This window comes from Schistocerca piceifrons, chromosome 1, assembly GCF_021461385.2.
Source record: "Schistocerca piceifrons isolate TAMUIC-IGC-003096 chromosome 1, iqSchPice1.1, whole genome shotgun sequence".
Classification (NCBI taxonomy): domain Eukaryota; kingdom Metazoa; phylum Arthropoda; class Insecta; order Orthoptera; family Acrididae; genus Schistocerca; species Schistocerca piceifrons.
Window position 1 is genome coordinate 428,994,466 of NC_060138.1, and position 144,179 is coordinate 429,138,644.

Here is a 144,179-nt window from a genome sequence, read left to right on the forward strand (position 1 = left end):
ATATTAACAGCGCTGCATTCCACATGACTGATAGGTTGAAACTCAAGTGATCTAACATTATAGCCTGGTTTAAGGGCGGGACGTTGTGGCCTTAGGAGTGCGTGTGTTTATGTTCTCTCGTACCAATACCTCCCAGGTACTGATCCTAGACTCTAGAACAATACCTTTAGGGTTGATAGCGCAGTTGATTTACGTCAAATGTTTTGAGCTCAGTCCGTCTGGAGCTCCATCATACTTAAAAATCACCCGTTTCTTGTTCTTCTTAACTGTCTGCTATTACATCACAACACTTTCAAATCTGTTACTAATAAGGGGTGCTAACCTCCTCGACATGGGTGCATCTGGAGAAATCTTGTGTACTTGGATGGGCGAGGACTTGGCTAGCTCCATTCATTCATGAGACATGGAATGTAGCGGTCTACTTCTGGTCAGTTGCAGATTAAATGCCGGCCGGAGTGGCCAAGCGGTTCTAGGCGCTACAGTTTAGAACCGCGAGACCGCTACGGTTGCAGGTTCGAATCCTGTCTCGGGCATGGATGTGTGTGATGTCCTTTGGTTAGTTAGGTTTAAGTAGTTCTAAGTTCTAGGGGACTGATGACCTCAGAAGTTAAGTCCCATAGTGCTCAGAGCCATTTTTGCAGATTAAATCGGTAACGGTGCTGCAGGGCGGGTTGGTCAATGACAGTGTGAGGGGTCTTTCAGTCTCTAATTTTACCCTAAGACTGTGAGAATACTCTGTGATCTCCCCCCCCCCCCCCCCCCCTCAGCATATAGGTAGATCGTAAATTAAGCACTGTGCTCAAGGTGTTAGAAATATGTAGAGTGCTGTCTGGTTGATGATGTATGTGTTTGACAATTAACAATGAATGGATGTACTTCACAGTCATCTATCTACATTCACAATGATACTCGCAAAGTAGGGAGGGAGCAGTTTAGCTATGAAACTGAAATTGGAAAACATGCTGTCGCAGCATTGCTCGGTGTTGAAATTATATAAAATTGCTAACATTGTTCGCACTATCAACTGTGATGCTTATTATTAGAGTACATTCATGGTGTCTTTTCCACCCCATCTGTCGACTGGTACACTGTTGGTTAACACATAATGATTGACTGACATCGCTTGTTTGAGTTGGAGAAAGAGTTTTGGTGGAGGGACAACACCTTCTGGGGATGGATAGCACCGAAACAGCGATCGTGTACACGACTGCAATGTGAGGAATCAGTCGAAACAGAAAGCAGAACCATCAGCTGTTCTGTCACTGCGACAGATGAGTAGTGTAGCGGTCGTCAGTCACTTTCGGACAGCAGTTTTGAAACTCTCCACAGTGCCGCCTAACTCTTCCAGTTTCCTTACGTTGTAACTGTCTTTTATTTAAAATCACCCAGTGTGTGTGGCGTGTTATGGTAGCTGCAGTAACAAGATTATTTACACCGTGCGACGTCTAGTTTTCTGCGAGAGGCAATAGATCAGAACGTGTTAATGTCAGTTTAGAACCTGACACAGACCTCGATGTTGTGGTGGAAAAACAAAATATATGACAGTGTACAGAGTGTGTTACAGCAGGAAAAAAAACAATGTTTCAAACAATGACACAGGGTCACAGGGAGCGTCTCTTGTGAGTTACAGTGTAGTCCGTGGGATACAGTCATCCCTCCTACAGTACAGCTGATGAAACTTTAAACTGGCCTGTGCACTAGATCAATACCTGTGTATTTAATAGGACAGTCACATGTTCCCGATGCCTGCAAGCATGCAGTATTTGTTTTCGATGTATCGGAGGAGGGAGATGTGGTAAAAATCTTATCGAGTTCTCTATCAGATAAAGTTAGTGGAGCTTTTGCAGTTCGTAATTTTTCTCTGGTGAGTTGAACAGAATAACGATGATTGAATTTTGGGGTGATGGATGTGAATGGACCCTGAGGGATGTGGAACTGTAGTATCTGCTTGTAGTTTGGAGAAGCACCACAATGTAGTAACAAAATCCATGTTCTTCCCGCAGTTCCCGTACTGTCTTTTATACTACATCATGTTGCAGGAGCAGGCTTCGTTTCCTTCGAATGGTCCAAACGCAGTTCTGTCACAGTAACTCGGCTTCGTCTGTTTCTATACAGGTTGCCAAAGGTGGTAGACATAGCTTTCTTCGACTTTACTCAGTTCCGACTTACATTGGAACAATCACATGTGCAAAGCTGTAGGCGCGGTAGTGCAGAGTCTGAGGGGTAGTTGCAAGATACATAGAGGCTACCCGAAGCCATGTTGGAATTGTACTGTCGCAGATAGGTTTGAGAAAGATGGCTTGTTTCAGGATATGAGAGTGACAGAAATGTGATATGGCATTGAGACAGAACGTATTACAAATACTGGAGAAATATCTAGTGGCGGCAGTGCGAGGAGGTTGCAGATACCTGTTTCATACCACGCCCCTTAGCTGAATCACTTCCAAAATTCGATAATTTTATTACGAGGGTGCACCGACGGCGGTATGTACCTGCACTCCTGATGTGATAATATCACTCCAGCGATCACCGTCTCGGTATTTGTCTGGAAAAACCACATGATTCGTAGGTAATGCCATATGTGGATTTATAAAGCCGATATAGCTTCTAACATGGATACTTGTGTGCAAATGTAGAACCAAGACCGCTTGTGATGGTAATATTTTTTTTTTTAAACATATAGCGGTTTGTAAGACGATTACGCCTCTCTTTCTAAGACTTGGGGGTAGCACTCGCAAGAAAAACTTATGAGACATGTCCAGCCATGGCTAATTTTCTCTCAGTATTATTCCGTATCGTCTGCAATCATTTATTGGTGAAGTATTGTACTTGGTAGTAGGTGGTGCATGATACGTTCGCCTAGAGCATCAGGCTCATAAAGTGTCTGTGTTCCGACATGTGCAACGGAAATGACTATGTCCAATTGTAAGGAAGGTATGGATTTGACATGGAGTACTGTGACAGCAAAGGGAAGAGTATGTCAGGTCATAAGAATGGTACAAATATTTCTATTTCCAGAGCCACAGCTGTCAGCACGGTGTATTTGCGATACTTCACTCATTGTCAAATGTCGTTCAACTGAGACTGCAATCGTAACATTTAGTTGTAAGTACAATCATAAAACATATATGTGACTAGTTTCCTAGGACGATTCTACCTGTGCATGCTTGGCATGCAGCGCCGGTGATGAGAATGATTCACGTTTCCCATTAAAGGTAGAAGCTGTTCAAATGGAGAAGCCTGTTGGAGTGTAGGAATGTAGCTGACTTAACTGTATTGTTCTATAGACAGTTGAATAGCGAACTAAAACTTAGTATGTGTTGGGCAGCTTTCGTGATCAAGTGGAAATTTGACAAGATTCAATACGAGCATGTGATTGCACTGGGCCATTATTCCTCCCACGTAAATTGTTCGGTTGACTTCTTCACATTTGACTTCTTTATTTAGTTGAGAGAAGATCGATTGTGGTGTGTGCATCTAACAGGTGGAAGATATGTTTGCCAGTTCTCTAGACGTGAGAAACACCTTAGTTGACTTTGTAAATTATAGGGATCATTTGGAGTGTGTTATGTCACCGACATTGGTATTCGTGAGTGGAAGTATCATTTTCCTCTATTTGTTTCGAGTTCTCACATAAAGGTCTTCGCAGACAGGATACGTTTCTAGTTACTTAGTGGTCTAGACCATGCTCCACCTCGCCAAAGTTTGGGGTTTGTAGAGAAATAATTTCGAGTCTATATCTTTGGAATTATGTTGCGTGAGTGATTGGTAGGATACTGCTGTGTGCTTGATAGAGAGAAGTATCGCGAAGATGGTATAATACTGTGGCAAACCATGCGAAAATACATGTATTCTTGAACTCCCCGATTCTGGAGATGGGTGTAGAAAAGCAAGCAGGCAAGCAGGTGTGGATCAGAAACAGTAATGCGTTTGTGCCGAGGGGAAACGAGACTGAACTTGTAGAACAGTTCTGAGAGTGACTTCGGTCCGCTGAGGGCACCCTGGTCACTTGTCGTGAGTGGATGACCACCGACCTCACAGGGAAATATCTAGTACTGCGAGGGGTATATACGATGCTGTCTGTCTTCGTAGTATATTTATGAATGATATAAGAGGGCTGATTTTGTATGGTGCAGGATAAGAATTGTATGTTTACTACACTGACATGGTGCACGAGGTATATTGCTGCGTTGGAGATCGGTTTCACGCTCTAATATTCAAGCTCCTGTCCTCAGTGGGAGAGCAGTGTAATTGAGTAAGAGTCTTTCTGTATTTAACGACATGTAGGGCACTTTGCAAGGTTTAGTTGTTGGTGCAATGTGGAGATCAGTGTAAAATAGTTTTTTTCTGCTGAAAGTCTCATCTGCAGAAAGAAAAAAAAGGCGGATGGTGCTTCAACACCGGCGGCATCCGTAATTTGGTGGGTAAATTCGATAAGAGCCAATCATAATCCCCCATTCATTCACAAGACATCCTTTGTGCTGGGATATAGGAGTCTCCACATAACAGTGAGAACGTTTGTGTGTGTTGAAAGCAGGAAGGGTAACACATGATGGACGGGGTGCTACATTAGGACAACAAGGAAAAATGAATTCGCATTTTCCTTGTTATTGTATCGATAGTGATGATGATTGCAGTACACCAATTCAAGTCAGTGATGTCTTTCCAAGCATCACGTCTGTGGGAGCGGTATTCATTATCACACATGGTGCCAGATCCCTGTCCTTCATAACACTTGTTTGAGAGAATCTTGGTGGGATGCAGTACCTTCGAGAAGTGCTGATTGTAAGACTTTCTCAGATAATTTCCTAGGACTGAGGAGAATCGAGATATATAGCCGGTGTGAGTGTAGACATATCATAATCTTTTCGAGCACTGTACAAATATAAAAGATAACTGCACTGTTTGTGTAAAATATGCAAAGTTACTGTGGCTTATGTTGTGGCATGACGAGAGAGGGTGACTGTGTGTCCTAACTTGAGAAACATATAGATTCAGCACATCGATAACCTCAAGGGTATGAGAGAGATTTTTTACATGGAAAATTATGTGCGCTATAGATACTGAGATTCTTTCCAGAACCACAGCCGTCAAGGGGAGACCTTAGCTGTACATCGATCAGTGTCAGACTGTAACAGCAATCGAATATTTAATTGTAGTTACACTGGTAAATATGATTCTGGCTTTCAATAGTCTTGTGAGTCTTGTATGTAATTGTTGATCTGCAGACAACTTCTGCAGATTTAACTGTCAGTGCAGTTTAGCGATCTGTGCAACATAATTTTACCACTGTAAGTCCCATATGCAGAAAACAATGGCGAACTGTGCTCCCACAGGAGCAGCACCCCAGCTATGCGTCATTGCACCAGAAACGGTAAACACATGCATGCGTGGCCCAGAGGATGACTTGGCGCTTATTTAGATAGACATGTGACATCCGTATAACGCTCGAAGAACTTTCACATGCCGACGGCAGTGGAGTAAGGGTGATGGCTTGCACTGGCTTGCATCCGGCGATGGCTAGCTGCGTCGATGCACTCTGCAAATAGGTCTTCACACCAGTCCGGTCGTGTCAGCAATGGTGCCTAAGTGAACATGTATTTCGAGAGGAATTTCTCAGGTACCAAGTATGAAAGGGATGTCACCACTTCATGCTTGCAGGACCCAAACGGGCACCTGAGCATCACTTCGTGGGGGTGCCCATGCATCCCAACTTCTGGGAGCTTGTGTTGTAGCCTCCTGTGTGACCCAGTGGACAGGAGGCAGTGGGCGGTGCCTGTGCTGTGCACGTTGTGTGCACATCTGTTGCATTATTTTGCAAGTAGGTCTGTAGGCTGTGCTATGCATTATTTGGACAGTTAATGAGTTGATTTCATGTCTGTACATAAGTGTACTACATTATTTAGGATAGTTTGCATGTCTGTAATGAAATTATTTCAGTAATATAGGAGTTGTTTGCGTGTCTTCAGAGTGTTATTTAGGAGTAGTTTACAGGTCCGTGGGCTGTGTTGCATGATACCAAGCATATCAGAGCATGTGTTTTGTATCAGTGTGATAAATATACTATCTTTCAAAATCCATCCCTAAATAAATTGTTCCAAAATAAATAAAGTACACTCTTTCCTCTCTCCAGCAGCCCAGCGCAGGCTGAGTCATTTTGCCTTCCAGACAGCCATCTTGGGTTATGTAATGGAATGGATCATAGCGCCCATTGGTGACAGTACTGTGTACTAGGTCCAGACCTCATGGTGACCACACTGTTTACCGCCATTTTCCCCCATCGTCTTAGGTTATGTCACGGAATGGACAACAGTACTCTCTGGTGGCAGTACTGTGTATTAGGTCCAGACTTCATGGTGAACACACTGTTTCCCGCCAAAATCCGCAATCTTGGATAATGGTACTTGCGTCATCAGCTGCCGTCATGGCTGCTATCTTGGATTACGTCACGGAATGGACGACAGCGCCCTCTGGTGGTGGTACTGTATTCTAGGTCAGTTGGGCTCTGGACCTCATGGTAAACGCACTGGATGGTGGTAGTGCCTCAAATTGTTTAAATAAAGACTGGTGCATGATTTCGATAGTTGACAATTAGCAAGCATGTTTGCAGAGCTTTTAGATGGGCATATTATTTTGGCAATTTACGAGTTGTTTGGCTCTCTGGACATAAATGGATTGCATTATTTACGAGTGGTTTGCAGGTCTGTAGGCTGTGTGACGTGACCCCAAGCAAGTCAGAGTGTACGTTCTGTACCACTGTGATAAATATACTATCTTTCAAAATCCATCCCTAAATAAATTATTCCAAAATAAATAAGTACACTCCCTCTCTCCAACAGCCCAGCGCAGGGTGAGTCCTCTTCCCACCAATCCCTAGGAGGAGGTGGCGGTCAGATGAGTTAGGTTAGTGGAGGTAGCCCAAGTGACCTTTCCTCCCGCCATTTTCTTAGGTTAGTAGAGGTTTGTTACATTGTCCTGATGGAATTTGAACTTCTCATCATTTTCTGGGGAAGGGGAGGGGCGGGGTGTTAGGTTAGTGGAGGTAGCCCAGTTGACCTATTTTCCCACAAAATCCGCCATCTTGGATGACCTCACACCCGGCATCTTGGATGATGTCATGAACTGTTGCCAAGTGTACATGCCACCATCTTGGATGACGTCATCGCCGCCATCTTGGATACATCTGGCAACAATGGAGATTGTGGCAGAACATACTCTGTTCCGCCTTTCAATGGGTTCTACACAAAGCTGGTGACTGCTTTGAAGGACAGTAACTGGTGCAAACATGTAACTCGTTTGTATCGGTAGTGAATAAATAGTTGCCACTATTTAAGTTCCAACCCTTGTATATGACACTTTTTTTAAACTATCAATGCAGTTTGCTGTTCTCTCACGATGATTGTATCGACAGTAATGACTAATCAGGATACTTCATCAATATGGAAATACTACGAGAATTTAGCAGAAGCTCGAAAGTGAGTGATCGATCGTAGAATGCCAAACATTGTCAGCAGTAATGCCACGTCGCTGCTGCACTAGCTATGTGAGAACTTGATGGACAGCTAGCGACGTCCTAACTACTATCTGCAGCCTGCTTGAGGCAGCCCTCACGAGAGCTGCCATACCAAAAGCTAGTCTAAGGCTCGCTGCTACAGATGGTGTGAACAGCTGAGTTCCCGACTGACAGTGGAGTTCAAACAGGACAGTCATGTCTCCAAGAAGAAAGACAAAGAAAGTTATGACATATGGATGTCCTGATGTATGTGCACACTGAGCTGGTCTAAGGGAAAGCGGCAAACCGACAGCAGATTACACTAACTGAGTGCAGAACTACCTTGTTCAGAACGTCGAGAAAACGTAAGATACCTCTTAGAGTTGTCCTCATATGATCATTATTACGTCCGGATATGTAGCACATGTAACTATAATTTCAGGTATACCACTAAAATGTGGAGATGTTGCGGATAAAAGACTAATGTAGTGGTATGATGGAGTAATAAATCTAGCTGCGGATTCACAAGTAAAAATGAGTGTATCACTCCTGATGCAGAAAAAGAAGCTAACGTTGGTAAATATGCAACTGAGCACTCTCATACGTTTTTCACCGCCAGATCTACTGTAGATAATACTTACCAACAAGATTGTTCAGAGCTTACTTAATTTTTCACATTTGTTTGCTACTGAGATGAATGAAGTATATATCCTGAAGATATGACGTCATTAACACTGAGATGTGTTAAGGGGGGTAGGACGTAAAAAATTTAAAAAATTCGATTTTTCAAAAATATGCTTATTTTGTAGTGCACATCTTCCTGAATAATTTGATGTATAAAACATATATATTTGAGGAGTTACAAGGTACGTAATTTGGTCTTAAGTGTATGAAGGTGCAGCACCACGCCCCTCTGCACAGCACTCTTCTGTCATACCTAAGTGTATTTCGCTCTGTAGAATTTCAATGTAATATTTGTGCCAAAGATAGTCATACGTGAAACAAAGGACTATCGATATCGATACTTTCTATGCTGCTATCGACATGCATTGTTTTGATCGCTGGTTTTGTTTGTTCTATGTTTTGAAAGGCGCGCAGTGTGGTGCTGTGATCTTTGACACAATTTTCATTTTGCTGTGTTGTTTTGTGTTCGTTTGTGGCATATTATCGCACAGGATGCCTAAATTCATTGCTTCAATTGTAAACAACGTCACCACAGCAACAGATACACAGTGAAGGGTGTTACAACAAATGTTACACCAGTGGCTCAAGACAGCAACCTCTCAGAGCCAGTAAACAATTCACCAGCGAGTGCTTCTAGAAGGAAACTTGTTTTTGGTGCTAATGTAAATGGAGGCTGGAATCCGAAGCTTCATGTAATATTATCGTTGATGTTAACATACTGTCACAATTAATATTGGACAATGTTATGTGCAAGCATTGCTTTGGTGTTCAGTGTGTTTCTTTGGTGGAAGATAAGAGTACCAGGAAAGGTCTTGCTACGAACTTATCTGTGATATGCAGCAAGTGCAATGTTGGTGCGTCTTGCATGACATCTAAAACCGCAAACGAAGGTTATGATGTGAATTTGAGGGTAGCATATGGCATGCGCTGTATTGGTAGGGGACAGAAGGCAGCAAGAACATTTTGTGCAGTGATGAATCTTCCTCCTCCTCCAGCAAAGTTTGAGAGATATTATGGCTTACTGATTGAGGCTGTAAAAGAAGTTGCAGAATCTTCAATGAAAAGTGCTGCAGAAGAATCTATTGTTGAAAATCATGGTGACAGGGACATAGTGGCTCCTTTTGATGGTACCTGGCAAAAAAGAGGGCACACTTCATTGAATGGTGTTGTAACAGCAACATCTGTTGACACTGATAGGGTACTATAGTTCAATTCTTTTATCTTGGCGGCTCGCGCATGCCCGCCTAGATGCGGGAGATTGCTGCGTTGCCAGTTGCACACGACGCACGCGCCAAGAGAAGCAGCGCCATAGTATAGCATAGTTTGCAAGCTTACGTTTAGGGGGGAGCGCGCAGTTCATGAAGTAAAGCCATCACGGCCGCATTAACACTTTCGCTGCTACAAAGACGTGCTCCCTGCATTCCGCGCTGTGGGCGATTTTGTCACTGCACTGCTCGCCTGTGCAGACACATTGTGTTCCGACTGCTTTGACACTCTTTATCATTCGATTCCACAAAAACTATTTGGCTCAAAAATTAGATTTTTACCTATCTTCTTGACTGATACCTTCCCCCCATAATTTTGTTTCGATGTTCAACGCAGTTATTATGCAGCATTAAATATAGTAAACCTTTACACGAAATTTTGAAAAGTTTCCAGAGGTAAAAGTCCATAGAGTATACTTTCCGGATGGTCGATTTTAGTTGCCACAATGTTGAGAATGAAATGTGGACAAGATACCTATATATTTCATTTAATTTAAGTACCACATTAGTGTCGTATGTAATATTGAGAAATATTCCACCTTTCGCGACTGTAACAAAAGTTTTACTTACACTGGGCACATTTGGCTTTATTTTAAAGCACTTCAATCAATCAAAAGGAAGTAGACAAAATACATTAAACAAAACTGTGGACTTACAAAAACATTAGGACTTGAATATACCGTCTGTCAGTGAAGTGCTCAGAGCTATGTCAAATATAATTTTGTGTGTGGCACACACAAACAGCATTTATTTGCTAAAACACTGATGAGCCAACACAAACGTTGAATATTGTGCTACCGCAGCACAAAACTACGAAAGGTGACTTGGCAATGGAGGACACAAAATACAGTCCTCTTACGATGCTTCAAAAGAGAGAAACGCGTCTGGTCTAAATAAGTCGCTTATTACAGTTGCAGAAGAGAGATATATTTCAATACCATTGGTAAAACTGCGACTGTGGAACAAAAACAAGAAATAGAACACGAATACCATTGTGTATGTGCCATACCTTTCACTGATGGAAGTGCTTTAAAATAAAGCCAAACGCGCCGTGTGTAAATAAAACTTTTATTACAGTCTATAAAATAAATAAAATAAAATAAAATAAAATATTAATTATGTATTATTGTATGATAGTGATTGGTTGTAATTAATATTTGCGTGACGTTTAATTATTCGGTATCAGACGCTTGACAATGGCTTTTTCGTAAATGTAATGTTATTCGTAGTTGACTGTGAAATAAGACTCAAATAATCGGACTTCGTATTTAAATCGTTTCCAAAGACTGCTGCGGTAGGTGCGGACTCAAATCTAAATCTCAATATTAGAATAATTTGCCAGCCATGTCAATACGTCGTACAGAGGTGACTGTCTACTAAACATAAAAAGTTTACACAGTTAGTTAAATCAGATATATTCAACGAATAAGCCTACAGTTAAATAATTCTACTTACTTTCATAAATATAAATTCTTTACAGATTCGAGTGCCTAGTAAGATTGCAACTCGCAGTGATCTTATATAACATTAAATATGGCGGTGTGCCAGTCAATGAAATATACGTGCTTCCCGCACCACTTATCCAAGACCTCTCTCTCCTTAATCAAACATAAGAGTATCATAATTGTGTTTTTGTTTTATCAGAGACACAGCGCTGCAGTTCTGTGCCATAGGCTTTATTTATTTCTCACAGATTAATTATTTAATTAAGATTTCGCGTTTCCGAGGAAACTCACGCACGGCATGCAAATGTGCCTTTATATTGCCCCCTGAATTGCGAGGCGAAAGGACACACCTGCAGGCGAGCAATTCACCTAAAGGCACAAGAAAATCTAAGTTATCTACAACTATTTACATGACTTACATTATACTGTATATTATATACAAAATTTGAATGACGCGCGTGCGCCGAAAAAGTTCTTATGTTGGCAAAACAGAGTGCGCGCATGCGCAGAAGCGTCTGTGTAACTACGGCACTGCCGTTATTTCGTAAATTTAGATCACGCGGCACAGTATTGCAGTTCATATTGTTCGTGTGCACGCGCATTTCTTAGTCGTTGCACAAAGAAAATATTCCACCAAGATTACATATGAAGACTACATTCTATGACAGGTAACTTAGTTTTAAAATTACAATATTTGTTATAATACAATACAACTTTAGATTGTTGAATGTTCTTAGTTACATAGCATTGCAATGAAATGCTTCAACGAAAAATGTTCTGTTGTTTCAGGTGCGTTGACCTATACACATCGTGTCGTTATTACAGTTTATATTCATCTACTGCACAGTACTGTTTCACAGGTTAGTGTCGTCATGGTAAAGTTTTTTGATCACAGTAACATCGCTGTATAACAACGTGATTGATACATAAGCATGTCCATTTCCTATTTCCATTATAGTCGTTGTGATGCAGTTCGTTGTGACAAAAAGCATTGTTTATTACAGATCAGACGTGACCCGTCGAGTAATTAGTCCATATGCAGTTCGTTTTCGATATTCCGTGGAAGCTTGGTTGCAGAACCTCGGACGGCACATAGCTGGCGTCGATCCTTGGACAGTCCAGGTAAGAGTGTCCGTCACATTTCGAGAACATTTCATTCCCTGAAGTTCCAACCAGAATTCTTCCACCCGTCGTGTTGTTTTCTGGACAGGCACTTTGTGTCCATTTAATCCAGTTAACATCTTGAAGTTGGGTACTGTAGTAATGTCACTAGACGATGCACGAATTATGCACTTCACATATTCAGTTTTTTTTTTTTTTTTTTTTTTTTTTTAAATATAGCTCACCTAAATGTTCGTAGTTACTCATCGAAGAAATCGTTCATCGCGTTTACAAAGGTACGATGCATCATGAATGTCATTAACAGTTTCTTTCACATAGGTTTCTGCGTAGTTGCAGACTTAGTAATGTACGTTAATGTCCGTGAACAGTGGTTCACTACGCATTTTTTTTTAAAAAAGTTTTTCACATTTTGGCACTCGTTATCGTTCAAATTTTCACACAGTAACAGTTACATTATACATCAGTTAAAAAAAAAAAACATAAGTAATCATACATATACACGTCACATATTTTCTTAGCATAAACATAATACAGTTACACATAAACATGTTTTCATCATTATTACATAGCTATAAATTATTACATTGTGTCACATTTGATTACATGGATTGCAGATATTTACGTCCTCTTTAACGGTTTTGCTGGGATTTTATCGATGTTTTTTGTGATGTCATCTGAAATTAAGATAGGTTAGACACAACATTCATTACATCAGTAGGCAAGCAAGACCAGGCGTTTTCACTACTCAATAAATATTCAAAATAATAAGAGACGGAAAGCTGTTAGATTCCTCGCGTTTTGTGCGTGTGTGTATAGTGTCTGTGTGGCCTTGGCTACTGGTAGATGCTTTTCTTGCTGAGAGATGTGCGTCTAATCTATTTCTCGAAGTAAAAGATCGCTTCACAGATGACGTCTGTCGGTTCGTCAGGTGTCATACCAAGTCAGTGGTACCTACAGTCACAAATGTTCCGTGAAAAATTTATATATCATTCACTGCTACGTAATCATAAATTTTACTTTAATATTCAGTCTTCTCGGTGGTGCCGCAGCGTTGAAAGAAAAGTTCTTCTGTCTTCAACTGCGTCACTGGAACCGCTGAAATGAAAATTTCTATACTGCTTATTATCTGTGTTGTAGCAAACAGAGTTTTGCGAGTTGCTTAGCAATGTTTTCATGGGTATGACTTTGACATTATTTGGCATGAAATGCTCTAAGATCTCGGTGTGCGTATAGCCCAATAATTTTGTTAGTTCTAGGATGTTGTAACAGATACGCACCAGGATGCGGTATGTTAACAATTATATAAGGTCCTTCATATAGCAGACGCCACTTAGCGTTGCGTCGTTTGAGTGCTACAGATTTATGATGAGTACGAAGTAGTACAAGCATTCCTACCTTGAATTTTTGTTTTCTTTTTATTATGTTTGTGTGATGTTTGTTTCGTATCTGTGCGTGATGTGTCAATGTAGTCAATACTTCTTTTATTTTCTGTTCAGGTGTGATTTCCTTGTCTGACAACTTAGGTAATGGTTCTATCCACTGATCGTTCTGTTTGCAATTGAACATGATCTCGTTAGGTGTGTAATTCGTATCGTAAATATTTAAGTTATTGTGTACGTCTTCGAAAAGACTTAGGTAGGACACCCAATTAGTATGTTTTGATGAAATATAGGTCCTCATGAATCGATTTAGTTCTCGGAAAAGTCTCTCAGTCGCGTTACATAGTGGACTAAACTTTGAAATAAATATACTTTTAATGTTATTGTCCTTCAAGAAATTTCTCCATTTGTACCCAGAGTAGTATGCTGCATTATCTGACAGAATTGCTTTAGGTTTTCCCACGTGCGTCAGGTAATCACTTGTGAATCTTCGTATTATAGCATTTGCAGAGGCGGATTTTAAAGCATAAAGTTTTACATGTTTAGAAAATATATCGTAAAAAGCTAAGATATATTTGACGCCTCCCGAGCTTGCTGGATGCGGTCCACTGATGTCAGTACACAGAATTTCCAGGGGTTTACTAGGTAAAATAGAATGTAAATCTGTTTTTGTGGATAAATTCTGAGGTTTTGATTTTTGACATATGACACATGTTTTTAGTTCCCTATAAATTTTTCTTCTCATGTTGCTAAAATAACAGTATGTACTGAGCTTTGCCAAACACTTTTTCGTCCCATAATGACCCCAAACTAAGTGTGTGTGCCAAATTAGATTACGTTCAGACTCTTTGGGAATGCATACACACCAGTTAGTAGCATTTGGATGTCGGCGGTAAAATAACACATCATTGTGTAACTTGTAATACTTAGTCAAAGGATGGTTGTGTTTTTCTACCAGTAATGTTATTATCTTATACCAGTGAGGATCAGATTTTTGTAATTCAGCCATGTTTCTGCACATATCAATATAATATTGGTGATACTGCTTGTCTTGCATTAAGAGAATCCTGTAGTCATTTATATTTTCTAAGTCACTGTTGGTATCATTCATACCTTGTGGAAGTCTAGACAAAGTGTCTGCAATGGTGTTGTCCTTACCTCTTATGTACTTAATTTCAAAACAGTAGTTCTGAAGTGTAACTGCCCATCGTGATAGTCTAGGATGTACAAGTTTACAAGTTAACAAAAATGTCAGGGCCTGGTGATCGGTGTAAATTACCATATGTTTTCCAAATAAATAATAATTGAATTTCTTGAATGCCCATACTATGGAAAGTGTTTCTAACTCAGTAGTGGAGTATGTACGCTCACATTCAGTTAGAGTGCGACTCGCAAACCCAATAATTCTTATCTGTTCCTCCTCTTTATTCTTTACAACTTGAAATAAGCAACAGCCCAAGCCAGTATGTGAAGCGTCACAAGTCATACAAAAATCTAAATTGAAATCTGGATGGCTCAATATGTTAGCATTCACTAAAGCATGTTTAATTGTATTAAAGTCATTCTGGCACTGTTCCGACCAGATCCAAACTTGATTCTTTCTGAGTAGATTTAGCAGATGATTACTGTTCAAAAGTGGTTGTGGCAAAAAACGTCTGAAAAATGAACATAGCCCAAGGAATGATTTTAACTGCTTTTTAGTTCGAGGGCTAGGAAAGTTTCTGATAGCATCTAATTTACTGGGATCCGGACGTATGCCCTGTGAATTAATGATATGTCCTAAATACTTTATCTCACTGCAACCAAATTTTGATTTTCTTAGGTTGGCTGTGACTCCAGCTTGTGCAAATTTTTTTAAAATTCTTTGAAGAGTGTCAACGTGTTCATTCCAAGATTGTGTAGCTATCAGTATATCATCTACATAGTGTGTGACTGTCTCAACTAAATCGTCGCCAAGCACGGTATCCAGGGCTGTAATGAATACCCCAGAGCTGACATTCAGTCCGAAGGGTAGAACACAAAACTGATAGGTTCGCCCCCCGAACATAAATGAAGTATATTTCCGAGAATCAGGAGTGATACCCACCTGCCAAAACGAATTAGCGAGATCTATTGTGGAAAAATATTTTGCATCTAGAAATTTCTGTAATTGCTCTTCTAAATTTTCAGGTTTTGTGTGAACCGGTAAAATTATTTCATTAATAACTCGTGCGTCTAACACTAACCTAATGCTTCCATTTGATTTTTTGACAACAAGTAGAGGACTACAATAAGGTGAGGTGAATGGTTCAATGACCTTCCAGTCTAACATTTGTTTTAATTCTTGCCACACAGCAGGTCGTTGAGATAACGGTACGTTATATGTCTTATGGTAGAAGATCTTGTGAGGCTTAACTTCAATCTTGTACACATACGTGTTGATAACACCTAATCGTTTGGTAAAAACTTGTAAATATTTGGATAACACTTCCTGTAGTTTTATACGTTCATGTACACTGAGAGCTGTAGCTTCACTTATCTTATGATCAAGCAATGTTTTCAAGTCCATTAGCTCTGTGTCAGATGAGTGTGTTTGCATGTCTTGAATGTCTTTGTCAAGTACTAACTGAACCTTGTACCCTGTACAGTGTTTGTCATGCTTTAGAGTTCTCCTGTCCAAATCAATAATAATTACACTGCCTTTATCATTTAAAATACATTTACCTTTGGAGAAGTCTATAATGCAGTCCTTCTCGCTCATAATATCTATTCCTAATATGCAATTTGTCACAAGGTTTTGTACAACCAGGAATGGCCATTGTACGGTTCCATTACCTATTTTAACGTTTACAAAAACTTGCTTTGTAACCCTACATGACTTATTACCTAGAGCGGTAGTTATTTTACAGTTTTGGGCAGGAAACTCAGGCACAGGCTCCAATTCACACATCTTTTTATAGAAATTAAAAGACAAAACGCTCACAGCTGCACCTGTATCTAAGATAATAGTAGTTGGAATCCCACCTACTACACCAGTAGTAGATGCTAAAACAATTTCATTTGTGTTTAAACGACATTGTGTACTGTCTTGTAAAAGTTCATCTGATATATTGTCATTGTGGTTGTATCTTATAAATAAAACAGGTAGCTTTTGTTTAGAATTATTAGGCACATCAATATTTTGTTGTTCAATTGTGGTGTCAAATAACTGATTAACATTGAAGTCGCCCCCCAAGAATTCTTCAGCCACGACCTGGGGCAAAGTAGTGACTGTTTCTAGTTTGTTGGATTATCATTTGTACTAGGTACTGACACAGATTGGGGTTGTGCATCAGGTGTCATTTCTATTATATTCACATTCGGATATTGCCTATTATGATCTCCAAACTTTTGCGGTTGTTGTTGCTGTTGCGCATTATAACTTACCTGTCGGTCGTAAGGTATGCTCCAATTTTGTCCTGGTGGCTGCTGTGGTAAAGCAGTAATTGAATGATAGTATTGATCGCTACGAGTCCAGCCTTGATGCTGTCTTGGCTCGTAGTTATTATTATTTCTATTTCTGTTTGTGTTTTTGTTGTTACATTTGTATCCGTTGTTACCGTTGTTGTTATTACCGCGGTGCCTTTTGTATGGATTGCCGCATGAAGTGTTATTACTGTTGTAATTGTTGTTTGTATTGGAATACGCGTGTTGATTTTGATTTCCGTATTGAGACGGCATGTGAGTTTGCTGTTTTTGCTGTACCGCGTATCCAACTGTGGGCGCGCCAGAATTGTGTTGGCAAGCCTGCATGTTTTGCATACCACTAGTGTAAACATTGTGGCTGCTGTTTTGCCGCGCGAAGCGCTGATCTTCAAGTAACATGTCAACCGAATCTAAAGCTGTTAAAAAATAATCTGAATCGTCATCCGGGATATGTAGAAGTTTTTCCTTAATGTTGAAAGGCAATTTGGCCTTCAACGCTCGGAGTATATCACGCGTTGCGACTGGTTCGTCTAAAAAATGTCCCATGTTCAAGTATTTTTCAAAATATCTGCGTAAGTTACCATTTTTACTGTTAAAAGTTTCAGGTTCTAAAATTTGTCTTCTGAGTCGCTCCTGGACGGATTGCGACCAGAATTTGTTCAGAAAAGCACGCTCAAACTCACTGTACGTGGTACATACGTCAGCTTGACTGTATGCCCAGACAGCTGCATCGCCTTGGATGTAACCGACAATATATGAAATCTTTTTCCGGTCACTCCAAGTGCGTGGAAATGCGTTACTAAAAGATTTAAGAAAAATCACCGGATGAATGGTTCGTTTTTCTGGGATAAAAGCCTGAAATTGCCTGTGTTTTATTAAGCTTTCTTCTTCCTTTGCATTATGATATGGATTTGTTCCACTGTAATTACTGCAATGCTCAGCTGGCGAGTAATTACGATAATGTTGCTGTAGTTTACCATGATAATAGCTTGTGTTTGTGTTTGCACGTTGTGGTATGTGTTGTTGTCGTGGTGTGTTTTGTTCTTGTGTGTATGTTGTGTGCGGTATGTGTGCGTCACACTCGTATGTATATTGGTTTCTGAACTGTACATTTTGACTGATATTTTCGTTACATTCAGACTGTGGTTGATCGGTGAATTGTCTCATGGGTGCAGTGACGGATTGTACTGCATCACTAATCAGCTGTTTGTTATTAGTGATGTATTCCGCTACGGAATCGTGCACAATTGTTGGTAAATTTTCACGTATGCATCTATCAAAATGTTTGTCTTTGTTCTCTACCCAATCATGAAATTCTTTATTAATATTTTGAAAATGAGCTGTGGCATCAGATTGTAAGATGTCAGTCAGGTGTTGTTCAACATCATCAAATTTATTCTGCACGTCAGTAATTCGTTTTTCAAGGTTGTCATGTACTGAAGGATATGTTTGAATTTGTTCAGTAAGAGCTTCACACGTGACATTAAGGTTTTTTAATTGTGTCTGTAAAAGTGCTACGTCATTTGTAGTCTTTTCTTGTCTCGTATTAAGCTTGGAAAATTTCGTACTGAGTTCAGTCATCTGTTTGGTCAGTGTGGCGTCTATAAGTTCCACACGTTTACACAAAGTGTCATTACATGCCTTGATTGCTATGAGGTCAGATTTAATTTCGTCATTTTGTGTCTTTAAGGTTGCCATGTTTTCCGCGTTCTGTTTCATTAGCACTTGTAACATGTTGGCAATGTTTACTGTTTGCAAGGTCTCTGCCCCCGCCGCGTCATTAGACGTGACGTCATGTATTAACATGGGCTCTGACTGAGACTATGAAATTTTTGTGGTGGACGGCCTATTGTCAAAACTTCCGTTAACACTTGCGTCAATATTTGATGAATCGTCACTACCGGTTGCTGTCGTAAAGTCATTTTCTAACACTTGTCTCTCGTCCGAGTCGGATTGCGTCTGAATAGTATGTCTTTGCTGTTCCATCTTTGCGTATTGTTTTCTAGTTATGACCATGCCACACGTGATATATATTTCAAGAAATTAATGTTTGACACTGGTTTTAAAATAAAATGCAGTTGAGCATGAACCGCTCGTAGCAACAATGGCTGTTTGTTAATTTAAAAATGTAAACTGAATATGGGATTATTGTTAATGGCTGCTGTCCATGTTACAACGTATCGTACAGAAGTCGGCCATATTGTACACTCGTGTATTGGTATTGTTGCAGAAGTTATTGTTTAAGGAAAAGTACTGAGAATGAAATTTATCACTGAAAACTGCTACGCGCGAAAGAAATACTACAGAATCTACTGAAGAGCTAATACACTGAATTATGCGTCTGGTCAAGCCTGCCAATGCAAAGATGCTGCGTCTTACCTTATTTTGCTGGAAGCTTCATTGCGTCTTCCCGCAAAATTTTAGAATTGGAAAATATCTTCAGATCTTTGTTATTTCTCATACATTCACGTCCAGGTCCAGAAAGTTGATTTTTCACATGAAACAAAGAGAACAATGTAACAAATGACAAAATAACAAGTCCGACACGCAGTCGCCAATATAAAATAAATAAAATAAAATAAAATAAAATATTAATTATGTATTGTTGTATGATAGTGATTGGTTGTAATTAATATTTGCGTGACGTTTAATTATTCGGTATCAGACGCTTGACAATGGCTTTTTCGTAAATGTAATGTTATTCGTAGTTGACCGTGAAATAAGACTCAAATAATCGGACTTCATATTTAAATCGTTTCCAAAGACTGCTGCGGTAGGTGCGGACTCAAATCTAAATCTCAATATTAGAATAATTTGCCAGCCATGTCAATACGTCGTACAGAGGTGACTGTCTACTAAACATAAAAAGTTTACACAGTTAGTTAAATCAGATATATTCAACGAATAAGCCTACAGTTAAATAATTCTACTTACTTTCATAAATATAAATTCTTTACAGATTCGAGTGCCTAGTAAGATTGCAACTCGCAGTGATCTTATATAACATTAAATATGGCGGTGTGCCAGTCAATGAAATATACGTGCTTCCCGCACCACTTATCCAAGACCTCTCTCTCCTTAATCAAACATAAGAGTATCGTAATTGTGTTTTTGTTTTATCAGCGACACAGCGCTGCAGTTCTGTGCCATAGGCTTTATTTATTTCTCACAGATTAATTATTTAATTAAGATTTCGCGTTTCCGAGGAAACTCACGCACGGCATGCAAATGTGCCTTTATAAGTCGCGAAAGACGGAATATTTCTCAATATTACATACGACACCTATGTGGTACTTAAATTAAATGAGATATTGTTATACAGTAAATATTATATGAAATTTGGGTATCTTGTCCACATTTCATTCTCAACATTGTGGCAACTAAAGTCGACCATACGGAAAGTATATGCTATGGACTTTTACCTCTGCAAACTCTTCAAAATTTCGTGCAATGGTTTACTACATTTAATGCTGCACATCAAAACAAAATTAAATCATTTATGGGGGGAAGGTATCAGGCAAGAAGACGTGTAAAAATCAAATTTTTTGGCCAAATAGTTTTTGTGAAATCGAATGATAAGTGTGTCAAAGCAGTGGGAACACCATGTGTCTGCACAGGCAGTGATGACAAAATCGCGCACAGTGTGGAATGCGGGGAGCACGTGTCTGCAGCAGCGAAAAAGTTAATGAAGAGGTAAAGCACTAGAAATTTCATTCAAACGAATAAAATTCGTGAAGTAAGGCACTCCAATATTGTTTTTAAATAAAGAAAATATTAAGTACTGCACAAGGTTTGAACTCATAACCTTTCACTTGGCAGCCCAACACCTTAACCGTTCCGCTACCTCAGCTCATTGAACAGTGTAACTCCATAAGGACTCTAGCACCTCACGCAACTACTTATAAACATTGTTGGTATGACTACGAATTACTCACGCTTCGTCGAAGTACAATAGGAAATAAACAGTTACCGCTGTTCTTTATTGCGAAAAAGCAGTTCGTGAGATTGAAACAAACACCTTTCCTTGCTATCGCCTGAATTAGGAGTCTTATTGCTTGTTTGGTTTAATTAATTAATAGAATATGAAGTAATTGCTATAAAGAATGCTTTTTCCAAACTTTCTGTAAAAGAGAGTCTGCTATCAAGACATTGCTTTTGTTCTATTACTTTATTTATGACTGAACGTTTCTAAAACTGAAGACACTCGTCCGTGCTCTGCACTGCTGTCGAGATCTGGCAACGTCGTTCTCTGTTCATTGGCTGACTGGGTTTTGTGACGTCAGATGCGCAGAACGAACCTAAACTCGGCCGCCAAGATATACGACGCGCACTTTAGATGTTGAAGTGATGAGTAAATTTTGTCATAGTTGTGTGAAAGGGATTGCAGATCATGTATGTAATACGAACTGTAGAGGCTCAAGTGGAGGTATGGAAATGCAGGGAGTTGTAAGCTTGTTTACCAGATCTGTTGCCTTCCATGCCCTGAGTTATGTGAAGTGCCTTGGTGATGGTGACAGTAAAGCTTTCCTTGAGGTTCAAAAGTGTGCACCTTATGGAGCTGAGACTATTGTGCAGAAGTTAGAATGCGTGGGACATGTACAGAAAAGACTTGGCACTAGACTTAGAACGCTGAGACAAGATTTGTCAGGAAAAAAATTATCTGATGGGAAGGGAATAAAATGGAGAGGGTGACTGACGGATGCAGAAATTGACAAACTACTGACATATTATGGTTTGGCAATAAGAAAGAACACAGGGGACTTGAAAAATATGAAGTTAGCAGTTTGGGCCTCATACTTCCACAAAATGTCCACAGACAATAACCTTATCCACAACTGATGCCCAAAAGGAAGTGAATCATGGTGTGGCTACCAAAGGTCAATTGCTGGTGGTGCAGAATATCACCATAGGAATTCTCTACCAACTGCTGTAATGGAAGCCATCAAACCTATACTCAAGGACCTTGCAAATTAAAACTTACTGAAGAAATGCCGTCATGGTGGTACCCAAAAACCAAATGAAAGTTTTAACCATTGTGTATGGGAAAGATTGCCAAAAACCGATTTTGTGGAAAGAAATGCACTTGCTATTGGTGATTATGATCCAGTTTCATGTTTTAATGACGGTGTGCAAAGCAGGAAATATGTATTAGAGAAAATAGCAACTAAGCCCGGAGTGAACTGCATCAAAGCTTTGTATGCGATAGACAAAGTGTGTGTAGTGAAAGCAGATAAATCATTTTTGGAGGTCATAAAATCAAGAAGAGTGCATCATAGGAATGTGAAGAGGAAGGAAACTGATATTGAAAACGAAAAAGAACCTGCTTATGGTGCTGGACAGTTCTAAAACTGTACCAAATACAAGCAGAAATTTTAACGGCCATTTTCCGCAAAACACAATTTTCTGTACTTAGATACATGTAGCATCCAAAATAAATATCCTATTACTATCAAACTTGGTACGCTTATTAAACACAAACTCCTTCATGCAAAACTCTAGAATTTTCCAAATCTATTAAAAATTGGGATAATTAACTATAAAATTTGAGTTTCTTCTAAACATGAAGTTTAAAATGTAATAACTCAGTCATTTTTTCATAAATTAAATAAATTCTAGGTTTTCATACTTCTTTAAGTATGATTTGCATGCTGTGGAAAATTCATTGAAGAATCTCTCTTACTTATGAAGAAAAGTGTACCTAAAGCAATTAATGCAGCCAATGGTAACGGAAAAAATTGTCGAATTTCATATATAAAACAAATTGCTTTTGTTATGTTTTTCAATGTCCACTGCTATCAGTGTGAATCCTGATTACTTCTTGGTCATGCTGACAATTTTTTATGAATTTATTTGTAAAAGTATAGACAGTGGAAATTAAAATGTACTGAGGTTCCTCTACTGCTATAAGTCGACCCGTTTGACATCCTACCCCCTTAAAAACTGCTGCGACATGCATGATATTCTGTTTTATTACTTCTTTGCTGCTTAAGTTATTGGATAATCCTTTTCGCAAACGTATTAAAAATTTATCTAAAATCGCAAGTGTGTTCCAGGGCAACATTGTGTCAAAATACCAAATCATTCAGTCAAGAACTTACCAATATTTGCTGCTCTGAAAGTATGCGGCTCTGCTTTCTTTCTCACAGACCTGCTAAAACAATGGTTGGATCTCCACAAAATTCGTAACGTACCTCTAATTCTGACCATTTGCGGGAAATACTTAACCTGACTAGTCCTAGTTTCACATTGGCTGTCGCAGAAAACCTAGGCATGAAGAACTCACTGAAAGCTATTAGTCAATATTACAGAAAACATTTGAGTCCTCTGAGAACCTGTATTCATATTTTAGATTCTGACACTTATGGTATTCCTCTCAACATCATCAGTGACAAGAAAAATAAAGAAACTATTAATAGGTTCCTGATCTGTAAATTGTGCATTAAAATTCCGTCCTGCTACATAAATTGCATTGATAATTATATTGTTCACATATAAAAGGGTATCAGTTTTAGTCCCAGGGACGATAAAAATTTTTAGAAAGACTCAGAATGGGAAAACGTTGCATATCGTCAATGACTTCTCATCAGCAACAATAGTTCTTACCAACTGTGTTTTCAGTTTTTTATTTGACCTTAATCACCATTTACAGACCAGCCTGCTCTTTTCACAATGTCTTTTTCGACTTTCTTCTTCAGCTTTATTATTACTAGAGATTTTTGAACATATAAACTCTTAAATAGTGTACTCCCTAAATTAAAAACTTCCATTTAATCCTGAAATCTTTCAACTTAATACTTTCCTCTTTCATTGAAATAAAATTTTTGATTATAATGTCAAAGCATGCTGCAAACGCTTTACGTGAAATAAGCTGAAAACCATATCAGTGTATAGCCACCTTCTGTTTCCACAACGGCTCAAAGTCTGTTAGCCATTGAGCCCACAACTCTCGCCATATAGCTTGGACATTCAAGTAACTCGTCCAAAGCATCATGAGTCGCATCAGAAAGATGGCGGCGATTGGACAGTGAATGACGCTTTTCCTTTTTATAATTCTAAGTGTTTCTCCCCAAATATTCTCAATTGGATTCATGTCAGCTCATTTAGGTGGCCCTTCCAAAACAGTAATATTTGTGTGGTTGTCGAACCACCTCTTAAACAAACGTGACATATGAACAAGGGATTGATCATGTTGGAACATGATCTGATCATTGTGAAATCTGTCGGTCACAGAAGCCAAATTGACATTCTCCAGAACGGAAATATAGTTGTGCGCATTCAGTTACCTTCCAGTTGCAACAGGAGCCCACATTCTTTAGTCAATATCCATGCCTATATCGTTACTGTTTCTCTACCACTTCTTCAGCGACTCTAAATATATCTTGAATCATACAGGGTGTGTAAATAAAGTTTCAAGACTGGTCTTAGAACACAAAATTTATTGAATACTTTCATACATCGCACTAAAATTCTTCAAAATAGGTGTCTTGAGAATCCACACACCGCTGCCAACGAGATTTCCACTGCTGGTAAGCTCCCTGGCACTCCTTAACCGGAATGCTGTTCAAAACCCTCGTCGAAGTCTTTTGGGCCACTGTGATGCTGTCAAACTGCTTCTCTTTCAGGTCTCTCCTCATCCAGGGGAACAAAATGAAGTCACTGGGGCGAGGTCAGGGCGATAGGGTAACTGCGGCAGCTTGACCACTTTGAACCGGGTCAAAACTTGAGTGTTGGCGAAACAGGTGTGAATGGTTACATTGTCATGGTGGAGCACTCAGTCGTCTTTCTTCTCTGAGTGAACTCGATCCCACAAACAGCGGACCCCTCCAGTATAATACTGACAATTGACAGTCTGTCTGGCAGAAACAAACTCTCTGTGGATAATTCCTTTTGCGTCAGAGAAAGCCATGAGTATTCTTTTCACATGTGACTTGCTCATGTAGGCTCTCTTTGGCTTTGGTGATGCAGAGGTGTGCCACTCCAAGCTTTGCCTCTTCGACTCTGGATCGTATTCAAAGACTCAGGTCTCATCACCAGTGACCACTCTGTCCAAAAAAATCGGTTTCAGTTTGTAAATGTTCAAGCATTTCCTACGAAACAGCCAGGCGCCGCTCCTTCTGTTCATCCAAGAGCACTTTAGGGACAAGTTGAGTGCACACTTTTCTCATCATTAGGTCTTCTGCCACTAGCTAAAACACAGATTGGAGAGTCAAACCCACTTCATCTGCTATCATTCTGATGCTTAGACGTCCGTCGCTGTTTAAAATTTAACGCACTTTGGCCAGATTTCTGCTCGTTGAAGGTCTTCCGAAGCATTCATCGCCCTCCAGGTGTTCGAGGCCATCTTGGAACCTTTCATGCCACATGAAAACCATGGCACTTGGCATAGCGTATTCTTTAGAGGCCTCTTTCGAACGTTCCATACCGGTCTTGTTCAGTTTTACATAAAATTTGATCGAACAACGCTGCTCCACGAGGCGCTGCTATTTGGACTCACTGAATACTCAACGACATTTCGAAACTGTCACTCACTGCATTCACGATGCTTTCACTCCAGCGTTTCACCTTCGAATGCCGATACTTGGCTCACTTATCCAACACCCCCACCACCAGGTGCAGGCAGTGAGACCAGTCTGCGTGCACACCGCTATTCAAGAAAAAAACCAGTCTTGAAACTTTATTCACACACCCTGTACCTAACACCTTTTGGCTGGTAAGTAAGTACTCTTCCTGTCAATGCCGTACAGAAAACTTGTTCGTCTGTAAAAACCATCCGCCTCCAAAACTGAACAGTTCTACCAATATTTGCAGCGAAAAAATTAAGGTGTGCTTCTCTGTGGGAAATAGGGTCTCGTTCTCAGCAGTGTTTCTTGCTCGCAGTACACCTGCTCTTAGCCAACGAATGATGGTTTTGCTCCTAATAAGGAGGCTCAAAGCTTTCTGAATTTGTCGTGCATTGACGGATGGATGGTTTTCACTGGAACGGCATATCTGCCGATCCCAAGCAGCTGTTGCTTTGCGGCAAGCACCAGTATGAGGCCGTTTGATCAGGCTACCATCATCTTCCTTTCGTCTGATCCACATTGCACAGATCGACTTGCGAAGATCCACTGTCCTTGCTATATAGGCACTTGAAAATCCTTGTGTATGTAGTGCTGTTATAGCACCCTTGTCTGCTTCAGTCAAATGAGACATTTAGTGTTGACTGAATCCTCTGTTGCGGAAACATATGCTGCGAATACGTTGCTAGCAGGAAAGACCTATTACTATCCATGCAACGTCCACCCCGATACCTGAGTGGTCAGCATGATGGATTGCTGTCCTATGGGCCCGGGTTCGATTCCCGGCTGGGTCGGTGAGTTTTCTCCAATCAGGGACTGGGTGTTGTGTTGTCTTCATCATCAGGTCGCCCAATGTTGCGTCGAATGTAATAAGGCGGCTGGACCTGCCCTGCAAAGGGCCTCCCGGCCTATGACGCCAAACGCTCATTCCCAATTCCATCCTGGCAACTGCTAAACCGAGTTTGTACAACCAGCGCTGACTCATGTAGTAGCAGTTTATTTTGTGCTTTTGCTTATTTTATTGTTTTACCTTGTTTTCGTGGCGGCTTGCAAATATTCTGTGATGATTTGGGTATTTTTTACGTTGAATGTTGTTCCACATGGGATACTATATCGAATACTGAAAAATGGTTTAGTTTTACAACTACTGAAAGACTGACACTTTCACTGCATGTAAATAATAACATAAATTAATGAATCAATTTTCAATAAATAACCTTCTGTTACGCGAGGAACTGAAGTCAGTTATTTTTGATATTACTTGCTATCTAGGAAAGATAAGGTAAACAGGCTATATGTTCCCTTTTGTGTGATATTTTTGTGTGTATACATTTTCGCTAGAAAATAAACTTTGTTTTGAAAGGTTGTTTCACTATTCAGCATTTACCGTGCAAACTTGATCGAAACATTGTAAAGTTTACTTTCGCCGTTAATATATTGTTTATTACCGCTAGTTCGATAATTTTTGTATCAAGGATGATGTCTTATAACCTCAATTTCACCGTTCGCTATTGGGCTAAAAGAACTGACGTCACGTTGTATTCCGTGTAGATTGAACGCCTCACCATTTGACGATGATGTCTGTCGTTTCGTTCCGTTGATGTTTAGAAAATTCTCCCCTCTTCATTTCTGCGACATCCGATCCCCTTTCTGCGAGAATCGACGTCGCTATCAAGCGAGAGGCTGCGAGACGTCGTTGAAGGGCAACCACTGCACATTTGTCCAGAGATTACTGAATTCAACTATCTGTATTGTATTCCAAGACATACTTTATGCATGTCTGTGATCTTATTGGATTGTGATTGTACTCAATTCAGTGTTCTTGTGTTTTAGCTCTTTGACTGTACTTGTTTGTGTACAAATGTAATATCTGTGAATGCGTGTAGTGGATCAGACGGGGAAGGGTGTCCAAACAAACAGCTAACTAGAGAGCTCGAAAGAGAAATGTCACAGCCTGGTTGTGAAGCGGTTCAGGCAACAAATGATGATGCTAGCGAATGTAAACGTTGTGCTGTAAAACTGGGATATTGGGATGATCCATATATTTCATTGTTTGTGCGCGGTACAGAGAGAAAAGCTCCTGAAATCAATCGTGGCTACTTTGCGCGCACCAAAGGTGTGGGGATATTTATCGACAAATTTTTAAAGGTACTGATTTCAAAAACGGATGAAAAGAGTGTGTTATCATTGTGACGTAATTTTTGCTCCTACTTTTCATATGTAACTTTGCTAAATTTGCACATTAGAAAGCTATTATCGATGAAGCGGCTTGTGTACAACTACTTTATTATTAGCGTCCGAAATAATTTTTAGTAACGACAGGGAATGAACATTTTCAGTTATGCTGATGGCAAGTTTTCGGTGAAGACGTCTGTAATGCTTGATTAAATTTCAATTATCGTTACGGTAAATTCAAACAGTCAAATCCTACCTGTTTTCGGAACGTACTCGCTCTGTTGTTATTGTGTAGATACTAGTGGCAATATTAATAACCCATGCAACTAGTGTACTTATTTTCACTACAGTATGCTCCATACTGGCAATCACGAATAATAAATGTATTTTCAGTGGTCGTTACCTCGTTTTATTATTGTAAATGTTGTATACATTGTTCTGTAAAGCACGACAAAGAGAGAAATGCTTAGATTTAGTTTTGAATTTGAACTCACATTTATATAGTTGTGGCTGGTAGTGAATCCACTGTAGACTTTGACTGACTGTTGCATTAAGAATTTGGATTTACGATAAATTATCGATGGCATTAATGTATTTGTTTGCTTTTTATGTAGCATATAATTCATTTTTAATTGAAATATCGACATTGCAAGTATCCAAAACGCTTAGTGTAGATGATAGTTACATTTTGACCCCTTGCATTGTTATGTTCACCATTTGATGGCAAATGACCTCTTAAGATTGCAACATGTAAGTGCATGTGCAAGTGGCATGTGTGGTACCTATGAGCCCTCTGCACTCACACAGTGGACATATACTGTTGACCCACTGGTCATCCAAGTATGTCTCAATTTTACTCATGAGTGTGGTAAATAGAGTGATATTACAAAATCTGATTATAGTGAATGACAGACATTATGAAACACATCACTGATTATGATCATATCTGCTGCTGGAATAAAAGTGTACACACACACACACACACACACACACACACACACACACAGACAGACAGACAGACAGACAGAGAGAGAGAGAGAGAGAGAGAGAGAGAGAGAGAGAGAGATTATGGGGTGCTGTAGCCTTATTCCAGCTGTACAAGGCACCTTATAATGATGTGTGGCAGAGGGCATTTTGTGTACCACTGCCCCCCTCCCCTCCTGCACCAGTCGTGTATGCTTCATGGGAAGAACAATAGTTGATAAGCCTCCATGTGGGCTCAAATCTGTCTGATTTTATCTTCATAATGTTTTCGCGTGATATAAGGAGGAGCAAGCAATAGGCTACATTGATCGACTCTTTTAAGAACATACACACATGGGATTTTAATAGTAAACCAAACTATGATGGAGAACACCTGTTGCAGCATCTGCCACTGTAGTTGGCCGAGCACCTCTGTGACACTTTCACACCTACCAAAAGAACCTATAATGTTTCAGTAAGTGTGATTTGTTCCAAGGAAAGTGAATAGGTAAATGCTAAAGTACATACCCACAGACATATGACATAGTCCGTATATATTTCAGGCAGGCTAGGAAAAAATCTTGCCTACATAGTCTTGGATGTTTTAGCATATGTTAAAATGAAGGACTAAGTAAGGAACAAGTATTTTTTTGTTTTCTCCAAAAAAATTGCTAAGAGATACAGCCCTCCAAAGATGACACTGCGCATACCATTTTGAAGATGCAAATTTTGTAAGAAATTTTATAATGCTGTATCTCTGGAACAGTTCTAGATTTTTTTTTTATTTGAAAGATGATTTCTTTATGATCACAAAGAAATCCTCCATTTGGAATTGTGTATCATAGTTCTTTTACTACAGCGTTCTGAACTTTTTTTATAATTTATGGAAAAAAAATTTTTTAATGCCAATCCATAAAATTTCGTTTTTTCTGTTGATTAGTACCATATAGTTCTACATTCCCTGGAAAGGAGAGCTTCTACTTTTTGGTTGAACAGGTTTTTGCCATACATTAAACCTGAAGTTTTTGCCATACATTAAACCTGTTTTATTACCACATTATCACATAACATGATCATAAAAATCAAAACCTAGCCTTATTTAACATAATGTTAGTTGTGAAAGATGAGTAAGAGGCTCATTTTTCAAGCGTTTTAAATCCAAAATCTGTGTTAATGATCGAAAGACTTACAGGTATCAGTTTATACAACTTTTGTGCACTGTGTTTTGTACTGAAATTAGTGTCAATGAACTAAAAATGTGTTCTACTGCCTCAGCATCTTCCTTTGATATAGGGTGATGCCTTCCTGTTGAACCAATAAAAACTGGAGCACTTACAGTCTTCAAAACATTGTGAACAGGAAGTGAGCACTGATGGCATTGTTGCTGTCCTTCAGCTGGAAACCTATATCCAGCAGCTGGTCCATGTGGTAGCATAAAGTTCACTACAATTTCGTTTAACTCATAATTGGTGTCTGTAATCTCTACAGTCCACCAGTCACGGTCATACACACATGCCACAAACATCCCCCTTCCCAGATTGTGAACCTGAATGTTATCCTATTTTTTATGAGGTGTTGGCCGAACGAATGAAATGTCTTCTTTCTTCCTCTTTAAAGTGCATGCAATATGGGTTCGCCCATCACTTTGAGTCCAAAAATGTGTCTTCTGAATTCCTTTCACAGGAGTAGTTTGTTTGCACCATTCTTCTTTTTTCTGCTCACGGAATTCTTCAATTTCCTCTTTGGACAAAAGAGTGAGGGTTGTGGATGTTTAAGATTTAATGACTTGCGTAAAATCCTCAGCATTCCGAGTTGCAGCTGTATTTGGTCTGAAAAGATTGTTTTGTAGCATGATTCTTTAGCGGGCCACCTACACCATCACAAGGCCCCTACCCGTGACCAGTAGCACTGTATACCCAGTCAGTTGGCACAAGCGACTTACTCAATTCAAACAACTGGTAACGATTTTGAAAATGACTAGGAGCACCATCGTAAATAATGATAATCTTCTCTGCCCCTGTTTGCAGTTGAAGAATTTTGTGCATCGCTAGCAAAGCACATGCTGAGTCATGTCCCATGTCATCACTTATAACTGCAATACTTGTGGTCTTGTTTTGAAAATATGCCGCTCCTGTACAAATTGAAACCTGGTCATTTCTCTAATGACACCCTTGTACTTCTTGTGGGAGAATTACAGTCCAGTTCTCAGCAAAATCACAGTGAAGCACTAAACATAGTTCTTGAGACTGTACGCACCCTTTCACTTCTGCATTGTGTTGTTGCAATTTCTTTAGATGCTGGTGTGTTACTGCTTTCACTGACCATTTACCAAGTTCATCAATGAAACTGTCAAAGGCAACAGTTTTCTCAATTAGTTTATTTTCCTCCCACGTCGCATATGTAATTTCTGCAGAGTTATGGTTCAAATGGCTCTGAGCACTATGGGACTTAACTGCTGAAGTCATCAGTCCCCTAGAACTTAGAACTACTTAAACCTAACTAACCTAAGGACATCACACACATCCATGCCCGAGGCAGGATTCGAACCTGCGACCGTAGCGGTCGCGCAGCTCCAGACTGAAGTGCCTAGAACTGCTCGGCCACCCCAGCCGGCTGTGCAGAGTTATCTGCTACATCTTTCAGGCCTAGTGTCTATAAAACCAGTCCTCTCTCTCCAGGGCAGTCACCACATTCTTGAAACAAACAAGTCTCTTGCTGTACGTCGCAGACTACTATTGACTTCATACGCCGAACCAAGGTGTCGTATGTCACATGCTCCAGTAAATTCTTCAAAGTTACCACACAAAGTTCAAAATTCGTGCAGTACACACACAGACAGACATCTCTAGGGGTGTGTGGAACTACCCATTTACTTCTTAGTGCATAAAATTTTGATCTTCCAATATGTGAAGTTGTATAGTTGCTCGTACTAATTTCAATAGTTTCTGTAATATTGCGAGTCTTGTTTTCTTTTAAAATGTCTCTGGAATAATAGTTAAAACTCACACCATTTTGCTGTAGGATGCACAATATTCAACAACTGAATTGATATTTGTGATAAATTCTTGGCAAGAGTGCTTTGGTTCATTTTCTTCTGAAGGTGGAAATTCTATTTTGAAGAGTGTGGTCAGTTTTGTGTAGTGTATTCATCCATAGCTTTAGTAATTTCTCTGCTCTTTCTTGATGCATAAAGCTCATGACTCGACTTAACTGACCACGGTTCCTTAACAGGACTAACACCTACCTCTGTAGTTGACCGATTCGGGCCATTTAATTCTTCCTCTATTGATGCAAAATCTGCATCATATGCACCATGGGAGGCTTCACCTTGTTCAGGTACTATCATTGTTGTTATTCTGTCAAAGCATTTATAATACAAAAAGTCTCTCTCTCTCTCTCTCTCTCTCTCTCTCTCTCTCTCTCTCTCTCTCTCTCCCCCCCTCCCTCCCTCCTTCCTTCCCTCCTTCCCTCCCTCCCTCCCTCTCCCCTCCCTCCCTCCCTCCCTCCCTCCCTCCCTCCCTCCATTTTTTTCCACCCCTTTTATGGATATGCAAATTTTCAGTACATTTCACTCCCCTGTGACCCCAGTCAGAACACATTTCAAAGGGTCCTTTTCACAAAACACACTGCAACTGTGTCAACTGGCAAATTCCTCACGTAAACAAATTAGCACTGAACAACTACAATACAGAAACCTGCAATGAACAACCATGACAAAGAGACTGACAAAAAACTACAGCGAAGTGTAAGAAATATCTGCAACAATGAAAGTGAAAAGAAATATCAGCAACAAAGAAAGTGATTAGAAATAACTGTAACAAAGACCATAGAAATAAACATTATAAAAAAGAAATTAGTAAGAAACAACGTCAGTGAAGACATACATTACCCTTGAAAGAAAAAAAATAATATTTTTTTTTTAAAATAAAACCTGTGCAAATGTGGAAGCTCTCCTTTACAGAGAATGTGGTACTACATGGTAATAATCAACAGGAAAAAATCTAACTTTTCTGGATTGTCATTATTGAAAATAATTTTTTTCTGTATGTTACAAATAAATTCAAATGGCAACAGTAAAAGAACTTTTACAGATATGTCCAAACAAAGGGTACAATTGTAATCATAAAGCAATTATCTTTAAAATAAAAAAAAACTCTAACAAAATATCTAGAACTGTTACAGAGACACAGCATTTTAAAAATTTTTCCAAAGTTTGCATCTTTAGAATGATGTTCGCAGTGTCTTCTTTGGCGGCCTGTATCTCGGGCAGGAATTTTTATGGAGAAAACAAAAAATGTGTTTCTTACTTACTCCTGAATTTTAACATATGCTAAATTCAACAACATCCAAGACTATGAAGGTAACCTCCCTGCCTGAATTGATATGGATTATGCCATACGTATTTGGACATTAATTATTACATAATTCTTAATCACTGCTGTGCTGTAGAAACTTTTCTCTCTACTGTAGACTTCTTAATAATGTTAACATAGGAGCAATAGGCCTACAGGTGTAAGTGAAATGATTGAAACCACTGATTTCATTACCTACATCTTTCTCGTGTATTGTGAATATATGGAGTTAATATTATTCATTAAGTTTTGCTTGGTCATTGATTGATGTAATACTGTTGTGAAAACACTGGTATGGTCTTCAAATCTCTTTGTATTCTTCACATCATTATTTGTGAAATTATTGTCACTTGTACAGTTTTCTATTAGCATAAGCTTTCTTTGATTTGTAGCACTATTCTGACATCAGTGATGGCTGTGCAAGTGATAGAAATAATATGTGATGGTGACATCATTAATATGATCATGTGGATCAGCAATCATATTATAACCATAAGAAAAAATTGGGTTTTAATTGAATTAAATACCAAATTAGTTTCTTCTGATAAATTCACAGTGCAGTAAAACAGTTTGAAGGACAGAAACTTGAACCAAGGTCCTTGTCTTTTTCCATGAAATGCTTGCATGTAGTTTCAAGCTTAGCCTGTCACCCACATTGAGTGTCAGGTTTCATTTGATTGATTGATTCATTACACACATTGTTTTGTAAATCCCATCATGGAGAGCCCTGAGTGATGTGGAATGAGTCAATTCATACATTAATAGGCAGAATTAGTCATTGTTCAGTACGTCTGTGAAGTATACTAACAACAAATTATGACCAGTGCTAATCTACTGATACCTTCAGCAATTATTTTTAGTTCTCTCCACATATGTATATTACGAGAAAAACAACCACCTTGGGGAGGAGGGAGTTGTTGTTGTTGTGGTCTTCAGTCCTGAGACTGGTTTGATGCAGCTCTCCATGCTACTGTATCCTGTGCAAGCTTCTTCATCTCCCAGTACCTACTGCAACCTACATCCTTCTGAATCTGCTTAGTGTATTGATCTCTTGGTCTCCCTCTACGATTTTTACCCTCCACGCTGCCCTCCAATGCTAAATTTGTGATCCCTTGATGCCTCAAAACATGTCCTACCAACCGATCCCTTCTTCTAGTCAAGTTGTGCCACAAACTTCTCTTCTCCCCAATCCTATTCAATACCTCCTCATTAGTTACGTGATCTACCCACCTTATCTTCAGCATTCTTCTGTAGTACCACATTTCGAAAGCTTCTATTCTCTTCTTGTCCAAACTGGTTATCATCCATGTTTCACTTCCATACATGGCTACACTCCATACAAATACTTTCAGAAATGACTTCCTGACACTTAAATCTATGCCCCTCCTTTTATATTACTCAGATGCTTCTTTTCCCTAGTACTTCAAATAAAGCATTTGTCCAACTTACAATCAACTGTCTATATATTGGTGAAGTCATATTATCTTTTGTAGAAAACATTAGAGTTACGTGGAACTTGCACCCCTGAGACTGAATATTCTGATAAATTTTTGTTGTAGTGGATATTAAAGTATAAGTATATATTTATTTTTACAATATCAAGTCGGTACTCAACTTTCTGCTTAGTGTCTACTAGTAACTGGAAGTTTTTTGCATCACAGTTATAAAACTGCATTTGGGATGCTAGATAGAGAGGCATAGTCCATATGTAAGTAGCAGAGTTCATTCAAAATTCACTTTTTAGTATTATTATTATTATTAATGACAAATATCGTTTGAGAGTACATGTATTGGCACGTGCATGTCATAATCACCAGGTCACTGAAGAGGCTTCTGAAAGATGTTCTCTTATAGACTTTATGTTATATTCTTACTGTGTGTTTCTGTAGATGATATCAGCTGAATCACCACAGAAGATTATCTCATAGGGCAGTATTGAGTGAAAATATGCTATCAATCAAAACTGCATATCAGCATAATGAGTGGGATCTCTTAGGGCTAAAAGGACAGATTAAAGCCTTTTCATTAGTTTTTCCACCTCGAGGTTATTTTTAAATTCTTCTGAATGCATAAAGAACTACACACTTGGAGCCTCATCCAGTGTATGTCATTGATCCCTTTTTCTGGCATCTGTAACTCATTTTTATTAGTTTGGAATTGCATAAGATGAGGTTTTCGTAGGATAAAGGTTTGGCTGTTGTCTGTGAGCCAATTGTAAATGTATTTGACTAGTATGTGGTTCAGTAGACAATATAGTACATAAATGTTAAAAGATAGTGATACTATTGGTGTATGTGTATCACATGTACTCAGGATACACAGAACTGCAGTTGACTGTAAAGTTGTAGTCTGCATGGGACTATGATGCTCACTGTTCAACTGTGTACTTTACTACTGTACAACATCCCTCCCCCACTCCCCAAACCACCATAAAAGTTTCTTGGCCTAACCATGAATTCAGGATGGTGATTCTTCTGTAATAGCTACCTGGAATTCTCAGGAATTACATTTTACCTGAAAAAATGCTGGAACTTCAGGAATTTCATAAAATATCAGGGATTTCTGTGTTTTTAACATAGCATTGGAATTTAATTTTATTGAGTTTTATAAATCACAAATTTTAAAATGCATAATATTTCAAAGTGTTTTAATTGTGTGAATATTATATGTGTAATCATGAACACTCATCATTTAATTCCTGTTTGTTCATTATGTTGTTTAACACTACATTAACTTCTTGAGCTTCTTTGTATTGTGCAGATGGCAACATTGTATGATTCTGTGATCCAGCTCTTAATTTTCTCCCCTTCAATCCCTGTCTGTGGGAGTTATTCTGCAGCCTCACAAGTGTGTACATGTGCTGATGGCTAGTCTCTTTAACAGATTTTAGGAGAATGTTTCATAGCTACACTATGAGATCAGAAGTATCTGGACACCTAGCTGAAAATGACTTAAAGGTTCATGGCGCCCTCCATCGGTAATTCTGGAAACCAGTTTGGTGTTGGCCTCCCCTTAGCCTTGATGACAGCTTTCACTCTTGCAGGCATATTTTCAGTCAGGTACTGGAAGGTTTCTTGGGGAATGGAGTGCTGCACTGAGGAGAAGTATTGAGTAGGTCTGTGAGGCCTTGCAAGAAGTCAGCATTCCAAAACATCCCAAAGGTGTTCTATAGGATTCATGTCAGGACTCTGTGCAGGCCAGTCCATTACAGGGACGTTACTGTCGTGTAACAACTCTGCCACAGGCCATGCATTATGAACAGGTGCTTGATCACGTTGAAAGATGCCATTGCCATCCCCAAATTGTTCTTCAACAGTGGGAAGCAAAAAGGTGCTTAAAACATTAATGTAGGCCTGTGTTGTGATAGTGCCATGCAAAACAACAAGGGGTGCAAGGCGCCCCCCTCCGCATGAAAAACACGACCACTCCAAAACACTACCGCCTCTGAATTTTACTATTGGCACTACACACACTGGCAGATGACGTTCACCGGGCATTCACCATACCAGAATGAGGAGAGCTTCTGTAAAGTTTGGAATGTAGGAGACGAGATACTGGCAGAAGTAAAGCTGTGAGGACGGGGCGTGAGTCGTGCGTTGGTAGAGCACTTGCCCGCGAAAGACAAAGGTCCTGAGTTCGAGTCTCGGTCCCGCACACAGTTTTAATCTGCCAGGAAGTTTCATTCACCATACCCACAACCTGCCATCAGATTGACACATTGTGTACCGTGAGCGTGATTCATCACTTTACACTCCTTATACCAAATGAGGCGTTGGCTGGCATTTACTGGCATGATGTGTGGCTTATGAGCAGCCACTCGACCATGAAATCCAAGTTTTCAGGCCTCCCGCCTAGCTGTCATAGTAGTTGCAGTGGATTCTTATGCAGTTTGGAATTCCTGTGTGATCATCTGGATAGATGTCTGCCTATTACACATTACGACCCTCTTCAACTGTTGGCAGTCTCTGGCTGTACGTGTCACTTCACGTTTCCACTTCACTATCACATTGGAAACAGTGGACCTATGGATGTTCAGGAGTGTGGAAATCTCGCATACAGCTGTATGACAGAAGTGACCCCCAATCAGCCGACCACGTTCGAAGTCCGTGGGTTCCGTGGAGTGACCTATTCTGCTGTGTCATGATGTCTAATGACTACTGAGGTCACTGATTTGGAATACCTGGCAGTAGGTGCCAGCACAATGCACCTAATATGAAAAACATATGTTTTTGTGGGTGTCCAGATACTTCTGATCACATAGTGTAAGTACAGACTAAAACTTGCGTTCATTATCATCTGTGAGTGACAGTCTGTCATTATAGTACACATATTATTTTGTATGACTACATGCTGACCATTTCTCCATTTTATTGTTAATAATTTTAGTAATCAGACACTAAAATGATGTATGGGATTTGTCTCATGGGAGAGTGTCTCAGAAATGCTAAAAAACCTGAAATGGTAGACAATTGAAGCTATATGCCAAATGTCACATGAAAGCCAAGAACCAGTATTATATGGAAAGTTCAGAAATATGCTGTTGCCTCCTACATATTGCTCCCCTACAAACTGCAAAGATGACATTAGATTGGTTACAGGGTCGGCAAATACATTTAAACAGTAATTCTTCCAGCACTCATGCAAATGGAATGGGAAGGAACTCTTTGTATCATACAAAGAGAAGTACCCTCTGCCATGCACATCATAATATTTTTCTCAGTGTTGAAGTAGGTACATATTCAGAAGTTATCAAAAGATAGTTGGGGTATCCTAAGTTCCGTTATATTTCAGTCATTTTATTTTTGTGTTTGTTATTAAAGAGTTATTTGCATGTAATGTCATCTTATTTACAAAAATAACGAATTGTTCCTTGCGCACTAATGTGAGTGAGCTTCCTCTCTTCCAGTACATATTATCTATATATAAAGACTTCTCTATGATTAGGAGTTGTCAGATGAAACTGCTGAAATTTTTTTATTGTTTTCGATGATTTAAAAATAGCCACCCAATACAAAACCTTCAGAGCAACCTAGGAACTCCTAACTTGTGACCTACATGTCTTAAGCCAGTACTTCTGGAAGTGGAGGTTACAGCCTATGTCAAATAAAACAGATGTTGCTTGTTTCCAGTAGATTGATTTGCAGAGAACTTTTGCATTTGCAGTGCAGATATTAGTTATTGCTATATGATGTGGTTGCAAGGAAAAGTATGTAGCCATTTCCAATCAGTTATAAGGTATAGTGTTGTTATTTGTGGAAGCTCAAGCAACATATTTTGTTTACTGAAACTGCAGAAAAGAATCATTAGAACTGTGTGGTTTGCATCCAAGAGAATGTCCCCCATTACTTAACAATCTGCAGGTACTAATTGTTCTTTCCCTATATATCTTTTTTTTGCAGTAGTTTAATTAATCAAAGAAACCAATTTTGACCATGAATGCAATCCAAGAAACAAAGATACTAGTATTCTCCCCATTAATTGTGTAAAGTCACATGCCCAGACTCCCCATTTACAAAAATGAAAGACAAGAGCATTCTGAGTATGAAACTAGATTCACTGAAAAAAAAAAAAGCTAATGAACACTATTTGAGGTACTATTCAATTGAAGAGCTCGTGAAAGATGAACTAGTTATTTGCATAGGTTGTAGTTGTTCACTAGTCTTGTTGTGTCAAGTTAGCTGTTCTTTTCCACAGAAAAAATGTTAAAGTATTAATATTGCTCTTACATTAACCACAGTTTATCAGTGACGTTGTGTTACCCATTTTTTGTATACTCCTGCATTCTAATCAGATGTTAGGGTCTGTATGTTGTGAGACGAATAAACTGCAACATAGGCTTATTAACACTTTGTGATGTTTTGATTTTCTTTCCACATTAGATGTGTTTTGTTAATTTTAGATCTCCAAAATGCTTTATCATATTACATCGCCAACTGAAAGTGTATCAATCTTTTAATGTGTGCTGTTGATGTTTGTAGCTATTTTAAAATATTATGGTTGGAGACACTTTATTTTCTGTGCTATGGAATCAATTGTATTGTGTCCCAACAAATCAAAACTGTTAACATGTTTCATTGAATTCTACAGGTATAATATGTCTTTTATTATATTGTTTCTTCTGTCTTTCAGAAATGTGGAGGCAAATGTCAGTTGATAAATTTGGGATCGGGTTTTGACACATTGTACTGGCGCTTGAAAGATTCTGGACAGACAGTTTCAAATTTCATTGAATTGGATTTTCCCACAGTGACAGCAAGAAAGTGTTACCTAATTAAACGCAATAAAACTCTCCTAGAGAAAATTCATACTGAAGGTTTGCACATCTTCATACAGTACAGATTCAATAGACATATTTCCCCCTGACAATATCAAATAATTGCTCTTTGATGTAAAATAGTGTTCTGAGTGCATAAGTAAGTGTGTTCAAATCATAGTTCCTTGAAATTTCATTTTGTGTGTTTCTGACTTTTTTGTTCCAGATGGAGAAGTGAAACTCAGTGCCACAGATTTACATGCAGGAAATTATCACATAGTTGGGGTTGATTTGACTAATCTTTCTGAAGTCCAGTCAAAGTTAAATGAAGCAGAAGTCAATTACAGTTTGCCAACATTGTTTTTAGCAGAATGTGTTTTGGTTTATGTAGAAGTTCCAAGAGTTGAAGAACTTCTTAGCTGGATAGCAAAGGACTTTAGTTCTGCTCTGTTTGTAAATTATGAGCAGGTTTGTATTCGCTGGCGTTTAAGGGACGTAGTTTAGTGGTATTGAGCAGTCCTTAGCTCTATGTCAAATCTTGAGTCATGTTAGTAGTCCTTAATTTGGAAATATGACATATAATTTGCTATGTTTGTTCATTTGTGTGTGTGTGTGGGGGGGGGGGGGGGGGGGGGGGGGCATATGTGAACAAAATACTTTGTTTGTGTATATTCCACAAGGTTAATTGAGGACCAAGCAATAGTGGCGGCACCTGTTTAAGAAAGAGGAGCACAGAGACCAGGGATACTCTGGTGTTGATCCTATTGGAGGGACCATGTGTAGTGGCACAGTAATTAAGATATGACCGCATTCAGGAGAAGCGGTATTTAACTCCCCATCTGCCCAGCCAGTTGGTTAAGGAGATGGATGACAGTATGGTCCTTTTTAAAAAGGTGCACTCAATTACCTTCTCCATCATTTTGCTATTAAAGCTTGTGCTCAATCTTTAGCGACCATATTGTGGAATGTAACATGCCTGCCATTGCACAGGATATGGACTTCATGAAAGCTTTGCAGTCACCGTTAATATTTATATTGACTGCTTGTCTTGAAAACAGCTAATGAAATAACTGTATTTCTATATACTGAAGCAGCAAACTTTTTCAAAGATGCAAGATAAGCAGTGCGTGAGATGACTGCCGAGTTAATACAGTAAAACAAATAGTACCTTTTTTTCTTTTTGGTGGCTTGTCACATTTCACTGGCAGGACCTATGTAGTTATTTGCAATGCCCATGTCATTTTATATCTCAACTGCACCGAGTCAGGTGGCCCATAGGTGCGTTGGTAAGGCACTGGAATTCAGGTCGATCTGGTTTCAGTTCCCTGCCCTTCATTCCAAAGTTGGGCTTTAAGTTTATGAAGTTTTTGGATTTGTTCTTTATGTTCTTATTCTTTTTTTATGATTTTGCTTTTAGTATTGTTCTTTGGGTAGGTTCAGTTTATCATGTTTTATTTTAAAAGGGGGGGGGGGGGTGGCAAGATTATTTTCTAACTGACTTTTAGTTTTAGACTAGGTTTATTGACCTCAGTGTCTTCAGTCTGGTAAGATTGTATTGAAAAGGATTTTGACAATGTCCTCCCACATTCCTGTCCAATTTGAACTTGTTTTCTGTCTCCTGTGACATCATTCTTGACAAGAAAGTGGATCATAAATTTCCTTCTTTCGTCATTTACTTCTGTGCTTCTGTTATAACTGGTGAGTCATTCCAAAGCAAATCAACTCTTTGCACACATGATTTCCTATCTGACACTTTACTTTCATGTAAGAGAACTTAATGTCACTTTGTTGTTGTCTGAATACAATTGGGTATTCGCTGTATTACATCACAAGGCTGTACATAATAATTTATATTTCCTAATCCAAATGCCATCCGAACTTGATCTTTTTACTATGTTCTGTATTGTAACATGGGGAGCCATTTTCTTTTCTTCCTCCACCAAGTTTGAAGGTGACTTGTGTTGATACATTCAAGGTCAAAGGCTATCACATACCTTAAATTGTGTACATTGTTTCAAAGTGACTATGTTGTGTATTATTTGAAAGCTTGTTCCCAGACCTTTCTTTCTGTTTCTATTAGAACAGAAGTTAAGTCACTTTTGTTTTCCGTATTTGTAAAATTTTCCACGCATTTTTTGAATCTTACATACTTTTGTTACAATTTTGAAATTTAGCATTTTATCCCCTCATCATGTACAATGAACACACCAAATTAGATGAAAATTGGAGATGGGCAGGTTGGCATCTATGTTGATTTGACACAGAATGACTTACTGTCAGTTTAGTTGTCCATCAGAGTACATATTGTTCAGTAGCTAAACATACTTATCTAACCCAGTTTAGTACTTTTGTCCAATTATGCTGTAACAGTAATGAAAGATTCAAGTTACTGTTTGTAGGAGGAGGAAGAAAACAAATCTCTAAGGAAAATGAATTTAAGTGTTTCTACATTAAAGGTAAGTTTTCCAGAAGATTTTCTTGAAATTAAATACACAGAAGGATGTTTGTATTGAATTATTAATGAGAAAATCTTCAGCTACTCTGCATCTGATTTTCCTCAGTTATCCTGTATTTGAAACATGTCTCTTGTAGAAACCTGAAGTTGATAACAATATGATTTTTCAGGAAAATTTAAGCGTATATAAAAAATAGGCAAATGGAAAATAGAGGTGGTGTATTTATTGCAGTAGACAAGGTACTCAAATCCATTGAGATAGAAACTGAAGCTACTTGTGACATTGTTTGGGCAAGATTTAGTATCAGGGGTGGGCATAAAATGATAATCGGATCCTTCTATCGCCCCCAGACTCATCTCCTGATGTAACCAAAAACTTTAGAGGAAACCTCAGTTTGCTTGTCATACTGCAATCATTGAAAAAGACTAATCGTTCAACAATTAATTGGGAAAATTACAATCTTGTTAGTGGTGGTTGCGATAAGACATCTGTGAAACTTTTCTGAAAACTTCCTAGAACAGATACACTATGTGATCAAAAGTATCCAGACAGACCCACAAACATGCGTTTTTCATATTAGGTGCATTGTGCTGCCACCTACTGCCAGGTACTCCATATCAGCAACCTCAGTAGTCATTAGACATCATGACAGACTAGAATGGGGCGCTCCGTGGAACTCATGGACTTCAAACATGGTCAGGTGACTGGGTGTCACTTGTGTCGTACATCTGTATGCAAGATTTCCATACTCCTAAACATCCCTAGGTCCAATGTTTCTGATGTGATAGTGAAGTGGAAACGTGAAGGGACACGTACAGCACAAAAGCGTACAGGCCAACCTCGTCTGTTGACTGACAGACCGCTGGCAGTTGAAGAGGGTCATAATTCGTAATAGGCAGACATCTATCCAGAGTATCATACAGGAATTTCAAAATACATCAGGATCCACTGCAAGTACTATGACAGTTAGGCGGGAGGTGAGAAAACTTGGACTTCGTGGTCGAGCAGCTGCTCATAAGCCACACATCGTGCCGGTAAATGCCAAAATACACCTTGTTTGGTGTAAGGAGCCCAACATTGGACGATTGAACAGTGGAAAAACGTTGTGTGGAGTGATGAACCACAGTGCACAATGTGGCGTTCCGATGGCAGGGTGTGGACATGGTGAATGCCCGGTGAACATCATCTGCCAGCGTATGTAGAGCCAACAGTAAAATTTAGAGGCGGTGGTGTTATGGTGTGGTCCTGTTTTTCATGGAGGGGGCTTGCACCACTTGTTTTGCATGGCACTATCACAGCACAGGCCTACATTGATGTTTCAAGCACCTTCTTGCTTCCTACAGTTGAAGGCAATTCGAGGATGGCAATTGCATCTTTCAACACGACCGAGCACCTGACCTGTTCATAATGCACAGCCTGTGGCAGAGTGGTTACATGACACTAACATCCCTGTAATGGACTGGCCTGCACAGAGTCCTGACGTGAATCCTATAGAACGCCTTTGGGAGGTTTTAGAATGCCGATTGACATTGATACTTCTCCTCAGTGCAGCACTCCTTGAATGGGCTGCTGTTCCCCAAGAAACCTTCCAGCAGCTGATTGAACAGATGCCTGTGAGAGTGAAAGCTTTCATCAAGACTAAGGGTGGGCCAACACCATATTGAATTCCAGCATTACCAATGGAGGGTGCCATGAACTTGTAAGTCATTTTCAGCCGGGTACTCAGATACTTTTGATCACATAGTGTATTTAGGAACTCCACTCATGATGGAAATATATGACAACAAATATACCTGATCTCTTTGAGAATGTCCACATGGAAACTAGTATCGGTGACCATGACACAGTTGTGGCAACAGTGATTATAAGAGAACAACTAAAACAAACAAAAAGTTCAGTAAAATGGATAAAAAGAGTCATTAATGTCATATCTCAGTGAGGAACTTAAAACTTTCAACACAGGGCTGGAGCATGTAGAGGAATTCTGTCTCAAGTTTAAAAGAATGGTTGACCATGCACTGAATAGATATGTACCCAGTAGAACAGTTCATAATGGAAGGGAACCTCTATGGTATACATTCACTGTAAAGAAAGTTCTGAAGAAACGGAGATTACTGCATAATAGGTGCAAAACAAAGGGTGGGGCTATAGATATAAAGATGCTGAATGGTCAAGAGAGCAATGCATGATGATGCCTTCAGTGACTACCATACCACAATATTGTCAAGTGGTCTTCCACAGAACCCAAAGAAATTCTGGTCATATGTAAAGGCTGTTAGTGGCACCAAAGTTAGTGTCCAGTCCTAGAGAATGAGAGAGGAACTGAAATTGAGGGTAGCAAAGCAAATCTGAAATGCTTAACTCCATTTTCAAAATGTTCCTTGACAAAGGGAAACCTAGGAGAATTGCCCCAGATTAATCCTCATACCGCCGAAAAAGTGAATGAAATAAGTATTGGTGTCAGTGGTGTTGAGAAACAGCTGAAGTCGTAAAATCTTAAAATCCTTCTCAGATTAAGAGGAAGAAAACCTAATAACTGGTGCATTGGGATGAACCCTCTGCCATGGAGCTCATATGGTGTAGATGAGGGGGGGGGGGGGGTATTTTCGTGCTTGTGATGTGAAGCATTATGTAAGGTGAGTGTTTTTCCACCACAAAAATGAAGTAAGCTAAGCCTCAGTGTGTTATTACAAAGTCTTTTTCTGAGTGTCAACCAGATGATGTACCAGCTGTACTTTGTATCAGTGACAGAGTGAAGTGGCACAGTGGTTAGCACACTGGACTAGCATCAGGGAGGACAACGGTTCAAATCTGTGTCTCTGACCACCCAGATTTAGGTTTTCCATAATTTCCCTAAATCACTCCAGTCAAACACCAGAATGGTTCCTGTTGTTATCAAAAATAACGCCAATCAAGCTTTATTCTGCTTCCACAGTAATAGATCACGCTATAGACTACAACACTACTTTTCCCATGGGGAAAAGTGTTCACTGTGGAGATCAGTAGCGGTGACTGCTGGTGGACGTGTTATGCTGCCACAGGAGAATATGGTCTGAATTGGCGCAGGCAGGTGTGGTGCCCATTCACCAGTGAGAGGCTGTAAGGGAGCACTGAAGATGATGGAGCTGGGACCATGTCCAATCTGGGCAGTCATTCGGTGATGGAGGCAGCAGTTGATCTGGTTCCAATTTTACTTGCTCCTGTAAAGCCACTTCCTCAGCTCGTAGTCTGGAGGCTAGCATTGCTGCCTCTGGATCACAGGGTCCTGGGTTCAGATTACTGGCTGGGTTGGATATTTTCTCTGCCCACGGACTGGGTGTTTGTGTTGTCCTCATCATTTCATCATCATCATTATTTGTGACAATTGCAAGATTGGACTGTGTAAAAATTGGGACTTTGTACGGGTGCTGATGGCTGTGCAATTGAGCGCCCACAAACCAATCATCATCATCATCATCATCATCATCATCATCTCGTAAAGCTACTGGGACTGGAAGAGCGTGAAAAAAAAACTGGGGGTGTGCCATTGGTTTCATTGTGATGTGAGCCTCAAATTTGGTAGCACACCCTGAACCTCCTGAAAGCAGGGAGGAATATTCTGAGCAGAGCATGCACAGTTGTTGGTGCAGAAATGGATCCAGTACCACATGCACTTCTTCAGAAATAGAGAAGCCAAAAATTTTGAGGCCGTTAAACTCAAATAAGATTTCAGTATGGCATCATACACTGCTAGAAAGGTCAAAGGCCAAACAACTGCTGTGTTCACTACAGAAGTAGAAAACTGTCCCAATAAGGATATTTGTTGGTTGTTATAACTCACTAACCAATGAGAGACGGGGGATGTCTCTGGTGATCCAAGATTCACATAGGTTTGAGAATTTAACAAAGTCACTACTGCACCCATGTCCGGTTGCATTTTTAAAATATTGTCCATCACAAGTGCTTCAATGCATAATTTGTTTGCGGCTACCATCACTTGAGAAACAACGTTCACATCCATGCTTCTGTTGGATTTGCTGCTGCCCTAGATACTTCAGAAGACTGGGCAATATTCAGAACACTTCTGAGAGAGGGATTTTCACATTGTAAAGCACATTCATGTACTTCCCTGTCAGATTTCAGGCATATTATATCTTCACGAATAATCAAATCAGCATATGAATCCTGTTGGCCCTGGTAACAAATTGGCAACAATGGCTAAGCTCTTGAAGTTCCACTGCCCAAGCTCTGTATGACTGTTGTGTTTGCTTTTGACTGTGGTAGAACTCAGTGTGAGCAATAATAACGTGAGTATGTTTGCAGTGATAATTAGAGACCAGCTGACACATTTCATCAAGAGAGAGACTGGCTGATTCCTGAAGAGGAACTAGTTGACATAAAAAGTGATAAACATAAGGAGAAAACCATGGCAAAAATAAAGCCTTACACAAGTTGGGCTCGACTATTTCAAAAGCTTGAAAATGTTGCAAAAGGCGTTTTCCATATGCATCCCAATCATCTTCAGAATCACCATATGGAGGAAACAGTGGGGGTTTACATCAGTGGTGATGGAACCTTGCGCGTCAGTGATGCTGCCAAATTGTTTAGTGCCACTGTGAGAGCCTGCTGCTGGTCGGTGTGAGCTTGGAGTTATTCAACAAGAGACTGAAGAATTTCTTCCACTCACGTGTTGGGTGTATATCAAAGCAAAGAAATGAAACATGCAGAGTAGAATACAACACTTGTCACAAAGTATGGTATAACATTGTACAGATATAATATCAGAAGTATCACCAGCCAAGTTTTATTCTGCTTCCACAGGAAGAGTTCCACAGTGACATTGAATGAAGTATATAACAGTACAAGATCTCATAACTATAGATCACATCATTATATAATCTCATAGGTGAGCATACAATAAGACAGTATACATAAGTGAGGCTGTTGTTCACATGGCACAGCGCTTGCTGTGCCGTCCATCCAGGTTGCAAGGCAACCTCTCTAGGCTGGCTGCACACGCACTTGTACTTTGCGTTGCTTGATTAAGCATCTTAACAGTTCCTTTGAAAGGACATAACCAATTTCCTTCCCCATCCTTCAAACATACTGAGCTTGAACTTCGTATTTAATGATCTCTATGTTGACAGAATCATAGATGTCATCCTTTTCCATGACAATGCCAAGCCTCACATAGTGAATTTGACAAGGGTCGAATTGGAGGATATGCACTAGGAAACCCACCCTACAGTCCAGATTTGGTCCCTCTCCCCCTCCTGACTATTTTTTGTTTGCATTCATGGAAGAATCGCACGAAGAGGAACATTCGAAAAGAATGAAGACATTGAGGGGCATGTGCACAATTGGTTGGTGTGCACCCTCAAACATTTTATGAACAAGGAAAGTTCAAGCTTCCACATAGCTGGCAGAAGTGTGTAGAGCATGCAGGTAGTTATGCTCAGAAAAACTGAAGGTTTCAGTTGTGTAAGCGATAAATCAAGAAATGTTTAATTGGAATTACCTTTTATATTTGAATCATCCTTGTATTAAACATGTTTTACTTAGTTTCCCATTTATGTAGACTACATGAGTATGCCATTTCATGTTGTAACCATGTACCAAGAAATTTTATACATTCTGGTTTTTGAATTGTTTGTCCATTAATTTCAACATGAAGATTAGCTGGTGTTGTATTCTGGGTGGTGAATATGCCCATTGCATCTGACCCCCGCCCCCAAGGTTTATAATAAAATTGTTTGCATCAAAGTAGTTTACTGTACTCCTTGTGACAGCCTTTTTTTCCAAAGGCTTCATTGATACTTCCTGTGTTTGAGTTGGAGTTATCATCTGGAAATTGGTGTTGTTTGCTGTTACTGTTTATATCCAAATGTCGTTGTTGTGGTCTTCAGTCCTGAGACTGGTTTGATGCAGCTCTCCATGCTACTCTATCCTGTGCAAGCTTCTTCATCTCCCAGTACCTACTGCAGCCTACATCCATCTGAATCTGCTTAGTGTATTCATCTCTTGGTCTCCCTCTACGATTTTTACCCTCCACGCTGCCTTCCAATACTAAATTGGTGATCCCTTGATGCCTCAGAACATGTCCTACCAACCGATCCCTTCTTCTAGTCAGGCTGTGCCACAAACTCCTCTTCTCCCCAATTCTATTCAATACCTCCTCATTAGTTATGTGATCTACCCAACTAATCTTCAGCATGCTTCTGTAGCACCACATATCGAAAGCTTCTGTATCCAAATAATTTACATATAAAAACAAGAATAGACCCATTTTGGGACCTTGGAGATGTCCATATTCGACTTGTAATAAACCAACTGGTAGGAATTTCATAAGTAGTAGTGTCACATTCTGGGCATAGATGAGCCTGTCAGGCCTGACTGATCACCTTGTCATCTGTCAGGATGTGGTATGGAGGGCATGTGGTCAGCACACCACTCTCCCAGGCATTGATGTTGGAAGCACCACTGCGCATTCAAGTAGCTCCTCAGTTGGCTTCACGAGCATGAATGCACCCCTTTCAGCCATCCCACCAAGGAAAATTTCCTGGCAGTACCAGAAATCGGTCCCCCACATGGCAGTTAGATGTGCTGACCTCTTAGATATAGATTGGTATGGATTGTGTCATTTACTTCGTGTGTTATCTTTGTGAACTGTTTCCTGAAGGTATGAGTAAAACCATTTACAAGCTGCTCCCCTAATACCCCAATTCTCAATTGTATTAAGTAATTTATTGTGACTGATGGTGTCCATGCCTCTGATAAGTCTAGCAGCATGCTCAAGGTAAGTTGCTGTGAATCTGGTGTCTTTAAGTATTTCATGTAGCAAAGAAAAGATTGCTGTTTCTGTTGACTGATTTCTTCTCAGGGCATACTATGATGCTGTTAGTACTGAAATTTATTTAAGAAATTAGTCTTTCATAACAATGCTTTTGAGGAACATTTGAAAATACAGACAATAGAAACGTAGGTTTACAATTTAATACCTGTTAATGGCTTCCTTTTTTGTGATGTGGTTTCACTGTAGAAATTTTTTTACATGTTGGGGAGCTGCCAGTTGATATGGACAGATTTACAAGATAAGGCAGTGGTTCAGAGATTGTCTGAACATTTTTAACAACAAAATTTGGTATATTACTTATTTGTGATGAGTGTTTTGATTTTAGTAGTTTGGTTTATTGCTGTACCTCTTCTCTATTTGTTGGAATGAGAAATATTGTGTTATGTGGCTGCCTAATTTTTGAGATAGGGTGTGTGTGATGTTTATTAGTGATACTTTTTTAATAAGGTTTTCCACTGAATTTACAAAATGTTTGTTGTTCACAATAGGTACATCCTGTGGTTTGATGATGGTTTGCGAATTTTCATATAGTTGTATGTAATCAGTTTTAATTTTGTTAGTCCTCCTTTTGTTCTTTACGATATTCCAAGCAGCTTTCATTTTATTCGGTGTGTCTCTTATTTATCTGTCATTTCCCAGCATTGTGGTACTTTTTGTTACCTTGTTGAGTATTGTTTTATAGTTTTTTTACAGTTCTTATCAAATCAGGTGTTGTTTACACACTTTAGTAATTCTATACAGGAATAGTTTCTGTGCAAATTCTGTACAGGAATTGTTTCTGTGAACAATTATCTTACACCATACCTGAAGTTATCCAGTTGTTTGAGTGGTTTTGCTTCGTAATTATAAGTGGAAACATCAAAATAACGTTTAATTGTATTTGAAAGGTACTGAATTTCTCAGATATCTTTCCAGCACCATATCTTTTTTTAAATAATTTCTAAATATTTCGATTTTTTGGGCACTGTAAGTTTTGTCTTGATATGTGCTTGTCAGTTTGTGACTTTTCAATATGGAAACTTAGGGTTCGAACATAGGGGTTTCAGAGTCTAGTCTTCGCTATTTCTGCTTTTTAATGTTGTTGCTAAGTGTTAATTACTATTTGATCTGTTGTGGATTTTATATAAGAAGTTAACAACTAAAATATTCATTAATCCTGTGTGTGTGTGTGTGGGGGGGGGGGGGGGGGGGGGGGGATGAAAAAGGAGAAATTTTGTGTGTGTGTGGGGGGGGGGGGGGGGTTACAGAGGGTGTTACACAAAGAGGGTGAGGGGATGAGAATAGGCAGGAGATGATAGGTCGGGAGGGGTGGAAACTGTTGGGTGGAGAGTGTGGGGACAGTAAGTTACCATGGATCGAGGCAGAGGTATTTTTGGGAGTGGAGAATGTGTTGCAAGGTTAACTCATATCTGCACAGTTCAGAAAAGCAGGTGGTGGAGAGGAGGATCCAGATGGCTCAGGTACTGAAGCAGCCCTTGAAATCAAATATGTTATATTCAGCTGCGTGTTGTTCCAAAGGGTGGTCTACTTTGCTCTTCGCCACTGTTTTGGTAGTGGTCATTTGTCCATCTGGTAGAAAGCTGGTTTGGTAGTCATACCAATATAAAAAGCAGTGATTGCAGCAGAGCTGATAAATAACATGGCTGTTTTCACAGATGGCCTGGTCTCTGATGGAATAGGATAAACCAGTAGTGACAAGACTGGAATGGGAAGTACTGGGTGGGTCGACTGAGCAGGATCCTCCACAGGGATATGATCCTTGTGGCAAGGGGCTGAGATTGGGAGTGGCATAGGAGTGGACTGGGATGTTGAGGAGTTTGGATGGGTGATGAAGCTCTGCTTTAGGAGGGGTGGGAAGGATCTTGGGTAGGATGTCCCTCTTTTCAGGGGATGATGATAGGTAATCAAAGCCCTGATGAAGTGTACAGTTCAGTTATTCCATTCCGGGGTGGTATTGGGCGATGAAAAGGGCACATCTTTTTGGCCGGTTCTTGTGGTGGGAATATAGAGGGTTTGTGGGGAAATGGTACAGATCTGTTTGCTGACTAGGTCTGGGGAATTGAAGGATAGTGCCTGTCTGTGAAGGCCGTAGTGAGACCCTCTGCATACTGGGCAAGGGAATTCTTGTCACTGCACATGAAGATATTAGTGAACCTAAACCAGACTAGAGGTTTGGCATTTTGAGAGGCTACAAAGGTATCGTCTAGGTGGCCCACAAACAGGTTGGTATAGGATGGTGCTATGTAGATACCCATGGCTGTGCCCTGAGTTCGTTTGTATACCTTCTTTTCTGAAGAGAAGTAGTTGTGAGGTAGGATGAAATTAGTAAGGTATTTGAGGAAAGAGATAAGGGGTTCGTAGTCTGAATGACATTGGGAAAGGTAGTGTTCAGTAGCAGTAAGACCATGATTATGAGGGTTGTTTGTGTTTACAGAAGTGATGTCAACAGTGACAACTAATGATCCCAGAGGTAAAGGAATGATGGAAGTGGTTGGTATCTTCGACATTAGAGGACATATTACCAGTTGGTTGATAGTGTTGGTCAGTGAGGGCCAAAATTCTTTCAGTGGGGGCACAATAACCAGCTACAATGGGACATCCAGAATGGTTGGATAAAAGGTTGGAGGTAAGGAATTCCTGAAGGTGACTAGCAAATGGTTCGGTGGAATGTGGGAAGGATCACGGTTGGACGGAGGTATGAACTGGGAGAGGTAGGATTGAATGTTGGGATTAGGTTGGCTTTTGTTGGTGGGACTGGTGGCAAATGAGTGTTTCCACTGCAGGGATAGGAGGAGGAGAGTAGGTCTTTGACAACTGCAACATGGTTAAATTTGGGCATATGGCTAAAGGTGAGGCCTTTGGATAGAACTGAAACTTCTGAGGGCTGAGGATTTTGGGGGAGAGGTTAACAGCTGTGTTATGGGAATGTTTTGGCTCTGGATTTGGTGGATATTGGTAGGGAGTTTTGGAGATATGGCATGTTGAAAAGATCAGCAGGGCAAGGAATACTGTGGTGGATTGGATCGGGGTTGGATAGTGATGCCCTGATGGGGTGCAGGATGTCAACAGGTTGGATAACCTGCTGAATTGCTCCAGGTTCTGGAGAGCAAGGGATTCAATGTCAGAGATGTGAGGTGTGTAGCAGGAATTGAACAGTGGCAGTATCTTGCAGAGTGAACAGAGCTAGTTTGGGTTGCTTGTGCCGTGGAGATGAGTTTTTGCAGTACCAGGTGTGTGAGGGCCAGAGACTGACGGAATCAGAAAAGGTGAAGATCATTGTTAAAAGAGGGGCAGGATCCAGAGAAAGAAATGTTTTTGGTTAGGCTGTTTGGGGGTGGGGGAATTCTGTGGTTTAGGTAGCATTTAAGAAACTGTATTTGAGACTTGGATTTAGCCAGGGAAAGGGATATTTTTCTGAACTAGAGCAGAAAGCTGGAGCAGGTGTCCATTGTGGCAGAGATGGGGTTGGGGAAATGGGAATGACACAGAAATGGGCAATCGAAAATCTTGTGAGGGGAGCTAGATAACAGAATAGAGATGTAATGAGTAGGTAAAGACATGCAAAAAACACACACAGATACGAAATAATACATAAAATGTGCAGAAGGTGTGAAACTACATAAAAGTATGTTAATTAAGAACATACAGACATGAGAGAAAAGGAAAAGAAAAAAGGAAAGGGAAAGAATGGAAGTATGCAGGTGTTGGGATAAGGGAAGAGAGGGGAAGGAGGATCAGTTAGGATGAGCATCACAAGTTCATGTGGCACAGGTAAGTGTGGAAAATATGCAAGAATGAGAGAGGAAGTGGGATCAATAGGAATGATTATCATTATCGAAGGGGAGAATTTGAGGCATAAAATGTTTCAACAACAATCCACGCAGTCACACAGCTGTGTGTTGTGCATGGATGAGATTGCTGATACAGTGTAGCTCAGAAGCGTGTGCATTTTGGAAGGCAGTGAATAAACATATGTAGCTCAGAAGCGTGTGCATTTTGGAAGGCGGTGAATAAACACAGGAACGAATAAAAGGAATGGACAATGAGAAGAGTGATGGTATAGAGAATAGTAGCAAAGGAACACATCACAAGGTTGTGGGATGCAAGGAAAAAAAAAAAAAACAAACAATGAAAACTCCTGGTTGGAATACCAACAGTATAAGGAAAAGATAGATGCTACTCACTGTAATTGGTCTCACCATCCTTCCTCTGGTCCCTTCCTTTGAACCCACCACCCAGCACTTCCTATTCCAGTCCTGTCACAGGCTTGTCCCGGCCCATCAGAGGCCAGGCCACTTGCGAAAGCAGTCATGTCATATACCAGCTATGCTGCAATCACTGCACAACTTTTTATATTGGTGTGAATGCAAACCAGCTTTCCATCAGATGGATGAATGGCCACTGCCAAACTGTGGCCAAGAGGAAAGTAAACTGCCTTATGGCACAATATGCAGCTGAACATAACATCCGTGATATCAATAGCTGCTTCACCATCAGAGCCATCAGGATCCTTCCCATCAGCACAACACATTCTCTGCTCCCAAAATTATCTCAGTCTCAACCTATGGTAACCTACTTTCCCCACACCCTCTCCACCCAGTTTCCAACCCCCCACCCTCCCCCCACCTGTGCCCTGCTATTCCTCTTCCTTCCCTGCCCCCTCTGGATTGATGTGGTTTACGTTCCATGTGACAGTTGCATTCTTGTCTGAGGTATGGCATGGTAGCATGTCATGGCATGGAGGCAATGAGGCCTTGGTAGGTCACTGGAGGGAGTTGGCACCACATCTGCGCACACACACACACACACACACACACACACACACACACACACACACACACACACACGTCACCTGATACCCGTAAATTTTGGGGAAGCTGGCGATGAGCTCTGACACCGCGTTCAAGCCCAGATGTGTTCAGATCTGGCATGTTGGCTGCCAGCACATCAATGGAAACTCGCCACTCCTGGTTTGTGACATGGTGCATTGTCTTGTTGAAAAATGCTACTGCCATCGAGAAACATGCTTGTCATGAATGAGTGTATGTGGTATGCAACCAGTCTACAATACTCCTTGCATGAGCTTCACTGGACTCCTGTATTCCCATGTGAATGTTCCCCAGAGCATAATGGAGCTGCTGCCAGCTTGTCTCTGTGCTACAGTACAGGTGTCAAGGAGCTGTTGCCCTGGAAGAGGACGCATTTGCGCCCTCCCATCAGCATGAAGAAAAAGGTATCAGAATTAATCAGGCCATGCAACCACTGCGCCATCATCCATTGCCGATGGTCACATACCCATTTCAGTCATAGTTGCTGATGTCATGGTGTTAACGTTGCCACATGCATGGACCATCGGCTGCAGTGCACTATGTGTTCAGACACACTTGTACTCTCGCCGGCATTAAAGTCTGATGTTGGTTACACCACAGTTTGCTGTCTGTCCTGTTTTACTAGTCTACCCAACCTGTGACATCAGGCATTTGTAATGAAGGGTGGCTGCGCAAATCCACATCTGGACGTGGTCCCATCTTGGTTTTGCCAAGTGTTGAAGACGCTCGCCACAGCACTCCTCAGATGCCTGACAAGTCGTGGAATTTCCGAAATGCTCATGCCAAGCCCCCGGACCATCACAATCTACCATCGATCACACTCACATAGATCACGTTCCTCCCCATTGTATGTACAGACATCATGCTCACTGATACTGCGTTCACTGTGCATGTGTCTGACTAGTAGGCATTCCTCACCAGGTTATGCTGCTACTGCCTGGACAGATGTGGTAGTAGGCCAGTGATCATAATATTCTGGGTGATAAGTGGATATGTAAGGGGGCAGCGAAATGAAAAATAGACATGTTAAAAAGCAAGTAATCTGTTTATTATTTTAAAAATAATCACCATTCTGGTACCATGCGCCGCGGAATTTGAATCCACGCCAGACGTCATGGACGTTGAAGACCCATAGAGGTCTCTGCACCATCACGCCGTAAGCTGTGGCGGCATGCGCCTCCTGGCCCGCTTTTAGTGTGAGGACGCCACAGTTGAACACTTGGTCCCAGCGGCCAATAGCGGCGCCTCTGATAGCGTACTTAAGCGCCGGCCTCTCGCTCAGCCAGTCAGTCAAATCTCGCTTACGTCGGTTTACGCCTGGCTTTGCGCTAGACTGCTTACTTCCTGGTTTGTGTACGAGTGGACGTGTTTGTTTCCTTGTGACTCTGTTGTTTGGTCTTGTTGTATTCATTCTGTCCTTCGTTGGTCGTGTCCGTCCTCTTCCGTTGTGTTGTTGTTTGCGGGCCTCTCCGCGGGTCCCGCCGCGCTTTCCGTCATTGCTACCCCACGACCGTCCTGGTCGCAGTTACAACAACCATTACTGTTGATACATTTAGCCCATTGTGAGACAAGATGATCAGTACTTTCGTGGTAAAATTTTTGGAGTCGCATATGGAACCCTGATTGTACCCAGGGTACCATCTCTTCATCCGAAGCAAATCGACGACCGCAAATGTGTTTCTTTGGGGCTCCAAAAATATTAAAGTCACATGGGGAGCAATTGGGACTATGGAGGATATGTGAGGGCTTCCCAAAGAAACATACTCGAAACAACATTGTCATCAAGTGGCCAGGCCTACGTGTTGCGAAGTTTGTTTTGCCTTCACTGCAGTAGTTTCTTTGGGAAGCCCTTACACGTTCTCCATACAGTCCCTGTCTCTCCCCAAGCAATATTAATATTTTTGGATTATTGGCCCAATTTATGCTTCTTACATTAGTTCATTTGTATATGGCTGTTGATGTCACATATTTGTTTTAGGTGGTGTCTTCTTGGCTTTCTTTGACAACTCAGGCAGTTACAGGTTGACACACATCTGTGGGTGGACAGTGCACCACAGTGCAGCTTGGTCTTTTAATGCACACAGATCATTGTCAGAATTACAGAAGTGACAAATAATCTTGCGAAATGTGCTTCATAGGACAGATTTATTTACCTTCTCCTTGTTACCTCGTAATGTAGGTTGTGAGACCTGCATCCACTTTCTCTGTTTTTCCTCCATTCTCTCTCCTCCCTGACGAAGGAACAAATTTCTGAAAAGGTAGGTGTGTGTGTGTGTGTGTGTGTGTGTGTGTGTGTGTGTGAGGGGGGGGGGGGGGGAGAGAGAGAGAGAGAGAGAGAGAGAGAGAGAGAGAGAGAGAGAGAGAGAGAGAGAGAGAGAGAGAGACTGTAATTAGGTAAGTACTGGTCAGCTCATTTGTCTGCTTTTACATTATTCACGTTTCTGTGTGGAATTTTCCTTTTAATCAGTTATGCAAATTCAATCGAATACTTAAAAATACAGAATTGTAGATATCTTTCTCCTCCTCCTCCTCCTCCTCCTCTCCAGAGTAGAAACTCAAAATCCAGCAGTCAGTCTGTCATTTCACCCTTGTTCCTATACTTAGCTCAAATTTTCCACTACACTGCCTTTTCTTTTTGGTGTCAGTCCATCCACAGATACACTTCTTTAAGTATTTTTATATTTTTTTCATGTATATCATTCAATTTACTATAATTTTTTTTACACCTTTTCTTGTGTATTTTGCTCTTGACTTAATTTCCTCCAAATTTTATCTGTTGGGGCTTTTTTAATTGCCCTTACAACCTATCCCTCTGACATTGAACCTTTGTTAATCACCACATTCTGGCGCACATGAGTGTTTGACACAATAGCATTTGGTTTATTGTTTATCCTCATGCTGAAGTCAAAGGACTTTTGAGATATGTCACTAAATTTTAGTTACTTCTGTGTCTTCAGCATTTGTAATAAATTTGATATTATGTTGTCCACTATTACATCTGAATGACTAAGAATTGTTTAGGAAAATGTTTTACAAAATCTCAATGTGTATTTGTTTGCATTTGTTGAATTTAGCTAACAGTTCGTTGGTGAGTTAAAAAAAAAAGTAGTTTTTACTACTGTGCAAACCAAACAAGTAGTACAAAATATCAGTTTATTGTATCAACAGTAGTCCAAATGGCACTTCCATTTTTTTCTGTTGCCCATATACATTATTTTAGTATAATTGTAATTCTACAGGTGAATATGTCTGACAAATTTGGGGAGGTGATGCTTTCAAATTTACGATCAAGAGGCTGTCTCCTTGCAGGTGTTGCAATGTGCCAAAGTCTCGAAACTCAAAAGAAAAGGTATGACTATGATTATCATACTCAATTGGTAATAGGCTATTTGTTCCAGAAATATTGTTATGATATTGCTTTTCTCTTTGGTGAGATATATTCTGTTTTCTTTATATACAAATAAATACTTGTATCATACATGAGGGCCTATTGCATGTGGCATACAAGAAATAAAAGCTGTCAAACTTAAATTTGGGACATTCTTGTGTCATGACATGTGAAACGCTAATTTCAGAACCAGAAATGTAAGTTATAATTGGATTGAATCTACATTTTAATAATGGCTGGTGTACCATGTGGCTTTAAGTTGTTACCCACAGGCATTTAGGCGACTAACTTCCTGGCTTCTTGTCTTCTCATCCACAGCAGGATACTTAAGAGGGCAAAATATGTAACAAAGTTTATACAGTTCATTCAGATGGCATGTGCAACATATGTCCCCTTAGAGTCAGGTGATGTTACAGCACACTGCCCACAGATAGAAGTGTCAAATCTATAATAAAGAAAGGATCAGCAAGTGTAAATACTGCAAAGTCATATTACACCATGAAGTAGGAAAATGAACTGCAACATGTATGCATAAGAATAGATATGATTGCATTTTAGGTCCATACTGGAGGGCACAATACTCTTTCCTTTTCAACATTCCCTTACATAACTGTATTCCCCAAACTTCAATTTTTATTTTTCATGCTTTTCTACAGCCAGAGTCGGAGCTGCTTGGGTATGTAAGGGACGTCAGATTTTTGTGGCAACTTTTGTAATATATGAATGTTGCAGTACACCAGAAATTTACTAATAGGAAAATTTCTTTGAGATATAAATAGTTTTCCAGAATGAGATTTTCATTCTGCAGCGGAGTGTGCGCTGATATGAAACTTCCTGGCAGATTAAAACTGTGTGCCCGACCAAGTCTCGAACTCAGGACCTTTGCCTTTCGCAGGCAAGTGCTCTACCATCTGAGCTACCGAAGCACAACTCACGCCCGGTCCTCACAGCTTTACTTCTGCCAGTATCTCGTCTCCTACCTTCCAAACTTTACAGAAGCTCTCCTCGCAAGTTCGAGTCTCGGTCGGGCACACAGTTTTAATCTGCCAGGAAGTTTCATAAATAGTGTTATACAGAAAATATTTCATAATTTTATTACACATGTTGTTACTAATTTTTATTTTCAGTTACAGAACAAGGAACTCATTGTTTCGCTAGACCAAGAGTTTTGGTCTGTTGTCGAATTTTTTATTTTGAAAGCAAAAAACTTATGTCATCACCATTATTTACATTTAAAAATATATATTTTTACCTCTATAAATTACCTGTACTACAAACCAACCTATGTAATGACCAGTGAGTTAATGCTCCACCTGTGCTTCTCACACACGTGCACACGCCCACACACACATATCCCCTTTTTCTGTAACTACCAATGAGAAGCTTTTACTTTGACTTGTGAATGTGTAGTAGAGAGGCACCCACAGGCCGTACGCTGCCTGTCATTGATCTGGTGATGGACCACCCCACACCATTCCTTTTGCAAATTTTTATTTTTTAAATTTTTTTCTCATCTTTCAGCCCCCCCTCTCTCCGGAAAAAGGAGGGTGTGGTCACTTGCAGAACCTAATTCTTTTGAATCGCTGGCATTAGGACAGGATGATCCAAGTTCAGATTAATAACTTGTTGTGTGGCATGTTATTTTTTGAACTTGAACAACAAAGCAGTCATGGCAACAACAGTTGCACTTGGGCCATTGTTCAGTTGTCAATGGCTTGTGTATTTCACAGTACATACCTTTCATCAGCGAGCATCATCAACCTAATTAGTGCTTTGAATTTTTTGTGATGAAGGCAAACCACAATTTTATGTATTTCTGTGAATGTGTGAGCATTTACTTCATAATCATGCATCAAAAATATTATAACAAAATTTTATATGTAGTCATCCTTATGCACAAAAATTCAGAATATCTGGACTGGACCGAAATATGTTTCTGTGTAGTTAATAAATTATACCATTTGTCATTAACCCCATCCTCTTTTTTTTTATGGCCCTTACATAAACAACTACAAAACAAAGCCTATCACAAACATAGTTTATGGGCCCAGCACTGCACTTAATGCATACAGTTGTCTCCGGTAAGTAAAATGCACAAAAATAATGTTGATTTTCTTTTCCACTGAAAATGTGAATGTAAAAATAGGAAGATTAACAAACTTTGCTACTTTTTTGCATATTGCAGATGTTTTTTTGTGATGTGTACACATTTCTCCCATCTGAGGACTAGGGCTAGGGCAAGAATGCAACATTTGGTGAAGCACGCAGGAAAGATGGAAGAGATGCCTTCCATACTCATATCTACAATTGCCACTTTTGTTGCTCAGACTTGTCGATCATATTCAAAGTGTATGTTGTTGTTAGTGGTGCAGATGAAAATGTTTTAATGTCATATCCTTTTTGTTTCAGTTTACCCTAGAATAATGTAGCTTCATGTTGATAGTTGAAAATTGTCATCTCCCAGCCCCTTGATCACATCTGACACTTAATGAACCAGTTTCATGAATACTTAAAGGCTCTCTATGTTCATCTCAGAATTTACCTCTGAATCTTAAATCTCGTATGTTTCACTTGCAGTTATGAGAAATCCTAGATGACCTGTGAAAATGTGAACAACCAGCTCAGGAACCTAGAACCATTAATGGTTCAGTGAATCATCTTGGTTGGCTCGAGAATTGCCCTTTATTGGTTGAATAAGGAGGGATAAAAATACAGGGGCTAGAGGTAGCAAAATTTAAACCACAGTATGCAGCTATGTTAAGAACACCATCCTTAGTAGGAACTTCCCCATTTTCCCCTTAGAAACAATGTGAAGAATAAAAGTAATGCTGAGAGAAAAAAAATCAATGATTAAACAACTACATCAGTCTCAAGCTACTACTACTACTACTACTACTAGTAGTAGTAGTAGTAGTATCATCATCATTGTCATCTATAAGATATTGAGATTTTAAAATGAACCTAACTAATAATGGTTAGTGTAATCCAGTGATACTTCACTGAATACAGATACTTATGGAGTAATTGAGGCTTCTAATACAGTTAATGCTTGTTTACTACTGACACAGTTTTTTTTGGAAAACATCAACATTATATTTCTGATGTGGTTCAGAGTAGTGATAGTAATTTCCAAACACTCCATGCAAGCTTTAAAGGTTCCTGTAAACAATCAAATAGTTTCTCGAACTTCACTAGTTTGTTAAATTACTTGACAGTGTGAAGCTTTGTTTGTAAAACACAGACTGTGTTTTATAGGTATTTTGATTGATGGTGTATTTATCGAGATGGTGGACGTTGTTTGTGCTGATGTTGCACCATACAACTTTAATGAGAAACACTTTTTATTACAGTTTATCTCACTGTTGTGGGTTTCCACAGTTGTGGAAATTACAGATAAGGATACAACAAAAGAATAGTGGCAATCACCAAAATAGTAGAGGTGTTGGGTCTTTCCCAGTTGTAAATTAGGCAGGAAGATGTTAACAAGAAAATGAATATTCTACACACAACATACAAGTGGGCGTGCCATAAGATAAAAATATCGAAGCTCTCTGGTTTTTCCATGGAGGATGTGTTTGTTCCCATGTTATTGCATTTTAATGAATCTTCAGTAGAGGACCTAGTTGAAGAGAATAGATTTTCACACAACTGTGTCTTCTGTTTCAACATAAGTGTAAAGTAATTCTAACAAGTAAAATAAGTTTGCCTGTCCATTTGGAGATAGTTGATGTTACCACCAGATTTCAAGTGTAATGTTTCCTTTAGCACACATTTATGTATGTATTTATCTCACAATTTGAGCCATTCCCTGGACCAGAAGCTCATTTCCTTTCTCTTATTTATACACAGTGCTGAAGTCAATGCAAGAAATGGTTTGTTTGTATTGGTAGCTGTTCCTAATAGCACCAAAATACTTCACAATTCACAGTGTGAAAGGTGCGTCAAAAGTGTATTTAAATTTGACAGTCTTTGTTGGTACATATGCGCACTTGTTTGACAGTTACCAGTGGTCTTAAGGTTGCTGTAGCTTTCAAACACTGCTACTCGGTAGAGGACTGCCGTCTTTGCAGAAGTAAAGAGGAAGGAAAAACTTGACTTCTGTAGTAGTAACACACATTTATACTGGTGATAAACCATGTGAAGAAACTCAAGTTTTTAACATGTGGTACATACTTTTACTAAATACTCTTAATGTATTGATCACATTTTTGCTTGATATAACAAAATAGAATAGTAATTACTAGGTGAGGCACACAGCAACTGTGGTTACCTTAAGTCAGTTGAGCTGAACGAACCATTGAACTATAATCCGCTCACTAAAAATTGCAATTTTACAAATTTCTGAATGGAAATTCCTAATGTATCTCTGATCTGTTATCTACAGGAAAGGTTTTCAAGTTTGTAAGCTGATGTTTCTTATTCAGTTAGCTCCTAAATGCTAGTCTACATCGACATAGATTGGTGACAAACAGGGAGTTGAATCTGGGTCCCAGAATCAAGTCCTAGTCTTCAGTACAGTTTTGATCTGTCAAAATTTCAAATCAATACACACACTACTACAGAGTGAAAATTCATCATGGATATATATTGTTTTAAAATCACAAAAATTTGTCCTACAAATAACAATTGATTCACAAGAGTTGTATTTACACATCCGTAAAGGAATACTTTTAACTCTGCAGAGGAGTTTGTGGTATTTTGAAACTTCTTGGCAGATCAGATTAAAATTGTGTCGTGGGCTGAGGCTGAAACTCAGAACTTTACCTTTTTTCCAGGAATGGTAGTTGTGCTAGACATACATGAGATCTTCAATGAAGTTTGGAAATTAGGAGAGAGGTGCTGGCAGATGTAATTTTGTGGGGAAAGGTTGTGAGTTTTGCCTCATAGGTCTGTTGGTAAGTGCATTACCTGCAAAAGACAAGATTTCAGATTCAAGTCCTGGTCCAGTGTATGGTTTTAATCTATTAGGAAGTTCCACATTTCAAGTGGAGTTTTTATTGGAGCAAATGTGAAAGTCTCATATAGCTTGGCAAGCTGCAAATACAATGTATCAGGACATTTTACTGTCAGAGTAAAGAACTTATATCCACTTTCATTCGATAAATGTGCCTCTCTGTTAGGGAGATTCTGTTGATGTCCCAGAAGTTGTTCCTGTTAAATTCCACAGTTTGCACCATTTGGAGTTGCTGTTTTGGGAACAGTCTGTACTCGCATCTAGACCTCAGATCTCCGTCATTTAATGCAAGAAGCTTCAAAAGACATGCAGTAGCTCATCTCAGTCATACACAAACACCTAATAATGGTTGACAAGAGATAAAGAAATGAAATCAAATTTCATTTTGAAACTTCCTGGCAGATTAAAACTGTGTGCCCGACCGAGACTCGAACTCGGGACCTTTCGAGTCTCGGTCGGGCACACAGTTTTAATCTGCCAGGAAGTTTCATATCAGCGCACACTCCGCTGCAGAGTGAGAATCTCATTCTGGAAATTTCATTTTGTTGATGGGGTTAACAGTGTAAAATTAAGCAGTCATTGGCCCAAGAATTGTTTTCAACATCTCAATAATTTAGGTAGTATATCCTATTGAATTGTTATACCCATCCCCTCCTCCAAGCAGACCTATTCTACGGGTCCACGTAATGAGACTATGTAGTAGTACATGGAATTTGAATCATTGCGCAACTGGAATTTTAGCCATAAACATCATACAGATTGGCAACCACCAATAAGAAAGATAATTTTATACATTTGAAAAGAGAAGTGCAGAGACCGTGCTGAATGCTGAAGTCTGTCCTTGCAAAGCAGTGTAATGGTGTCATAAGGAGATGTGTTACACTTGTTTTAGCTCACCTCAACATAAGCTTCTATTGAGGAAGAAAAACTGTACGCACTATAATAAACTACTGGTCAGTTTTCAACACTTGATTAGATTTATGCGAGGAAAAGTTTTCCTCCCAAGCCAAGATGGTTATTGAATATCAAGCAATGAAAAGCCCAGAATGGAATAAAAAAATTTTTATGAAAAGGATAAATTGCTGTTCACCATGTAGAGGAGGCATGAGTCGCAGACAGGCACAATGAAGAGACAGCTAAACAATCCAGCTTTTGAACAGAAAAATTCTCCTTTGACAGTAGAAAAAACACCACACACACACACACACACACAGAGAGAGAGAGAGAGAGAGAGAGAGAGAGAGAGAGTTAACGAACATTGCGCTCTCATTTAAATATATGGCCAAAAGAGTCAGCCTACAGAAATTGTGAAACGAACCCTGTCGTCCAGGACCGTGTGCCACCAAGGGCACAGATTTGCCATTATATGGGGAAACTCACAGGCATCTATTGTCTATTGAAGCCTAAGCGCTGTAGTGTGCAAGTGAGACAGACGAGAACCTACATCATAGGAAAACCCAGTAGAAGCCGTTTGTGGCCAGGGAGACATAGCAGTGTAAAATATGGCGGACCTAAGATCGGGCATAAAGGGAAACATTTATGAAAAATATTTAATTCTGTAGTAAAGCAGGGAATCAAGCCACAGTAATTTTAATCTGCCATCCTCCATTAATTTTCATGGTGATCCCAATAAAACTTGAATACTGATCATATCTAGAACAGTTTAGGATTTACTGTTAAAGTGAAATTAACAAGTTTTGTAACAAAGACCTGAATGCTAAAATCTGAACGCTTTGGTTGATCTTAATGATCGACATTTCAAATAGAAGTGCATCATTAAAATGACAAATGTTGTGAAGACCAACTCTGTAACATTATTTGTTTAAAAGATATAGTAAATTTAAATTATCAGTATGTACTGTTAAGCATTAGATCATCATTTCCTCCACACAGAACACATTGAACAACGACAGCATGACACCTTATTGAATCATTAGGTAATAGAATATTTGTTGAAGTTTAGTGCAAAATAGTTACTTTTGTTATTTATTTATCAGAAAGCACATTGGTGCAAGGCTACTGGCTGTAGCATTCAAAGCTAAGAAGGAAATTGTGTTGGTTTTATGTAAAAGAATTTAATGTTAATTATGTAATGGATATTATTGTTACTTTATTTAGAACGTGAAAGTAGTCAAGCTTTGATTATTTAAATGTGTTAAAATGTAAAATAATGTAGAATAAGCTGTAGCCAATCAGATGGACAGCTTCAGGAAAGGGAACTGCCCTAGTCAGTTGAGCGAGGATACTTGGCGCACAGGAAACACAGCCGGGGATGGGCAGAGAGAGTGGTGGTGCAGACGCAAATGCAGTCAGTTTGGCTGGAGACACCAAAGTCACAGTTCGGATGCAGACGCGAAAGCGCATGGTCGATCTTTAGGCAGGTAGGAAGTGGAACGACTTAGAAAATTTCACATCGTGTGGAATCGTGGAACTTAGTCTCTGAGCGGTGAGCAGCTGCACGCCTGGTGTGAACTCTTAACTTTTCGTGTTGATAACTTGTATTTCACAATGAGATTGTGAATGATCGAACTGTCTCAAAAGGATATACGCTCGAGTGTAAGGGTAATTCTAAATACGACCACTTTCGCTATTAGTTTGCTTTCTGAATAAACATTATTATAACCAATTCACAACTGTGTAGCCTACATCATTTATTGGTCGTTAATTTAGCGCCCGATATTATTATTACTGTTGTTATATGTTAGATCAACATTGTATGGTTCATACAACCTCGCAAACTTGCCGTCAGCCAGACAATTTAACAGAGGGGTCACAAGTGTCTGATTTAGGGCATGTAATGCGACACATGCGGTTCAAACCCCTAGACGAGTCTGAGCCAAGACATGTCGATGAAGACGAACCGCATGTGAGCACAAACAACTTTGGCACAACATTCACACAAGCACAAAACACACACACACACACACACACACACACACACACACACACACGTATGGCCACTGTCTCCAGCCGCTGGACCCTGATAGTTAAGTTGGGCCAAGGATAGTGGCAATGTGTGTGAGCGCTTTAATAGCGAATGTGTGTTTTTTCTTTTCAGGAAGGAGGACTTTTCTGTGTGAAAGCTGAAATGTTTAACAATCTCTTCATTGTGCCTGTCTGACTCAGTGCCTCTTCTAAGTGCTGAGCACTAATATCTCCTTTTCATGATATTATTGTTATAGATTATGAAGGATATGCCATTTACATGGCTGGTTTTAGGTTGCACATGCATTGTAGCACTTAACTATGCAGTCCTGTATTAGCAATAGGTGCTCCTATTTTATAACTGTATTATTTTGTTTCTCTGTATCGTGCATATGTGTTCTGATAAGTAAGATCCAGTTGACAAGTAGTTCTGGAAGTGCTGTCATTTTGCAGAAGAGCAAAGAGTGAGGACCAAAAGTTTCAGCTTTTCCTTGCAAAGTTATTATTAAAAACCTTGTAACTTCTACTATATGCTCAAGTCCTTTTACCAGATTATAATTTTTATTATTTTCCCCCTCCCATCTGCTTGACAGAATTAATGTGCCCACCCATTTTGCTCGGTGCTAACAATGCAATTGTACTTCTCTTGCATATCAGAATGTCTTCACATCATGGTAGACTAGTATTACCATTCATCCAGTCATTGAAACCTGCTTTGATCAAGATGGGTATGTATTGGAGACTCATAACTTTACCAAAAAAACGACATAAACTAGCTATACTTTGTGAATGTTAGAGGCAACTCCTTTCGTGATAACATTGTTAAGTTTCTTCTTTTTCTGTTTCTGGCTATAACTCATTTCATTTTCACTTTTGGACCCAGTGAATTCACAATTTGTTCGGACATCCTTTTGCAGTCGAATACTGTGTTACATTTTCATCTAATTTTGAAAGCCATTCTCCTGTGTGAACTGTTGCTGTTCTTCTTGTAAAGGAGAGCACTCACCAAACAGCAGAACCATTGAGTCGTCAATAGGCACACACAAAAGAGGAAAAGAAGTTGCTGGCTTTCAGAATAAGTGAGCTAGGGATGGGTGACAGTTGCTTGGGCTAGGTGTGTGATATGTTACAGAAGGCTTCCACCAATTGTGTGACTCCTCTCCTATACATCCTAGAAGTCCAGCATAACCTACAATTCCTACTGACCATGAGAAAAAGATGAAATAACCAATGATGAGACAAAATTCTATGTATAGGAGCATGAACTTTCAGAAGGGTAGTTTGAAAATCTGAGAAGGGAAATGCAAAGGCTCAGTCTATATACAGTGGGGGGTCAATGAATTGAAATGGAAATAAGATAAGGATTTCTAGTCAGGTGTATATAGGTTTATGTCAACAGCAGCAGAAAATGGTATAATGGCAGTAGGTTTCATTATAAATAGGAAAGTATGGCAGAGAGAGAGAGAGAGACAATTTGAACAGTTCAGTGAGAACGTTGTTCTCGTCAGATTCGAAATCAGGACTGGATTGTAAGGCTTACCCAGAAGCAGATCCAGACTCAGATCACAATTTAGTGATGATGAAGAGTAGACTGAAGTTAAAGAGAACCGTATGGAAGAATCAGTGTGGAAGGAAACTGGATACTAAATTACTAAGGAATAATGACATGCATTTTAAGTATGCTAAAGATATGGAATCTTTGATAAGGAATTCCACAGTAAGCTGTTCAGTTGAAGAGTGGACATCTTAAAAAGAGCAGTCACATATGTTGGAAAGATCAGTGAAAGAAGGGAGCACAAAAATGTTCAAGGAAAGATAGGAATACAGCAATATAAATCATTAGGGAATGAAATAAATAGGGAGTGTAGGGAAGTCAAGCTGAAATGGCTGCAGAAAATTCTGAAGACACTGAAGAAATGATTGTCGTAAGGACAGATTCTCGTCAGAAGGACAGATTCAGCATATAGAGATGTCAAAACAACCTTTGAAGAAATTAAAAAGCAAGGGTGGCAACATTAAGAGTGCAATGGGAATTCCACAGTTAGATGCAGAGGAGAGAGAGCGGATAGGTGGAAACAGCACATTGAAGGCCTCTGTGAGGTTTGTCTGATGACATTATGGAAGAAGAAATTTGAGTTGATGTGGAAGAGATAGGGGCTCCAGTATTATAATCAGAAATTAAAAGAACTTTGCAGGACTTGAGATTAAGTAAGGCAGAAGGGATTTCTAAAATTATTGAGGGAAGTGGATTATTCAAGTTGATGTGTAAAATATATGAGACTGGTGACATAACATCAGATTTTCAGAAAAAATATCGTCCTTTCAATTTTGGATATAGCAAGAGCAGATAAGTACAGTAAATGTGGCATAATCGCCTTAACAGCTCATTGCTGAGAAGAACAATACACAGAAGAATGCAAAAGAAAATTAAGGTGGTGTTAGGTGTCGATCAGTTTGGCTTTAGAAAAGATAAAGGCACAGAGAGGCAGCCCCGATGTTGCCCTTAATAATGAAAGCAAGACTGATAAAAAATCAAGACATGTTCATAGGATTTGTGAACCTGTAAAAAACATTTGATAATGTAAAATGGTGCAAGATGTTCAGAATTCTGAGGAAAAATAGGAATAAGTTATAGGGAGAAAAGAGTAATATATGATATGCACAAGAACCAAGAGGTAAGTATAAGAGGGGAGGACCACAAATGAGGTGCTTGGATTAAAAAAACAGTAAGACAGGGATGCAGTAGTATCTTCACTTTTTGTAGTCCTGTTGTCCTCAGTTGCGTAAATATTATGCAATGTTGATAATTTTTACTTTTGGACCATATAATCACAAGGGAATAAGATACGATTTTTGTGTCATACCTGTTTTGCCTTTGTTATTTGCAAGGCTTCTGGCCAGGAATATATGCATATTTTTGCTTATACTATTTGGTTTACATTTTGGAAGTTATATGTTGTGTTCTTGCACCTTTTGCTTTTCTGTGATATAGTAATGATTTAAAGTTCTACTTACAGATTCTGTGGCTGGTGATGTATGTGTTCTTTTTCCTTTGTTAAACCTGTTTTTCATGTGCTTACCACCATTTGAAATTTTGTTTTCACAGCACTTGGAATTGAACACTCATTGTGATGTTATGTTTTGGATGGTGTTGCCAACTGTCAAATACCAACTATTGAATGTGTTTTTGTGATATTGGTGTGTGTGTGTGTGTGTGTGTGTGTGTGGGTGTGTGGAGAGAGAGAGAGAGAGAGAGAGATAGAGAGAGAACTGGTATTTATTTTGACATTACTTAGGTGTTGGAAATTTGGTAATTTGTGATAAGGTCTTATGGGACCGAACTGCTGAGGTCATTGGTCCCTATTAGGTGTTGATATGCGGTTTCTTTTCTTTTTATCATTTCTTTTATTAAGTTTAGTATAGAGTTTGTATTGATCACATTTATTCTCAGCAGTGGCCTCCCAGATGTGGTAATTTTCCTGCATTGATACAGTTTTTCACAGCATCACTGATTTCACTCTTACTGAACAAAACAACTTCCAGTTTGAGGATGAATGATATCTGCAAAGCAATAAACTACCTATGGGATCACCAATATCAGAAACCTTATCCAACATGTTTATCAGTAATTTAGAAAACCAAACCTTTGAAAAGATAGCAACTGATGAAAGATTTAAAATCATACGTTGGTACAAATATGAGGATGACATTATTTGTCTTGTAGACGAGCTGAATGATAAAGTAGATGTACTCCACCTTGAAACTGGCAAAGCACATCAGAATGCAAAAGTTCACACTTGATAAAAGAAAAGAAGATAAAATAAATTTTATTACCATACCACTAATAAAAGTACATGGCAAACATTCCTTTAACAGTTTCGGAAAACCAATGGCCACAGCACAGTAACGCATTCCTCATCTGTCATCCCTACATCCAGTAACTAGCAGCACTAAGACACGTTATATGGAATAAACAGGATTCCACTCAGCAAGACAAATAATGAAAAGAAAGTACGAACGATCATATGGACAGCTGGGAATGATGGGTATGACACACATGAGGTACACAGACTCAATCAAAAACTCAAAATACAAATATGAGACAAACACAACATATCCAAATTGCAGGGAAACACACCCTCCAAACCTACAAATACACACAATACACGTACTTGTTGACATACTACACATACCACTTGTGTGTATACCACTTGTGCACGTAAATTAAAGCACAGAGTGATAAACATCCTTAAAAAAAGTGAGCCTCCATATGGCATATAAAACTGTGCAAATCTTCCAAACAAACTTAAGCCAACCAACAATCAAGGAGGAAAAATTCCAGGGATCAAAAATATGCAAACATCAGTGTCAAAGTTGTGGTGATTCATGCATAAGCATGAAAAGCAGGAATTTTAAATGATTATACAAAGAACATATTAGATATTGAAAGTATGAAACAAACCATTCCATATTGGCAGAGCACTTGAAACACCACACCCACCATCCTACAAACTTGGAACGCGATATGAAAATCGTTAGCATAAACGACGACAGCAAATGCCTTATACCAATGCAGGAAAATAGTCACATCAAGGAAGCAACTGCTGAGAACAACCAGCAGTCAATATAAACTCTCTACTAAACTTAATAGAAGAAATGATAAAAAGAAAAGGAAGTGCTGTGAAAATGAAATTTCCCATGTCAGTAAGCAGACGAACAACTGTAACAAAGGAAAAATGACACATGTATATCAGCATCCATGAAATCTGTTTGTAGAACTTTGATACTATATATCATAAAAAAGTAAAAACTGCCTGAAGTGTTTATAATCTTAATAAAGAATATCCAAAATGTAAATTGAGGGCTGTGAGAAATCTGGAATAAAGGAGAATTGAAGCATTTGAGATGTGGTGCTCCAAAAGAATGTTGAAAATTAGGCGAGCTGATAGGGTCCTCTGCAAATTTGGCAATGAAAGAAACATATGGAAAATGCTGGCAAGGAGGAAGGATATGATGATAGAACATCTGTTAAGAATCAATGAAAAACTTCCATGGTACTCAAGGGAGCTGCAGAAGGTGAAAACTGTAGGGGAAGGCAGAATGGAATACACCCAGTACCCAGCATATAATTGAGGACATTGGATGTGAGGTGAAGGCAGCACCAAACCAGTGAGAAGTCTAATGACTCACAAAAGCCTTTACTCATCTCTAAACCTCCCACCAACTCCAATAGTCAGCTTCAAATGAGCACTCCTCTTGAAGCCCAGTATCATCCAGAACTGGACCAACTTATCCATATCCTTCACCAGGGCTTTGTTTTTCTGTTATCGTTCCCAGAAATAAGGGAAATTCTACCCCTACCCACCAATCCTAAAATGGTATTCTGTCACCCACCCCACACACGTCATCCTGGTGCATCCGTTCACTGCTCCCACTCCCAACCCCATTTCCATTGGGATAACCATCCCTCTGGAAGACTCAGGTGCAATGCCTGCCCAATTCACCCACCCAAATTTCTTACTTCAGTCCTGCCACAAATTTATCCTGTCCCATCAGAGGCTGGCCCACCAATGAAAGCAGCCATCTGATATACCAACTGTGCTGCAATCACTGCACAGCTTCTTTGTTGGCATGACAGTTAACTAGCTGTCCACCAGAATGAATGGCCACTGCCAAACAATGGCCAAGAACAAATTTGACCACCCAGTGTCCCAACATGCGGCAGAGCACAACGTGCTAGAGTTCAGTGGCTGCTTCACAACCCATACCATCTGGATCCTCCCTCTAGCACCAGTTTTTCTGAACTGCACAGATGTGAGTATCCTTGCAACACCCCTTTCGCTCCCACAACCCTCTTGCCCTTAATCTCCGCTAACTCACTGTCCCTGCCCCCTCATCCAACAGTTTTCCCTTTCTCTGTCTTGTCACCCCATCCCAATCCATGCCTTCATGTCTTCTTCATCGCACAGTGGTATATGTGTATCGCATGTCTAGCCCTTAAACTTGGCACTCCTCCCTCCATGATTCCTAGCCAGCAAACCTGCTGCCTCTCTCTGAGCAGTTACCCCTCTTCCTGCCTACCACCTCTCTCCCTCTAACCACCTCCATTCCCTCTGATGCAACCCAAATCCTAGTCCACCTGCTGAAACAGTCCTGGCATTGTTTGTCCATAGGACATACTGTAGATATAGAGGTAGGTAGGTGTGTGTGTGTGTGGGGGGGGGGGGGGGGCACATGAGCGTGGTTGCACTCTAGCTCACCAAAGATTTTATTCAGAAAGCTAATAAATTTTCTTTCTCTTATTTCCTCATTTCTTGAATGATGAAGTTGGGAAATTCTACATGCACTTCTCCATTTCTAAAGCTCTCATTCTGTTTTTACTTCTTTCTGTGAGTTACCAATACTTACTCCTGTAACTCATTATTCGTTCGTTAGTGGATTTTTATAATCACATTTTAACTTTTAAAATCATTTTTGCAGACCAAGATACAGGATTTAATTTATGGATAACTGCTGTTCCATCCCTGATCCTTTGTTGGGTATCTCTGGTACATCTTTGTCATGTGATAAAATATTACCTAAAGTCTTGAAACACTTTCATTTGATGTCCACTGGTGTCCAAGTTAATTTCCTCCTCTCTGCAACATAGGTGTTCTCTCTTCCCAAAATTAATTTCCAAGCCATTTTTTATATTCTTCTGATGGCTTCCTAAGCATGTAAGATATGCCCTTTTCATCATTTGTTGCAATGACTTGATCGTCAGCGTAGAAAAGTGTGTACATACACTGGTTCCCCACTTCAAACCTCATACCCGTGCACTGTCTGCACCAGGAATCAAATGGCTTTTGCACATACATCTTAAAGAATGTGGGAGACAGACAGCATGTGTGTTTCAGTCATTTAGTTATTCTTAAGGCCTCTCTGCAAATTTCCTTCGCCACTTCAGTGATGCAGTCTGCCAACTTCTAGATATATTTCTTACATATATTTTTGGCAATTCTCCAGACCACAGCACCTTGAATAATATCTAAGTTGCACTGTGTGATATGTTTTCTCAAGATCTACGAAGAACACATGATTGCTTAGATTCCTCTCCAATCTCTTCACCAAGATCTGTGTTAGAATAAAGATGTCATCTTTACATTACCGGCCTCTTTGAAAACAACTTCGTTATTCCACTCCAGTTATAATATCCTCCATTCTTGATTTTAATATCTTCTTGTACAGCCTGTTAATTGAACTTATGGCTTGTATGCCATGGCAATTGCTACACTTTTTTGCATCCCTTTTTATATATGGGGCTTACAAATGCTAAGTTCCACTCTGCTGAAAGTCCCTACCCATATCATATACATTTATTGAATGACTTGCTTAGATGTTCATACAGAAAGAATACTTGGGCCATAGCTTAAAAACTCTGTTGGTACACTTCCAGGCCCTGGGGATTTCCCCATCTTCATTTGTGTAGCCACATTCTGTATCTTCTCCATGGTTATTTTTTCTCTTTCTTAACCATTCTGGTTTTCACTCATCTCCTACGATTTTTTCCGTGTTCTCATTTCTTGTGTAAGCAGACTTTTAAAATGCTTCTGACATTGTATCAGACTGATAATCAGCTGGTTTGCTCCTTCTTTTACCTCTTTCCTCAACCCTGTAACCATTTTCCACATTGCTTGTACTTTTGGGTCTCCTGAGCATCAGTCAACTTCCTCGCATTTATCCTCAAAGATTTAATTTTTCCTTTTAAAGATTTCCTTGTCTACTTCTCTGTCCGTTCCGACATCCAAGTCTCTATCCCGTTTGTCCATTGTTCTCAGCCAGTTATTATACATAATCTTTTTTAGATTTACCTATTGTTCAACTCTTTGAGTCCACCCTTGTGGGGGCCACTTTCCTTCTTCTTATTGTTGCCTCAGTGCTTCGAATGCTGCTTCATATGTGCACTTTTCAAGTCCTTGGTACATACGCTTCTCCATTCCTTCTTCTAGATGCCTCAGTTTGTTTACTAACCATAATTTAAAAAGAAATTGTGCAGACTCTTGTTTTAAACTGTCTAAGCTGTATTTCATAGTATCCAATGTCCTCGTGGGAACATTTGCCTCTTTAATTTGTCTGTGTGTTACAACCATTTCTGGATCTCACAAGACCATATTTGTTATTTTGTTGGAATTTTTATTTTGAATAATATAGTCTGTCATTGATCTTTCTGGGAGGACTCTATCATCTTCACTTGTGGATCTGATTGTAAGGAAAGAAACCGTTTAAAATCTTTAGGATAATGTTCACTAATATCATGTAAGATTTCTCTGTTGCCATTTACTGTGTTATTTCCATTACTCCACTGTCAGAAGCCACCACCCACTTTTTCATTAAAATCTCCCATAGATTTTTTTCTTTGCAATTGCTTATGCCCTTTAGCACTCTTGTTAATTTTTTGTAAAACTCATCTTTGACCTTACTGTGAGCATCATTTGTAGGTGCATAGGCTCTGACAATGATTATTTTGCAGCCGTAATTTGATTTTTCCACAGTCATAACTAAAGAAAGAATATTAATGTGCAGAGGCTTTCCAAATTTAACATACGTATTTGGGGTCACGAAATGAAGCAAAATAAGCTCTGTTTGTTGTAACTTTTTGTGAGATATCTACACTTTGCACCTTTTCCCCTTCTTTTCCATGCTTAAGCATCTTTCTCCTCGTTTTTTTCTGCATTTTTAATAGAGTAGGTAGTTTTTTTCACTCCTTGAACAGGATTTTAAGATTTTATGTAATCAGAAATCAACAGTGGTCAGTAAATATTAAAATATAATTTATGGAAAGCACCAGTAATTATTCATACTTCCAGCAGCAGTGGCCAATCTCAGCAACAATAGTCAACCTCAGTAATGATGGCCAACTTGCAGCTGTGAAATCGAATAAAATTTGAACAATGATGCTGCAACAGTTGATATCTAAATTCAATTAGTGCTGGCATGAACTTAACGGTTCCTATCTGTCGACTGTGTACTGCCTTGTTGGCTGTGTGTTTTTACTAGAACATATTTTTCACTACAGAATCATGCTGAAGGTTAAGAAGTAGTAGTAAAGAGCACTTTCAAAAGAATTCAAGGCTAAATTCATCGAAACATGGCACCATTCTGCAAAGTAAATATTGCAGTTGATGACAGCCATTAAAGAAACAGAATAAACCAGCACATCCAGAACAACAAACATTTAAATATTGAACCTCACGAGTTGAAACCTAAGCAAACAGCTCTGATACATGCCTTCACTTCAGGATCTGAAAAGCAGCAGTCATTTAATGAGTTTAGTGTGGATCTTGTCATGGCATTAATCCAGCCAGGAATTCTAATCCACAGGGTAAACAATCCTGCATTCAAATCATTTCTTGAGGCGTACGCAAAAAAGGTAGATACCGAATGAGAGAACTCTGAGAGAAAGTTGCATACAGCTAATTTATGAGAAAGTTTTTGAGGAAATAAGAGGTGATCGGCAAACGTGAAGTGGGATTCATTTTAGAGGAAACTACTAATGAGCTGCAAAGGTATATTTTGAATTTGTTGGTTTTACTATTATCTGGTGAATGAGTAAAACCTATGCTTTGTAAAATGTACCAACTCAAGAAGACAAATGCCTGTAACATAAAGCAATAATTTAGTGACTCACATATGAAACTTCGGCTTCATGCTTTCAGCTTTCCAACAATTGAAAGGCATGTTCCCCAACCTCTACCAAATGACACGGATTGAACACGGTGTATGTCATGTCTGCAAAGTATCAGGGAGAACTAGTGCGGGGTAAATGACTTCACTGCTGTTCTGAATGAGATTCTGGTAAAGGCTCCCGGTCATCAAAATATCAAGAAATGACTGGCTCCACCTGCGACAGTTTCCTTCCATCAGAAGGTAGGATACTTGGAGAAGATGGAAAGTTTTCTTGTGTGAAAGTTTGATAAAATCAAAAACTTCGTATCTGCTCTGTACTCAGTGGACACAGCCACCATCAAGCAGACCCAACAACTAGTCAACAACTAAGACATAGAGCTAGAACTTTTTTCAGAGTGTGGCTACAAGTATTTGCATGATGTGATTCAGAGTTTGGAAGAAGGTATCGAGGAGGAGGAGGAGCAGTAGAAGAAGTTGATGAATGTTAGGGACATCATTGATGGAGTTGCTAAAGACTAATTGAAATTAAATTTGGAGAACAATCCAGATGTGGAGACTTTTTGCAAACTTGACTGAACTTCCTTTACAGGTGCTGAGAAGGTATGCTCCACTGGTTTCTGTAGATGTTGAGCAGAGTTTCTCTGTATATAAGTAGCTATTGAGTTCAAAACACCAGTGACTTAGTGTCAAAAACGTTGAAATGATGTATGTAATCCAATATAATAGAACCCTGTAAATGAAACAAAGAAAGTTAATGTAGCTGGTTTAAACCCAAATAAAGTAATTTCATCAGCACCTTTTTTTGTACGTTTTTGTGTGTATTTTAAGAACCTTTTACCCCTTTTATGACCATAATTTGCACCTTAAAATACACTACTGGCCATTAAAATTGCTACACCAAGAAGAAACGCATATGATAAATGGGTATTCATTGGACAAACATATTATACTAGAACTGACATGTGATTACATTTTCACGCAATTTGGGTGCATAGATCCTGAGAAATCAGTACCCAGAACAACCACCTCCGGCCGTAATAACGGCCTTGATACACCTGGGCATTGAGTCAAACAGAGCTTGGATGACGTGTACAGGTACAGCTGCCCATGCAGCTTCAACACGATACCACAGTTCATCAAGAGTAGTGACTGGCGTATTGTGACGAGCCCATTGCTCAGCCACCATTGACCAGACGTTTTCAGTTGGTGATAGATCTGGATAATGTGCTGGTCAGGGCAGCAGTCAAACATTTTCTGTATCCAGAAAGGCCCATACAGGACCTGCAACATGCGGTCGTGCATTATCCTGCTGAAATGTAGGGTTTCTCAGGGATAAAATGAAGGATAGAGCCACGGGTCGTAACACATCTTAAATGTAATGTCCACTGTTCAAAGTGCCGTCAATGCGAACAAGAGGTGACCGAGACGTGTAACCAATAGCACACCATACCATCATGCCAGATGATACGCCACTATGGCGATGATGAATACACGCTTCCAATGTGCGTTCACCGCAATGTCGCCAGACATGGATGCGACCATCAGGATGCTGTAAACAGAACCTGGATTCATCTGAAAAAATGACGTTTTGCCATTCTTGCACGCAGGTTCGTCGTTGAGTACACCATTGCAGGCGCTCCATCTGCGATGCAGTGTCAAGGGTAACCGCACCCATGGTTTCCGAGCTGATAGTCCATGCTGCTGCAAACGTCATCGAACTGTTCGTGCAGATGGTTATTGTCTTGCAAACGTCTCCATCTGTTGACACAGGGATCCAGACGTGGCTGCACGATCCGCTACAGCCTTGCGGATAAGATGCCTGTCGTCTCGACTGCTAGTGATACGAGGCCGTTGGGATCCAGCACGGCGTTCCGTATTACCCTCCTGAACGCACCGATTCCATATTCTGCTAACAGTCATTGGAACTCGACCAATGCGAGCAGCAATGTCGTGATATGATAAACCGCAATCTCGATAGGCTACAATCCGACCTTTATCAAAGTCGGAAACGTGATGGTACACATTTCTCCTTCTTACACAAGGCATCACAACCACCTTTCACCAGGCAACGCTGGTCAACTGCTGTTTGTGTATGAGAAATCGGTTGGAAACTTTCCTCATGTCAGCACGTTTTAGGTGTCACCACTGGCGCCAACGTTGTGTGAATGCTCTGAAAAGCTAGTCATTTGCATATCACAGCACCTTCTTCCTGTCGGTTAAATTTCGCGCCTGTAGCACGTCATCTTCGTGGTGTAGCAATTTTAATGACCAGTAGTGTACTTTCACTAGTCATGATCCTCTCATCAATTTCCTCCCAGCGTTTGATATCTCTTCTATACTTCTTAGGCATGGATATTAAAATCCCTGTCTTGGCCCTTTCCTCCTTTTTAGTGCCTCTGTAAAAATGAATTAAGCCCGTTATATTTTCATTTCCCTTCCTCTTGTCCTTTGTTTCACAGAGAACACACACATCTATCTAGTGCCTGGAATACTCCTCTTTTCTTTGTGCCCAAACCCTGCAAATCCCACATTGTCATAAACTTTGTTCTTTTCTGTAATCATTTTCTTCTGGATGATGATACAGTTCTGTTATTTTTTCTGGGGATTTTGACTGAGATCTTGAGCCGAAAAAATGTGTGTCACAAATGCTGTGGAGCTGGCCCAATAATTCAAACCCCATCATGGAGCACCAAACAATGTTTCAGGTTGCCATCCCCTAGACAGACTGCCTTCATAGGGCTACAGGCTCTGCCCACTTGACAAAAGAAGGAAAGGATATATCAGGACCAGATGAAGGAAAGATGACACATTCTCTGGTTCCTCCACAGATGCCTGGCTGGTTTGGAAGACCCTGTCAATAGCTACACTACTACTGGTATAGTCTTCTACTTCACTGAAGCATGAAAACATCTTACCCAAATGGATAGTGCTACAGTTAGTTGATGTCTCATAAGAGGCCTGATTAATTTTATTTTTTCTGAATTGCCAGTCTCTGGATGATTAGTTCTGTCACATATGTCAGTTTTTGATATATTGGAAATGCCATTTTCTACCAGTGAAACTTAGACAGCAACTCTAGACAAATGAGAAGATCTACCCAGAGATTTGAATGTATTATTATTTCATATCTGGAGAAAAAATAGTCAGATTTCAAAATTTGAATGTAATTACTTCTTCTGTCTGTAACTGTTTACCTTTTTCTTTGTTTTGGTACACTTGAAGGACAATGTCCTGTATCTCACTCTGTTAGCCATTGTAACCTGCAGTGGAAAAAGACTTACTAAGTATATAACTGATTAATGCAATCAGTACAGCAGCAGGAGAACCTGCACGTTCAAGCCATGAGTGAAAGAAATCTTAAAAGATGGTACTCTTGAATTAGACACTGTTGAAGTATTGTGTGAACTCTGCCCGCCGCTTAGCAAATTTCAATTCTATAACACAGTGAGAAGTATAGGATAGAAATGACTTGCAGAGGAATATAAAAATAAAATGGGAATATCTGAGAGGGCAGCCATGCAAGACAGTTTCATATCTTATTCACAAAACGCACTCATGAACACTAAAAGGTAATTTTTTCTTGCTTCAGTATGAAACCACAGATGTTACATTGTTCATAATACCAGACAAAAGAGAGGCCTTGGTGATCTCTGGCTGTAGATTATACACAGCGGTTACAATCTAGGCCTCCTACAGATGTTTCATTTATTTTGAAAGCACTATGTTACCCAAAGTATTCCATTTACAAATAGGATTGATGCATGAATAGAACAGTAAACTCACCAAGTTTGCATTTTGCACCCTACAGACGTTCTACGAGTGTCCCTCTGGTCATATGGTGTGTGTCAAGTGGTGGTCAAGTTCGTTCTGTAGCAACATCTTGTCATCACAGCAGTGTTGATGTGTTCTCTGAGCTTTTCCAGTGTTCTTGGCTCAGAGGAAATAGTCTCAAGACAATAGGTCACACGACTTTGGGGGGAGGAGGGGGGGGGGGGGGGGGCTGGGGCTGGGGCAAGGGAATTTGCCACATCAGCAGCACGGCCACTTCGAAACAGACGATATGGAAGTTCACCATTCAGGTAGTGACATTAACCTTCAGTGAATCTCATTCATGAACCATAATTTCAGAAGGATTTTCAGTGCCCCACTCTCTCACATTGTGGCGGTTAATGTTTCCAGATAAATGGAAGTTTGCACATTTTCCAGCACACAGAAGCTTCTCTTTCTTTATTGCTATTTTGTCAATGCACTGAACTTGTAATGTCAGCTGGTGGGCGTAATGGAAGCACGGTGAGTTTACAGATTAGTCATGGATCATAGATCAGTCATATTTGTACATATAATACTTTGAAAAATATAGAACTCTGAAAACGAATAAATCATCTGTAGTATCCCTTATATGCTGCACAGCCAACCTCTTTAAAAGTCCTGTTAACAATGTCAAAGTGAGTTCTGCAACACTACTAAGATGGAAACAAGAAGTATGAGCTTATATTAACTGTATTGTTATCAGGGAGGTGAAGTGGGGCAGGAATGGGGACACCCTCATACCCATGTGAAGTTCCTGAAGCAAATTTTGCCTCATTCAGGTGCTGCCACTGTCAGTTGTAGTCAGAACCATGAAAACAACACTGTTAATTATTATTGTATTGACTGCTAACCACTATTATATTATCTGCCATTTCATAAACTAATGCCAGTTAGAAACATGGATTCAGAAAGACAGAAAACTCTGTTGGTTACAACAGGCAGCACTTTCAAACTGAAATTATTATTATTATTTTTATTATTATTATTTTTAATAATTATTATTATTATTTTGCAAAAATCACCTGTAACAAGTACGAGTTCCTTCGTCTAACTTCAGAAAGATGAAACCACTTTAAACCACCGTGGATTAAAATAGTTTTATCATACAGAAATGACATGTGTGACACAGAATTTTAATCTTACCAATGCAAAAAGCAGGAGATCCACTTTCCAATACCATGCCTGGAACTCCTTTTTTAGTGTTTCGTTGTAATCATATTTCACGTGATCAGCCCTTTATTTATGAGGTATAGCATGTTTTCACTAATGCTGAACACAGATGATGTTCATTTTTCTTGTAGAAGGACTAGCATTATGTGACACAGTAAAATATTGTGATACATTGATTGGAGAAGTATGGTCCATGTTGTGCTTAGTGGTGGGACTTGGAAATGTAATATTGCACACACAGCAAGAAAGAATGAGCACACTGGTGTACCTGGTTGGGTTAAACCAGGGGTAGTCAACCTTTTTTTACCTACCACTCACTGTTGTATCTGTCAGTAGCAAAATTTTCTAACAACTCACCGGTTCAACTGTAGTGGTGATTTATAAAACAAGGAAGTAACTTCACATCATAAAATTTATAATGCAGAGTTACAGCAAGTTAAAGCAAATAATAACAATTATATACCAGACACTTTTTTCAAATTTTATGAAAACCTAATGAAAAATCTTCTAAACCCCTTACTGCCTAACGACCAACATGATAGCTGGAACGCCCGCAAGTGGGTGGTAGGGTCCTGGTTGCCTACCATTCAAACTGTACAGAAATTCATGACGCTATGTAAACAAACATAGGTAAAGATGCACTATGGGTAAACTTAAATTAGGAAAATAATATAAAAAAGGATAGCAAAAAATGGCACTAAGTTAAGTAACAATTCATACTGTCACCCAAAAAACCAGGCAGCATGATTGACATTGTGGGGCCGTTAGGTTGTTTAATGTCTACTGAGAAAACACAATTTTGATATGTGAATTGTTTATTGAAATTTGTAATACAAGCAAAAGCAGCCACTTATAGAGAACTGATGTGTGGCACATGGAAACACATAGTGGAGAACAGTTAAGCTCGTGCTCTTTGTTTTGTAAAAGTACATACAACCACCCAAATGTATATGCTTGCAGTGTCAGCAAGACTGATTATTGATAGTAATTGCCTGGGTAGATGGAGATGGAGATGGAGATGGGGTAGGGAATGGCATTTTGAGGCAAGGAGAGTGTAGCAAGGTAGTGTGGGTCAGGTCTTTAGCCAGATAACAGCAGCTGCACAGCAAGATGAAAGGCGTTCAGAGGATAGAGCGTATAAGGGATAGAGAGAGGTAGGAGAGGAGAAATGGAGTGAGGGAGAGAGTATGGGAGAAGGCTGAAAAAACGTGAGAGAAGAGGGGCAGGGCAGGAAGGGGACGGACAATGCAGTACGTAATCTGCTGGATGGGGAAGGAGTGGTGTGGACAAAAGAGAGAGGGAAACAGGTAACGTGAGGCAGTGGGAAAAAAGTTAGTGAAAGTTTCAGCGATGGGAATTGCGAGAACACAGGATATGCTGGAGACAGTTCCCGTGTGCACAATTCAGAGTAGGTTGTGCTGGAAGGGAGTAGCCAAATGGCCCACATAGTGAAGCAGCTGTTGAAGTTGTCAGTGTAGTGCTGGGAACATGTTTGCAACTGGATGGCCAAGCTTGTAGTATGCCACAGTTTGGCAATGGCCGTTCATGCGAGTAGACAGCTGGTTACTTGTCATGCTCACATAGAATGCTTGACAGTAATTGCAGTATAGCTGATACGTAATGTGGGTGCTTTGACAAGTGGCCCTGTCTTTATTGGTAAGAGATACCTGTGACTGGACCGCAGTAGGTGGTGATGGGCAGATGTATAGGGCACCTTGGTTAATCACAAGGGAATGACACATATGCTGCAGGATTGGAGTACTGATGGACAAGGATATTCTGTAGGTTGGGTGGGTAGCATAACACTACTTTGGGTGACGGTGTATAGGATTTTGAGCAGGATATCCTTCATCTCAGATTGCAATGACAGGTAGTCAGAACCCTGGTGAAGGATGTGGCTGAGCCGTTCAAGGCAGGGTGGTACTGGGTGATTAAGAGTGGCTGGTTAACAGGTTCTGTAGTGCTTCGAGAATTTTGGAGTAAATTCTAGAACCACTCAGCCATCCACACGTTAGAACACCCAATATTTTAAACGTGAGTGGGGAAACAAATGTGCCCTACTGCATGTTGCCTATTTGTATGTGCAGGGGGGGGGGGGGGGGGTGACCTTACGAGAAAAAGATGAACCCGGCGGCCGAACAGTGGCAGACAAGTACCTGTACGGTCCACAGAGTCTCCGTGTACGGGTTGAGAAGAACAAGGAAACTTTATGTAGTATTCTGTGCTTTTTAGTGTCTCTGTTGATTGTGAAAAGACTAATGAACAATTGAATATAGATTTCTATGTCCATTCATGTATTGGACTCATTTAAGACTAGAGACTTTTGAATTACTTCAAGTCTTGGCTATGAACGAAGAAAGACACATGTATGCTATTTGAATATATGTAAATGAGTCTAATGTTTAAGGAATAAATTAGCTTGCAGAAGTTATTGTCTGTGAAAGTTGAAAATATATAGTGATTGAACTGAAAAGTATTTTACAAGTCCCAAAATTATTTCAAGGATAGAGAAGTATTTTAATAAATTCCTTTAACTAGCTATAGTCTTCGGAGAAGAAGCTTTTGGGAGATTCGTGTAGCTGAGTAATCAGAGAAGAGGATCGGCTACACACAATGTGCAAGTTAACTGAATTGAGAGACGTGTGTGCTTTGCAACCCGATACCACACTGTCTCTTGTTGTCTGAAAATCATTAGAGTTTGCTGGTGTCAGAGGAGGCGATGGCACACGAGATCAGTTTGTGGATGAGCTGGGTAGGGTATTTTCTGTCAGTAAATGCTTTAGTAAGATATATCAGCATATTTCAACAACTCCTGGTTTCCACTTATATGTGATATCCCTGGGTGGCATGGAATGGGTGACAACTGTCAAAGTGGAGATATTGTTGGTGGTTGGTGCACTTGATATGAATTGACTCATTTATGGAACCATCTGAGAGGTGCAGATCAACTTCTTGGACAGTGACTTAATTTAGTTGAAAAGGACCAGGTGAAGCAGATTTTGGGAGTAGGCATTAAGGTTATAGAGGAAGGAGCAAAGGTTTCCTCTGCCATGAGCCCAGATAATGAAATTATAGTCAGTGAATCTGAACCAGACAAAAGGTTTTAGGTGTGTACTGGATAGGAAGGGTTCCTCCAAATGGCCCATAAATAATTTTGCATAGGATGGTGCCATATGATTACCCCTAACAGTATCACGGGTTTGTTTATAGATTTGGCCTTTGAAAGTGGATTAGTTGTGTGTCAGGATGTGGTTGGTTTGGATGTTTAGACAAGAGTTAGTGGGTTTGGTATTAGGAGGATGTTGAGAAAGGCAGTGTTGGATTTTGGTGTGTAAGGTCATTGCTTCCACAGTGACCACCAGGATTCTGGTGGTATAATGGAACAGTAACTGTGAAGGTGGTGAAGGGAGTGGGCAGTGTTTTTGGTGTAGGATGGGAGGTTAAGGGCAATGGTTTGGAGGGTTTGGTTAACAAGGACAGAGACTTGTTCAGTGGGAGTGTTGTACCCAGCCTCAGTGGGACAGCCAGTGGGAAGATCTGTGGGGTTGGGTCTGTGAAGTATGCAAAAGGTAGTAGTGTGAGGGAGGGGCAGGGGGGGGGGCTGCTGGTGTGGGGAGGGAGATGGATTCAGTTGTCAGGTTTTGGGATGAAAGGCCTTGAGGAAGTGCGGGACTTCTGGGGTTAGATCATGTCTGTAATGTTTGTATGCAAATATGTCTGAAAGTTGTCGGAGACCCTCAGTCACACAGTCACTACAATTCATAACCACTGTGGTGGAGCCTATTGAAATGATAGATCTTCTTATAGAAACAGTTAATAACTTAAAGTTGTTTTGGAGTTTGAAAATAAGAATTTTTTTCTTTATAGTAGGAAAGTTCTGGCAGAAACGTTCGGAGTAAAAAAGACCACTCACTGAATAACAGAGGCATTGAGCTGTTAACAGGCATGCACAATAAAGAAAGAAAATTACTAGCTTTTTGAATAAATCCATTCTTGAGCTAGAGTACACACACACACACACACACACACACCTCTAAATAGTGGTGGTTGGAGCGCACAGTCAGGATTGCAGTTTGGCAGGTGGACTAGGGTGGGATGAGGTTGTATCAGGTGGTGTGGGTAGAAGGAGAGAGAAGCTGGATGAAGAGGGTTGGGTAGCTAGCGGCTTGGAATGAGGCAAATGGTTTGCTGGCTAGAAATGTGAGAGAGAGGGCTGGCAGCTGCATGGGCTAGGGATGTGATGCATGGGCATCAGCAAAAAGTTAACATGTGACACATTGTTTGGAGCCAGTGTAGTGTGTCCATAACAAAGGCAAGGGAGAAAATGAGGGAAACAATGTGGACGGATAATACAAGAGAGACAAATTAGATGTAGATTATGAAACAGTAACAAAGGATGGATGGCACCATGTTTAGGATGGAAGGGAACCATTAGGTAGTATAAATATAGTAAGAAAGTTCTGGTGGAGTATAGATACTTTAAGAGTAAAGGACAACAGTCACCAAAAGGGAGAAGTGATGTAGGTCATTTCCAACAATGATAGCAATACCTGTGTAAAAAGACACATGCTTGCTAATATCTCCTGTGGTATGAATGTGTTTATTTCAGGAACGGCTTTCTCTGTACTGTTCAGTTCCATGATTGAGTGACTCGTCTAGCGACTCCCTTCCACCCTAAACCTCGTGCCACCCTTCCTTTGGTTCCGTCTCATAATTTACATCTACTGTTTGTCTCCTGTATTGTCCATCTGCATCTCTTCCTATGTTTTCCTTATCTCGCCTTTGTTACTCACACACTTCACCAGCTGTGACCAGTATGATCTTGCATGACTTTTGTTCTGATACCTGTGTGTCACTTGTATAGCTTGTGCACGTGCCACCTTCCCTTCCACAGTCCTAGCTAGCAAACTGGCTGCCTCCCTCTGAGCTGCTCGCTACCAAGCCCCAACGCCTCTTCCTCCCTCGCTCCCTCCCTCCCTCCCTCCCTCCTCGTGCATACCTCTCACAACTTATTTTATGATTATTATTCTTGTTGCTAATATCACAGCTATCACCACCGTCACAATTCTTTCTCCGTGCTGCAGGTTCTTGAACACGTCTTGGGATGGGGCTCGAGCTTGGGACATGGTGCAGATATATTCAGCTCTTCCTGCTTCAGAACGACAACGTATAGAGCGCATAGAATTTTTGGATGAACAAGAACTACTAACACAGTTATTCCAACATTACTGCATTGTAATAGCCTGGAAGGGTGAGATATTCAATGACATTGACATAACATAAATCCATTTAGGCTACATTTTTTTATGAAATACTGCAGTATTAATTAGACATTAATTAATTTTATATAAACGTAGCTTCATGCTTGTCTGAACCAGAAGTCCTACTACTGCCATCAATATAATAAGCTGTAGATTGAATCTCTGATAAGAGGTAATTTTGTGAAAGAAAACCCTACTCAGAGACAAGGCTCAGCTGAATGAAGCTGCTATTATCCTGTAGTGGCTATGTGTGTAGTATTAATTCTGGTGTTTGGCTACCTTATCAGCTGCAATACCAGAAATCAGGATAGAAGGATGCATAAGAGAAGCAAAACTGCATGGAAAATGCTGGTGAGCTCACAGTGTGAGATTTGAGGTGCAGGGCACAGATCATATAGCTTTGAATGGCTTTGATTTTCATACAAATTTACATTTTCATGAAGCATATGGATAAATTTCCATAAATCTCCAGAGTTTCAGGTGAAATTGGTGTTGTTATCCACTTAATTCCATTCTCCATTTTATTTTTCCTAAAAAGAGCCACAGTCTGAACAATAAAGTTACTTGTAAACAGTTTTCCATTTATATTAATGTGCACGTCAGTTTTAACCATTAGGCAAGTGGAACCATTCCACTGAAACTTTTAATATTTAAAGTATATGTGTTTCCTTAATGTGTGTATGATGTGATTTGCAAACAAGAACAACATGTGTAAAGTATTTATTTTTGCATAACATATGTCGTATAACTTTTTCTGTAGCATATTTTATGTTCACATATTCTAGACATTTTGAGCTTCACTGTTTCTTCTTGGCACTGCATAATACATAAAGATAATACATGAAGTAAATAATGCATGCCAGTCACTGCAAGAACAGTATTTCTAATCTACATTTAAACTGCTATTTTACAAAGTCGTAGAAAGATCAAACTGGGCTAATGATGCAATGATCAAGTGTTACAAATCAATGGTGCCATCAGTTACAAGTCTTCTAATGTGTTCTAGCTCCTGTACTGAGTGATTAATCATTACTTTCTCTCTGTCAGGTTCTTAGCAGTTAACACGTAATATGTTGACCTTGTAGCATCATTTCACTAGAGGCATGTATGAAACATTTCCTATGTATTTGCAAAGTCATCTTTATTTTTTCCAGAGGGCCTTTATGATATGAAAGATGCTCAAATTTCCCCTGTCAATAAGAACATCCCATAAACAAACAGTGTGGCTGGTTCATCCCAAGTATTTATTATGTCAGAAGTGAGATATTTGAAATTAATTTACATGTCTTCAGATGCGTAATGTTATTAGAACCATATTGTCCAAGTTCTGTTGAAGTCAATAAGAATGTTTTGTGCACCAATCTTTGTCAAACATATACATTGAATTATCTTTATATATTGAAATATTCTGCATTTTGTTTAAAATAATCTGAAACATCACTAAGAAATATATAAATGGTGTGCAACACATCAATGAATTGGTTGATTGTTAAATTGATCGAAAACTTCAAAAATGAGCTTCATTTAGGAGTAATAAATTAAAAAGATATGCCTTTCCTTGTCTGTAAGTTATTTGGTTTGCTTCAAAATATTTTATTCGGTGCTGTTTGTTATATATTTGAGAATTTATTTTGAGAAAAATGCCACCAATCTTTTATTCTCTTTATTAACATCACAAATCATTATTTTCCATTCTGTGTCCCAGACATTCTCATAAAAGATTTTGTTGAATTATTGTACATTCTTTTTAAAACCTTCTATTTCTCTCACTTTTTTTACTGTTTATGACAAATTGTAGAGTTTGTAAAGTGATAAATTGGCCCTTGAAATTTCTAGTATTTTCCTTTTTTATATTAGTCAATTTTGTCTTTGGAGTAACTGTTAGTGAGCTTATTATTCTTAGTGCTGTGAGGAAAGACAATTGCTCATGGTGTAGGACAAATGTGAGAACAGAGAATGCGCACGTAAACATGGAGTGGAATTATATAGCTCATTTTACAAAAATGGATTTGTGATCACACTTGAACTCAGTCAGCCACAAAACTTGATGTAATTATTTGCAAGTTCAAATATTTATTAGTTTACTCACATAATTGTGACCCAAGATCCTGTGATTCTGTATGATGTTTCTGTTTAGTCATTTATTTTCTCCATGCAACTTGATGATCTTAAATTTTTGGCGTCTTAGGTATGTGAGGTGTTCAGGGTTGTGTATAAAGTTCCATCTTTATTTATTGCAAACATTGTCATTAAAAAAATCAATCATGGAAGTGAATAGTACAGAGAAAGCAATTACCCAAATACATTCATATAATGGAAGTGACTAACAGACTTGTGCCTTGAAAGAGACATACAGGATATTGCTATGCTTATTACACAGCTACTCCTACATTGTTGGAAATGCTACATCACTCAGGTTTTTTTTTACATAAATATGAATAATTTACCCATGGTTCACTTTTCTCAGTTTTACACTTGTAGTAGGTTACCTGTGACACAGTTAATATGTTAAGATGGCCTCACAGTTTGAAGTTAGCAGAGTCATTTATGAAATTACTCTTTTTTAAAGTTTAGCGGCTACAATGGATGTAAGGGCTGTAGGTTGTTGCTTCACCTTGTTGGCTACCGGTAGTGTCCTGAAATTGGTAGGGAGAGCAACTCTGTAATTTCATTTATTTATTTTTAAATCTAGATTAGTAACCTACTCAACATGAGGTCTTTTCTGAATGGATATACAGATTCATCAGACATATGTGAAATCATGTGGTGTGGTGTTTTCAGTACTTCACAGTGCTGCCAACTCCTAATTATAAGATGCCACTTTTTAATACTGTTTACTTTGTGTGTTCGTAAAAAAACAGAAAGAATGAAACGCTGCACCGATTGGCTAAGAAGACCAGTTTTGGCTAAAGAAAATACGTTAAGCCTGAGTAACATCGTCCTACTGTGTAAATGCAGTGCATGTGTTAGTTAGGGGTCAACCTTGTCAACACCAACAATTCATTTAGTAGTATTACTCTGAACTTTTCAAAATCTCTTTGTTATATCAGCCAGTCTTCTTTTGCAATCTGCTCAGTTACTAGCTAATTCTAATGTCTCCAGCTAATGGTTAAGGCACTTGACAGTGGCATTAGAAACTTTGACTGTGTTACAGTTGTGTTTTATAACTGTATAGGGCCACAAATTATGTGCTGCAGCAGTGAAATACTGACTTCATAATCATGGAGATTATATTCCTGGTCTCATAATTATGAGGATGCTGGTTCAAATGTAGGTTATTTTTTGTTACTCGGAAATTAAGGTCATTATTTTTACATATCAGTGTGAAGTATCTCATTTCCATTAGCATAGTTAGGCTGTTTATAACTACATTAGTATATATGTATGTCCCAAACTTTGTTGAATGACAGTATTTGCCATATTCTTTTGAAGGAACAGTTAATAATAATTATTGCATTCACCTATACACAATCATTTACATGCAGAGAAACACATTAACCATAGTTTCTCAGCTAAAGAGTGCACCTCATTATTTCATTATACCTTCATAATGGCTTACCTGTAGAACATAAAGCTATTATTACAGGTACAGGCCAGCACTTAACCTTTAAGTTGATGAAGATCTGATCAGGAGATAAAAAAAAAGGAAAAGGTCAAATGATTGTCACTATGTTGTTGAGCCTGTAATTTCCTTCAGAACTTTTTTTTAAATACAACATTCATTCCATACATAATGATGAAACTTTCACAGGGAAGGTTAGTTTAGCTGTATAAGCAAGTATACAACTAACTTGTTACCTCTGGGATAGAATTACATTCTGTAGAGCCGATTCACATTATTGTTCCAGTCTAATTCAAGTTTACAACTGCAGCTTAGAATACAGTATACATTTCTGTATGCAAAACTGATCATGTGTTACTATTTAGTTCATTGATTATGTTTTTCAAGTTTATACATTTAATTTGGCCTAAATTTGTCTGGTGTGTAGATACTGAAACATGTTAATTTTGTACTGAGTAACTCAGTGATGTCTAAGAAAGGGATTAAATTATGAGATGTGCAGTAAATTACACAGAAATTATTTTATACATTAAACGGAACTATATTCATAAGTGACATGTAAGCTCACTTGATAGGGACATAAGAAAATAATTTTGAATTGAAATAGTTCACAATGCAATTTTTACTTGTATTTTAGTTCTTCTAATTCACCATTCCAGAGCAGATTGTTTTATATTTAGCTTTATTTGTATGATGCATGGTATCAGTATACAATACTTGCATCCAACATAGTTTAATAACACTATCACCTTGAAATAAATGAGCCATCCGTTAATTACCTTTGGGACAACTTCACTACTACGATTCTCCTTTGTTGTACATATGTACTGTTTCAAATTCTAGTCTTTGCAAAGGCATAAATGATTATGTAGACTAATATTTAGTGATAACCAAAGATTTAGTATTAAAGTCTCAGATAAAGTTTAAGAACCTTCTTGATATTATGCTTTCTGCAATATTCATTATTTCAATAATTCATACTTTTTCACATCATCCATTTCAAAGCTTGCTGTAGTTATGTGAAGAATGGTTCATGATCCATGACAAGATATATAACCCTCAATTTACAGACTAATCTCCATTGTATTCAGGCAGTACAAGACAATAGCAGACTTTATGCACTTGCATATATTACTTATTATTATTATCATTAGTATTGCAATTAGTGTTTTGTCTTGCATAAATTTGCAGTGTATAAAGGTTACATTAGAATCCAGATAAACAGTTTTACTCACTTCAATAGTTATATTTATTTTTCATATAAACAATATTTGATTCTGGTAGGTTTATTTTACATATCTTCCACCATGTATGCTTCATGAAAGTGAGTAGGAATTCTGAGATTGGAATGTTGCTGTTATTTCTTTTTAATTGCGTGTTTTCATGAAAGTAGAAGGAAAGTGTACCTCACATCCATCACAAATTTTGTAAGAGGGAGTACTATTATGTTTTGTATTACTATTGTGTTTTGTATTAATGAAGAAACAAAGCAACGAAAATTCTATTGCTTGAAATAAGTTATTTTTTCTTTCTGGAATGAGACAGTAAGTCTGCCAGCCCCACATTTATTCTTATTACAATTTATGAATAACATTGAATGCTGGTTCCAGGTTTCTGTTAGGATTGTAGAAATATTTCTAAATATCTTTATCTCTCCTTGACATTGATTAATACTGCAGTATACATAATAAAATAAATTTTATAAGTCCATAGATAAAATGTTTAAATATTAAAATCTGATTATTTAGATATCTTATTTTTCATTTGGTTACCGTTTCATGTTCTTTGCATATTTATCAGTGTGTGTCATTGATTCATGTAGTAGAGATTTGTCATTTATATTGTTAATGCAGTAAATAACTTTTTCATGATGTATCACATGCAGTTCAATGAAGATTAACATCCTGCTTGTGATATTAAATGGCTGTGCATCATTCATGCTAGCATGTGTTAATAATGTAAGACTGTTGTTATTGTATAAAGTCTCACAATGTTCAGGTACCCTATGAAATAGAAAATATGTGGCGAGTTGATGTTAAATACCATGCCTGTTGAACTTACTGGTGTGGATAAAAGAAAAAAAATATTAGATTTAACACTGGGATGTACCATATAAGTGACTTTTGCATTATGATCAGCCTTTTAGAACACTTTTCTGGGGTAATGGGTGAATGTTTCACTTGATAGTTCATTACAGTATGATTGTCTAATTATATCACTATATGTGTGTGTCCAGTGGAAATTGTAGGTATAACTTCAAAAATGCTATTATATTGATACCTATGGTAACTAGTCTTCTTATATTTTCATATGTGTATTAATGATTTGTAAGCATTAGATATTAAAATATCATTTCTGTCTGCTTACATTTCTTCAGTTTTTTTTTTCAATTAAGTTCCTGTTTTTATTTTCAATTTATTGATTTTCTGTTACATTTAATTCAAACTCCCTGTGAATTTGTAATAAAAGGTTGTATTTTATTAATTTGATTGGTGGGTGGAATGTTGTATAAATCACTAACTATGAAAGAAAAATTTATCATGTGAATTATGAGAGTTTTGAGTAGTTGTAATTTTCTGTTATAAAGACTTCCTTATATACTAATCCGAGTACAAGACACATTTCATTCTTGTCTTGCTTATGCCTTTGTCAGTTAATTTCTTTGTCATGCTGACATTTCATAATTGGTGAGAGATACTGTTTGCATTGGCATTTCTGTTCTGTGATATCAATATGTGAAGTCAACATGTGGATGTGAAGTGTATAATCCAAGGTTTTCGTGTCGTACCAATGTTAAAGAACATTTCAATATCTGCAATAAAATTAATCTGGGTTGAGTCCTCAGACTTTACCATTACAACCTGTTATATGAATATTTTGATAAATAGCCTCATTCCATTTCACATAGAATTACAAATCCTCAAAATTCTTGTTTGGCATTAAAACGTGATGAACCAGTGATAAAATATTTCTCAAGTTAAAAGCCTTCACACGTGAAAGAAATATAGTGCGATCTAAAAATTTGTCGAAGTTGACTTGAGTCCAAGAAATATATTGTGATCTAAAAATTTGTCGAAGTTGACTTGAGTCCAAGAATTGTTTTCAAGTTCTCCAACATATTATAATGAGCATAGTAGCAATTTATGCCCTTTTTATGTATGGTGTTTTTTCTAAACACAGTTTTCTCTTAAACAATGGAGTACTGTAACGAACTGATCGTAATACATTAACAGTAAACCCAGAATTTCTAAATTACTTGCTTATGAATGCCTCCCCCCCCCCCTTACCCCAAGACTAGCTACTGTTATTAACATTGATAAACCTTGCTTCTCCCATTCATTCAATCATTTTCATTCAATCATCCCTCATGTTTCAAAGGTTCAGGTCTCATTAAGTCCTTCATAGATGGACACCAACCCCCAAATCTAGTCAGCCTACAAATTTCCTGCACCATATCACACACCCCTAATCCTCTCATCACCTTCAAGAACCAGCTGCAGAGGAGCTCCCCCTTCATCACTCAGTATGATCCTGGCCTAGAACAACTGAACCATATGCTTCACCTGGGCTTTGACTACTTATCGTCGTGTACTCTTGATGAATACATGACACATAGCTTTGCGCCTCGCCAGGGCCCGTCAACACTGACATTGGATTGTTGATGACGAAACATGTTACCTGATCAGACAAGTCTTGTTTCAAATTGTATTGAGCAGATGGATGTGTACAGGTATGGAGACAACCTCAGGAATCCGTGGACACTGCATGTGAGCGGGAGACTGTTCAAGCTGGTGGAGGCTCTGTAATGGTGTGGGAAATGTGCAGTTACAGTGATATGGGACCCCTGATGTGTCTGGATACGATCCTTAACAGGTGACACATACTAATGCATTCTGTCTGATCACTTGCATCCATTCATGTCCGTTGTGCATTCCGATGGACTTGTGCAATTCCAGCAGGACAGTGCGACCCCTCACACATCCAGAATTGCTACAGAGTGGCTCCAGGAACACTCTTCTGTGTTATACACTTCAGCTGGCCAACAGACTCCCCAGACCTGAACATTACTGCCTTGCAACGTGCTGTTCAGAAGAGATCTGAACCCCCTCGTACTCTCTCAAATTCATGGACAGCCCTGCAGGATTCATGGTGTCAGTTCTCTCCAGCACTACTTCAGACATTAGTCGAGTCCATGCCACGTCATGTTGCAGCACTTCTGCGTGCTTTTGGGGGCCCTATATGATATTAGGTGGGTGTTCCGGTGTATGTGTGACTACATATCAGCTGTCCATCTGAATTAATAACCACTGCCAAACTGTGGTTAAGAGCAACGTTGACCACCTAGTGGTGGAGCACTCTGCTGAATACATTATGCTTGATTTCAATGGCTGCTTTGCAACCCATGCCATGTGGATCCTTCTGCCTCCCCTCACCCCATCCCATCCCATCCCCCCCAATACCTATGTTTCTACACTACAAAGTATGGAAGGGGTGGGGGCAGGGGAGGGAGATATATGTGTACACAGCAGCCTGAAAAAGGATTCATCTAAAAGGTAGCAAAGTTTTCAGTCTTTATTTGGTGAGTTGTTAACCTTTACTCCTAAATTATTTACATTCTACCAGAACTTTAGTGTACCACATTTTTTCTGTGTAACAGTGTTGTATGTTTATTTCATTAAATGAAACCTCACAGAAGTGTTAAAATTCTTCAATACTGGTGGGTGGGGCCTTTGTTTACAATAAAATACTACTAAAGATACCAGAAAACCCTCTGAAAAGGGTTATAACTATCTTATCTTTTTACAGTTCTGTACCTTAATCTGTAAAAATGGAAAAAAATGGAATTCTTATAGAACCACTTTGTTGTCAGTCTGCCTGACTGTCAAGAACCCTTTTTCTCAAGAATGCATGGATGTTTCAAGTTGAAATTTGTTACACACTAAGGCCTGCAGTCCCTTGGTGGTGTAAAAAATTGAAGTCTCTGAGTCAGTGAAATCAAAAGATAAGACCATTTAAGTCACATATTTTAATACTTGCAAACTCGATCATCAAAACTTCTAGGCTACTGCCTGTTGACTTAGAATCTTAAAAATGTGGCAAGCAGCAAGGTTTTGCAGTAGAAGTAAAGGACGACAATCAAAAATAGTTAATTTATAATTATCACATGTAAAAAAAAATTCTTTTGTCATTTGTTATTGACTTCAAAACTTAAACGTTCCCACAACCTCGTATCTTGTCAGTATCAGTGTCAATAACAGGCAGAAATTGTCGAGATTCTTAATTACGTTTATAGACAGTTCATCGTCCCGGGAATTAAGTTTATAAGAAACCCTCTGAGCATGGTCCTACTTACTTCCGTCTAATTTTTTACTGCCTAAAAAACAGAAATTGTAAGAAGATTAAGTCAAAGGTATCTACTGAAACTTGGGTTTTAGGATCAAAATGTGTTGTGAGATACATTGATATAGAAAAGATTAAAGGTAACGACTCACTGTATAGTTAAAGTTTTCAGTAATTAATAGGTACATAAACAAGACTGAAAATGTAGCTAAACTTTTGAACAATATCCTTCTTCATAGTTAACTTTAATGCATGTCAGAAGGCACTGCAGTTTTGAACAGCTCTTTGCGTTCCCCTCTACCCAACTCTAGCTGCCAATTAGATTCAGTCTTCCTCCAGATGGTGATAGATGTTCTCCTCCAGACTTGATTGGCAATGCAATTTTATTCATTGTTGTGCGAAGCAGTACTTTCTACAGTTTGACAACATATAGGGTGTTCTACCACCACCCATAGAAACCTTACCTCCTCCATACTTTCCTAATGCTCTTCCTCTCTGGGCAGAGGGGCACCTTCTGTGATGTGCAGTATAGTACAGAAGATGCACGAGTCATAAACCTGTGGAAAAAGATCTGTCTAATGCACCCACATCTTAGCCTATCAGGGACAGGGCCACCTGTGAAAGGCCTCTACCAGACTGTGGCCAAGAGTAGAGTTGACCAGCTTCTGTGAACTGCTTGGATGTTAATTATCCTTACAACACATCCTCCTGCCCTTACTCTCCAGTAGCCCATCTTGCTCCCTCCCATTTCATTCCTCTTTGTCACTGTGTGTCACATGCAGATCCCTATACCTGTATCAGAGTAAGTTCACTGGTGCCATGTCCCCATCTTGTGCGCTTGCTGCCTCTCCCGCCCAGCCTTCAGCCACTTGTCCCTTCAACTGCTCCACCCATTGCAACCCCTCACCTCATTTTAACAGCAGCGCTGTAGACATCTCGAGATCACACCCCTGCCTTTAGTCCTCGGGTGCTAAGTGCTGTGATTAGTCCACTGCATAACTTTGTTGCCACATACACACTGTTATAGTGCAGTATGTTGGCACCACCTCAATTTCCAATGTTTCCATGTGATATCGTGTGTTCACAGTGTGGTTCAGTCTTACATGGAATGGTGTATTGATGTATGGTAGTGAGAGAATGCCTCTGTGTAGTGACACTGTGGTGTGCATGAAGGGCGAAAAAAAAAATTTCAAAACAATCTAAAATTGTCATACCAAATGTACTGAAGTCTTTCAATGATCTGGCCAACAGTAGAGAAGCCACAAATAACATAAATTTTGCACATGTTCGTAAAATGATGACAAAGCTTTGTGATATTTTCAAAATGACTGTTTTGCCACGTAACAGCACAGTAACATCGGCAGAATCTGTAGATGTGAACATTTCTGTTCTGCAAGAGAGGTATATAAATGAAAAAGGAAAACAACACAATTTGAAGAAGTTACTGCGTAGAACTATGCTTCGACATTATGGCAGAGGAGATTATCCAATGGCTAGAAAAATACAGGATGGTCTCGATGTAAAAATTATTTGTTCTGGCTCAGAGACCTCTGTTCCCTGCACACTTGGTTTTTGATCGAGAGTGTAATGATGGACAAAAATTTTTAGTGGAATGTAGACACATTGCAGCAGCCAATGCACTTATTGTGTGCTGAGACAATAAGCTTGTAGTATACTTTGTTAAAACTTGGGTTGCACAACCCCAGCCCCCCCCCCCCCCCCCACACACACACACACACACACAAAAAAAAACTACATTTTGCTCAACTTCAATGGAAATATTGATTTGAAAGCACCTACAGTTACTTTAGTACATATTGGCAATTTGGGTGATGGGTGCAGTGATGAATGAACAGTAAGAGCGGCAAATAAATTTCTGGGAGGCATGGAATATTCTCAGTCATATTAAGGAGAGATCAGAATTGAAATACAGTAATGTCGGATGCTACCATAATTAATTTTATAGTTTTCTTAACAACTTCTCACTGGAAGCTTCTACAAGATCATCAGTGATGGCATTTTCAATTACACAGTGAAGTGTTTCCAGAATTTCTGCGTAAATTCTAGAACCACTTGGCCTTCGACCGTCTTGAACACACGATATTTTAAATATAAGTGTGAGAAGGCCTATCTACTGCATGTCACCTGTCTGTGTGGAGGCCCGAAGTGTGTAGTAAGAAGACAGACACTACACTGCAGTCGAACGGCACCGACAAGTGTTTGCCAGTTGTGCCATGGAGGTTTAATGAAAGAATACGGCAGACTTGAGGAACTTCTGTGTTATTCTGTACTGTTTTATAACTGAATATTGTTAGTGACAAAAGAGCAATTGAATAGAAAAAGATTTTTAGTAACTTTTAACTTTAACTTGCTAGAGGCAAGAAATGTGTATGATTCCTGTATAATAGAGTCGTGGTTATCGAGCCAACTCTGTTGTAAAGGTAGCTTAATTGTTTCTAATGTGAGACAACACAGGTGACTTACAAGAAGTCAATTGCTTATGTGAATTTTGTTCTGCGTGGAAGATATATATTCCTTTAACTAGCGTCACTTTTCGGAGACTGACGTAGCCGGCTATCCAGAAAAGAAGATCAATTGTGCATACCAAGTAAGTCTACGCGTGTAAAAGAAGTGAGAAGGTTGCAATCCAACTTCACACGTTTGTGTTGTCAAAAAATGTTAGAACAGGTGGAATGCTTTTAAACTTCTTACGGTATTTTATGTTTTCACATTAAAATACGATGTGTGATCAGAAAGTAACAAATTTTTAATTTGGTATCCTTTATACATCTGATTTTTTAAAAAAATTATGTTATTACAAGTGTTCATAATGTAGGTATGCATTTTCAGCTGTTTTGAATGTTTAGCTCATTGTTGACAGTTGAAGAGGTTATACATCTTTTAGAGTGCCTGGCCTTTTGAAAAAATAGATTAAAAAAATGTGCATTAAAGTTTGATTGAAAAATTGAATAAAGTGCGGCACTGCTTATGTGGCTTTTGGCGAATCTGCTATGAGTAAGACAAGAGAGTGGTATAAACATTTCAAAGAGTGTTGAGAAAATATTAACCACCTTGCATGCACTAGCACATCAATTACTGATGATAATGTGGAAAAAGTAAAGTGAACGGCTCTGGAGAATTATCAAATCACATCAGAGAGATTGCTGATGATTTGGCATACCCTTTGGCTCATGCCAAGCAATTTTTTGGACATTCAATGTCTAGCAGCAAAGTTTAGTCCGAAATTGACTTTTTATGGAAAACATATCGCATGCACATCGCTCAGGAATTGCTGAATTAAGTCGACAATGACCCATAACTTCTAAAGAAGGTTACGGTATATCATATGATGAAAGATGGGTATAAAGAGCATGACATCAAAACCGAGGCCCACTTGTCCCAACGGTAACTGCTTGAAGAACCAAGACCGAAAAAAATTCAGTAAGTGCGGTCACACATGAAGGTTCTCACTGTTTGCTTCGATTACAATGGGATAATGTACGAGTTCCTGCCTAATGATTATATGGTCAATAAGGAATACTATCTGCGAGTTTTGTGCTTTTTGCATGAAGCAATCCGAAGAAAATGACCAGAGTTGTGCAAAACCACTTAAAGATTCTTTAAGTAACACAAAAATTGTGATTACTTGATCACATCTTGCATGCGTCACATGCTCCTACAAACTTTGAGAATGTTCATAAATTTTCAAGTCCAAATAATTTTCTTCAAAATTTCTTGTAACCCCCCCCCCTTTTTTTTTTAAGCTGCTGGCAAGGGTTTTGTTGTGGAAAGTACTAGACTAAATTCAGAATTTGTACTAAGATTTGAAAGCTCACTAATTGTCAATACTGTAATGACCTTGAGATGCATACTTTCATGACGACGGCCACTGTAGTTAGCTGTGCAATACGACAGTTTTTGCAACCGTAGCATTTCTTATGTACCACTTGATTATATGGAGAGTTATTACTTTCACTCCTTCCATTACTTATCTTCTATTATCAAATTTTCTTTAAATCTTGTAGTGTCAAAGGGATATAAATTAATCTCAGAAAATGAGTTACACTTCGTTTTATGTCCTTGTTGCAATTGTTAAGGTATTAGTTTCACAAAGATCACCTGCTTCTTCATCTGAAAAGATTATGATTATTAATTCTTGAAAACTTGTGTTACATGGAGATTTTCTGTTATAAGGCAAAGTCAAGTCAGAGGAAAGAAGAGTACTGCATCAATTGTAACCTGCACTCTGTTGTGGAATAGAAGTGTTATCAGTGGTGTAAGAGATCTTAAACCATCATGATATCACAGTACTTACTTAAGCTCAGTCTCTACAACTTGGTTATGGACCTCAAGTCAATGCATAAAAGGTAGACAGGAAACCATGGGTCATTTTGCTCCATACCAGTTTCTTGAATTAGTCAATGATACAAAAAATAGACTTTATTTAGACATAAAAACTGTATATACAAATCATACTTATTACCTAGCAGTGAAGTTCACACATTTTTTGCAATATCAAAATAATTATTTTAAGTAAATCTGTATGACAGATGGTATCAAAGTGTTAAATACATTGTATATTTGTTCTATTTCACAATTTAACATGAGAAACACACATTGAATACACACAGCCTGCTTTTTTTTCATTTTTAAAAGCTGCTCCATTTCTTTGATTTTAATTTAGTAAAAAAAATTGCTTTAGATGCATGATGCAAGCTTAAGGGAAAAAATGTATTTGTCATGGACTTTCTATTGTCAAGTGCTGATTGGCACCAGCTTATAGAGTGGTGAGGTTTTTTTTTTTTTTTAGGGAGAATTGTCAGTTTTGCAGCAAAGGTTTTAGAGTACAGAGAGCTTACTTTGTAAGGCAATGGTATGCATCCTTATGATGAATACTGACATCCAGCTTAACCACAAGTTTCAGTCGAGTTCCAAACACACATTTTATGTGAGAACAACAACATCCTTCAGTGTGGTACAGATAACAAAAATCAGCATCCATAATGTAATAAAATTAAAGAAATCAGATCTTCATACAGAAATAAAATATGTAAAAGTGCAATACTGTTGAAACATTTTCTGAAAAGTTTCCGTTAGGAGTTCCACGGAGAACTAGTGCTTCGAAATATATATCTCATAGCAATTTTCAGTAACTCATGTTACAAGTTTAGAGGGTTTAGTTGAACCAGGCCACCATTTGTGCATATATTTTTGGAAAGTTCACTCATCTTTTTAAATGTGTCAAGAACATCCTCACTTGCAGTTGCCTGAAGGTTCTGCTCGACACGTTTTGAGGCCTGTAGAGAAGAAAGACAAAAGCAGCAATTATTTTCCAGAACATGTAAATAACATGGAATTAATATTTCAAGATCTTAAATTACACACTGGTATACATTTCTCCTTCTTACACGAAGTACAACAAGATTGTCTCCACTAACAAATCTGATTTCTGAATAAGAAACCTATTATATAATCTTTCCTTATAGATGGCGTTACCGCTACCAACTTTGGGTGGTTAAACTGAAATGGTTATAATTTACTTATCGAAATACGTAGTACAGTTTATGCAAATTTGATGTTTTTTGCATGCCTCTTCATGGTGTTGCAGTGTAATTAAATGCTTCTGCACACTTTCCAAACTACAGTGATGAATTCACTGCACTTCCAGGTTTACCATTTTGTGAGTATTTTGGAATGCACTTCTACATATACAAAACTAACTTTTTCTAAAATGTTTAGGTTAGCTTACAGCCGAATATGTCCATCCTATTATGATTATTAAATTTTAGAAGCCATATAGGCACTCTGCTAAAGAAAAAAATATCAAGCCACTTTGTTTTGCACTGTCCTCACAAATAATTTTCCAAATCACTTTGAATATTGCCAAGGTATCTTTTAAATGGTTGTGCAAGAGATCTTTTCCCATGGGAAGCTCTTCTGTCACACTCTTAATGATCCACTTCAGTGGTGGCACTATGACATGTTGATGGCCACTAGATCACCAACGACCACAGCAGAATATCATACATAAGTTATGTGCTTGCTGCGCTGGCAGTGTAACAGCAACCACTATGCATAGGGCAGTCAATTGTGTTAATTTTATTATGATCAGTAGTAGTGCAAGATGACTTATGAGTGATGATTCAGAAAAAGCACTTCGAGATGAATCTATAGGATCCAAAACTTAATAATGCACTGTGAAAAATGAAGTTACTTGTTGCGGCAGGCAGCACTAGCTTATGTATGGAGTTGCTCCAATCTCAGTTGCTTCAGAAACAAAAAGCTCATTCTACAGGAAAAGTGTCAGTGAGGTTCTGGAAGGTATCGACAGGGATGTGGAGCCTTACTGACTCAAATGCCATGGCCAGCTGCACTAGGTTTCTTGGTTAAGGCTCGATGGTGCAAGTAGCCCTATTGAAATGGTCCTGCAGATTCTCGAGTGGGTTTAAATCTGGGGAGTTCGGTGGCCAGAAGAGTACAGTAAATTCATCCCGGTCCTTTTCAAACCACACATGTACACTGCGAGCTGTACAACATGTAGCATTGTCCTGCTGGCAGATGCCATTCGGGGGGGGAAAAAAAACTGCGCGCGCACACGCACGCACGCACGCACACGCACGCACGCACACACACACACCTGACCATAGCCTCTGACAGCTGAAGACAGACTGCCTTTGTGCGCGCGAGCGTGTTCAACAAAGGCCTTGTTGGCCGAAAGCTAACTTTGTGACAGCATTTTTGTTGTGCCTATTTGTGACTCGGTATCTTCACGAGTAGCAACTATCCTATTCATAAAGTTGTTACATTTCATCCTAGATTTTCCATTGTTTGATTTTACCCAGCTCATAAAAGCTTCTTCCTTTGGCCTGAAATGTTTCAACAATTGTTGCATGGCTGTATATTCCAACAACCATCTGTCTGATGGAGCATAAAACCTGATTAATCTAAAAAAGCCACCTCTCACCACTCAGTGGATGTCAAGTTGTGGTAGTGACGTGAAAATTCCGGCTTTCATTACTGATGAATAGCAGACAGCATGGGTGCATCAACCAGACAGCTGCTGCGGAGCTCCACACACAGCATCATTCACTGAGGAGATGCTGTTGGTAGCCCCTTCGTTCACTTGGGCATCAGTTGCTCATCTATTCACTTTACACATCACCCCTGTCTTTCATGGCCCATAGTGCACCACAGATGATTCAGTGTCAGTTTTGGATAACACCATTTTGCCATGCACAGTATAATTTAGCCATGGCAGCACATGTGTAGTTTACAAACTTAGCTATTTCGAAAATCCTTCCATCCTTGGTCCAAAAGCCAGTGATCATGTCCTTTTAGATGTCCGCATTACAAAAATGTCTGCACTGTTTTCCTTATCTTCCTGACACTTTATACACCTTCCACTGCTGGTGCTGCCATCTGTCAGTTGTGAGTGGTTATTGCACATTGACATCAAACACAGGTGGTGATCACTAAATGTGACTGGACCGTGTAGTTTCACATTTCACTGAAAGGACAGATGCACCCACTATGTAGTGTGGAATAGACCTCTAGATGTCAGAGAGCCATACCTGCCAGTATAAAAGGAGTAAGGAGCTTTTTGTTGTAAGTAGAGAAGCAGTAACAAATACATCATGGACATTTCACCCCTTACAGAGCTTGGTGGCTCATTAGTAAAATGCCAGAATGCATATCCAAAGATCTTGGGCTCGATATCCAGTCAATCCCCAATTCTTATCTGTCACTTATCACTTCTTCCACCTGTGACAATGTCTGTTGATGTGAAAAATTCTGAACTGCATGACGGTTTGGATTCCATGTTAAACTGTAGTTTCCCCTTTAAGTGGCTGGGTAATTCAGTTCAAATGTTGGAAGAAGGCATCTGTGTACCACCTCCAACAGGACCAAGCCTAATACAGTACTGTGGTGTTCAAAACAATCTTCGGATAGGTGACTGCTTTGCTTTTAAGGCTGTCCAAGTCGACTGTTGATGAAAGTTAAGACATGGAGGAACAACCACAGCTAAACCCAGATCAGACAAACCTCGTGTACAGGGGCCACCAAGCATTGCAAAGGGTGGTTGTAAAAAATTGCATGAAATCATCACAAGAAGTCAGTCTTGAGTTTCAAAGTGCTACCAGCAGTCCAGATAGAACAGTGAATGTGCATAGGGATTTACAGGGGTGCAATGTTGAGCAGCTCCTCGTATGCCAAACATTTCTGTAGTCAATGCTAAGTGATGCTTGAAGTGGTGTAAAGTGCAATGCCACTGGAAATGAGTTATTTGGTATGATGAATCCTACTATACGAAGTACCAATCCAGTGGAAAGCTTTGGGCTCGGCCTATGGCTAAATAACATTACCTGCCATTATGTGAAGTGTCAACAGTGAAGCATGGAGGAGCTGGTGGTATGATATGGTGTTTTTCTCCTTATTGTACTTAAGGAAACGCTAAATGTAGAAGGATATGACCAGATTTTACAGCATTGTATACACTGCTTACAGTATATGAACAGTTCGGAGACAATGACTGACTGTATGAACATAACAGTGCACCCTTTTATAAAGCAGCATCTGTGAGGCAATGGTATGTGGACAATAACATTTCTGAAATGGACTAGGCTGGCCAAAGTCCTGACCTAAACCTTGTGGAACAACTTTGGGATGAGTCAGAACATAAGACTTTGCTTCACACCCCAACGTCCAACTACCTACCCTGGTTTCAGCTCTTGAGGAAGAACACGTTGCCATTTCTCCACAGACATTGAGACACCTCATGAAAAGTGCCCCCAGCAGAGCAAATTAATGTCCACTAATAGGTGTCGTATTATGAATATAACATCACACTATTACAGTAGAGACAGTCCAGTTCAGAGAGAAGTGTGCACTCTTTTCGTCAGTCATCACCACTTTGAGCACTTTTTTTCCATGTAAACATAATACGAAATATTCTCCTATTATGATTCAACCTCCTTTATTACGTGATCTAAGTCAACAGTCTGCGTATGCTTCCCTTGCAACATGAAATTATAATTACTTGAATAAAACTTCACACTGCAGCCTCCCCTTCCCATTGTTTGTTGACATAGGACTTCTTTAAGAAAATCAAATATTATTACAAAGTTCAGACCTCCATCTAGTCATTCCGTTTTTATTTTATTGTATTATGCTTTTCCTAAGTTGCTTCAGATAATACCTACGTTTTCCAAAATCATTCCTTGAACAAAGCTGCCAATTACATCCTTCATCCTCCTGCAAATCACCTTGTCATTCACAACAGACATGTTGGCATCAAATAAAACTATAATCTTGTAAGCTGTCCTCCCATTATTTTAAGCTTTCTGACCATGGTTTTTAATGGTTGGCAATTGGACTATGCCAAAACTCTACAATAAAATGTGTTAATGCTCCTCTGGGATAAAAGATGACATACTTAATTTATTCACTTTCAAACAATGGAAAAGTGTACACACTCATTCACTTTGTTAATACGGACTAATTTTAAAATTCAAGCCCTCCAAAAAACGCCGGCCGGAGTGGCCGAGCGGTTAAAGGCGCTACAGTCTGGAACCGCACGACCGCTATGGTCGCAGGTTCGAATCCTGCCTTGGGCATGGATGTGTGTGATGTCCTTAGGTTAGTTAGGTTTAAGTAGTTCTAAGTTCTAGGGGACTTATGACCACAGCCGTTGAGTCCCATAGTGCTCAGAGCCATTTGAACCATTCTGAACCAAAAAACCCGCAGGTACTTCAACATTCCTATTCCAATGGAATATTTCCTTCAGTGCACTATTAAACACTTTTTGATCCAGCTTTGTATATTTGTGATTCACAGCTTTCACTACATGCTCATTTGAGGCCCAACTACGTTATCATGTGCTTGCTACTAACTTGTATGGTCATCATGACACTGCATTGTCTGCCGGAGAAATGGTGAGAAACTGCAGAAAATTATAGAAGCTAAGGTTCGCCAGTTAGTGCCTTTTACTCAGTAGTTCACTGGCAAGGATATCACTTACAGTATCCCTATAATCTACATACTTCTTCCTGTTAAACCTGAAATTGGAATATGTGTATCTTCATTTAAACACCTTATTAAATAACTATTCAACATACCTCTCGACACCAAATTTCAACAATCATTTGTTCATACGCTGCAGATTTCAGGTTACTATTCAAAGACTTTGTTGCTCTAGACAGAACTACCACCATCGTGTAAATATCAATTGCAGCATTTGCCAGTCTATTCAAAATAAATTGTTCTTCAACAATTCCTCGTCCATATTTGATTAGTGCAGATTCCACAGAACTCCCGTATGCAGCAATGGCCTGAAAATAAAATTAAATGAGCCCTGTCTTCTACTGTCAATTAAAAACAAAAGTCATTGCATTACATAAACTGATAAAATATAGTCTTGAAGTAGTGACTCCTCATGCGTGATGTAATGCACATTTGTAGAACAGCAAAAATTGTTAAATGTAGAATTAATGTTGACATTGTATAGTTTGGGTGTGTGTTACTGTACTGATAGAAGACCTTTTCATTCAAGTGCACTAACAGTTTGTTCGTTTTATAATAGTATACATATGTTTAAAACATGTCTTCTACATATAACATACTCCAAAATATGCTTATAGCAGCAGCTATTCCAAAATTTGAATATCTTGAGAAAAGTGGGGAAAATGTATTAGACAGCTATGGCATAGTTTAACATGCATCTGTATCTTAAATGACTACGGAAAACCTTACAACTTTTTACCCTGCGATTTGCAACTGAGTATGAAGCATAAATAAGCAACAGTAAAGTTTCTGCATCTTGTAATCTCATTTCTGTAAGGCTTGGTCAAGATGTTGGAGCAGTGGCATTCATAAACCACAGACAACTTCTGAAATCTTGCTAAGGCAACTGGGGCTGTATGTCACTGTTGGTTTATCAGGCCTTAAATGGTTGCCATCAATGATGGTGTTTTATTTTCGTAAGTCAGCTAAATCTTGTGTGTATGCCACATAAGGAAGAACAGTCATCAGGCCACATTATCTGCATCTTTAAGTATCTGTACAAATACAGGTTATGGTCCACTTTTTAAGCTCCTGTAACCATCCTAGGTACTTATAGTGGTTAGCTAGGATCTGATCAGTCTATGTTGGACCAAGCAAAGGCATTACCGTCAGTAGTTCTGTTTGTGCTATTGAGGTACTCAACAGCGTGGGAGGTTCTGAACAATCTTGTTTTCTATTAGGTCTTTTTTAATTATTAATATGGATCAACAGGTGAGTTTTTCGTGATATACGAGATGCTAGACACTTGGCAGCACTCGCTGTATTTTACTGACATGAGCTATGACAATTTTCTTTAAGCAGAGATAAAAATTTTTAGTGTTCCTTTCCATTTAGTTTGCTTCTGGAAATTGGCCATCTGTCAGACAATAAATTATCCAAGGTTGCCAATGGGGAAAGAAAAAAGTACTCATCACTGTTCTTGGTGACACCAACCACAGTTCGAAAAATCATTTTGCTTGCAGCCCATTGTATATTTTCAAATGCTCCCACTCATTTTTAACATAGTGAACTCTTTCAGTCAACAAGACTAAATAAAGATTGAAGCTGTTCTAGCCAGAGTGATTATCTCAGTGCTGTTTTTACAGTTAAAGTTATTATTCCGAAGCATCTGTTCTCTCTCTAGTAATTGGCCTCTGTCGTTTCAGCACAATACTATGGCTGCAAGTATGAAAATGGAGGCAACTGGAAATGAGGAATTTGGTACAACATGATAGTTTCCATAGTGACAGGTGACACAGTAGCCAAACTTCTTGGGTAAAAGCAGCTTTGTAACAATGCATACCCCTTTTCTAGTTTTCACTTTTGTAAAGATGGTCTGGGATGCACAATTTAGAATATGCCCAATACTGTGGCAGTACATTTTTGCTGCGGCACACAGAAGAAAAATGTCCACACTCTTAGCTCATTCTCTTGACTGTGTTGAGAAATATGAACACATTGCTGATTGTTTCATACCTTAGAGGCGAGTGTGGCAGAAGAAGAAAGATTGGGATGCACAACATGAGACAATGATGGAGGGCTGGCCAAGCCAACAGATCGAATAGCTCGTTTGGTTGCCTCACCAAATATAAGTCCAAGGTTTGCTGCAGGGTTCTTAAAAGCCTTCTGCAATTCTCGCAGATGAGCTCCAGCATACTGAATACCTGTAAAACAAAATAGTTATATTGATGTGGCTTCTGCATTAACCATGAAAATCTTATTTGCAAGTAATTACTTCAGACTAATATACTACAAGGCAAATGAGTGACAGGTATCTCCAAAGCCAATTCCCAGAAACTGGAACTTTATGAACTTAATATTCACATTTACCAATCAAAATATATTCACAAAGTGTCATTTAGCCTGAAAAACAACACAAACTTTATTGATTGACATTGATATTGAGGAACTCACCATTTCAATGGCTCAAACTTTTGATCAGGATGAAAGAAAGCCATTTGATAGCAAGCTTATGAAATAATTATTTCTCGAATGCATGGTTTTGCTAAAATATGTACTGATAAAATTCTCTCAAGCTACCAGCTGGCTGCTGCTGCCATCCTTACATAGATAGCCGCGCTGCCTTCTGTGACGTCACTGATGCATCCTCCATTGCCATATAAGGTAATGTTTTCGTTGTGTGCCTGCTGCAACCTTCCAATGACCCCAAGACCCAAGTTGCAGGCTTGTCATCTTTATTGGCATGTTGTCACAAACTTTTATTCTATCACTTGTTTTATTACAATGTCTCTTCTAATGCAATACGATGTCTGTTTTCTAGAGCATGCTTTGCTACCACTGATTTCTCATGGTACTGAAGGCAAAAGCACCTCTTGTTCTGCACAGCACTGTTTGATAGTATGCAGTCTGAGTGACTGCAAACTGTTCGTACCTGCTTGTTATTTTATGTACTCCTGGTGTTCTGAAACCATTTTTTAGTCTGGCGGTGGTTGTAGCTGTTTTCCTTGAAAATCACCAATTGAGACAGCTACCATTTGATCCACCAAGGGCCTCAGAAAAGAACATTTCTGGAGTGGATGATGATAGATTTTAGTGTGCAGGTATCAGTCTGTGTGGGTGAGTTTCTGGTAAACATCGTGACTGAAACACCCGTCTGCTTCATGGCGGACGAGGAAGTCAAGGAATGGCAAGGCACCATCTGCCTCTACCTCATGAACTTGTTATCACAGATATTGTTGATGTGCGGCAAGAATACTCCCATCTTTTCACATCCATGAGACCACACAACGAACGTGTCGTCAATGTAACGACAAAAGCAACTAGGCTGTACAGGAACTGTGTCCAGGTTCTTGTCCTCAAAAGTACTCCATAAATGTGTTGTCTATAGTTGGAGCTAATGGGCTCCCCATCATGACACAGTCTGTCTGATTAAAATATTCTCCACCATACAAAAAAAAGTGACATCACAGTGTGCTTAAATAAATCCACAACAGCACCATGAAGAGATGATGATTCCATGTTTTGCCTTTGTGAGCCACCATATCAATACTGCTGCAGCCAAGAGAATATTTTGTCATGCTAGCTTCATCTAGAGAGGGTGCGTCACACCAGAAAGCAGTTGAATACAAATGCCTACGAGCTAATAGCTGTTCATCTGCAGCTGACAGAGTTACTCTCAGTTTTGTATTGGGAATGGATTGATGCAGCCACAGTAGCACAATAAATGTCATCACAGAACAGCCAAGGAGAGGTAGAATGGGAAATTCAACTGGCTTTCACAACAACAGTATGCGGCAGAGTAGAAAACAACACAACACGCAGTTATCAACATGACTATGAGAAACATCGATGCACGTGCGATTTCGGCTCTTACGAAGGGTCTTAATTTTGCACCATCATCACATAGTATCCCTTTCACTGACATAATAAGTGGTGTAGCACAAGCAGTTCACAAGAAGCCCAATGAATCTGCTAAAGAAATTCATTGAGAAACAAGCTACATTCTCTTAAAATCCAAGCTGCCAACCCCCAACATGAAAAGAGCTGAATGTAATGATCTTTAAGAAGTCTGAAACGATCCTCTCTTCATAGTCCTGCCAGCTGACAAAGGCAGTGCAGTGGTCATTATGGAATGAGCTGACTGAAGCGAAGGTTTAGTTGATGCTGGAGGAGGACATACATCAAAAAATTATCAAAGGAACAAATGCCCAGAATAATGAGGAAGACATCAGAGCTTCTCAAGAGAATGTCATAAAATCTCCTTCCTATGGCACCTCTACCATCTACATTGAGTGGCCTTCTAACAGTTTACAAGAAGGACACAACTCTATTCCCTTCATGATCACCATTGGATTGCCACTTTATAGACTCGTGAAACAACTGGCCAGCCTCTTTACTCTGCATGTTGGTCACTGTGCGCACCACATCAACAATGTGATCAACTTCCTCAGTCAAATTAAATGCCTGTGTCTTGGACAAGGAGATATTATGGTCAGCTTTGATGTTGTGTCATTCATGTGTGTTCCCATCAATTATTATTTAGATCTGCTCTCCCAGTTGTTTGATGACCTCGTTGTGAATTTATTTAAGCACACACTGCTATAATTATTTTTGTACGATGTAGAATATTTTTAACAGATGGACGGCATCATGATGGGGAGTCCATTAGCTCCTTTTATAGTCAACTTGTTTATGAAGTTCTTTGAAGACATTGCCCTGGACATGGCTTCTGCAAAGTGTAGCTGCTTTTATCATTACACTGACATCACGTTTGTTGTCTGGTCTTATGGATGTGAAAAACTGAGAGAATTCTTGGACTGCATCAACAATATCCATGACAACATAAAATTCGCAATGGAGGTAGAGACAGATGGTGCCTTGCCATTACATGATATCCTTGTCTGCCATAAAGCAAATGGATGCCTCAGCCACAGCATTTACTGGAAACCCACACACACAGACCGATATCTGCACGCTAACAGCCATCACCTTCTGTTGCAGAAACATTCTGTTCAGAGGACCTTGGTAAATTAAGTGAAAGATGTCTCAGATGGTGAAAACCAAGGAACTGAGCCATTAGGGAAAGTTTTCAAGGAAAACAGCTACAGCAACTATTAGATTTCTTTCCAAAAATCTGAAGCAGAAGGACCCTGAGGAGGATTCTAAAAAGCATATGTCTTTGCCATTCTGTGGCTCAGTAACAGGAAAGATTAACTGACTCCTATGGGGGCATCAAATCAATTTCTTCTTCAGACTGCAACTGAAATTCGACAGGTCATTTGGTCTGTGAAAAACGATGCAGGCCTCAGAATGCCAGGAATATATAAAATACGGTGTGGGTATGGACAGTTTTATGTCGGTCAGACTGTGCATACTATTGGACAGTGCTGTGTAGAACACAAGAGATGCTTTTGTTTTCGGTACCATTAGAAATCAGCAGTAGCAGAATATACTCTAGAAAATGGAACTCATATTGCATTTGAAGAGACATCAGTTATTACACAGACTAATGGTTTCTAATACAGTGTAATAAAAGAAGCAATTGAGATACAATTTTTGACAACACCCTCAATAAAGACAGCAACCTGCAACTAAGTACAGCTTGGGACGTGGCCATTGAAAGGTTGAAGCAAGTGTGGCAGGCGAGCACTGAAAACGTTACCTTATATGGTGCTGGAGCAAGCACAAGTGACGTAGCAGCAACCAAAAGAGTCACCACATGACAATGGCAGAGGATTTTAAACCACTTGACATGACTGGAAGCTCGAAAGAATTTTAACACAATTATCTCTCATTTTGTACCAGAAGATGAGGAGATGGTGTGTGTGTGTGTGTGTGTGTGTGTGTGTGTGTGTGTGTGTGTGTGTGTGTTTGTCAAATAGCTTGGTGGACCACTCACAACATAGCAGCTCAAGAGAGAGAGAGTTATTAAAAGGATGGAAAGAAATTATGAAGGTTCCTTGTGACAGAATGAAGGAAACAAGGAGAAATTTGGAAAGAAAATGAAAGTTCTGGGAGAAGACATAAAAACTCTGAGGTTTGTTGATTGCTATGTAATTCTGTCAAAGACAGCAAATGACTTGGAAGAGCAGCTGAAAGGAATGGATAGTGTTTTGCAAAAGAGATTGTAAGATGAACAACAACTAAAGTAAAAGAAGTGTTATGGAATGTTGAATTAAATCTGGTGATGTGAGAGAATCAGATTAGGACAGAACGAAGATTAGAGATGGAGGGCTAGTTCTGATTAGTGAAGGATGGATTTAAATAATTTTGGGACATAATAGAAAACCTAAATCAGGTTGCAAATTGGAACTGTCGTCATCCTGAATGAGTCAAGTATGCTCCCCGTTGTGCTACCACCTTGATAGATTAGGTTGGGGACACTAAAAGTAGTAGAAAAGTTTTGCTATTTGGGCATTGAAATACAATGGCCAATGTAAAGAGAATATAAAATACCGACTGGCAACAGCAAGAAGAGAATATTAATTTAAATATTAGGAATTTTTTTTCAGTAGGTATTTGTCAAGAATGTAGTGTTACACAACAGTGAAATGTGGATGAGGAACAGTTCAGACTGAACAGAATAGGTTTTGAAATGTAGTTCTACAGTGGAAGATTAGCAGAGTTTTCAGACAACTAATGAGAAGGTTCTGAATTTTACTGGGAAAGAAGAGATACATATTTTTCCTGCCATACCGTAAGTCTGATAATTTGCTTGTAGTAGAAGTTCATTCCAGAAGACATTAACAAACCATTATGGTCTGCAGCAGTCAGAAATGGAAAGATGGTAGTCTGAGGGCACAAAAAGTACGGACTGTAGGAAGGATGCAGAAGACATTCGCACCCTACTGACTCAATTTCAATTCAAAAGGAGGCTGTGTGTTATTGCGCTTCAGAAGTGTCTAAATGTAGCAGACAGCATTTATGGCCTGTCCAGGTTCAAGAAAAATCAACCAGTATATAACCCTCTGCATCCTGCAAGACTCTGCCTGTAACTTTCCAAGCAGGCCACATTGTTCTTGTTTTCTTTTTCAATGGTAAATCCAAATGTTGCCATTCCATACTCTGGTGTTTCATTTCAACCTCATAATGATAGATCCAGTTTACATCACCTGTCACAATATTCGCCAATTGCCCTCATTTTGAAATCTCTCTAGAATTCTTTGAGCCATAATTTTCAAGCCAGTTTTAACAGTAAGAGAGAATGAAGGGCTGTAAGAAAGATTGTTTCATAATATGTTGTTGAATTATAATTTTACTTACCAGTCAATGCCACAAACAACCTTAATATGTCATTTGTGCCCTCAAAAATGCGAAATATCCTGAGATCTCTCAAAACCCTTTCCAGTCCACAGTCCTTCATAAAACCCATACCACCAAGTATTTGGATTGATTCATCTGTCACAGTCCATGCAGCCTCAGAAGCAAATACCTGCAAAAGCAACAAGACAAAACTCTGCAACATTACATGTAAGAAACTGGAAACTGTTGAAATTAAGCTATGGAAAATCCAGGGTGGAATTATGACTATATTAGGAAAAGGATAAAACACACACACACACACACACACACACACACGGGGGCCAGAGATGGTGGTCACGCACCTGTGCGTGCGTGTGTGTGTGTGTGTGTGTGTGTGTGTTTCTATGCCCTAATAAGGCAAAAGATCACATTTAATAGCAGTCTTTTTGTTGTGCCTGTCTGACTTATCTCCTCTATATGGTGAACAGCAATCTATCCTTTTCACAATATTGCCATTATCTATCCTTTTCGTAAAACTGCTCAAACATTTATTTCTAGTATTGTACAAATGTAAGGTTGTATTAATTTCAGTTATGTGATGAGTCTTCTCAAGTTTCAGTTCATGATTTATAAAACTGGCCTTTTCCCAAAATCCATTAAGGCAACTAAGTGAGAAATAAACATATCAAATCCCCTCATACGTCTTTATATACATAAACTGCACCAAAGGAACTGGTAATTAAATTACGAGGTCAAGTGAACGCTGTTAAGAAATTTTACATCCATATCGCTGAACATTTTGTGCAGTACTGGATGAGTGCACTCAAGTGAAAACCAAAATTCTTAATTAGATTTCTCTGCATTGTTTCCAGTTTTCTTTTGCATCTCTTGGGACACCAATGAACTTTACATTTGGGGGTTTCATTAAATGCGATTACTGATCTTTTTTGCAGTTGAAAACTAATTTTCACATTCTGAAACCTATAATTTAACTTTGTGCAGTGAACCAAACTGCTCTGGCTACTTGACCGTTACTGGAATATTTAACTTGTGTTCCAGATGGAGTGAAACCTTTGCCTTTTGCAGGAAAATGCTCCACTTACTAAGTTATCCTGGCACAACTCATGACTCACGAACTGCCCACCAGTTTTGCTTCTGCAAGTACCTCTTCAACCTTCCAAAGGAAATATCAAATCAACACCCTTTCCTCTGCAGAGTGAAAATTTATTTTGCTTAGCCACTTGTTTGCTTGTCTCTGGTATGGAAAAGCAGGCCTATGCATCCTTGCTCATCATCAGCAAAATAATGTTAAGGTTGTGTGTGTGTGTGTGTGTGTGTGTGCGCGCGAGCGCGCTCGCGCAGGGGGGACGCAAACAAATACTTCCTCCACAATGCACTGTTATTTCAGCATGAATCTTTGAAAACTGAGGCATCACTAGTATTCAGCATCTGTGAAAAAATATGAAAGAACAATGTACATACATGGTACATAGTTCAATATATATTTTCAAATCAGTAGAAGTGGTATGTTGATATCTAATATTAAAGAATACAGCGAAATTTTTATTTTTGGGTTTCCACACATGAACTGGTACAAAAGGAACTCTTATTTTTGTTCATCTGTCTGTCCATCTGTTAAGACCCCCTTTTCTCAGGAATGGGTAGAGATATCAAGTTGAAATTTATTTCAAATACTAAGGTCAGTAGTATGTTGGGGGTGTAACCAAGTTAATCATCTAAGTCAGTGCAATCAAAAGATATGGTCATTTATGTCACATACTTTGATACTCACTCATCGAAACCTATGCATGAACTATCCATATACACAGTTACATACTTAAGTTTGTACAGAATCCTCCGAGAGGGATCTAACTCGCCCATGTTGGGACTTCTTTTTCCAAATTCAAATGAATGGCATTTGGCTCAACCCATCACATGTCAAAATACAGTGACCTGATATGTCTTATTCCTAAACCACTATGTGCTGTTGGTATGAAGTCTAAATAACATGGTGACAGATCCAGTAAGTATAGTGTCTACTCAAATCTCCACAGATGAGATATGCAATATTTTCCCTCATACACTAACCCACAACCCCACTATCTTTTACCAACTTTATAGAATTGCACTCTTTCTAATCAATGACTCCAATATTATTTTCTGACAAAATGAAATGTGCTGTTGGCACACCTATCCATATTATCTGTGCCAGCATGCGTAGGGTTCAGAGTAGGGTTATGTTAGGGTTCAGAGTAGGGTTATGTATTCTGGAAAGAAGACAAAGCAAAAGCTTTGGATATCTAACAAATTAAAAAATCTCTTTATTTTCTTGATTAAAGTAGCTTCCTGATATTTAGCAATGCACACAGCAAACAGTGAGGAAACTAAAATTACTAGGAGACAGTATACATGGGCAGTACTTACCTCCAGGAGGTGAAATTTTAGTAATGCCAATAGACCCAGACATGTATTCTTACTTTTTGCAACTGACAGATTTTGTGTGTTTTTATTGTGCCTATTGGGAATACTGAGATTTCATCTCCTAGAGGTAAGTACTGGTCACACAATGTATCACTGTAATTTTACAGACTTCAACTGAAAACTGATGACAACGATAACAATGATGATGATGATGGTTTTATGATTATATATATATTTAAAAACAAAGATGATGTGACTTACCATACGAAAGTGCTGGCAGGTCGATAGAAAAACAGACAGACACCTACATACACACAAAATTCAAGCTTTCGCAACAAACTGTTGCCTCATCAGGAAAGAGGGAAGGAGAGGGAAAGACGAAAGGAAGTGGGTTTTAAGGGAGAGGGTAAGGAGTCATTCCAATCCCGGGAGCGGAAAGACTTACCTTAGGGGGAAAAAAAGGACGGGTATACACTCGCGCGCACACACACACATATCCATCCACACATATACAGACACAAGCAGACATATTTAAAGACCATATGTCTGCTTGTGTCGCGCGCGCGCGCGCGCGCGCGAGCGAGTGTATACCCATCCTTTTTTCCCCCCTAAGGTAAGTCTTTCCGCTCCCGGGATTGGAATGACTCCTTACCCTTGAATTTTGTGTGTATGTAGGTGTCTGTGTTTCTATCGACCTGCCAGTGCTTTTGTATGGTAAGTCACATCATCTTTGTTTTTAAATATATTTTTCCCGCGTGGAATGTTTCCCTCTATTATATATATAGGGAAACATTCCACGTGGGAAAAATATATCTAAAAACAAAGATGATGAGACTTACCAAACAAAAGCGCTGGCAGGTCGATACACACACAAACATACACACAAAATTCAAGCTTTCGCAACAAATGGTTGCTTCATCAGGAAAGAGGGAAGGAGAGGGAAAGACGAAAGGATGTGGGTTTTAAGGGAGATGGTAAGGAGTCATTCCAATCCCGGGAGCGGAAAGACTTACCTTAGGGGGAAAAAAAGGACGGGTATACACTCGGGTGACCAGGTGAATCTGATGGAACCAAAGGAGTTGAGGTTGGAGAGGAAATTCTGGAGTTGTTCTTCACTGTGAGATCAGATCATGAAGATGTCATCAATAAATCTGTACCAAACTTTGGGTTTGCAGGCCTGGGTAACCAAGAAGGCTTCCTCTAAGCGACCCATGAATAGGTTGGCGTACGAGGGGGCCATCCTGGTACCCATGGCTGTTCCCTTTAATTGTTGGTATGTCTGCCCCTCAAAAGTGAAGAAGTTGTGGGCCAGGATGAAGCGGGCTAAGGTAATGAGGAAAGAGGTTTTAGGTAGGGTGGCAGGTGATCGGCGTGAAAGGAAGTGCTCCATCGCAGTGAGGAACTGGACGTGCGGAATATTTGTGTATAAGGAAGTGGCATCAATGGTTACTAGGACAGTTTCCGGGGGTAACAGACTGGGTAAGGATTCCAGGCGTTCGAGAAAGTGGTTGGTGTCTTTGATGAAGGATGGGAGACTGCATGGTAATGGGTTGAAGGTGTTGATCTACGTAGGCAGAGATACATTTTGTGGGGGCTTGGTAGCCAGCTACAATGGGGCGGCTGGGATGATTGGGTTTGTGAATTTTAGGAAGAAGGTAGAAGGTAGGTGTGCGGGGTGTCGGTGGGGTCAGGCGGTTGATGGAGTCGGGTGAAAGGTTTTGTAGGGGGCCTAAGGTTCTGAGGATTCCTTGAAGCTCCGCCTGGACATCAGGAATGGGATTACCTTGGCAAACTTTGTATGTGGTGTTGTCTGAAAGCTGACGCAGTCCCTCAGCCACATACTCCCAACGATCAAGTACCACGGTCGTGGAACCCTTGTCCGCCGGAAGAATGGCGATGGATCGGTCAGCCTTTCCATCAGTCCCTATACCAGTTCCAAACTGAACAATCCACTGCCCTCACCCACCTAATCCTTCACCTACACATCAACTCAGCCAATGAACACACCCGTCAACTTAATGAAAGTCCTCGATCTTTCCTCTCCCACATCCACACCGGCTGTTCAGAGCATCCTCCTACAGGTCAACCGCAAATTAGAACAGCATGCCACCCTCCACCTTAAAAAACTATCCAATCTCCTGGTTTCCCACCTCCATAAAGGCAACTCACTCACCCTTCACAACCTTTCCAGCAAACCTCAACCTCCTCTCATTGCACACAAACCCAGTCTCTCCCATCTACTCAATCTCCCACTTCCAGCTCCACTCCCTCCAAAACCTCAAAATTCCAATCAACACAATCTGGAACCACAACACCCTAATTCAGTAGTTAATCTTTCCTCCAAACCTCTCTCCCAATCCGAAACCTCCGTCCTACCCAAAGGCCTCACCTTCAGCCCCACTCCCAGATTCAACCAAACAGCCCTCGTCAAAGATTTACTGTCCTACACTCATACACTCTGCTGGAAATATCACTTTGCCACGAAGAAAAATGATCCTAATTCTACTCCTAATGATCCAACTCCCCAAGACACTATCCAAATTGAACCCTGCCTGGAACAATTCCATCCTCCGTCACAGCGGGACCCACCTCCTCTTCCTCAAAATCACCCCCTCCAAACCTTCCAGGAATTTCTTACTTCCAGCCTTGCCTCTCAATCCTTCATAAAATACCTTAATCCTACTCCCAACATCACCACTGCTGAAGCCCAAGCTATCCATGATCTGAAGGCTGACTGTTCCATCGTCATTCTTCTGGCGGACAAGGGTTCCACGACAATGGTACTTGATCGTTGGGAGTATGTGGCTGAGGGACTGCGTCAGCTTTCACACAACACCACATACAAAGTTTGCCAAGGTAATCCCATCCCTGATGTCCAGGCAGAGCTTCAAGGAATCCTCAGAACCTTAGGCCCCCTACAAAACCTTTCACCTGACTCCATCAACCTCCTGACCCCACCGACACCCCGCACCCCTACCTTCTACCTTCTTCCTAAAATTCACAAACCCAATCATCCCGGCCGCCCCATTGTAGCTGGTTACCAAGCCCCCACAGAATGTATCTGCCTACGTAGATCAACACCTTCAACCCATTACCATGCAGTCTCCCATCCTTCATCAAAGACACCAACCACTTTCTCGAACACCTGGAATCCTTACCCGGTCTGTTACCCCCGGAAACCATCCTAGTAACCATTGATGCCACTTCCTTATACACAAATATTCCGCACGTCCAGGGCCTCGCTGCGATGGAGCACTTCCTTTCATGCCGATCACCTGCCACGCTAACTAAAACCTCTTTCCTCATTACCTTAGCCAGCTTCATCCTGACCCACAACTTCTTCACTTTTGAGGGGCAGACATACCAACAATTAAAGGGAACAGCCATGGGTACCAGGATGGCCCCCTCGTACGCCAACCTATTCATGGGTCGCTTAGAGGAAGCCTTCTTGGTTACCCAGGCCTGCAAACCCAAAGTTTGGTAAAGATTTATTGATGACATCTTCATGATCTGGTCTCACAGTGAAGAACAACTCCAGAATTTCCTCTCCAACCTCAACTCCTTTGATTCCATCAGATTCACCTGGTCCTACTCTAAATCCCATGCCACTTTCCTTGACGTTGACCTCCATCTGTCCAATGGCCAGCTTCACACGACCGTCCTCATCAAACCCACCAACAAGCAACAGTACCTCCATTATGACAGCTGCCAACCCATTCCACATCAAACGGTCCCTTCCCTACAGCCTAGGTCTTCGTGGCAAACGAATCTGCTCCAGTCCGGAATCCCTGAACCATTACACCAACAACCTGAAAACAGCTTTCGCATCTCGCAACTACCCTCCCAACCTGGTACAAAAGCAAATAACCAGAGCCACTTCCTCATCCCTTCAAACACAGAATCTCCCACAGAAGAACCCCAAAAGTGCCCCACTTGTGACAGGATACTTTCCGGGACTGGATCACATTTTGAATGTGGCTCTCCAGCAGGGATACGACTTCCTTAAATCCTGCCCTGAAATGAGATCCAGCCTTCATGAAATCCTCCCCACTCCACCAAGAGTGTCTTTCCGCCGTCCACCTAACCTTCGTAACCTCTTAGTTCATCCCTATGAAATCCCCAAACCACCTTCCCTACCCTCTGGCTCCTACCCTTGTAACTGCTCCCAGTGTAAAACCTGTCCCATGCACCCTCCCACCACCACCTACTCCAGTCCTGTAACCCGGAAGGTGTACACAATCAAAGGCAGAGCCACATGTGAAAGCACCCACATGATTTACCAACTGACCTGCCTACACTGTGAAGCTTTCTATGTGGGAATGACCAGCAACAAACTGTCCATTCGCATGAATGGACACAGGCAGACAGTGTTTGTTGGTAATGAGGATCACCCTGTGGCTAAACATGCCTTGGTGCACGGCCAGCACATCTCGGCACAGTGTTACACCGTCCGGGTTATCTGGATACTTCCCACTAACACCAACCTGTCAGAACTCCGGAGATGGGAACTTGCCCTTCAGTATATCCTCTCTTCTCGTTATCCGCCAGGCCTCAACCTCCGCTAATTTCAAGTTGCCGCCACTCATACCTCACCTGTCTTTCAACAACATCTTTGCCTCTTTACTTCCGCCTCGACTGACATCTCTGCCCAAACTCTTTGCCTTTACAAATGTCTGCTTGTGTCTGTGTATGTGCAGATGGATATGTGTGTGTGTGTGTGTGTGTGTGTGTGTGTGTGTGTGTGTGTGTGTGTGTGTGTACCCTGTCCTTTTTTTCCCCCTAAGGTGAGTCTTTCCGCTCCCGGGATTGGAATGACTCCTTACCATCTCCCTTAAAACCCACATCCTTTCGTCTTTCCCTCTCCTTCCCTCTTTCCTGCGAAGCAACCGTTGGTTGCGAAAGCTAGAATTTTGTGTGAATGTTTGTGTTTGTTTGTGTGTTTATCGACCTGCCAGCGCTTTTGTTTGGTGTGTGTGTTTATATTTTACATAAGACACTAATGTAGCAGTAGCACATAGCAGCTGCTGAGTGAAAATTAGGAAGGAGGAACTTCCCATAGTAGAAGGTTTCCCGTTAATTTTATAATACTAACTTACAGTATTAAATTTAGCTTGAATAAGCACAATTTATTTAGTGCATTTTAAAGATAGCTAATAATTATAGCTGTTTCACTTTGTTCACTTATATGTTGAGCCATTACACAGCCCTAATTCAAATCTTCTGTAAGATAGTTTCACTTTTGAAAGGATGAAATAAATCCTGGTGGGGAGACATATGAAATAAGCCTTTCCGTGAAGCAGTCAAAAGAATAACAATCTTAAAGTAAGGAAGCAATGTAATACAAGGTGCAGTTTGTAAATGAGATGGTGTACAAGTTGGGAGGAAAAGAATGTTTAGTTCTGAGTAGTGTGGCCTTCATTCCAGGGCATGGCTCCAGAAAATGGCAGTCCTTGTAAATAGGTTAGTTCCACACAGGGAAAGTATTCCACATCTAATAAAAGTTCCAATAATGGCCTGTGTGACACAGGAGACCTATTTGTGAAGCAAATTTGTCAAGTAATGCTAGACATGATGACAGTGACGATATGGGTTGCACATTCGTGTAACAAATGAATGGCATTACAGATAATTTTACCTCAACTGAACTTGTGAAACTTCACTACCAGAGGGAAGCAGTTACTGAGAATATGTTTGTAACATCCAACCACTACTACTCATTACATAATCACTATTCGCTTATATGAGATGTTCGCCTTCAGCAGCAAAAACTATAAATATGAGACTTTAAGCAACATTTTTGTGCAATATAATACTGGTATTTGAATGTCTCAGATCGCCTAGTTCAGTAAGAAACTGAAGGCCCAAAAAATTCTAGATCCCAAACACTAGTTAAGTGTTATTTTCAACATATCATTTCTAAGCCACTCTCAGGCAATAACACATCTTACAGAAACAGCACTGTCATGTATGTTTACTTTTATTCATTTACCTTTGAAATAGCAGCTTCAAGTTGGAAATCAACAGATCCACGGTCCATGTTTCCACTAATCATATATGCTAGAGACTCTGTAACATACTGAAGCATTGCCATTCGAGCAATCTTTTCTTGAATACTTCCAAAAGTGTCAATCTTTCGACCAAATTGTACCCTTGTTGTGGCATGCTCTACTGCTTTCTTTGATACTGCTCGCATTGTGCCAGCAAGTGCGGCAGCCATCCCAAAGCGACCATTGTTTAAAATATTCATTGCAACCTGTGAATCAAATAAAAAGTCTCATGTAAGTACAGAACATTTTATTAATATCACTGTCTTCTTACCTAAGATTAGTAGAATCTAACTTGACAAATGCAACCCAGCATCTGCATCTATTAATTTAATTTTCATTATGTTAGGATTTCTGAAAACCTCTTTCTACTTCTTAAAGATTCATATATAATGACAATTACCATTTCTTGGCCATGATGTGTACACGAACGACCACTTTCAAAAAAAATATATGTGCCACAATTAGCTGTTTTTATGGAAGTAGATACACCAAAAGAGCCACAATGGTGAGTGAAGGAATTGCAGATGCTGCTTTTGCTGTGCTACAAGGAAATCATTACATTATACTGTCCTCAAATACTCACCGACTTGTTACCTCTGTGTTAATAAACCCTAAATATTTAAAACTGCTGCTACCTAACTATAAACAACCCGTGGAAGTATAATGGTGACTAATTAAAAACTAGAGAATTGCCTCAGTGGAGTAAGGGACATGTTAGGAACATTGAAGTTAGGAATACTGAACAGCAGAATTTGAGGAAAATGTATTAACTATGAGAATGAAACAGTGAAACCCACATCCTTTTGTCTTTCCCTCTTCTTCCCTCTTTCCTGATGAAGCAACCGTGGGTTGCGAAAGCTTGAATTTTGTGTGTGTGTGTGTGTGTGTGTGTGTGTGTGTGTTTGTGTTTGTTATTGTTTCTATCAACGTACCAATGCTTTCGTTTGGTAAGTTACAGAATCTTTGTTTTTAGATATATTTTTCCCACGTGGAATGTTTCTTTTTTTCTTAGCCATTCTTGAACTGTAGACTGCTCTACATTCATTTGAAATAGCATATGGTGAGCAAAAACTGTATTTCAGTTAGGAAGAACTAATGTTAAGGTTTGATACATTTTCTGTCATGCCATTTTGGAAAACTGAGTATGTGCACTGCAGTAACAAAAACTGCTCAAATGTACTGTGAATAAACTGCTCAAGAAACATTTTACACCACCTGCATTTCTATAAATGTGTATACATTTATATTCATGTGCAGCAGGGACTGAAAGAATAAGCCTTCCAAAAGTATAAAGATATTGTGAAATAGAAACAAAACAGTAATCAAAATAAAGGCAGCCTGATCAAAAGTACACATTTTAAAATTCTGAATCTGCTGTTGCCTCACCTCATATATTATAGCATGCCTGGATCCTCTTAATGTTCAGTCCACAAGGTGGTTAAGACAGGGCAACTCCAGCCCATCCTACTCTTTGACAGGGGCCTCTCCTGAGGTCACCCAGTACCAAGCATGCTCCTTGCGGTCCATGTCAGCTGATATTGCAGGCCATTTCATTCAGTTGATTCTGGCTTTCTGGAGGGAAGTGCACTTGTGGATTATTGTCTTGAAAGATGAACTCATTGTCAAAGTGCTGAATTTAAGGCTGGGAGATTTTGTTCCAATATTTAACAGCCCTCTACTTATCCTCAACAGTGACAAGTGGTGTCTGGTATCTGCAACTGATACAATCCAAACTGTGATTGACCTACATTCCTGCTGAACCTATGGATCTGGATGCCTGTGATGTGCATTGTTGCCTACCTGGCTACCTCCACACTCTTCCACAATAATTATTCAGAATCAGACCAATCACGCAACTGTCAGTGAAGAGAAGCTGATTTTGAGTCAGGTTCCAGTCCTAGTGTTCCCTTGCCCACCATCTTTGTGCACCAGAGTGCAGTTCTGCTTTTTTCCCCTCCTGTTTTTCATTATGGGTGCCTAGAGGCTACATTGATCACAATTCTAGGCTGACTCAACCCTCCCAGTTTCTCCAAAAAATGTAGCACTTCTTTCTATTGCATTTTTCTAGTGGCACATACAAGCCGTAATTTGTAGGTAGCAGTCATCAGCTGGTGATGTTGACCACAGGCTACCACTGTGAGGCAAATCTTCAATGTTTTGTGTTTCATAATGGCATTTAAAGTTCAAATGACATCACTGTGGCCCATGGCAATTCAGAGGGTAACCTCCTATGGTGATCACTGTCAGGTAACGGGCAAGTTGTGACACCCCAGAATTCTAAGTTCGGAGTTGGCGTGGCCGAGTTGGGGCCTCTCGGCAGGCCGCGACTTGTCGGCGGCTGCACAACGGCCTGCAAAGAGCTGTTCAGAAGAGATCTCCATCCCCTCGTACTCTTACAGATTTATGGACAGCCCTGCAGAATTCATGGTGTGAATTCCCTCCAGCACTTCTTCAGGCATTATTCATGTCCATGTCATGATGTGTTGCAGCAGTTCTGCATGCCTGCAGGGGCCCTACACGATATTAGGTAGGTGTACCACTTTCTTTGGCTCTTTGTGTACTTGATAGTGAAGAAGTGCTAGAGGTGGGGAAATCAAAGAGCAGGAAGTAGTAATATTGGTCCTCTTCAAGGCTCAATTTTAGGATAGTCCCAGTTCACATGTTATGTATTTGATTTTCCAAGTTCTCTAGATAATAAACACTTTATTACTACGTATTCTGAAGACAAATCTGTTTGGCAGGCAGTAAGTCCAACATAACTGAAGAGATTCAAAACTTTATTAAAAAAAACTAGAGCTGAAAGAGAGAACTTAAAAGTTAACACAGAAAAAAAGTATTATTCACTTCAAAACAAGTGTTCAAAAGAAACAAAATATTGTGAACGATTACATTTTGTCAAAGATCTTTTCCAGCTGTAAATTTTTGGATCTATACATAGATGACCAGCTTTCATGGAAGCAGTAAGTTGATCATTTCTGCAAAAAAGTGATAGCCAATCTATATAGATTAAGAACATTATAGCCATACCTTAATTTTAAATCATTAAGGACTCTTGTTTTTGGTTTAGTCTTATGCTTTATGCTTTGTCTTATGGAATAAAGATGTGAGGTGCGACCTGTCAAATTAATATGAAAATGGGTTTTCATACTGGAGAAGAGAGCCTTGAGGATTGTAGCAAATGTGAAACAAGGAAAACTACTGAAAAGCCTATTTATTGTTTTCAGTATTCTCACAATTTATGCCACATATGTGTGTTGCTGCCAAAAAACATTAAGGTCTGAAATAGGAACAACCAGAGATGTGAGACATAAGAGATTTCTATTAGGTTAACAGAAGATTAACAATAACAGGGAAAAGCCCTTATGTCAAAGATGATTTTTTCATAATTTCCTACCAAATTACTATAGGATGTTAGCCACAGGTACTTTTACAAACCAACTTAATTCATGACTTCTCTGTAAGTGCCTTTATAACTTGGAACCAACAGAAATGATGACAGTAGCAACAATCCTGTCCTTGCATCAATTGCAGTACTAAATTGCATATAAAACCAACTGTTCACAATGGAGTGAAATATCCTAGTGTATAAATTAAATAATTGTACAGCAGTGTAAAAAAACTTCTTTGTGTGCACAAATAATGTTATAATTTTACTTGGTTGACTGCCTTCGTATGGAGAATTACATATTACTAAACAAAATAAACAAACTCCACTGCACCAAAACCGGGCTAGACAGAGGAAACCCCAAAGTAGTGTTATAGGCCCTTTGCTGTTCCTTAGCTATATAAACGATTTGGGAGGCAATATGAGCAGCAGTCTTAGTTTGTTTGCAGATGACGCTGCTGTTTATCGACTAATAAAGTCATCAGAAGATCAAAACAAATTGCAAAATGATTTAGGAAAGCTATCTGAATGGTGCGAAAATTGGCAGTTGACCCTAAATAATGAAAAGTGTGAGGTCATCCTGAGTACTAAAAGGAATTCATTAAACTTCAGTTATATGATAAATCAGTAAAATCTACAGGCAATAAATTCAGCTAAATACCTAGGAATTACAAATACGAACAACTTAAATTGGAAGGAACACACAGAAAATGTAACAAATCTACTAAGGATACTGCCTACACTACTCTTTTTCGTCCTCTTTTAGAATACTGCTGCACAATGTGGGATCCTTACCAGATACGACTGACGGAGTATATCGAAAAAGTAAAAAGAGAGGCAGCATGTTTTGTATTATCACAAAATACGGGAGAGAGAGTCACTGAAGTCATACAGGATTTGGGCTGGACAACATTAAAAGAAAGGCGTTTTTCGTTGCGATGGAATCTTCTCACGAAATTCCAGTCACCAACTTTCTCCTCCAAATCAGAAAATATTTTGTTGACACTGACCTACCTAGGGAGAAATGATCAAGATAAAATAAGGGAAATCAGAGCTCGTACGGGAAGATATAGGTGTTCATTCTTTCCACGCACTATACGAGATTGGAATAATAGAGAATTGTGAAGGTGGTTCAATGAACCCTCTGCCAGACACTTAAATGTGATTTGCAGAGTATCCACGTAGATGTAGATGATGAATTATCAAGCATTACCAACCAGATTCATTGGTTTAAATCATAAATGATAATTAAACAACACTGGCCATCAAAAGAACAAATAGAAGTACCGTGAGCAAAAGCAACAGATTAAACAGAAGCAGGATGAAGGTCAAATTCTTTGTCTGTAATCTCTAAATGAATGCTGAAGAAATAAATGAATGCAGCATGGGCTGTGGATTAAAAAATAATTCATTTAATAATAGCAATTCATACAATACATTTCGAACTGTAATGTTTTTGCATTATAATTACAATTACTTCCATAGTTTTATGAGACAGCAATATTACACATACCTTGAAACCTTGACCCACCCCACCAAGGACATTTTCAATGGGAATTTTTACATCTTCGTAGTAAACTTCAGTTGTATTTGAGGCTTTGATTCCCATCTTCTTTTCTGGTGGGCCAGAAGAAACTCCACCAAATGAACGTTCAACTATGAAGGCAGTTACCTTGTCTTTCATCTCTCCTAAATTAAAAACAAAGACAATCAGTTTTATAACGTGCGTGTGTGTGTGTACAAAAACACACTAAAAATTGCAAAATACGGTGTATCATTCTGAATTAAATGCACATCAAAAGAAGACATTAAAAGCTAAAAAATATGATTTATCACCATTTGAGTGTTTAAGATGTACTACACTAAATGCTTTATACAAAGTACAAAGTCTTGCCACCAATATTTCTGTAGAAATCATCATATAATAATGGTACCTGACAGTTTTAGTTAAAAATCTGCAATAAATTGATGGATTAGAAGAATAAGAGTTACTTTTGAGGATATGAGCTGGTAAATTGTATGATCATGCTGTAAAAAACCAAGCATGATCATTCATTCATAAATCAGCTACTAAAATATTTACTGAAGTAAGCAGAATTGCGAGTAACAACCTCTGTGCACATCAAAGAAGCAAATGATAATGTGAACTTTACGAAGAATTCTATCTGCATTTCATCACAATTCTGCTGTTGGGCATTTTATTTCTAGAGGAAGAATACACGTATGTTATACCTGTGCACCATTTGCCCATCACAGTCCCAATTTATGTTTTCTTTCCATTGTACTTATTTTTAAACCAGAGCAAATGACTGAGTAAAGAGAACAGATAATAAAGAAGAAAAATAAAATGTTGATAGCATTCCTAACTGTTCTAATGTTTGCTTACAAAACATACAAGTGTGAACCCCAAATTCAGTTCTAATTACATCTCATTATTAAATGAATACTTTTTCTCGAAGTGAAGAGTGACCCAAAATATTATCTCACAGGACATCAACGAATGACAATAGGACGTGTTAAGTGATTTCTAGAATCCCCAAAGTTGGCAAATATTCTTATGGTAGCTGAACCAAATTATTTTAGCACACTGAAAATACAGTGAAACCCCACTTTTTATGGGACTTCAAAAATGTTGTAAAATGCTAGAAAATGTACAATGTGGGAAATAATGTTTTAAGCTGTAAAAGTTGCTTATGTGATACTCCTTTACATTTTCGCACTTCATGTATGATATATGTACATAGTAGGGATCAGAATACTGGTCAGGGACTTGTTTATTATCTAATGAAGGTTTATTAACTAATAAAAACTGCTGATGTAACTGGAACCAATAACTGTGTAGGAAGTAGGAACATTTGACTCAATTTCACACATCAATCGATGTTTTTGGATATCCTGCAGCTGTCATTCATTATTTAAATAATGAAATACTGCACCAGTTACATATTTTTTCATGCTTACACAACGCATTTCAAGAATTTTTTCTCTCTGTCAAGTGCAAATATTTACGCAAGTATTTTGTGTGGTGTCTGCATATGTGTTGTTCTGCATCCCTTGCCCTGCAGTCATCCTTTTGAGGTGATCAGGTACTGTGTCTCCTTAGTTATGTAGAAAACCACACACATGCTAAACTATCACTCACATTGTTTGTGTAACATCACAAAAAAATACATATGTAAATACTGCACCTGACAATGAGAGTAAATTCTCGAAACATATTTTGCTTGGCATGAAAAAATATGTAATTGGCTCTGTGCTTAAACCAAAAATATTTGAGCAAAGTGAAGTGAGTGAAGGTGTCAACTAGCACTATAAGTGGCCAAATGACAAAAAACACTAAATGTGGTTCAACCAAAGGTGTCACGATGATCACAACAATCGCAAAACTGTGCATGTGCAGTAGGGCACCGAGCAGAGCTTGGCAATGGCGGGAGATACAAGATGAATAGTTACAACTTTTACATGTTTACTGGTTCGAATCTGCTGAACAGAGCACCCTGGTGTCCACAAACTTAACCACATAATATCTGTAAACACTACTTCACAGCCAACATCATGCCAGTGTCTTTTTACATCAGTTTTTTCTCCACGAACTTTTTTTGTAAAGCATAAATCATGGGAAAACTATAAAGATGTTAATGCAAAATAAAGTGCGAATTAACATTGTGGACATAGGAAATTTGACAAAAGCGATAAAAAATGTAGTAAATGCTGGGAAACTTCATTCCGGGAACATAAAAGCAGGATTATACCGTATGATTTTTCCAGGTGATATCCATATATACCATCAAGAACTAAAAATTTCCTTTCTATTTACTTCTGGCATACTGTGTCTGTATGGGACATGTAAAGTGTAGGCTCATGATAAGCTCATAACTAAACCAGTGGTAGTGCAGCTACTTTTAGGATCTCTCAAGCTAGCCAAAACAAAGCAAATAAACAAGGCAAACTATGTTTCACAGATTGCCCTGTCACTTTTGTTTCTCAACCTGTGTCTCTCTTCATACACATTATTGACTCAGAAGTGAATTACTTCAACCCACATTGTGGAAAACATGAAGAGTAAATGTCTGCAACCAACCAGGCACATCACGTTACTTTTTGAAGAAGAAAACTGGCAAATGACAAATTCACTAATTATGGTATTTACATATTCACATGATTTCATATGATACCTCACATAAGGCAAGAATCAAAACCCTCTTTCTATTGCAGGCATCATGCACGACTAATTAAGAACCATCTGCTGTTCTTGAAATGGCAGTCTTGGTGTGAGTTGAGACCACCTTTCTTTGGCCTTCACTAACTTCTTTGAAAATGACAATGATGGAGTGCACAGGCAGTGGCTGCCCTATCTCCCAATTTACACCAAGCTGCTGATGTGACAGGAAGTCACTCTGCTACACATTTTAAATTCAGGTTAGCAGATGCCTGCCATTCCGTCACAAACCAGTTCACAACTATACAGAAGACGCAGTGTGATGATGTACATATACTACAACACAAACATTTGCTGCATAAAGCAGCCAACAAATGTGATACATTTATTACAAAACAAATCTATAAGTAATCAATAGGCAAGGGGAAATTCTGTTGAAACTGTATCTTACAAATGTTTGGAAATTCTTCAACCGTAGCTCTAACCAGTCTTTTTAACTCCATAACAAAAGGTCTAGCTTACCCGTTTTCTCATCTTTGACTGGAGTCTGAGCAAATACTGTCATAATTTCTGCTATCCCACCATTGCTAATCCATATCTTGCTTCCATTCAGTATATAATGCTTTCCATCTGGAGACAAGACAGCTCGGCTCCTGCAAGATATACAGTTGCATCAAGAATGTCTCACTGCAAGATATTTTAAAAATACTTTGTATTGGCCACGGCACATTGTCAGAATGAGTGTAATGTAAAGATATGAAACTTTAAGCAGTCAGCTAGTGCTAAATGTGAGAAGATTTCACCAGGAACACCAGACATGATCCATACTCAAGCATCAATTATTATTTAATACGAAGCGGTAGACTATGATGATTTGTGGTGGGGGCCCTAAACAACAAGGTCATCAGCTGCAAAGCTCTACAACACTACAACTTGATTAAATTGTCATATCATATTAGCCTGTTTGTATATGTAGTAACTTTATTGTGCCAATTAATCACACCAAACAAGCAAATACCACCTTAAAATAATTTAATCAGGCAATTTATGCTAGCCAGTCATTTTCTGTTTACAATACAGCCTGTTGTTGTTGTTGTGGTCTTCAGTCCTGAGACTGGTTTGATGCAGCTCTCCATGCCACTCTATCCTGTGCAAGCTTTTTCATCTCCCAGTACCTACTGCAACCTACATCCTTCTGAATCTGCTTAGTGTATTCATCTCTTGGTCTCCCTCTACGATTTTTACCCTCCACGCTGCCCTCCAATACTAAATTGGTGATCCCTTGATGCCTCAGAACATGTCCTACCAACCGATCCCTTCTACTAATTCAACCTTGGTCAGGTTTACTACATCCAAATTTCCTACCTGTTGGTGATTGAAAGAAAAAATAATGACAGTGTCACATTTCTCTTCTTATGGATTATCAAATTTTTGGGGCAAAATAAAAGGCTAGAAAAGTTGAATTTCATTATTTTGTATCTCACAAGGGGAGGCCGCCAATTGTGAAATTCAGATTCGATTCATACTGCGCATAATAAAAGCTCATGACCAGAGGTGTAATGTGGCAAAGCACCAAGATGCACTTCTCAGCCGTTGTCGAGAAAATCGACAGTTAAAAGAAACCGTTGCCGTGAAATACTTTCTACGATTAATAATGTTCTACAGCGTCGTGGCGCAGCGGTAAGCGCTCGGGTTCGTAATCCGAAGGTCGCCGGATCAAATCTCATGCCAAGCAATTTTTTTATTAGTTTTTTGTAATGCATGTTGGTGAAGGCGGATCGCTCTCCAATTGTACCGCCTCCATTTTTCCGTTTGTTTAACAGGGTGTACCAAAGCTCTCCCGTCCGCACTGATTTTCGACGATGTTATAAGTTGCGCTAGGGACCGCATCTACCTTCTTTCGAAGTTAGCAGGCAACTACGCTGTTATGCGGCTGCTCGTTTCGGCCCATTCAACATCTGTCCTTCAAGTGTAACGAGCGAGTAACGGAGTTTATATTTCATACCTGCCACAGCAAATTTGTGTTCATGGGGTCTCTGTTCTAATTCGAACGTTTGACTTACGCTACACGCATTCGTTTCAGAATATCGTTTCTACGTCTTCTGTTAACTATACGTGGTTAACATTATGAAGACAATTAATAACATTTGTGAAATACAACTTTGTTTGCGGAAAACGTAATGATGTTCGAAGTCGCCAGTTTTTCCACGAGAAACGACTTTCAACAACTTATTATATGCATAATTGTTGCAACTGATTGCCGGGAATTATATATATATATATATATATATAGACACACACACACACATACACTCCTGGAAATTGAAATAAGAACACCGTGAATTCATTGTCCCAGGAAGGGGAAACTTTATTGACACATTCCTGGGGTCAGATACATCACATGATCACACTGACAGAACCACAGGCACATAGACACAGGCAACAGAGCATGCACAATGTCGGCACTAGTACAGTGTATATCCACCTTTCGCACCAATGCAGGCTGCTATTCTCCCATGGAGACGATCGTAGAGATGCTGGATGTAGTCCTGTGGAACGGCTTGCCATGCCATTTCCACCTGGCGCCTCAGTTGGACCAGCGTTCGTGCTGGACGTGCAGACCGCGTGAGACGACGCTTCATCCAGTCCCAAACATGCTCAATGGGGGACAGATCCGGAGATCTTGCTGGACAGGGTAGTTGACTTACACCTTCTAGAGCACGTTGGGTGGCACGGGATACATGCGGACGTGTATTGTCCTGTTGGAACAGCAAGTTCCCTTGCCGGTCTAGGAATGGTAGAACGATGGGTTCGATGACGGTTTGGATGTACCGTGCACTATTCAGTGTCCCCTCGACGATCACCAGTGGTGTACGGCCAGTGTAGGAGATCGCTCCCCACACCATGATGCCGGGTGTTGGCCCTGTGTGCCTCGGTCGTATGCAGTCCTGATTGTGGCGCTCACCTGCACGGCGCCAAACACGCATACGACCATCATTGGCACCAAGGCAGAAGCGACTCTCATCGCTGAAGACGACACGTCTCCATTCGTCCCTCCATTCACGCCTGTCGCGACACCACTGGAGGCGGGCTGCACGATGTTGGGGCGTGAGCAGAAGACGGCCTAACGGTGTGCGGGACCGTAGCCCAGCTTCATGGAGACGGTTGCGAATGGTCCTCGCCGATACCCCAGGAGCAACAGTGTCCCTAATTTGCTGGGAAGTGGCGGTGCGGTCCCCTACGGCACTGCGTAGGATCCTACGGTCTTGGCGTGCATCCGTGCGTCGCTGCGGTCCGGTCCCAGGTCGACGGGCACGTGCACCTCCCGCCGACCACTGGCGACAACATCGATGTATTGTGGAGACCTCACGCCCCACGTGTTGAGCAATGCGGCGGTACGTCCACCCGGCCTCCCGCATGCCCACTATACGCCCTCGCTCAAAGTCCGTCAACTGCACATACGGTTCACGTCCACGCTGTCGCGGCATGCTACCAGTGTTAAAGACTGCGATGGAGCTCCGTATGCCACGGCAAACTGGCTGACACTGACAGCGGCGGTGCACAAATGCTGCGCAGCTTGCGCCATTCGACGGCCAACACCGCGGTTCCTGGTGTGTCCGCTGTGCCGTGCGTGTGATCATTGCTTGTACAGCCCTCTCGCAGTGTCCGGAGCAAGTATGGTGGGTCTGACACACCGGTGTCAATGTGTTCTTTTTTCCATTTCCAGGAGTGTACACACACACACACACACACACACATTTGAATTACAAAAAACAAATACAAAAAAAAAGTTTGCAGAGCGTGAGATTCGATCCGGCGACCTTCGGATTACGAACCCGAGCGCCACAACGCTGTAGAACAGTATTGATTGTAGAGAGCTTTTCACCACAATGGTTTCTTTTAACTGTCGATTTTCTCGACAACGGCTGAGAAGTGCGTCTTGGTGCTTTGCCACATTACACCTCTGGCCATGAGCTATTATTATGCGCAGTATGAATCGAATCTGAATTTCACAATTGGCGGCCTCCCCTTGTCAGTGAATCATTTTCTAAACACAAAAGTAGATGAAGTTTATGAGAAGTGGCAGTATAAAGTTAATTTCTTTTAGTCTTCAGTAGCATTTGAATTGCATTGCTTGTTCTTACGTGAATTTATATTGTTAGCAAACACTGATGAGAATTTTTGAAGTTCCTTATGATGAATGGTTTTGAGTTTTATTATTATACCAAAGAAGAAAGCAGTGCCCACGTAAAAATAGTAGTAACTGGCAAAAAAATCTTAGGACCATCTGGGCTTTGTATTCTGATACATAACTATTAAACTACAAAGTATTTGAAGGGAGCAAATCACAAAGGCATGATTCGCATAAAGTGGAGGGAAACTATCACAGTATCATTAATTTACAATTGATAAGTCTGTTTATGAAAGTTGAGTTCATTTTGCAACTTAGCACTTTTTGTCCAAATTTCCTTTACCCCTATCAGAGGTGAATACAGGGAGCATTGGGATCAGCTATGCCACACAGACAGATTATTAAGATAGAGAGATGAGAAAGGGAGATTTTTCCATCTCTGCTTAATTGAACATAGTTACTATAAGTGTAAATGGTCATCATTTTCCCATATTTTTCACTTACAAGGGAAATGCACGATCTCGAATGCTCACAACAGCATGAAAATGTGCGCAGAATAAAAATCACTCATCCCAAACATGGTGGTATGAGCCATTCACAAGCAAAATTGCACATCTTACAACAATAGACAGTTGAATGATAATCTACTCTAGAGGAACTTTGGTAACACGAAGGAACAGCATACTGATGTGATAGAATGGGGAGGAGGGAAACACATTTCAATGGCAAGCCTTATTGCTATGTAGACTAATTACGTCATCTGGACAACCAGTTTTTTCTTCTGGCCTGATAGTATTGCACAGCTATTTTGTTTTCAGAGTGCAAATGGGGGATTTCAATGAAATTGACAAGGCAAAATGTAAGAGAACAATATGCTCATCGACCAAAGCCATAGTCTCAGATTTAACATCACATTGCATTCAGAGTGTCCAACATCAAACACCCCACTAAATTCATTTTCAAATGATGATGATGATGATGATGAGTCAGTGCAGAAAGTTTATTGTATAATACTGAGTGATGTCTGATGATGAAATAATGATTGTGTGACTTAACTTATGATAAAGACTGAATAGCTGTTCAACAATATCAGGTCAGTGTAAAAGGTGGTTGTTTGGATTGCATCATTATTTTAAGCAAAAGGAAATATATCAATAAGTCACAGCATTGAATGCATGTGTTTTTGACATCACATCAATATTTCATTTGTTTGAGTTACCAAAGTTCCCCTTTTAGATATAAAATTGGTGATCATTTACATGATAAGATGCATAGAAATGACTTATAGCACTATTTTTGAAATGAGTGATTACATTCTCGCACATTTTTGTGAGGTTCTGAATGTTGAAGATCATGCACTTCCCTTGTGAGGAAGTGTATTATAATTGAAATCTGACTCATTCCGCATCATAATGAGAAGTCACAATTATGGTCCATGGAAAATGCAAAAAACTAAACTAGATTAAGACCTGACAACTGAGGTTTTAGTTATGGTATTTCGTAGCAAAAACCAATCTGCAAGCACTACATGTTTATTTTTCTATCATCTTCATATCTATAGAACCACATTTTGGATTTGCACATTACACATGCTTCACTTTGCCCCCTAAGGATAAACAATAATTATTTTATGAGAATAACATCTTGTATGACATTTAACATAAAAGCTTTCTACTGACATTGAATGTTGGACAGAGGTTTTTTTACTAATACAGATTGCAAACTTTCAATGGCAGGAGGGTGATTAATATTGTACATTCATTTTAAATTCACTGAAAACATTTTAATTTTTTATTTATTTATTTATTTTTTGCAAAGGCAAGAACTACCTCATTTCAGTTTATTTGGGGATAAGAAGAGATTTAAGCTTGTACATATCAGCTAGAAAAACAAAAACCTCCAGATACTGAAAAATGACAAAGTGTTCGTTATTAGCTCTTTATCCTATAATTTATTAGAATACTTGGGATATACGCGTTCTTCACAAAGGAGGGTAAAGGAGGATCTTTGCAAACTTTTTAGGAGTCTATAATCAATAAAAACAGTACCTTTATGGGATCATTTTTTCAGTAAATTCATTTTTCCTACCCAAGTAGTCAACCACACTATGTGGAACCATTACATCCTTATATCCTAGCCAAGTAAATTCAATGTTAGTTTGTATTTATAAAGATAAGATTGCAGCACTTAATTCTGTCACTGACATAAACTTCCGAAAATACTTTGCCACTGAGGTAAAAAAAAAAACTAACAGCCCATCTGTTGGTTCTTTGGTGTATTATACTGTCACTAAGGTGACCATCCAAACTTTTACACTGACCAGACTCCTGAACCTACAAATTACAATTTCTTTTTTTTTTTTCTCGGTGGTCTGATTTAGATGAAATAAAGGCTACATGTTGTCCCTGTGAAAATTCGTCTAGTAGTTTTGGAGATTAGTGTGTTCAAACAGACTGACATGACGGTTATACAGTTTTATTATTACTAAAGATATGGTCTCATGTATGTAAATTTCAGTGAATGCTTAGTAGTAGTGGGACAGTGTAGGCAGAGAACAATGGCCTTTATGTTAAGTAGCTGCTTTTTTCCAAAATTCTTATCACCTTATCGAACCAGCATCACTCCCTGATGAAGGCTCAGTTAAGCAAAATGCAGCATATTCTTTTCCTGTTGTTACTCGTGGAAGATACTTTTTCTTTTGCTCTAGTGTTCCAAACAACAGGATTCCCTAAAATTAAATAAAAACACAATCAGTTACTTGCTTATAGTCATACTATGACTACAACAACTTAATTATTATTCACAATATACCGGTACAAAAGAACAGAACAGAAAGAAAATTAAAAACTGATTCAAGAATTCTGTTGGCAGTTGCAAAGGGAAGAAAATGCACTGAATGGTTTTTCCAAGGGCACAACCAACATTATCCAAGGGAATTATGTGGTATACACAGAATGTAAGACAAATAATTTTTTTCAGCATTTTACTGTTATTTTTGCCCATAGTCACTAACAATTGTTTCAGAGATTTTCCACTATGCCACCTTCCTAAAACCATGAGCCCACAGATAATCTTACAAAATTTTGCACCCTCCTCCTGTACATCTGTGAAAGACCCAAACAGCAATAAACTGAGACTGTAAGGCGAATGTGGCAGAGAAGCCCTGGCAAATTTTGCGATATTCTTGATAGTGGTGTAACTGTTACTAATTGTGGTTGTTTCTGATTCACACTCGGACTTTTGGTTTAGCCAACATGTACTTGGACCATTCTAAAACTAGTTTCAATAGACTCGATGGTACCACTGGTTATCCCATCAGTATTCCAGCAGTGCCCAGAACTTTTTTAGGGTCGGATATTGACCTTCCTAAATTCTACTGACTTCCTTCTGGATGTTGACATTTACTGGTCACGCTGCACCTCCTCTCTATTGATAATGCTGGCTAAGAAATGATTACCTTGGAAACCCCTGGTAGGAATAACCACAATGTGGGAAAGACATATTGCTATTTACCTTAAAGAAGACATGTCAAGTTGCAGACAGGCACGATTAAAAGACACTCGCATGTAGCTTTTGGCCACAGCCTTTGTCAGTAGAGAGAGGATACACACACACCCGCGCCCCCCCCCCCCCCCCCCCCCGCCCCAACACGCGCGCGAACCCCCCGCCCCCACGCACGCGCACCCCCCCCACACGCCCCGCGCGCGCCCCCCCCCCCCCCCGCCGCCAAGCGCGCGAGCACCCCCCCCCCAAGCGCGACCCCCCCCCAAGCGCACGAGCGCGCCCCCCCCCCCCAAGCGCGCGAGCGCCCCCCCCCCCCCCCCACCGCCAACAGATGGAATAAAAGGTGGTGTCTCACGATATTATTTTAAATAAGCTGAATTATACTAATATGAATAATTACTTTATTCATTTGTATTATTTAATTTACTCATTGTCCTCATCTGATAATTTGCAATGTTTTTTGGCAAATATTCATTGTTAGTACTCATACTACAATGATGCAATGGATCAGCTGCCATCGTTACAGGCTTGTGTGCTCACAACACTTTCCAGGAAATGAACGTATCTTCATTCAGTTGCATGACAACAAAATCTGATGCCAATTTATGAGCATCATTTTATTGTAGAGTTAATTTTGATGCACAAAAGTGATTAATTATCTTCAAACGGTCAAGCATCATCATGTTAAAGATAGGCATACAACACTTGCTTTGCCGATTTTTTTCGTTCATATCCACTTTAATTACCCTTTCTCTCTCTGGCCTTTTATATTCACTAAAACACACACTAACAACTAACTAAATGGAAAGGGCAATTATAACACCTCTACACCAGTAGCCATCCTGAAACATTGCTCCACTGTCACTATACTTCACAACAATCTTGACAACAGAGCACTAGCAGAAGGGTTCAACTTTACACTTAAAGTAGTTGCAAGGTGGCAGCGAGTGAGTGATGTGTGCCAATTTGGCTCACAAGTTTACCTGAAATTTGGAGGGGTTATCAAGCAGTTAGACTGCTCTGTATATTCAAGATTCATGTGACAAGAGTGTAGTGTCACATTAGCAACTCATTTTGAGTATATGTTACATGATTCTGCTTTCAAAATGAAAAAAAACGTAACAACACACAGCACTACCAAAAGCCATGCCACTGAGAATGCTGGGGTCAAGCCAACACTGGTAGCTGCAGCCACATTGCTTGGCATCGCTGACATCACCACACTCATCAAGGCTGAGGTTAATGCCATTCTTCAAGCACAGGACATACTTTTGCTTCTTGTCCAGACCACCACAGATGCTATCACTGCAGCAGCGATGGACAGAATACAGCAATCTTTGGAGGTGAATGTACGTGAGATCTGTGCTCTGAACAAACCATTTAAAGAAACTGAGGATAGGGCACAATTGCTCGAACAGAAATTGGTCCTGAAATCTGACAAACTTGAACTTTTTGTTGTGCCTCTCTGTGACTCAGCATCTCCACTATATCCTTTTCATAATATTGTTGCAGTCCATCCCGGATTTTCCATGGGTTGAACTTTACCAATATCAGAGACAGAATAATCTCAGACAGTTCAGGATTCCAGAGAGTAACCGAGTGGAGCTAGAATTGCAGGTGACACTGGATGTTATTGACAGAAGTCATAGAGTAGGACTTAGGATGCCAAAATCTATAAAACATAGGCCAATGGCAGTGAAGTGTGTGTTGTGCAGGGAAAGATCTGAAATCTTAAGAGCAGAGAAGAAACTCACAAAATCATGTCTGATAACACAAGACCATCTCACCGCTGAAAGATTAGCATTTCAAACAATGCAATTTTGAGATTTGGGCTACAAAACATATGGACAAATGATGCCAGGATAATGGTGAATACCATAATGGAAAATATCCATTTCTGATGCAGATGAACTCTAATCCTGTGCTTTAGGAGTGAAGAGCATGACAACTCTTGTTGCCACTAGTTTGTGTGTTTATACTGTTGTTGAATATTATAGTTGGCCATAACTTAACTAATGTGCTAACTGCTTTGTTTTACTTCATTACTATTGCAGAAATGACCACTTAGTTAACCACATGTAACAGCAACACCAACTGTCCTATTACATTCACTAAGGGAACTACTTCACTGTTCATGGAGGACTCTCCTTGTAGGGTAACAGACTGATGTCTTAAATTTTTTGTCCCATTGCAATCCTAATTAGATACACCATTAGAATATAATATCTTTAAAAGGCATCATGTTGTACTGAATCAAAACCTTTTGAAATATCTACAAACACCAGGTTTGCTAAACCAATAACACCGAGGATATCATGTTTGAAGTGCCCAAGTTGAGTTTTACATGGTGTCATATTCAGAGGCCATGCTGATTTCCACGGAAAAGCTTATTTTGTTCCAGATGGGTTATAATGTTTGAACCAAGAATGTGTTTTAGTATTCTGCTCCAAACAGATGTGAGTGACATAGGATGGTAGGCCTGTGAATCAATTCTACTTCCTTTTTTGTGTATGAGTGAGGCCTGTGCTCTTTTGAGGTAATGGGGAACATAACTCAAGGGATCAGCAGTACCTGAAGTTCAAGAGCAGAGTTAGTTCACCCACATATTATGTACAGAACTTTGAAAGGACTCCGTCAGGCTCTGGGGACTTAATGAGTTTTACAAATTTAAGCTGCTTTTTTCCATCATTCATAGTGATTACTACATCACCTTAGCAGCAGTACACTTATGGCTGCTGAATGGTGGCAACATACTTTTTCTTACATGAAGAATTTAATTTTGATTTGCTGTTTTATATTTTGATTTCTTTTTGACCTACAAGCCTTTGGACATTGATTTTTTACTTTCTTTTTTAAACATATGGACAAAATTTCTTGAGGTTCTGGAGCAGGTCCTGTAAAAAAGGTTTCTCACAAAAGTTAAAAGGCTTTGTGTATTGTCCTTGTGGTAGCCAAACGAGTTTCAACTAACATCTGCACAGTTTATGAAGCATGATGATGAAGTAATACTAGACATGAAGGCAATGCTGAGCCTGCATATTTGCATACTGAATCAATGTCCGTATGAATATGTTTACTTCAAGCTTGTGAGATTTCAGTCAGAGAAAACCCATTACTGAGAATGCTTACACCATTCCTCAAATTATCACTCATCACATAATTACTAATTACTTAAAAACAAGAATTTGAAGCATGTACATACATTTTCCAATATGTTAATGGTTCTACAAACAGCAAAGAAATGATGCCTGTTTTCTGTTAGCTTTTGGTAACATAAACCATAAATTTGAGACTTACCTTAAAACCAATAGACTGATGCGCACCCAATGTAATGCCAACAGCGAGATCATGAGCACCAACAATTTCGACTAGTCTAGCGTATTGAGTATTTGTAAGTCCCAGACCACCAAGTTCACTAGGAACTTGAAGCCCAAAACATCCTAGATCCCAGAGGCCAGTTAAAGTGTTGTCTTCAACACGTTCCAACGAGTCATTCTTGGCAGGGTCATTCACTTCCTGCAATTTATTTATATAAATAATGAATGAGATGAAAATAAAATATCACTTCAATAAAGAAAATCTGCTGTTAACTATAACTTACATAAAATATTAAAGAGTAACAAAACAATTCAGCGTTCAATTTTTCCCTCCCTGCTCCAATAAAAAATGAGACATTGAATAAGGGCCTGGTTCTGTAAGCACCAGTAGCCAACAACATGCCCATGATAGACAAAAAAGAAAACTGAAGACCAAAAGAGGTGCCACAGTGGTTTAGCACACTGGACTCGCACTTGGGAGGACAACAGTTCAAAACCACATCCAGCCATCCTGATTTAGGTTTCCCATTATTTTCCTAAATTGCTTCAGGCAAATGCCAGGATGGTTCCTTTGAAAGGGCATGGCCAACTTCTTTCTTCCCCATCCTTCCCCTAATCCAATGGGCCCAATGAGCTCGCTGTTTGGACCCCTCCCCCCATATCCACCAACCAACCAAATTTAAGAATTTAACATCCAATTGCGGATGATGTCATTACAGATGAAGCACAAATTTGGATTGTAGAAGGAAATCAGCTGTGTCTTTTAAAAAGAAACCATTCCAAAATTTGCCTTGGGGAAATCATTCATGATTGAATACATCTAATATCTTCAGACAAATGATAGAGAAAATCTAAACATGCTATTGCCATAAATGAAGCAGTACCAGATGAAGCTTCTACCAGTTTGTATCGGGTTGCCCTTTGATGTATCATATGTCACTGACTTCTAAACCTATGCTGAAACTGATGTCTGCAAAAATAAAAAGTAACACCCAACTGCTGGTTCACATGTCTTTTGACAGTACCCGTGAGTTAACTCTTACCTCTATCAGAGTGATTTTTTGGTTCAGTGTTTTCCTAGCTTATCACTTCACAACAACATTACTGATAGTGCAGCTGAATACACGTAAGTCCTGTGAAATTACTGACAGGATACTACACTTCCACAGTTATGCTGTATTTCCATAATTATATGATTGGACTGCCCAACATCACACACAATGTAGCCAGCAAACTGTTAGGAGACATTTGGCCTTAGTGTAGTTGCAAGCATTCTCACATACCTGAAAAAACTTTTCTGTTGGATCCACCAACATACTTAAAGAATCCCTCTGTTCTGCATTTAACACCTCTGGGTATGGGAAAACTTGTGCCGTTTCTGCGAGTCCACGGAATAAATTCATGGTAAATGACTGACTTTCCTTGGGTTGAGAGCTTTCTTTTGGTTTAGAGGCATCACTCTTCTTGGCTGGTTGTGCAGCTGTTGCAAGTGCACTGTAAAAGAAATTATTGTAATTAATGAAGGCAGTTAACTTCATATAGTACAAAAATCACTTGTTTTTAGTCTAAAAAATTAACAGACCAACCTTTTTTCTCATTCAGTCTAAATTGAAGGCTAAAAAATAATTAATGTAAAACAATGAAATTTCAGGAATAAATTTGTCTGTTGTAGCTAACACATTTAAGTCATTCACACTGCAAGATCAATGGTTAATGTAAGCATGACATAACCACTGCACACGTGAAATGCTGGTATATTAATAAACGGTATAACTGCCAGAATGTTGAATGCAAGCATGCGAACGTGCATGCACTGTGTTGTATAGGTGCTGGATGTCAGTTTGTGGGATGGAGTTCCATCCCTGTTGCATTCAGTTGGTCAATACAGGGACAGTTAATGTTGTTTGTGGATAAAGCTGGAGTCATTGTCAGATGGGCTTGATTGGAGACAGATCTGGAGATTGAGCAGGCCAAGACAAAATTTTGACACACTCTAGAGCATGCTGGAAAACACCCGCTGGAATGCTGCTCATGAATGGCAACACAGCAGGCTGAATCACTAGACTAACTTATAAACTTGCATGGGATAACCACGAGAGAGCTCCTGCTGTCACACAAAATCACACCCCTGGTAGTAACTGCAGATGTAGGTCCACCGTGTCTAGCATGCAGACAGTTCAGTTTCTGGACCTCAACTGGCTTCTTAACCAACATAGTCATTGGCACTGATGCAGAACCAGCTTTCATCAGAAACCACAGCACTCCACCCTACCCTCCAATGAGCTCTCACTTGACACTAATGAAGTGGCAAATGGCAGTGGTATTGGGTCAGTGGAATGCACACTACAGGACATCTGGCTTGGAGCTGTCCTCAAAGTAACTAATTTTTAACAGTTTGTTGCATCACTATGGCACCAACTGATGGTGAGATTGCAGCTGCTGATGTGTTACGATGCACCAGAGACATATGCCAAACACAATGGTCTTCACTCTCGGCAATGTCATGTGACTGTCCACAGGCTGGTCTCCTTGCAAATGCATATTCCCCGAGACCATTGCTGCCAGCAATGATGTACAGTGGCTACACTACTGCCAAGTCTTCCTGCGGTATCACAGAAGGAACATTCAAGTTCTTGTAGCCTTTTTATATGGCCTTGTTGAAACTTATGAGGTGTTCTTTGTCGCCTTAAAGGCAGTCTTGGCTAACATCAACTGACCACATACAGTCTCAATGGTAACTAATTGTTACAATCTTTGTAGCATGCATTTAAAGCAAATGTGATTTGCATCCTCATAGTCATGCTACTAGCACCACTCTTAAGCAACTAGTGTGAAATTTGAATAGATGTCATGTTTCAGATGTAGAAACATGCCTGCCAACTTTTGCTTATGTCACACAACTCCTCCTTGGTGTTGCAACTTTTTTTTCCATCAGTGTATATCACATTATTTTGGGGTGTTTCAAGTCTGTGTTTGTGCTTGCCAGTTACCCCACCCAATTTGCACCTTACTGGTTGACACTGACTGCAGCAATCTCTGTGCCAATATACTGTGTGGTCAGTCTGCTGATGATCACGTCCTACCCTTTTCAAAGTCAGCCCATAATTTCATTTCTTCCTGTTGAGAGGTAGTTCAGCAATAGGCTTTGTATAAGGACTCGATTTATTTATGTTGAGAGGTAGTTCAGCAATAGGCTTTGTATAAGGACTCGATTTATTTATGATTATTTTCATATTATGTACTCATACCATTACTGATCTATTATATGTACTTCAGTTCATAGTGTGTCTTTAAACTCACTCTCCACATCATACTACCTGAAACCCACTGACTGTTGGTTCTGTGTTTCCCTACATAAAATAAGCCATCCATTTTGTAGTGTTTGAAATATGTCCAAATATCACCATTCTTACAGCAAACAAGAAAAGAACAATAACTTCATTTTAATGATTATCATTGTTAAATAAGATATCTTGACTTTTCTACAGCCTTTGCTTCCAAGTTATGTTCTGTTATGTCAAACTCTACTCACTTTTCTCTCCATAAATAACAGTTTGTTGGAGATGCCCAGGGGGCTGCTTGAAAGAGTATTAAATGGAGATGATCTATTTGAATGGAAAACTACGTTACATATGACCAGTGCATAAGAAGGGGTCATGTACTGAATCAAAAAATTGTAGAGGATTGGTAGTAATCTCTTTCACCGGAAGACTATACTTGAATGTACTCCTCTTCACAATCAAAGTAATATGTGAAAAATGCACAAAGGTTAGATTGGAAACCCATGTTGCATTGATTCACCTAGAGAAAGGGCATGATAATGTGCTCACCAACAAACTGGGGGAAAAGCTGAGAAAGATAGAAGTAGATCAAATATTGCAAAGGGTTGTCATGATACTACATGAAAATAACACAGTGAGAGTAAGGATTGGCAGCAACTGTACAGAAGAATTCAAGGCGAATAAGGGTCTGTGGCAGGGATGTGGGCTGTCACTGACTCTAACCTGTATCAAGGAGCAATTCTGCAGACTTGGCTTAGTGAATGCCAGATTATTTGAGTCACAGTAGAGGACACCAAGATATTTAGAGTGTATTTTGCACATGACTGTATTGTACTAGCAGATGATGAAGATGATTGAGTTATGTGATAAGAAAGCTTAAAGAGCAATACAATAAGGCCAGACTGAACATGAACAACAAGTGAGAGTACCTGGCCACTGGAATGGAAAAAGTTAATAATTTGGAGGTAGACGAAGAATAAACAGGGCACAAGTAATGATGAAATCACTAGTAAGATTTATAAAGGGTGAGCGGTAATTAGGAAGAGAATGTAGCCCGAAGTGTAGTTCTGAAAAGAGTAGAAGCCTCAGATGTTAGTAAAAAATAAATAAATAGGTAAGTAAGAATTAAATGCTCGGCACTGAGATGGATTACATAACATGAAACTCAAGCTATACTAGGGTGGATAGGATAAGAAATTACAAAGTCTGACAAAGGACGAAAATGGATAGGGATATCTGTGACGACATCCAACAAAAATAGCTCATGTGGTCTTCCATGTGAATAAGAAGCCAAAGAGGATACTATAATGGATTCGATCCCAGTTGAAGGAAAGGTTTTGGTTTTGTTTTGCTTTTGGGCGCAAATAACAACTGGGGTCATTCGCGCCCAATTCAAAACTACAGAACACGAAGACTGAGAGGAGTTAAAAAACAACTATACGTCAGTCCCAATTGACATAATACAAGACAGCTGAAAACAGGCATGTAGAAAAAGGGTTAAAACAGACACCATACAGAAACAGAGGTGCAAAACTAAAAATTAAATGGCCTTCGCCATATTGCCTTGGCGGATAAAAAGTAAAATGGCCAATAACTCAGACGGCAAATCCAAGTGGAAACGTAAATGGTTAAAAAAATGGAAATTCCATCAGGAAAAGGCGGACAGTTGAAACTTGGGTGCAATGTGTACAAAGTGGTGGGGTAGCACCACTTATCAAATGATGGCTAAAAAGGCAGTGCCCAATACACAGCCTTGTTAAAATGACCTCCTCCCAGCGGGACAGCCCAGAGCAGGTCGTCTAAGCCTCTGGGAGAGGATTAATAAGCTGGAGCTTATTCCCATGAAGGGAGGACCAATGGTGATGCCAAAGGGACACCACCTCTTGATAGACAGCAACACAGAGATCATCAGAGGGAATATAGGAACTCGCGGGCTGAGGTATGAGGACTGCAGCCTTGGCAACAGCATCAGCAGCCTTGTTTCCTGGCAGATCAATATCAAAAGGAACCCACAGAAACATTGCGCTGGCTCCATCAAGAGTGAGCTAGTGACAGTTTTCCTGTGCCCACTGCACTAAGGGATGGGCAGTGTACTGTGCACATAGACTTTGAAGGGCGCTGTGTGAGTCTGAGCACAGGACAATTGAAAAGGCTGTGTCACCAGATGTACTCCACGGCCTGATACAGGGCGAAGAGCTTGGCTGTAAATACTGAGCAGTGTGCCGGAAGCCAATATCAAAGACAGGTGCCAACGACAAAAACACACCCGACCCCACGGTCAGTTCGAGAGCTATCAGTGTAGACAAAGGTACTATCATGAAGTTCCATGCGAAGGTCGTTAAACTGAAGGCGATAGACTGAGGCTGTAGTAGTGTCCTTAGGAAGCTAATGAAGGCCAATGTTAACATGGGCTGCTTCACGAAGCCAAGGTTGTGAAGGGTTCACACCCACTGGAAAAGCTGGAGGTAGTGTGAAGTTAAGCCACCGTAGCAAGTGCCAAAAGCAGACTCCAGGAAGTAACAGAGAAGAGGGACGCGGCCCGTAACCGGCATGCATTGAGGAGAAGTCACGGCAGTAAGACAGTGGTAGTTCTACAGCTTCAGCATACAGACTATCAACTGAGCTTGTGTAAAAGGCACCCGTGGCCAAGCGGATGCCACTATGGTGTATAGTATTGAGACGGCGTAAGAGGGGTGGACGTGCAGACACATAAACAAAGCACCCATAGTCGAGTTTTGACTGGACAAGGGACTGGTACTAATGGAGGAGGGTAGTTCGGTTGGCACCCCAGGGAGTACCATTGAGGACACGTAGGTCATTGAGGAACCATGTACAGCGGGCTGCCAGGTAAGACACATGGGAGGACCAAGAGTGTTTCCTATTGAGCATGAGCCCCAGGAATTTCATAGTTTCAATGAACAAAAGGGCAACAGGCCCAAGATGTAAAGATGGTGGGATAAACCAATTGTATCACCAGAAATTCATACAGGCAGTTTTGGCAGTAGAAAAGCGAAAGCCATTGTCAATGCTCCAGGAGTAAAGACGATCATGACATTGCTGAAGAACGCCACTCAGGGAGACAGGTCTGTGGAGAACTGCAATAGATGGCAAAATCATCAACAAAAAGGGAGCCAGAGATGCCCAGCAGGAGACAGGCCATTATATGGTTAATGGCAATAGCAATAAGGACAATGCTCAGGATGGAACCCTGAGGCACATTTTCCTGAATAAAGGTGTCCAAAAGGCAGAACCCACAAGCAAATTGAAAACTCACTGTTTTAAAAATGCGTGAAGGAAACAGGGCAGGTAGCCACAGAAGCCCCACGTGTAAAGAGTATGGAGGATACCAGTTCTCCCACAGGTGTCT

The 144,179-nt window shown here is 39.6% G+C and overlaps 2 protein-coding genes across 3 annotated transcripts in view; one reads left to right on the forward strand and one right to left on the reverse strand.

The window, feature by feature from the left end:
• Positions 1 to 27,200: 27,200 nt before the first annotated feature.
• LOC124790162 (leucine carboxyl methyltransferase 1) lies at positions 27,201 to 90,852 on the forward strand. Of its 2 annotated transcripts, none has more exons than XM_047257763.1 (5): positions 27,201 to 27,537; positions 39,009 to 39,192; positions 39,359 to 39,600; positions 56,489 to 56,598; positions 74,212 to 74,847. In XM_047257763.1, the coding sequence occupies exons 1-5, from the start codon at positions 27,334 to 27,336 to the stop codon at positions 74,264 to 74,266; spliced, it is 795 nt and encodes a 264-aa protein (XP_047113719.1). In that variant the 5' UTR covers positions 27,201 to 27,333; the 3' UTR covers positions 74,267 to 74,847. The 2 variants fall into 2 exon arrangements, with proteins under 2 accessions (XP_047113719.1, XP_047113718.1); XM_047257762.1 differs by lacking the exon at positions 74,212 to 74,847 and adding an exon at positions 84,247 to 90,852 and having other exon boundaries at positions 27,202 to 27,537.
• Positions 90,853 to 98,102: 7,250 nt separating this feature from the next.
• The window catches only part of LOC124791256 (very long-chain specific acyl-CoA dehydrogenase, mitochondrial), a 60,138-nt gene continuing 14,061 nt past the window's right edge, over positions 98,103 to 144,179 (reverse strand). The window contains exons 2-11 of the mRNA XM_047257846.1: positions 138,815 to 139,025; positions 137,512 to 137,730; positions 133,314 to 133,438; positions 127,101 to 127,231; positions 123,933 to 124,108; positions 118,977 to 119,240; positions 110,588 to 110,756; positions 105,341 to 105,528; positions 103,441 to 103,653; positions 98,103 to 98,622 (exon numbers count right to left, since the gene is read on the reverse strand). Coding sequence (XP_047113802.1) covers positions 98,485 to 98,622; positions 103,441 to 103,653; positions 105,341 to 105,528; positions 110,588 to 110,756; positions 118,977 to 119,240; positions 123,933 to 124,108; positions 127,101 to 127,231; positions 133,314 to 133,438; positions 137,512 to 137,730; positions 138,815 to 139,025 — 1,834 coding nt within the window. The 3' untranslated portion in view covers positions 98,103 to 98,484. The remainder of the gene's footprint in view (positions 98,623 to 103,440; positions 103,654 to 105,340; positions 105,529 to 110,587; positions 110,757 to 118,976; positions 119,241 to 123,932; positions 124,109 to 127,100; positions 127,232 to 133,313; positions 133,439 to 137,511; positions 137,731 to 138,814; positions 139,026 to 144,179) is intronic.

Excerpts from the sequence above, each read along its gene's own strand:
- LOC124790162 (XM_047257762.1), top strand. The coding sequence starts at position 27,334 with ATGTCACAGCCTGGTTGTGAAGCGGTTCAGGCAACAAATGATGATGCT. Across the intron at positions 39,601-56,488 it reads TGTTTGTAAATTATGAGCAG|GTGAATATGTCTGACAAATT; the intron begins GTTTGTATTCGC and ends GTAATTCTACAG. Across the intron at positions 56,599-84,246 it reads CTCGAAACTCAAAAGAAAAG|GTTCTTGAACACGTCTTGGG; the intron begins GTATGACTATGA and ends TCCGTGCTGCAG.